Below are 124223 nucleotides of genomic sequence, written 5' to 3'. Positions count from 1 at the left end.
ATAGGCCCCAAAGTGCTATATAGCACGCGAGATGTCACTGTTCAACAACAACAACAACAAATATAAAAATTACCTCGCATGATAACTTTTTTAATATGCATTAAACTTCAAATAAACCATAGAACTGATCTAAGCAAGGCCTACATAGCTAGAGAGAGAGTGTGTGTTTTACAAGAGCTAGAGACCTTTGTCAACAAATGAGAAATGTAGGGTGACGGATAATTCAAAGAGGGATGGGGCACCTTTCCTACTTTTTCAAGGGGTAATTCCCCTGAAATTAGAAGCAAAGACTGATCTGTCTCAGATTAAATTTGCTAGAATATGTCAAAATCATTATCAGGGCCTTGTGGACCCCTCCCCGGCCCCACCTATATAATGCAAATCTTAGAAACAGGCCCAGAACTGAAAGAGCATCTTTATCTTGTGACGTTCAGAATAAAGTGAGAGTGACGGCGGAGGGGGAACATATTGAAAGAAAGTAAGACAAATATTGAGTGAATGATATAGGCCCCAAAGTATATAGCACGCGAGATGTCAATGTTCATTGTTCAACAACAGGCAAAATTACCTCGCATGATGCTCTTACGGGCCCTTTTCGCTATCTCTATTTCGTCCATCGACTATCACCCCCCCCCCCCCCCACTAGGTATGCGTCGACTGCCCACAGGAGAGAAGGAGATATAAAGAGAGAGAGAGAGAGAGAGAAAGACAGACAGGCAGAGACAGAGCTAGGGATAGAAGAAGGGGAGGGGGAGAGGGAGGGGTAAATCATATCAAGTGAATTCTTTCCATAAAGCTCGGTGACACAATCTTGAAGAAGCGGAAACTGACACTTTTAGGCTCTGCACAAGTTTCAGGAATTCAGTTGTGGTACAGTATAAGATTACTGTGTCAACTTAAAGTTTATGCTTGCCCCGGTGCTTGCAGATTAGAGGACTATGGTGCCCGGACAACTAAAAAGATTGTACCTTGTCAAACATAATCGATTAAAAATACAAACAATTTATCGTAATCATCATCTTTATCATCATCATCATCATCATCATCATCATCACAAACATCATCATCATCATCATTACCGTATTCATTTAGGCCTAGTTTTGTGTCATTTCATAGGTGTGATTCATCCCCCATGCAGGGAATTTCATCAAACGTAAAACTGTAAATCCTTACACCGTTTGAAAAATCTTCTCCAAGCTGTTCTGATTTTCCCCTCTCTAATTTCTCCGGTCTACTCCTCTCTCTATATATACAGTAAAACAGTGGCGAATAATCGAACTAAAATTTTGAGGGGTTGAGGTATTAAGAATTTACATACTTCTCAAGGACCAGGAACACAATAACACAACCCCGGTATTAATAATAATAATAATAATAATAATACTCAGTTTTTGAATAGCGCTTATTAGAATCGCCAAGCGCTTCCAAACTTGGAGATTATTACCCCAGCTTTAGCTGTGCTGCCATTACGGCGCTCTATCATTCACAAAGAATTAATTCCTGCCATGCAGGTACCCATTTACATCACCTGGGTTGAGTGTGGCAAAATTAGATCAATGTCTTGCCAATTTTGCCATCAAAGGACATTATATAAGGATAATCTTTGCCATTTTGTGGTATTATAACTTTGCATTTCCGATGCCCTCGTGTAGTGGAGTAGCTATATAATTATGGGGAGGCGCAAGGGGGGGGGGGGGGACTTACTCTCCCAATTGAAAAAAAAAGAGGTAAGAGCGAGGGGGGAAATGAAGGAAAAGGAAAGTGACAGATTGCTCAAAAACGCTCTTCAAAGATTACAATGTTTGAATTAGTAACATGGGGACAACATAATAAGTCTTGAATAAAATTTGTTGTAAAAGATGCATGAACGATTATCGAAAATTTCTTTTCGATGATCCGAACTGCGTCACTGATGAAACTTTTACAGATAAAAAAAAAAATGAGATAGGAGTGAAACAAAGACGACATAATACAGGAACAGAGAAAGAGGGAGTATTTACGTGTTTCCGTTTTACTTTAACATGCAAGATTTTCCCCACAAATGGGGTATAGGGCTACATATCCCCTCAGGGCCTAGTCATTAGGACCCCTCAAATTTTGACCATCTATACAGCGTTTTTCAACCGGGGTACCGCGAGAGTACTTTAGTTATATCAAATTTTTTTTTGGAATAACATCAAGTTCATGGAAACAATTAGTGACTGCAAAATGCCCACATAATTATATATCATATCACTTTAGGTATTTTGATGAAGAAATGGCGTTCCAGAGATAGTAAAGCGTTTAAAAACGGGATAGTTTCAGCAAAGAGGTAATTGGTTTCAGACAAGGAGGTCCACAAATATCCCCATTGTAATGATGCTTGTTGTAAATATTACGATATTCTGCCCGAATATCGTCACGATTCGGGCATGGCGCTCGACTAACCCTATTTATTTTATTTTGTATATTAAACGATTTTTTTTTTTTACTACAACACAGTACCTAACTATTTTCCTTCGATCGCTTTACGTCTCCCAAAATTGGTAAATCGGGATGATTCCTGGCAACGAGATGACCAAATATATTGATAAGTCCATTTTTGCAATTAAAGTGCATTTTTGGGGGGGCTCAATCGCGATATTTGAGATTCAGATACAATATGTCGCAATATGTTCGGGCCCTCACGCGAAACTGTGCCCTTACGCAGATAATTTTATGTATACGAGGGAATGGGATGGGACACATTCAAATCCTCTTTGATGAAGTTTGAATTTGGGTGACGCGAAACTTTCAAACTCCTAAAAGAGTTCTGTTCACTGAGTCGCTGATCTACTAGCCCCCCCCCCCCCCGCCCTCAAAAAAAAAAGCAGTAAAGGGGGTAAAGATGGTTTGTATTTTTAACCCAAAATAACATAACATAATACAAACCTGAATTAAATCACTTATAAATTCCATTCAAAGAAAAGGAAATTAACAGGAATTAAATATAATACGTGCATATCGTGGAAATATTGTGAGAGGATGGGAAAGCGTGTGTGTCTTTAGTTATAGGGGTGAGAAGACATGAGCCCCTGAACGCTCGCGTACTGCTTGATGGGGGGGGGGGGGGGGGTATTTCTTATTCGACACCAGTGATTTACAAATGTTGCTGAAATGACATGATTTTATGGTATTTTTTCTTTTATGGTAATTTTTTTTTAAAGTCATGCCTTTATATGCGTTTGTTGGAAAATTAGAAATTCCCAAATTTACAGTCGGGCGAAAAATATGCTTATTTAGAAGCCTTCATGTCAGGGCCCGCAGAACGGCTGGGCTCGGGGGCTCGAACCCATTCACTTTTTGAAAAAGTATGTTACAGAGAAAAAGAAAGAAAGAGAGAGGGAAAATAAATGACCTGCCAATGTCACAAATGAGGTATCAAAATATGCTCATCTGACCGTAATTAAATGCCTAAAACGCCAGAGCTTACGGGGGCTCTGCCCCCTAGACCCCACCAAGGGCCCTAAGGCGGGTCCCTGGATGCTTATCTGACCGTAATTAAATACCTAAAACCCCTGAGCTTCCGGGGGCTCTGCCCCCTGGACCCCACCAAGGGTCCTAATGCGGGCCTCTGGATGCTCATAATTAAATACTTAAAACCCCTGAGCTTCCGAAGGCTCTGCCCCTTGGACTCCCCGCCAATTAGTGACCTGCCAGTTTCACAAATAAGGTATCTTAATATGCTTATCTGATGACCGTAATTTAAAGCCTAAACACCCTAAGCTTCCGGGGGCTCATGCCCAGGACCCCACTCCAATTTACGCTCTACCTGATCGTTAATAATAATACTCCACTTTTAAAAACGTTCTGCGGGGCCTGCATGTAAGAGTGATGGTGATGCAGATCTTCTTCTCCTCCCCCCTTCCGAACGTTTTGCTCATTATGCCACTGCCCCTGGAAGGTGAGCCCCCTGGAATGTCCCCCCCCCCCCCCATCCCAAACTGCTTCCGGCGCGCCTGGACACCACTGTCCTTGTATATCATATATTATTTGGCTCGGTCGCTTTGAACTTTGCATTTATCTTTAATCACACAGGCAAACCAAAATCTAATCGTAATATCCACCCCTATACTCTCATCTTTGGAGATATAGGCAGCTTTTCAATCACTATTTGTCCATTTTGGGGGGACTTTCCGAATTCAGGAAGAGGAGGGAAAGTATCCATGAATATTTATATGGTATAGAGCCCCCCCCCCCCCTCCACCATCACTCTTACCACCGTCGTCCCTATGGCTGAACTAGGGGCGGATTCAACCGGCGGTAAGGGAGGGGGCCAAATAGGGGTCCCAATTCGTGAGAAATTGCTTAGCGGTGAGTCAGCGAGCTGGCGAATAAGCAGGGGGGGGGGGGGGGGGGGGTGGGGGGGGGGATAAGGAGCACTATTGTTTCTCTCCAAATTTTGTGAGAAAAGATTTAGCGCCGAATCAACACCCCCCCCCCCTTGCGCCAGGGGGAGGGGGCCCGTCTTCTTTTTTTTATTTAAAAAAAGGGTTAAATCTACCTGTTTTTTGGCCAAGGGAGGGGGCCCGGGCCCCCTAGATCCAACTGGATCCAACCGAACAATGGAATCCCTACTATATCGTTATCTCAGTTTACAGCCCTTCCACACTACATGAGAAGAATTTCCGCATCACATTGGCAATCTTCCCTTTCTACAGCTTTTTAAGACTAAGTCTAAATAATTACCAAAAAAAAAAGAGTTCTGTATGCAATTGATGTATATAGCCCCCCCCCCCCAACTACTAGACCCTATAATGGATTGACAATTAACTTGATGGAACCATTTAAATCTTTACAACAAAGGTGTCAAGGGAATAGAAAAAAGAATTATCCACTTATCTCTCTCTCTTTTTTTTTTGTGCTTGCCTTTTTAAAATCCTCTGTTTTATCCCTTCTCTTCCTTATTTTTACCTTTTCATCATATCTATCTACCTGAGATCGCGAGTGCGCGAGAAGCAGCTGTGTATGCATATTGTGCATATGATGCGATGCGATGTGTACATTTTTGTGCTCTAAAAGGGTACCGTACGATCGTCGGATACGATGCCGAACCTGAGATTTTACCAAATGAATTACAGTTAATTGAAGAGATCCATCTTTATATTGGTAAAATTTACGAACGCAGACAGTTTTACGGTATGTAGGTACACTTTTTTATTTCGTAAATCGTAGCTTTATGTGTTTAATTCATGTGTATCTACCAATTTTTCGTAATTTCTGTGAATTTCACTTGGTAAGCATGACGCAAATCACAACATGCGGGACTGTACTGTAGTGTATCGTATTTGTTCTTAACCTTATTGTTCCGTATGCAGATGTACGGACCACGGAACTCTGCATACATAACCATGCTAGCAGGATCATCACTGCACTCTCCTGGCTGTTTATGACGGGCAACACTGTACTGCAGTAGCCTAAATTCACGCAATATTTTGTAAAACCTGCTGATACTTTCAAATTGATATGATAAATAATTTAATGAATCAATGTTGATTACAAATACTAGACCCCCTGCCTAACTAAGTGAAATAAAATGAAATATAGATGTCTAGGTCTAGACCTATTATGGTAAATTTATCCTTCTCTTTTCACCTGTTCACTGTTGACGTGTTGTCACAATGTCAGTTTAACTTTGTGCTTGATTATATTCCAGATTTCAATAGTTTGAGATTTTGGTTCATCCTGAGGAACATGAACATGCCTTCATTTACGATGGGGCAAACAGAAAATGAAGACTTCCCTGCTTTGGCCAGCACATCAGCCTCTCAACCTCTGAATTTTGCCCACCAGGACTTCAATCCTGGCAAGGTAGCCAGTCAGAGTCCTCACAAGCAGAGATCCCCAGGCAGAGAACAACCGGGGAGGCCGTCGACCCCTTTCCCAGAGAATGAAGTACAGTTCGTACCCACTTTCCACACCATGGCTCCTGATCATCAGCCCTTAGATGGCATTGACCTTGACAATCCTGGCAGTGTGGACGGCTCTTATTCAGCTCCTGATGCTATGGGGGCAACACCAACTTTGAACCAAGCAAACCTATGTTTTTCAGGACATTCTGGTGATGCCCTCCACCATCATCAGCCTCACCACCAACAACCTGGACCATTGTTTTTCTCTCAAGAGCAGGCGTGGCCCCCGGAGAGTCACAAGCTGTACTACAGCCAAAGCCTGGACTTGGACACTAGTAGTGCCCTGCACAGGACAAACCCCTTTGTGACAGGTCAAAGGTCAGCATCGTGTGATGCTTCGCAGGGTAGCACGACGCCTACATCACCGGTGGAGAAAGACGAGAGGATCCCCAATTCGGCGGTCAGGAGATCAAGAGTTTGGAAGTATGGTCGGAGGAGCAGCGGGAATCACAGTGACAGGCAGCCTTTCACTTTCAGCGTATCAGCTTCTCAGGCAGGGTAGGTTGTGGTTTCATAAATTTCTATTTGAAAAATATTAAATAATCTTGTTGGACGTTGGACATCTCGGAAGAAAGTAAAAATGACTGTAAAAATCTCAGATTTTTGCCATTGCAAGTTATACCCAAGTATTGCTCAACCAAATATCACATAATTGTCTTTTTGATACCTTGATGTTTTGGTAGTCATTTTGATCCCATTTTGTCTGGCATTTTTTTAATTGACTATTTTCCTGCATTTCTTTGGCTTTTCCAAATTTTTTAAAACTGCACATCACTGTTGTTCAAAACAATTTTTGAATAATTTCTATATCAGAAATTGTGAATTTTCTTGGGTCTAGAAAACAATGTATACATCTGAATGCAAACCTGTTTCGTCAGCTACTGCACCAGACATCACATTGGGATGAAATAATCTTATGCTTATTGCACGATTGACTTTGAAACTTGGTATTTGAAAATACAATTTATTCAAATGTTAGGTCCCGGCCTAACAAATATTGCACATTTAAATACTTAAAATAGACACAAAATAACAGGAAAAGTGAGTGCCTTCCAAAATTATATACTGGTACATAAACTTCTGGCTAAACAGTTTACAATGTATACAATATTTAAATTTTACTAATAAAAGTAAAATCCAGTTTAGCTTCAAATCATAAATGGAAATCAAAGATGGAGTTACACACATATTTCTGCATGTAGCTCTGGGTGTGACCCTGACTGGTCAAACCCAAGGGCCCAAATTCACAAAGGAGGTTTGTCGACAAACCTCCTTTTGTTATTTACAAACCAGGTTTGTAAAAAACGCGTCAAAATGCGTCATATGACGTACATAAACCTCGGTTTGTCGACAAACCTCCTTTGTGAATTCAGGTCAAGGTGTTTTATTTGGCAAGGCAGAGCGTGTCCTAATCATCAATTAAAGCTCATTTACATGTTTTTTTTAAAGCCTCCAATACTTCCCTTTATTGAGATACCTTTGCTTTCAACTGATATATGTGTAAGTAGCAACATTCAAGCAATATTTAAATGTATGTGACATAATTTTTCTCATCTAATGGGATATCAAATTAAGGTAAAAAGTAATGTATAGGGCCATACATACTTACATGGCAATATTTACACTAAAGTTCATTGCAAATTACAAATGGAGTATTAACATTTCTCACATGCATATTTTCCTTTATTTACATGTTTCATTCCAATGTTCTTTTCACTTCCATTACTAATGTGTTAATTTCATTTAAGATTTTTGTTTTAGGTTGTTTTATAACTGTTATTCCATGTTGTATGATTACTTTATCAAGTTCATACAGGAAATATCTTTTTCATATGCAGCTGCTTTTTTGTGGAACAAGTTGCCTGAACAACTAGAATGTATAGGATCCTAAAAAAGCTTTATCAATTCTTTGAAGAGATGTACTCTTCACCACTTCATAAATAATTTTGCTTTTCTTAAAGTGCATAGAGACATGCAATTTGCCTATGTGTTATGGGCTATATAAAAATGTTTTTTTAATGATTATTATTATTATCATTGTTTTAGCAGCGGTGCTATCGGAGGGATCGATCACAGTAGTACAAGGTTCTTTGGAAAGAGATCAATGTCCAGTACAAGACATGATGAATCGTGGTGAGTGAAAACTTCAGTCTAGTTCCTAATGATGATAATAATAATAATAATAATACAGCATTTGTAATTCGCCATTGATCTAGTAAACTATTCTGAGGCGCAGAGGGATAGAATTAGAGTTACATAGAGAAATGAGGAGGAAAAAAATGAATATGTACACTGTACATTCAACATAAAATTAATTAAAATAACATGCAAACATATATGACTTTAGATTCCTTTTAAATGTTTCTAGGGATAATGAACAAACAAACACAGTTGCAGCAAAATATAGCATAGTATGTCTCGCATTTATTATCTTAGAACATACTAATATCTGTAATAGATTACACTTACAGGATTTTGCTACATGCATGTGCAGATAGTATTGTCTCATGCTAACTTGCTAGGTAGTTCCATGTACAGTAGTTCTTATTTTGCTGCAGCATTTTACTGTGTTATTTGTAATGAGATTTCATCAGACTTCAGAGGAAACAGAATTGATTTGATCATTAACATTTCAATTAAAGAGCGATGTGTTTAAAGATCTGTAAATTCTGTAATTTATTATCACACCACAAGGGTGTTCTCAGAATTTTTGCTAGATTCCGACTTTCAGAAATCTATTTCTTAGTTTAGAAACTGATATCAACCAGGCCTGCAAGGCTTGTTCGATAAGACGTCAAAACTTTGCACTCATTTCAGATCTTGACTTTGCTTTTGTTACCAATATATATTTTCTTGCATTGACATTATAAATTGAAGCTTTTTCAGTAAGACTGACAACTGAACTAATGCTTATTTTGATATTTTCCCAGCACTTGTGATATTTCAGACTATGTGTACACTTTTGTGTATGTTCTTCCTGTCTTGCCAATCAACCAATAATTGATATCCGGGATGCCATTTTTCAGGCTTTTGTCTGAAATCACCTCTTTGTTTCATGCTATTTCAGGCTTCATAGTGTACAGAATGTATGGGGCTACGACATGTCATGGTCTCTTCTTCTTCTTCTTCTTCCAGTATAGTACAGTCCGCCGTTGGCGTATTATCGTACCTTGTGTTTGTCAAGTGCCGAGTGTATCAGGCTAATTGCATACATTAATTGTTGCTAGGTGGGACAAACATGGCTTGTCCTACCTAACGACACTGAATGTATGCAATTCACATTCTGAATATTCAAATACAATTATTTGTAACGGATGAATGAAATAATTTATAACAAGGCACTTAACAAAGATTTGTGCATCAACATGATGAAAATAACATATTGAGTAAAAGCAACCAGTATCCCTGAATTACAATTATGATCAAATCTTGTGTATCCCTTTTTCTTAGGTCTTATGAGCCTACGACAAAACAGTTCATCAGCGAGGAACGCATGACGGCCGAGATGCACAACCTCAGTCTGGATGGTGTCGCCCGGCAACCCATGATTCCTCCTCCTTCGTCATCGACCCCCTCGTCGCCTTCGCTCTCATCCTCGAACCTCTCTTCCGCCGCTCCCAGCATGAACCTCCCTTCAACCAGTGGACAGTGTAACCATGGCAGCTCCTCTTCTAACCTCCTGAGGCATCACAGGTGTCATCACAATCATCGGTCGAGAACTTATGCTGAAGCTGTGCTTGCCGATATCGAAAGAAGGTAGGCTGTCCTTGCATGTTGAGCTTGCTGTTTGAGAGGAATAATGCCAGCCTGAATAATGCGTTGACCTTGAGCTGGGCGTAATGATGATAATGATAATGATAAGGAGTTTTGTTTATGCAGAGTAACCCCAGTAATTGATACCGTAATTACATTACTCTTTTGCATGTCTACCATGATTTGATAAGGTGCATGAGCATTCAAGGAATTTCTCCACCTCATTTTGAGCTCTGCACCTGTACCTTCTAGGGGGTGTTTCACAAAGACTAAGATTGACTTTAAGTTGGACTTAACTATGGCAGGCCATTCATGCCACTGGTTGATGTCACCAATGGTCTCTCAATTATGATCTTTAGATAATATTTATTCCTTCATTAATGAATTATCAAAAAATGTAATTCTGTAGATTTGTGACCATGATTTGTACGTCTCTTGAGAGACCAATGCCAGTAAATGATGAAAGCAAACAATGGCATGAACGGCCTGTCATAGTTAAGTCCAACTTAAAGTCGATCTTAGTCTTTGTGAAACACCCCCCTGGACAGCCCATCTTGTATGTCTATGATTATATTGTACCCACTAACCCATTATTAAACTTTACTCAGTGGCTGCCGGGCTCACGATCAATTGGGCAAAAAGAATTTCCGTTTCGGTTTAATAAAATTTGGAGTGGACTATTAGGCTATTATTATTATTATTATTATTATTATTATTACTTCTTATCTCAGACTGGACAATGATTCCGACGATGAGGGAGTAGAAGAAGACATGCCCCCAAACCAGGGGGATGGTCATCGGCTGGAGATGACCCCTCAATTGGTAACTGCTCTCAAGTGCAAAGGAGCTTCCAGTCACATGCTCCCGCAAGACATAGTCAAGAAAATGTAAGTTTTCCTTGTTTACAATTAACAGAGTTCAGGAAGATGTGTAGAAGTATGTGATGTGTTGTATGAAGGGTATGCCACGTACATATCGTCTGTTTGGAGCAAGAAGGGCATTAACTCATGCTTTAACACAGAGTTAATGCCCTTGCAGCCCCAAACATGCTTCTCTTCTCTTAAAGTCATTTAAAGAAGTATTATGATTTGAATTGACAGGCATGTGCAATTTACATGTATTTCACCCCTTTTCCTTGCCACAGAGTTTCATCTCCTTGCATGGATCTTGTGTTATGGAGACCGCTGTCCGTCCTCAATCCGAGGTTAGGCCCGGACCCGTCCTTGACGGGCCCGTTGTCCCCCTCGTCGTCCGGGGGCTCGGAGCTGGCGCCCATCATGGAGGTAGAGGTGGAGAGGGAGAGGGCGGAAGCAAGCAGCATGATGCAGCAGCAACCCCACCCTTACCAGGGGATTCCCCCGGCTGCAGGTGACATCATGCAGGAGGAGGCGTTACCAGACTTTGACGAGGATATGGATCTGTGAAATTTCCTCGTCAATGAATTCACCCGTGCAATTTGCCCATAAAACGTCTGACAACTATTTCCTCATTTTGCCCATATATTTATTTTCATTGAAAGCAGTCGCACAAAGAAGAACGATAGATTTGCGTGTATGCTGTGGTTCTAGTAATAGTTGCAAGTTTGACCTTTTCCACCAATTTTCCTTGATTATTGTTCAAGGTAAAATATTTACAAGTAACCAAGCACTTTTAGTGCTAGTCCCGTAAATGTGTATTTCCTAAATCATAGATATAAGTATTCCACTGAAACCTGTTACCTTAAGAATGGTACAGACTTTTTAATGACCCACTTTTATTTCCTTTTAATCAGATATTCATTTTCAGCAAAAACACAAAGAAGAATGTTGAAGCTTTGGTAATACAGTTGCTTATAATTCAGAAGTACATCAAGAAGAAAATATGTAGGTAGTAACAGCCAATGTGTTAATTACGTCAATGTTCGCTTTGCATTTTAGAAACAGTAATAGGAGGTATTCCATTGTTTGAACATTCTTCCGACCAGAAAATAAATAGCATGAATACCGGTACCAAAGTTTCTCATGAAGTTCTTTTGCTGTGAGTATAAATACACAGTTTGTAATAGCCATGTAACTTTTCCACTTGGGAATCATCATTCGTGCAGCGTTAATTTTTTTTTTTCACTAAGAGTTTGTTTAGTCTTGCAGTCTTACTGCTAGCATGCATTACTGGTATGTGAGATACAAATTAAGATTTGAAATTTCTTTGAATCCATTGTTGCAATATTTGATATATTAAAGATAAGCTGTTACTGGTACTCTTTTTTGAAATTATAAGAAAAACAATTAAAGATCGTGATGAGCATTTTCATCAGAATGGTTTAGGTAATTAAAAATGAGTTCTATGACACATCCAAATAGTATTTACCCATGCGACAGTTTTGGTTACTGGCACTACTGGGGATGAAGACAAATGACTTGCCTCACCTGGCTCAGAGATGCCACTGGCGTAAAGCCAATCGTTATCTCCTATTGCCAGCAGAAAGAGGAACCCGTTCTGATACGCATTGTCAGATTCTGACAACCACGCTTTATGGACTAGGTCTGTATGGACAGTTTCGGCGTCCAAGTCCAGAACCTTCATCAGACGTGTACTGTTCTGACAGACTGAATCTAGCTGCCGGTTATCTGATCGTCAAAGGTTGCCATTTTGGCGATCACCCAATGCCAGACGATTGGTATGCACTGTCTCTGTTCATTATGTTGTTTGGTATGTAGTATTGTAAAAACTGGAAACTCTAGAGTGCCTCAATGAAATGTTCACAATTGACAAAGAAATTCACTAAATTGTTGCCACTCACAATGGTTTCTGGCTCTTTATTAGTTCAGATTAAATATCTGTCTTTTAGAAAGAACTTAAGAAGGGACTTCATGGAATATTGTTAGTCATTATCATCCAACTGCCACTAATCACAGAAATGGTTCGCATTTTGGCTCAATAATTATTCTGTAAGAATTTTTAATTCAATTTTGAGTGACCTGTAAAACAGGGTTTATATAATGATAAACATGTAGTTATCATGAATTTAAAGGTTTTGCTTCATTTATTACTAGTTCAAGAACTACCCATACAAGTTCCCAGTTAGAGAAATATTCACATGGACTCTAAATGTTTCGCATGAAAATTAAAACACTTTAAGATAGCCAATTGATATTGCAGTTGATCTAAATAAAAGAGAGTTTTCTTGTGCATAATTGTAATTAAGGGCTGCATTATGTTACATATCATGTTTTTGTAAGTGCCATTATTTTTTTGCCATGAATTGAGTTATCCATCCTAAATTTTGTCTATGTTAAATGCTACCTACTTGGCCTAATGACATCACATCTGTCTATAGAGTCTTGCACAATCATGTTCATTTGTTGCACATTTAAAATTGAGCTCAATTGAATTCTTTCAGTAACAACAATTTTGAATGTAAAGTTTCATTATTGAATTTGATTTAATATTCTTACACACGTGTTGACTACAAGGTTTTAAAAAGCTGCTGATATTCATCTTGTAATGATTGTAAAACCTGCTGCAAATTCTTTGCCAACTACAAAAAGTGCATGTTCGTGTATACCAAGAAGCTTAGAAGCCCAAATGTATGTGTTGTATTGTATTTTGTCAAATGAGTAGCGAGGACAGAATAATTTAGACTGATTTTTGAGGGAGAGATATATCGTATTCATTTCCACACATGTATGCAATGAATGGTCAGGAAATTTGAGTAAACCTGTTTAATAGGATTTGAGTTTGGTGTTATACTGCATTACACCAAAAATCAAATCCTGTTAATGATATACACTAGAGTTCAAACGTTTGTACATGTTCATTGGTGTGATATTCAGATCAGTAAAAAGTGATTGATGTAAAAGAATCAAACGCTGAAAAACATTCATATTTAATTTTTACGGTGCTAAAGAGGCACGGCATAAAACTGAAAATGGTTTTCTAAACAAACTTTCATTAAAGTGCCCTCTTGTATTTTAGTCTTTGTTATTGCAAGAGATTAATAGTAGGTCAAGAAGTAAATAGCGTATTTTGAGTGGTCCTTCAGTAAATTTTCAGGTGCATTTGTGTATTCATTTTGATGTATACTTCTTTCCCCCGAGAATTAAACGTTGTTGTACATTCTTAAAGTGACTGAAATAATGATGGTTGGAAACCTTGTATCCGTTGACAATTAATTATGCTAATACAAATTTGGAATGAAAGCAAATGAATTTGAATAAAAAGAAAAAATAATCTCCTTAATTTTGTCTGTTTAGAGCCAGAACGGCATTAACTCAAATATTATTATTTTCACAGACTTAATGCCCTTCTGGCTCTCAACAGAGGATTTATCTTCTGATGCTAAAGTGCCAGTTTGATTCTGTTTATTTGCTATTTCAATAGTTTTGTGGAAATCCTTCCAACTTATGTCGTCTTGGCTGTTATGAGAAGGTTAAGTGACATTGTTGTCATATATCTGATGTGCATGATTATAGCAGAAAGAAGGAATTCATATCGACGTCCAACTAGGAAAAACAATTCTGTGTTTAGACTGTAATTGGACGGGGATAGAGATTGGGGATTTCCCCACACTCTTGTAGATTTATTATGATAGTGTACAGTATTTTTGTTGTCATGAAATGACTCTCTGTTTGTATTTTGGTAATAAAATAAATGTTTAATGTGAAAGAAGTATTTTGTGAGGGTCCATTCTGTGAAAAGTCAATGCGTGAACATAAAACTGGATAATTTGTCATTTGGTCAGATAATGCCAGGTTGTTTAACACCCTTTTTTTTTTTCTTATTGTATTTTTTGACATCCATGTGGTACAATTCCCACTCTTCTAATAAGAATTTGCTAGCAACAGCTTAGTCTTAATCTGGCTACAGTCCACGAGACAAAGAGACCGACAGCCTACAATACTGACAATGCTGGTCTAGTGAACCTTCCGAAAAGATTTCAGAAGGCCCACAAGACTGACAAACCGCAATACCAGCATGTTGGACTTGCAGACCTTTTGAAGATTCAAGGATTCACCAGACCGATATTGTAGATTATGTGGGCTGTTATATACTGGGATATCTTGCATGATCCTTCGTTGTAGAACCTGGTCATTGGTAATAAGCCTTAATAATGGAAAAATTATGGAAATTGGAAAAAAATTATGATCAAACCCCATGGATATTCAATCAAGTTATATTACTTGGTTGAGAAAAGTTCCAAAAGACCAGCTGGATAGTAATCCAAGAAATGGGACAAGCTTGATACTTGATAGATCTGTGTTAGGCCAAGAGGCAATCAAGTAATGAACCTAGAAATAGTAGTTTGAAAGTCAAATTGTCAATTTGAGGAAACGCCTTAAGCGCATTGCAAGCAGAAAAGTCAGACAAGCAGATTGTTGACAATTTATGAATTCAGACAAATGATATAAAGTAACCAATTTTTGAAAGTTGTAATCACTTTACATACAGAAATTCAAACTGGTCGAATCGATGTCACTGTCATTCAGTTTCCTAATTTACATACTGTACAATGATCTCGACACGATCATCAGTTCATTTCTTATTTTGCCTGATTCTTGTAAAAATATCACCAACCCATCTGTCTAATTTTTATCCTTTTACCCATTCCAACCAACTTGTCATGAAGGTTGCATTCTCAGTATATCATACATCAAGAATTCATCTCCACTGGGCACTACTGAGAAAAGAAGCAAACAAAAAATATACACAGTGTCACATTATAAAACAACAGTTTATTTACAACATTAAATATGTAGGAATTGTGTTACTAGGTATCTTACACACACCAATAAACATAAAAAGGCACATTATGGAACACATTTTCGCATTTTGTGAGTTTTAACTTTCAAAGTCATTTTTTCTTCTTCTGTCAACTGTTTAAATCTACCAATCTGCTAATTTCTCTAAGCGATGAGGCTGTCAACTATTGTTGCCCCCATTCCATTCCATGTAGATGTTCCAAAAATGCACTTTCACCTACATGTACTCTGATAATCACCTTTCATACAACAGGGATACCAGTTCGTCTTAGCCTACAAACAAATATCATACATATTGAGCCCCATAACTTCTGCAAAATGGAGAAGAAGAAAAAAGCACAAAAGTGCCTGAAATAGAGAGATGTGAGGTCAGAATTGTAAAACAATAAAACAATATTGTCAACCGTGCGGGTACTCGAGCATTCGACTACACGTCGCAGCTCTAACCGGTATACACCTTTACAAATCCCCCATCAAGATTTGTGATTTTGGTTATTCTATTTTTTGCCCAGCAAATATTATTATTTCAGCTACAATATTTTACCTTATGAAATACTTAGGGTAGGGAAAACTCTAAGCCCAAGCGCACTACAAATATCCCAAAATAATAAACTTCATGTCCTTGTTTCATTTGATGTATTTACAATACATCAAGTTCTTGTTTTAAACGTAAAGTGTAGACTCCAAGCTAATCTACAGTTCTGTCCACAACGTTGTTGTATTATGTCTGTTTTACAAGATGAACAGAAGAATGCCTCAAGCCCTTAAGTTCTTGTGTTGTGATGGAAGTTCACTGATATTCGCCTTTGCTACCGGGCTTTGCTAGCAACACTTGCAACACTTGCGACACTTGCGACAATTGTTCAACTCCTGGACAATTCCTCTTCGCCATCAAGTTCTTGTGTTACTCAACATCTTCATTGGCATACACTGTAGACCTTCCACTGGCATCGATTTGAAGACTTGTTGCACTCCTGAATAAAATACATAGAACTTCTTGACTCGTGTCCACAAACTACTTTTAGTATTCGCATCAAATCCTTACTTTACTTCAAGTGTTTGCATCAAGTTCTTGTGTTACTTGAAGTCTTCCCTGATCTGGACCTTCCGCTGGAATCGCTCTGAAGACTCGTCGTACTCCTGGACCCTCCCTTTGATCGACCGGACGTACTTGACCCTCCACTCACGGCCGAGTGAGACGCTGACCGCTTGACCAAGCTGTGACCAGGGTATGTACCTGTTCCTGTTCCAGGGATGTCTGAGCTGGAAGCAGAGGATCGAGTTGTCATTGAGGGGGTTGGGGTGGGATCCAGTCCCTTAGGGTTGACCATAGCCTTCAGCATCTGTGTGATGGCGATGGGCGAGACGTTCATCTTCAGAAGATTCATGATGATCCTGGGGTAGTGGGGTGGAAGCAGAAGTTCATATAGAAGTTAGATTTTCTATCGAATCTCTTGCTTTTCAAAAGTTACAGGAGAAATGAATTGAAGAACTGAAGTGGAAGGGTCTGCTAGCTATTTATAAGGACCGCTATTTATAAAGACCGCTATTTATTTAATCACGCGTTATGGATAGCAGTCCTTATGAATAGCTAGGTAAAATTGTCTATGGTTTACTCGCTATTTAAAAGGGCCACTATTCATTAAAGGGCCGCTATTCATTAAAGGATCGCTATTCATATTTCATGCATTAGTGATAGCGATCCTTATAAATAGCGGTCCTTATGAATCGCGAGCTTGACCCACTGGAAGCATCCCTGTTATAAATATAAATAAAGGACAAACATTATGCTATTTGATGCTTATACATGTAGGCCTATTTTTTGGGTAAAATCCAAAGTCACTGGCAAACCTCACAGCTTTATTTTTTGTTAAGTAAGGAGACACAAACCCCCCGTCTTCCCTGTCTTGTTGCCTATTGCATATGCATGTATGCTTTGGTTTGACAATATTTGGGTATGATAAGTTGCACTTTTCTTTTCTTGAGCAAGGGAACTTAAATCAAAGATTTCTGTTCCTTACCTATACACAGCAGGACTCATCTCTACCCCTGCCAAGCAACATAGCTCGAACAACTCCTGCTCGTCCTTGTTCAGGGCATCCTTGGCTCTCTTCCCTGCTATGGAATACTTGTAAGACTGGCCACTGCGGTGAGACGTCATCTTTGTTGAACCCCTTGTTGTCTTGTTGGACTGAGAGTCTGCCGAGTAGAAAATTGGAAATAAAAAAAGGTTGACAATATTTCATTTCTATTTGATTCCTTCAATTATGAGGGTGTTCTACTGTGATGCTGAAACAAGAAGTAGATCCTATGCCAAAAATTGACAATGAGACAAAAACGGAAGCCCTTTCATTTCACCTACATTTATGAATTTAACTGGTCCTATGAATAGGGGTACTGGTACGTGATCGCGACGGCTACGATGCGGGGAGTGCAGTGCAGCGGTACGGTACCTAGTACCTAGGTAGTGGTACTGGTAGAATAGCTAGGGCGGGAGCTCGGAGGCGGGATCGTAGCGCGCTAGTGCACATTCAGTGCATTTAGTCTAGAAAAAAACCCATCGGATCCGGGCCAACTCGGCACTTGAACCAACTCGGAATAAGCAGAAACTCGTAGCCGAGTTAGCAAGACATAATAAGAAGTGATGATGTTTGCATTAATTACGTGTTTAGAAAGTACTTTTAAAATTATTTGATAGGAAGGAGTATACTGGATAGTTACGAGATACTACTGAATATTTTTAGGGAAATAACCTGATATTTCTAAATTTTTCTATCATATTTTATCTCCGTATCAAGTATTAAACTCGGCCACTGAAAAGTGCTATTGGCCGAATGTTTACAGGGGTGAATTGTCAGGCACCAATCATATGCCGATATATGTGGGATCGCGTACATCACTAATGTGGACGTGTCTTGCAACTTGAAGAATAAGCTACATTGAAGTGAATCAGACCGAATTTGCCCATTAAATGCTTGAAACCAAGCAGTATGGCAGAAGCTAAAGCTCCTGAGAACTTCCAGGGATGGTTGTACAAATGGACAAATTACATCAAAGGCTATCAGAGACGATGGTTTGTGCTGTCGAACGAACTCCTCTCTTATTACAGGTTTGTCATTCATGATGTCATTGTCATTGAAAAAAAATAAAGAATACAATTTGTGACTTAAAATATAACCTTGTTTTGTAGTTGTATTGTTTTAACTTCACTGTCTCTGAATCCTGTCAAGTTTGATCCTAATAACACCTTACTTGTAAAAGAATTCTAAATAATTTGTATTTATTTTAAGTGTGCTTGTATTTGTAAAGTATTTTTATTGAGTCGAGCTCGAGAACCTTTTTTTTAGAAGGAAGAATAAACCGGGGAGTAAACCTTCCAGAAATTTCACATGTCTCGTCTACGGTCTAGCCTAGGTTTAGATTATAGATCTATGATTTAAAATAAGGATGGTCACGTTGCCTGACAAAAATAATTGTCAACCTCACACATGTGATATGAAGAAATTTAATAACGATGTAATAAGTTGGAAGATAACATTTGGGTAGGTTTTACCAATCAAATTGTCAATTAATTAATATTAGTCTATGCAATATGAATTAACTCGCAATCATTGCGAAAATTATGTCTAGGCATCTATTGCAAATTGTCACTAAGTACATGGGACTGAAACAAGGAGTGTTTAACGTTACTCAGATTTGGTTTGGAAGGGGGGTGTCCTGCTCAAGCCTCGAAACCCCTAACCATTTTCAAGGGTCATTTGGGGGCATTTTTCTCGAAATAAGGCCCATTTTTCACAATTCTTAAAAAACTGACCCATTTTTAATGGTATTTTTGTTAAAAATGGGATTCATGTTTAGGGATTTTTTGTGAAAAAGTGACCCACTAGAGCGGTACACCCCTGTATGTCTTAATACGTGAGAACCCCCCCCCCCCCCCCCCCCCCCCCCGAATCAGTTTTGTTCTTGAGATGGGTACCCCCGGATATTTTCATTTGATAGTTTATAAAAATACACCCTTATATTCTTCTTAATAAAAATACAATGTTTTGAAAGTTTTGTCCATTGTTTTAGACATCAGTACAATATTCAAATGACAAAACTTAGACATTCCAAACTTTAAAACTCATGTTTTAAAATATTTATTTTACACATTTGAAGATAGAATTTAACTCGAAAGCAATATGGGTCTGAAACTAGAGAATACACTTCTAACTATGGGTTGCCTGTCGTGGCAGATTACCCATCCTATCAGGGATTTTACAATGTGGAAATAAACACATATAATCAGTTCAGTTAAATGGGAAAAGCCTTATAACCATTAGATATGACGGTGTCAGAGGCGTCACAACTACTTAATAGTCAGGATGTTGTCGTTGATCTTGGCAAAGAGGGCTTCGTGAAACAAGTAGCGGACAAGTTGTTCACTAACGCTGATTTAGTAAATAAGTTAGACTTATAACGGTTTTTAAGAACGGGCCCCAGGGTCCTGAAGTGTGCCCTTGTCCCTGGCTGAAAGGGACTTACCGTAATTATCTTCTTCTGTGTTTGTTTTCATTTGGCAATTAGTCAGAATTGACTATATTTGCCATAAAATATTCCTGATATAACACCCTTTTAAAAATGTTATATCGGAAGACTTTGATCTGGTCTCATCTCCAGTCAGTTGCACTCGTACATGTAGGTTGTTTTGGACTACCAGTAGATGTAAACAGAAGGTGAATGCACATACATGTACCGGTACTTACAGTGCTACAGCCTACACATATGTACACAATATTATATGTATGTTGGGGTGTTGTGTGTCTGGATGCTTAGCAAACGTTAAGCTTTCATGTTTGCCATATTATTTTTCTAATTTTTAAAAAAAAATTTAAATTTCATATAAACATAATTTCGAATGCCAGTAGGATGTATTATGATAATGTTCACGTATGTGATAACTGATAATACATGAATTTAAAACACGCACAAATCATATCCAAAACTTTCGATCAAAATTTCTACTTTGGTGTGTCAGGTACCAACTTCTCCAAATTGTTGTACCGGTAAGTCTAAGTTCTTGGACAATGGACATCTCATAATAGCGCATTTTTGAAAAGGATATCCAGGAATTGGGACACACAATTACTGTACATGTGTGATAATGGTTTTAAGAAACTTGCTTGTGATGCTGGCATGAAAACATGAATATTTAAATTCTTTCGGATGATTTTTTTTTCTCCTTCGCGATCGTACAGAAACCAGACAGAGATGTCCCACACATGCAGGGGTACCATCAATCTGGCCGGAGCCTACATTGATACCGAGGACTCGTGTAACTTTGTGATTTCCAGTGGGGCGCAGACGTTTCATCTGAAGGCGAGCTCCGAGGTGGAACGCCAGCGATGGGTCACTGCCCTGGAACTGGCCAAGGCCAAGGCCATACAGATGATGGAGGAGGATTCTGGTAAGTCGCTGTCATGTTCGCACTGCACTATCGCAGTTTTCTAAAACTAATAGCGAAGCCTGGAAGCTTTAAAGCCCCACTGTCCTACTTGTAGCTACTTGCTCCCTCTATATAATATAGAAAACAATGCCTAATCGGTGACCATTGGTCCCCCATGATCCTCTTTTTCTTATGTTAATTGAGAGCTGACTTGTTGAGATAGCCACCTGTCATTGACCTTGCTGGTGTGGTCTAATCCCTCCCGGCCAAACTAGTACAGCCAGCCTTTAAACGATGACCCGCTAACAACAATATGGGTTCACATGGCACTGAAACAACTTGTGTTCTCTAAGTTTTTTGAACTGCAAGCTGAGTATAAAGCAGTAGTTGCAGATACAAGCTGGCAAAACCTCAGAGTCAATTGTATCTCCACAGCACATTCAGTGTAACTTCAAGTGAGGACCTCTGTGGCTCATAGTTTCTTGGGCCAACCATAAGATTGCTTGTGGTTTAAAAACTTGAGTAAAGCGTAAGTTTCCAAAATCACAAGTGCGTTCACACAGTCTGTAACTATTAAATAACCTCAAAGACAGTTTAAAACCATGAGCTGAACTTTAAGTTCATAACCTGTCATGTGAACCTACCTATCGAAACTGAGGTACTGTGAAACTAGGACTTCTGTGTGTATGAAACATGCATGAACTTCTGGGGTGGTTTGGGTTCACAAAAGCGTCACGTCTTGAAGTACATCTGAAAAAATCGGCAGAATTTTTTTTTCTTATTTTTGTTCTTCAAAATGCTGAACATTTTCACGTTTTGGGCTATCAATCTACAGATTTTTTTCTGATCATTTTTTTTGATCGGCGACTGGAAATTATTATCCGATCTCACCTGATCGGCTCAAGATCGGCTCCTGATCCGATGATAGTTGACAGGCCTACCCTGCTCCAGCATTTTTTGTACATGTACATGTTGTACACCTGTACATGTATGCTCTGTTGAATAGAGAACCTACCAAAACTGATCATAACCTTTACATTTAAAGATAAAGACCAGTTATGGTCATGTGATTGCATCGTGAAAGAAACGTTGTGGAATCAATCAGAAAAGGTTGATCATCTGGCATAAAGTATTGGTGTGTACTGCAAGGTTCTGGAATCATCAAAATGATAAGAAATTTGGCCCAGTCTTCGTAAAGTTACAAGCACTGTACACAGAAAGATGTATATGGGACCGTGCGTGACACGTGCCTACACGTGCGTTTATCTCTCACAGTCCAATAGATAAACTAATTTACCAAATATATCAATTAGTAGGCGGTTTCCCGGCAAAATTTTTATCATCAAGTAGTCAAAACATATTCTGTCACATGATTGGTAATAAAGAGCTTCCATTTTATTGTTTGAGAGGGGGGCGTTTCCAAAACTGGCCTTTACCTTTAAGTTCACTCAACAATCGTGTACGTGTCTTGCTAATGGAGCAATTACTGGAATCAGATTCATTCAACCTTGCAAATTGTATGGATCTCTCCGTGTGAACTCTGTGAAATTGGTCTGCAGACTGAAGGATATGAAAGTTTGATAACCTCGCTCAGGAAAGATAACAATTGTTGTGATCAGGAAGGGATTTGTGTAGGCTAAATCCTTAGAATTTTATCATTGTTCCTGTGACTGGACAGATGGTGCACTTCTACTTTACCCGTACATGTAGCTGTGATTTCCATTTACTAAGTATTTAACTTCTGGATACTCATCGGTGCTAAACGTTGTGCTAAACTTTGTTAGAGGTTTTTGAGCATTTTATACTGGTGAGTTTTAATTATCGAATTCTATAATCACTTTCATGCATGTTCAGTATGTAATACCCGAGTCAAACTAGAAACTGATAGATTTTCTATCGTAGTTGTTATTTAAATGTAAAAGTGTGTTTGTCTGTCGTCGGTCTGGTTTCAGTTTGGTATGACTTGAATAACATGAGTGTTTGTACCATTGTTCTATCCTACATACACACTGGAAAATTATAGTTAAAAGAATCAAATATAGTCAGAATTATTAAATAAGCAATTCTAATTTATAAAAAAACAACTTACATGTATATCCTTGTTTTCTTGACATTATGAAAGTTACTGTTGACAACAAATTCAAATTCAAAAAATAATAATCAGCAAATGCATGCAATTTCTGTTAGCAAACAGATGATGAGGTGTTTGAAAAAGTTGAAGGAAAAGTCAATTCTGTTACTGACACTGATAGCTAAAAAGAGATGCAAATTCATTGAAAAGGGTGTGTACAATGTACACTAGATATGCATGAGCAGAGGTCACAGTGTGTCACAATGACAACGGTTATCTGATACGTGTGTATCCCTCTCAATCAGTCATCCTAAATAAAGACAATTGAACCATGTTCTGCATACCATAACCATGAATTTGACATTTCTTTGTGATAAATAATTAGTTCATGTCTCATTTTACACTCGTTCACAATGACCCAATTTGTATTGCATTGTACACATTCAGGATAATTAATCACATTTTAACAAAAGAAATGTGCTTTCAACATTTTGTGACCGCATGCATTGTAATTCAAGTACAAGTATCAATCATATCATGGTTTTGAATGTGCAGTTTTGTACACAACACCAAAAGGGAATTGATAGTTTTGTACATTTTTAAAAACTTGTTATTCAAGTACCTGTAAGTCATTGTAATCATTCATTGCTACACCTGTAGCCACACTGGGCAGAATTTGTGAATTGGGTGTACAGATATGTATATGTTGTATTATATTGAAAGTCAATATCATAAAGTAGAGAATCTGTTTATTAACTCAGTACCATGACGATGGCTACCAATAGGAAATTAAAATCACCTCAACAAAAGGCAATGAAACAGGAAAAGTGGGAGGATACGGTAGACCAAATAGGCATGTCATTTCCTGTTCATGCAAGCCGCAAAAACAAGCAATCTGCCAAACAGGGCATTAACAGATAAAAGCAATCTGCTAAAAGGACATTAAAAAGTTGTTTAGGTCAGCCTGTCTGGAAATGTAGTATTCGGTGCAATGTTGTCTACCGTAATTGAATGCGCATACATTCATACACATGCAACACACATGCATGCATGTCTGGTGTAGCTGAACAGCTGGCCATGGCACTCTCAAACTGAACTGAATGGGAAGGCAAAACATACATCAGTATAAATTCAAACCTGTCTATAAAGGCCACACAAGAGAAACAGGAAAACTGGCCACCGTAGACGGGTGGCCTTTCTAGACAGGTTCTACAATACAAGTTTCTTCCTTCAAATGTACATGTAGCAGCATACAATATGGGTGACCAATATAGACAGTGGGCATTTACAGAAAGGTTGCCACTAAGACAGGTTTAACTGTAATATAAATAAATGCTATTTTCGCTTTTGTTATCTCTCTGCTCTCTGGCAGTTTTCTAACTGATTTTCAATAATATGTAGATCTTTTCTGTGCAGCGTAATTATCGAAGTACATGTACACTGTATTAGGATTGAAAACTAGAACCAGTGTTTATGGTTCAATACAGTCTAGTAGTACTACAGTATAGCCAATACATTTCATGTCTACTTGTCCGATTGTACATGTGCATTTATTAATTTAAATTTGATTGGTTTAGGTAAATTATTGTGTGACGGAGTCGTTTCATAAATTTTACGGTTTTTACCACAGTATACATGAAAGTTAAAGCCTGGATTAAATCCCCTTTACATTATATACTGTACGTGTTGCACATGTCATGTTCATGCAGGGAATAATTTTCCTGGTATCGCATCGCAATTTGCTATGCATTTTTGCATGACTGCTATACAAAATATTGTTTGTGTAGCAGTTTTCTTCCATAGAAATGTACAGAATTTCATTTGAAATATTTATCCATCAGCTGAAATTGCTAATCTAAATATTTGAGGAAAATTATTCCCTGTCATGTCATGTACAGTACCGGTATGTATGCAAATCATCTCATATTTAAATCATAATGCAATTCAAAGATAAATTTTGTATTTTATATTTATTTATTTATTTGGTATTTATTTTTAGTAAGTGAAGGGAAAAAAAAGTCTTGTTGGATTTGAAATGCACTACATGTACCATGTAGGTACACTGTACATGTAAATCTGTAGCTTGCATGGAAAGATATGCTAATTTGTGATTGCATTTTAAGTGCAAAATAGTCTGCAGGCACAGGCTCTACTTTGACACTTGAATATTATTCCGCATTAAAGCCTTGAGCAGACCCTACAGTAGTTTCCCTAGTTTTTTTGGCTATCGGGAGCATCTATAGTACATAGCCTATAATGTTCGGTAGACAGTACAGTCTTCATACATATTCTTGCATACTGTTGTTCTGACTCTTGAGTCTGACAGTCCACTTTACAACTGACAAGGGATTTGCCCCAGTAAATTATCTTGACAACTAGACTAGATTTGAACTCTGCGATGCACAGGAGAGGGCTCTGCTTATTTTCTGTCGGTCTGTCAATGTTTAAAGAAAACAAACAGTTCATCTCCCATGACCAATCCTTCCTGAATGGTTTGAGCAGCGTTCAATGATTCAAAATCACTTTAGGCCCGTCTTCACTATCTCGAGATTGCCAAATATCCAGCTATTTGAACTATCCCGATCGCAAACTATCCAGCTATTTGCGTCTTCATTAGAACGAAGTAGCAAATTAGCTGGATAGTTGGTCGGGATAATATCCCAAGATATCTCGGTCTAGTTTGCAAAATATCCCACTATTTCCGAACTAGCGGGATAGTTTGCGACCGTCTTCATTAGACCGATCCGGAGTCAAATATCCCGATCCCATCATGCACAACGATTTCCGGTTCGCACATGCGATCTATACCACTCAGCGCGCTAGTACAACCACTGACCTCGAGTAAGCATGGAAAACCGCAAACTAGACTGAGATATCTTGGGATATTATCCCGACCAACTATCCAGCTAATTTGCTACTTCGTTCTAATGAAGACGCAAATTAGCTGGATAGTTTGCGATCTGGATATTTGGCAATCTCGAGATAGTGCAGACACGCCTTTTGATGCAGATCAGATACATGTAGATCGATGGTATGACACATGATCCGGCAACAATAGCTCAAGGGTCAATTTGCTTCACTGATATGGACTTTGCTTATTTGCATACCGGTACATGTTCAGGCCTTCTGTGTGCAGAGTGTGGATATGATTGGTAGTGGATGACAGGATAATATTTACAAGTTTTTTAAATATGTTAGTGAGCTTGTAATGCCAAAGTTTGCAAAAGTGGCAGTATAGACATTATACATGTAGTCACACAGCTCTCTTTTGTGTATGAGGTGCAGTAATGAAGACTATTTCAGCTGTATTCTAGCATAAAATGTAAAATCTAATGAACCTTTTAAAGATTACATGTTGCAAAGGTTAAAGGTAAAGACCAGTATTGGAAACGCCCCAATTTCAAAAAATGAAATGGACGCTCTCATTACCAATCATGTGAAAGAATATGTTTTGACTAATACATGATGATAAAAAAATTGCCGGGAAACCGCCTACTAATTGATATATTTGGTAAATTAGTTTATCTATTGGACTGTGAGAGATAAACGCATGTGTCATGCACGGTCCCATATACATCTTTCTGTGTATAGTGCTTGTAACTTTACGAAGAATGGGCCAAATTTTTTATCATTTTGATGATTCCAGAACCTTGCGGATGCTAGATGCTAGATGATCAACCTTTTCTGATCGATTCCACAACGTTTCCTTCACAATGCAATCGCATGACCATAACTGGTCTTTACCTTTAATGTGCTCTCTATATAAATATACCCTGTTTAGGACGTGAAAGGAATTAATGAGATAACAACAGTAGCTGTACAGTGCACTATTACTAGGGACAGACAGGTAATATCTGTTGAGAGCTAGAAGAGCCTTCACTCTATGTGAAAGCATACACCTACACCTGTATACATTAATGCCCTTCTGGCTCTCAGCAGTCGATATATTGAGTTTGACGTTATGAGCTGAGACCAGCTTTGGAAATGTCTCTGCTGAAAGCTAGAAGGGATTGTGAAAGTGTGAACACATTCATTTACATGTATGTCAATGCCCTTCTGGCTCTCAGCAGTTGATATATTGAGTTTGATGTTGTGAGCTGAGATCAGCTTTGGAAATGTCTCTGCTGAAAGCTAGAAGGGAATGTGAAAGTGTGAACACGTTCATGTACATGTACAGTATGTCAATGCCCTTTTGGCTATCGGGCTCCGCAGACGACTGATGTCGAGTTTGACGTCATCCGAGCCGAGACAAGCTTTACATAATGTCTTTAAGGTACATGTACATGTATGTATGTGAAGAAAAGGGTTATTCTAAGGTTAATGGCATCGTTAAGAAATGTCAGGGAAGGTGCTGGCACGCAACTTAGAAAAGCAGCATTTTACCACAAGACAGAATCTGTATGTGAAAAGTTTCGAGCAAACTTGAAATTATGTTTTAAACAGGAAGATTTTCTACAAAATGGAGCTGGTATACGTGAAGACAGTTTTTATATAGAATAGAATTTGTACAAAGATGAGTAAAAAACATAGCAAGAAAGTGATAAAGGATAGTTTAAGATGAGCTTAAGCTGTATGCGTTTGGCCTTATTTCGTCTCTATTTATCTACAATGTACAACTCTCTTCTACCAAATCTCAGTTTTTCAGGTACTGTAACTCCTCCAAATATCCCTGTATTCTATTATGGAACGAGAAAAGCCAATACTCAATTTCCTTGGAGATCGTAGATCAGCCTCGTTAGTGAGCCGAGGACTTTGTATAACTTACAAGATCACCCTGCTCCAAGATGGGCCAAGGCACTATTCAATCCCACAAGAACTATGATTTAACCTACATGTATAGATGGCAATAGATCAGAGATAATTGGGGGTCATTGTGGAAGAGAGACAGGTGAATTGAATGGGGAAGGTAACTAACCAAATATATTATGTCATGACTGTATGACTGATGAGGCCTGTCCTCATCAGCTCGAGATTGCCAAATAACCTGCTATTTTAATTATCCCGATCGTCCTCATCAGCCCACAGTTGCAATTAACGGGATATTTGGTCAAGATTTATATCAGCCCAAGATATCTTGTGCTAGTTCGCAAAATATCCCGCTATTTGTCCAGTGCGTCTTCACCAGCCCGAAGACTTGCACTATGTGCAAACGCTGAGCAAAATATTTTGAGGTCGAGTCTCGAGCTGATAAAGACGCGATTTGTAAATTTGGGCTTATTTCCCAAATCAGAAATAGCGAGCTATTTGGCAATCTGGAGCTGATGAAGACATACCTATTGTCTGTTTAGAGCCACAGGGGCATTAAAGCTAATCTTGATCTCTGGTAGGGGAATCGTATTTCAAAAGAACTTGGCTATAATTAATTCTGGATTGTCTACCTGCAGTGGATTGTTTGTTCTAACCAGTAAATAAAAACAAACTCACAAAAACTTGCTGGAAATCATCTTCAGTAAAAACCACAACTCTTGTTTACACATAGTGACCTGGCCTACGTACAGGTACCTTGATTTCCTTATCTTTCTATGCTCATTACATAGCCCCTATACAGTACATGTTTTACCAAAATCATTCATTTGTTATCCTTAACATTCAGTGTGAGTTTTGTTGGATTCTGTGAGATTTTTTTTTCTAATTCTATCATTACCAGGAACTCAAGCTTATCTTTAAATCTGTGTAAAATGATACAAGTCAAAGCGGATAACATCCTGGTGGCAAATGTGGCTCCAAACAGACTACAGTGTAGAATATTTTCCATGCTTTTAGACTGTTGGATTCTTAGATGTTTGCAAGAGTGTAATGCTCATTTTTTTAAAGAAACCCTTCTATCACATTTAGTTTGCTTGATTGTCATAATAGATAATACTTTCCCAGACTAATATGGTGATATTAATATTTTGAGAACAACTGAGGCGGCAGGGAGCAAATAGTGTTTTTGGCACCATTGAATTTAAATTGTATGTCAGTGTTTCATGGTTCTTATAATCCTCAAATGTTTATTCACACAGAGATCTATTATTTCCAACAGAAAACATCATTACAGGGGCTCCTTTTTTGTGATGGTCTTTTATGGGGGGGGGGGGGGGAGGAAGTAACCTCCATGCTCAATCCCACATTTTTTCCACACAGTTTGTTGATAACCAATAGATGTCATGATAATGTCACATTACTGTGCAACTCTCCTCCTAGTCCTAGGTCTATTGGGCTGGATGATGTAATCAAGAAATTAACAAGCCTCTAATAGAGGCTCTGCATTCCTACATGTAACTTCAGACAGACCTTGGGGTGCCCTGGTTGTCCAACCGTTGTTGTTGTTGTTGTTGGAAGACATTTATAGAACATAACTACAGCTGTATGTAGACTTTTGTCGTAGTTGGTCGCTGTCACGCTCCGATCAAGCATGCAGTACCGAAATAACTCGTCTGAGATAGAGCACTGTAACACTACTACCTATATCGCATTGATCCTATTGCAAATGTCTTGTGTCTGAACTCTTTTGTTGCTATTCATGGAAAGTCACTGGTCTGATCTATGGTTTTGTGATCCCACTCTTCCACCCCCTCAAAGTAGATTTGTGGGTCATTCTTAAAGAAGAAGCTACTGGAAGACTAGCAGAAGTACTTTTTCTTTCGTATACATGTAAATGTATTGCCGATGCTGATGCTGATGCTGAAACCGTAGACTTCCATAATATTTGGATCAGGCCTTCCACATACAAAGCGCATGTGACAAAGGTCGACAACAGCACACCAGTGTTAGTTCCATTAAAGAACCTAGGTGGGTAAAGAGTTCAATGCTTTGTTGAGGAATTGAAGTACCCGGTAGTCAAGACAGAGGCAAATTTCTTGTGAGTAATCAGCTACTGTACTACAATAGGAAGTTCTGTTAGTACCCCAGTATTTAAGTGCTGTATGGAGGTTCGGGTACCCAATGAGAATTACATGTTATGGACATTCTAAGAGTACCCTTCCCAGCGCTGTGTGGAAGTTATACATGTACTGTAGGAGAATCTTTCCTAGAGCTGTATGGAAGTTCTGGTCATACCCATCTCAGTCCTGTGTGGAAGTTCTACTGTAGAGGTAACCGTCCCAGCGGTGTATGGAAGTTCTGGTCATACCCATTTCAGTCTTGTGTGGAAGTTCTACTGTAGGAGTAACCTTCCCAGCGCTGTGCAGAAGTTTTGGTCGTACCCATCTCAGTCCTGTGTGGAAGTTCTAGAGGTACCTTTTCTAGTTCTGTGATGAATTTATACATGTACAGTGTACATTGTATATGTAGGAGAACCCTTCCCAGTCCTGTGTGGAAGTTCTGGTGCTGTAGTACACCTCTACCAGTCCTGTTGGGATGCCATGAGTTATACTGGTACCACTATCTAGGATGAACCTAGGATGTGAGTCCGTCCTCCAATCTCTTTCCATGTGAATTCTTCAGGGTGGACAATGCACGGTTTGCTGTGTTTTAGCATTCAATACTATCCATAGCTTTGGTAGCGAAGAAAAGAAATTTGAATGAAAGTTGTAGAGGTTTGGCAAGCAAGTGGTTTTAGAAACTTGATTGGAAGTGCAAAGGCCAGAGATGTAATTTATTTTTCACCCCTCAATAGTTTAACAATTGCACATACAGTAATGAGGGGAAAATCCTGACAGCTTGGCACTGAGTATGAATAATATTTGTTATTTATCAACTAGAATCAAAGAAGTATAATTAACAGTTTCGGAGCCTCACCCAAATTGTATATTAGCTTTAAAGGATACTAAGAATAGCTTTTAAAAAAATAGGAAGCTTGCTGACTACATGTACAGTACATGTACATCATGCATTTATGACTTCCCTTCTGATGCACATTAAGATAAAATGCACCAAGATGGTATTCCCATTGCCTACTTGAAATGGGCGGTTCCTTTATCAATCCTATATGGGAATGTCTGAATTCAGTAGTCAACCGGTCAATAGGCGCGTCTTCATCATCTCAAGATTGCCAAATAACCCGCTATTTTAACTATCCCGGTCGCAAATTATCTAGCTAATTTGCGTCCTCATCAGCCAGCAGTTGCAATTTGCGGGATATTTGGTCAAGATAATCATCCCAAGATATCTTGGGCTAGTTTGCAAAATATCCTGGCAATTGTCCGGTACGTCTTCACCAGCCCGAAGACTCGCACTACGCATGAACGCTGAGCAAAATATCTCGAGCTAATTTCTCGAGGTCGAGGCTCGAGTTGATGAAGACGTGATTTGTAACTTCGGCTTATTTCCCAAATCAGAAATAGCGGGTTATTTGGCAATCTCGAGCTGATGGAGACTTACCTAATGAGACCCTAGGCATGGTTTTTTCCTATTGAGTGGGCAAGTGTAAGAAAAAAGATGGTACCATGAATGTACATGTACATGTATGTTTACTTAAACATTCATGTTCACAAAGTTACTGGTATACAGTGTATTATGTTTTATGTCATGTTTGAAAGGAGTGGGCTTTCTTTAGACAGCAGGGTAGGGTCATTCGCATTGGCATCCAGTCAGTCAGTCTATCCATGGATTCATGATGTAGCGGCCTAGCAGGTGGAGTCAAAGAACTTTCAGTGATCCTCTCGCAACACCCATGTGTGCATTATATGTGAGGCGGATACTTTCTACCAATATGGGTTGGAAATTGCATGGCTTTAAAAGTAGCCTGTTATGACGGATATCAACGTGAAGTACAGTACTAGAAAGAGTCGGTATAGATTTGTTGTCCACCGTGTGAATAACATTTAATTATCAACAGTTGGTTTGCATTTGTGAAAGTGACTTTATGGTACATGTATAAACAGGAAGCAGTTCTTGATGTTTCTTGGATCCGACATGACATGGATATCCTTGTGTCGCTTTGTTTTTGATAGTGTTGGAAGGAAATTGCGAATGAATCATTGGGTAGAAATCAGAGCCACTGCTGATTATACACCACGTGAATGTTGTATTTGAAAATCAAGTAGGTATAGAAATGCAAATGCATTCCTGATCGAGCATTTTGAGGGAACAGCTAGGGAGAACAACTTTCACGAATGCAAAGGATGATTGAATTGTAACGTGCATTCAGATGATCTGGAAAGTGCATGTAGCAAATACTGCGGATATATACATCCTGGAATGTAACTTTTCTGTCAGTCTGGTTAGTTTGTCTGCCATATCACCTTGCTACATGTAGCTGTCTTTTGGAATAGTTTTCTAATCTGTCAAAGCTCACCTTGCCTTGGACCCAGCCAACAAGATCTCTGTGGAATGTGGCGTCGTCGTCATTGCTGTGGCTCATTGGAGTAGTCAGCTGCTTGGCTAATCATGTAATGAGCTTGACTCTCTCTCTCTCTTTTACCTCTCTCTCCACCTCTCTCTACCACTCTCTCTCTCTCTCTCTCTCTCTATCTTTCTTTTTCTTTTTCTCCCCTCCCTCTCTCTCTCTCTCTACCTCTCTTGCTCTCTCTCTATCTCTCTCTACCTCTCTCTCTCTCTCTCTCTACCCCTCTCTCCCTCCCTCTCTACCTCGCCCTCTGCCATGCCATCACAAGTGCTTGTTTACAGCAAGTGGGATTAACTAATCTTGTTAACTGCTGGCAATGTTTGTCGTGTACAGTACATGCATGCGACCGACGTCTCGCCTACGAGGAGCTCGTGTTTGAAGGCCGGCTCGACCGGCTCTCGCATGGGAAACTGGCTGATGTGCGCCGGCTCGTGTGGCACCATGGCTGGGGACAGATTATGGGCAGGTAACGTGACGTGATGTCAGTCAGCGCCCCTGGGACTGACCTTTAAAAAGTTCTGTCCTAGGGAGGGCCTATTGACTATTGTTCGAAAACTTGTTGCTTTTTCTAGTTTGATATTTTTTAAAGAACTTATGAAAAGGTGTCTCAATTTCTTTTTTTCAGTTTTATAATATGTATATTATGTAGCAAATAATACGTTTCCTCAATTCTGCTGTGATATTCTTCCAAACTGACATACAGTACAAAGAATGGGAAAGCTTAAAAATATGTTTGATCTTTACCAGAATTAACGTCTCGATCGAGGAGGCGCGATAGCTCAGTCGGTAGAGCAGTGGTCTCTTAATCCGGTGACCCGGGTTCGAAACCCAGGCGATGCGCTAGTGCCCTTTGGTAAGGCATTAATCCTCATTACCAGGTCCCTCGGAGAGGACCTAAAGCGGTCGGCCATCTGGTTGCTTACTTACAAGCATTTATGCTTTCTTAGCAGTCAGGTAAAACAACCACCACCATTCACATCTCAACTCTCAACACAATCAAACTAGACCTGTCTTCATCAGCTCGGGTTTGCCAAATAATCCGCTATTTTCAGACTCTGGATATTATCCCGAAGCTCGAAATTGCGTCTTCACCAGACTTATACGCTCATCACAAACTAGCTGGGACGGGCGCAAATTAGCCTGCTATTTGGGAAATAGCGGGATATTTTGGAACTGAGACCAACATTTCTCTGAATATTTTTTTGACCAAATATCCCGCTAATTGCAACTGCGGGCTGATGAAAACGCAAATGAACTTGCTAATTTGCGACCGGGATAGTAGAATAGCAGGTTATTTGGCAAATTCAAGCTGATGAGGACAGGCCTATGGTAAATGAGCACACGTTTCTAGGTCAGTTGCATTGTAGCTCTGGTGACATGTTATTAGCTAGATAATGACCTTTGGGTCACATACAGAGAAGGAGGTGTATAATAATATAACATACACTTTGATGAGTGAAACAGGTCTCTAAATTATTAAAGTAGTTAATAACATGACCAAGATCCTTTAAACAAATCTTAATAATATTAAAGCTTTTTGCCTCCTCGTGTACTGTATGTACTGAAATATGTAAACATATAAAAAGTGTAGTATAACATAATCCAAACATGAATTCTATAGGCACTACAATGAATAGGGTAGTGAAATTGCCCTTATTCATGTATCTGTAGTGAAGATATACCGGCGTTAAGGCAACAGTATTTTTGGAAGAGAAAATATCAAAAAGTCGGGGTGCTGCCTTTGGGGCGAAAGAGTAAAAAAAAAAAAAAAATGTAAGTCAAAACTTGCACGAATTTGCACATATGGGACTACGAACGGTACAATAACTATACCACTATGGTACAGGACATTTCCACACATCTTACCGACAATTTTATCTTGCATTGTTGACATGAAGACGAAAATAAACTTCCAAAAACAACATCTGCCGATAAATCTTGATCTAAGTTCGTGCCAATGCATTGCAAAAGTAAAAGAAGGGACCGTTTAACGGAGCTGCCGCGAAGCATCCAGCCGAAATCGCCATTTTGAATCCATTTCAATTATACACAGGAGAAAACTGCTGGGGATAGCGTCAGGGACGGGATGGCCGAGCGGTCTAAGGCGGTAATTTGGGTAGCATCTGCATTTGTACGCTAGAGATCGAATCCCACCTTTGACAAAAGTTTTGTTATTTTTTAATATTTTTATAATGTCAAAATTGGGGGTGCGGCCTATGCGGCGCTGCGGCCTTATTGCCGGCAAATACGGTACGACTGTAAATAGTTAATTAGACAGAAAGATGATAGTCCCTATAGGCTATACTGAAGCTTTCTATGACCCCGTTCTCACTCACTTTGAAAGTGGTCTTAGTTAGACCGCTCCAGAGGAACGGGTCTTGAGGAACGGTTTGCGAGCATACACACTCCGAGCAGTTTTTTATGGCTCAAACCGCTCCACGAGTCAAAGTGGTCTTGTTGCTATGGCAGCTCAGGTCAGCGGGTCAATTTTTTCGCGTGCGGAATACAAACCCTATGTACCGTACTACATGTTTCGCACGGAACGTCACTAGCTCACTTCCGCTCAAAGTACGCTTCCGTTCACATTGCACGTTAGAGCGGTCCAAACCGCTCTTAATAAGACCCGTTCCTCAAGACCACCTCCGGAGGTGGTCTTCTGGAGCGGTCCAGAAGTCAACTTCCTGGACCACTTTGACCGTTCTCACTCACCTAAGAACCGCTCCTGAGGAACGGGTCTTAGTTAGACTGCTCCAACGAAGTGAATGAGAATGGGGTCTATGAAAACTTACAGTAAGTAAAGCTTGCCTGTATATTATACAATCAGGAATAATACTCCACATACCAGCATGTTGTGTGAATGGTTCAAGGAAGATTGATAGAGAAGAAGGGGGGGGGGGGCGGCTACTGCTGTCATCATTTTACTCTTGACTGTGCTGGCTCAGTTCAATATTATGAACCCGTGCATGTACTGCATTGTATGTGTAACATGAAACATGGACATGTACCGGTATTTTGTGCATGAACATGAGTATCACACCAACCATGTACATGTATACCTGACCGACTTGTGTTGTCAACATAATTTTACAGGGGTTATCCAACATGCGCTGTGTGGTGTTGTTCATGCATAATTTACATGTAGGCCGACATGAATACACTATGAACATGACGGACAATGAAAGCCGACAAAATATACAGTTCCTCAGGTAGACAAAGGAACATCCCTTTACTGCTATTATGTAAAAATGTGTAGAACAGGTGTCACATGCATATTCATTTTTACATAATAGCAGTGAAGGGATGTTCCATTGTCTACCTGAGGAACTGTATATTTTGTCCGCTTTCATTGTCCGTCATGTTCATAGTGATACTTCCAAGTTATTATGATTGACACTTTACTGACTTGTGTTGTGTAGTACAGTATGTGTACATGTACACACGTATACTTCCAAGTTTGTATGATCTTTATAGACTTGTGTTGTGTACATAAATTAAAATAAATATTACAGGGGTTATCCAACATGCACTGTATTGTGTTTTGTGTTGTACATGCATTATTTAGGCCGACATGAATACTTCCAATTTGTTTTCGATTGACTCTCTTTGTGGGGGTGGGAATGAAATCTGATTCAAGGTTGTGATTTCCATGCATGAAATTATCTATTCATACCCTTTTCTTTGATTTGCTTTACTTTCTATCCTTTTTTTCTATTTTTGCAGACCTCACGAATATTGTCATGCCCTTGTACCTGACTTGACATCATATCTGTTTGGAGCCGGTAGGGCACTAATGCACTTCATTCTACACAGATTAAATGCCCTCCTGGCTCCAAACAGACTATAGTCATGCTAGAAGGACGTGAACCCTGTTGAATAATACGGGATAAAAGTAGATAAAAGCTTTATAAGCCTTATCTGTAATAGGGTTTGGGAAGGTTGAATTTGATTTACTATTCTTTTCCCTCGCTGTATCTTATTTCAGTTTTTGTTTGTTTGTTGCCTTAGCAACTGAGGTGATGCCTGAGACGTTTGTTTTAAGCTTATTAAAGTACTACAAGTGCAGTGGGGGGGGGGGGGGGTCAAATACAAAAGTTTGTAGATTGGAGGGGCACAATATTCCAACATTTATTTGTAACACCCCCCCCCCAAAAAAAAAAAAAAAAAAAAAAAAAAGAGAGAAGGCCATCACCTAAGAAGGTGAATATTCTTGGAGTAGTGCACTTAGTTAAAATGTGCCACTTTGGTTTCAGGGGGGGGGGGGGTAGGCATGGGTCTGTTTTGCCGCCCTTAATCCATCAGTCGATGCAGTATTACAAGTCATGAATTTACGCGAACCATTTTGAAATCAAATTAATAGAAAAAAGGTCATACATGACTACATGTACTAATCATATTGTCAACATAACCAAAATACTTTGAAAAATAGATCAATGGAAGAATAGAAAAAAGTCATACATGACTACATGTGCATGTACATGTACTCGTCATTTTGTCAACAGACAGAACACAAAAACTTTGAATGGCTAAGATTTTCTCAAATATTGTCATCAGTTATGGGGAAAAATTCATATATATCTTTCCAGATATTGTCAACATTCACATATAATTTAGTTTTTTTTGGGGGGCAGTGAATATTTTAAACACGATTTTAGGATGTTAAACATATATTACCCTCTTTTTCCTGTTGAGGTTATTTTTTATTGCCTTTATTTAAATCCTTATTTTTATGCTTGAAAATATTTAAAACAACATAGTTTTAGGATATAAAGCATATTCTTCCCTCTTTTCTTTATTGATGTTGTTTATTGCCTTCAGGCTTTATCTAGATTCTTATTCTATTGCATGAAAATATTACTGCTTTATTTCAGCTGGGCTGCCATGGACACTCGTACAGTGGCCTAAAGGTATTCAAATTTGCTTTCATTATGATCAATTTTTCTTTTCGATTCTGGGTGTCATTTCATTCAGCTGTAATTCATGTGTTTTTATAATACCACAGATCGTGTTTTTTGTTGCTTTTAACTAGGTATTGATGGCATCACTGTATTTGTACTGTGGATGACGGAGAAAGTTGAAATACTAAATTACATGTTTCGGAATGGTTTCGTGTTAACTTGATTTTTTTTTGCCAGTGTTGTCAAGTGCATGATGTCACATTTACTTGCAAAAAAAAAAGTAGGTTTAGCATGTGGTTGATGCTTATAAATTGATGTTCTGTAAAGTACTTTTTGACTTAGGCAACCTAATCGCAAAGACATTCAGTAATTTTAATAACCTTTTGTGCCAACTTTTGAAATTCTATAAGAAAAACAAGAGGGTTTCAAATTTCCCTGTCATCGCTTTCTTGAAAGTCTTTTATTGTGTTTTTAGGCCTTCTTTAAAAAAAAGTAGGCGTGGAATATGGTTTCATGATTGCATGCCTTGTATATTTATTACATGGTTTTATGTAATCAAAATGTATCAAAATGAATTGCCTTTCTCATTTCTTATCATGACTCCATGTATTCAAATATTCACATTTTATGAATACAGCTTGTTTATTATCGATTGCTTTGCAGTATATAGATTCTTTGTAAAAAATAACGAAATAATCATATATCTGTAAATTGTTGCTTATTGTGCTGGGTTCTGAATGAGTCATATACATGTACTGTACATCTAGATGCATATGTAGATAATACAAATACCAGAGAATACTTGCAAAAAAAATGTTGTTTGTACAATGTACATTGGACATGGTACAGACATTCAAATTTGTTCCAATTGAATTGCTATATGTAATAAACAAATTCATCAAAATCAGATAACAATTAAATTGATAATAATAATAATAATCATGATATATCATTTTTATATAGCGCTTAATACAAATGTCTCTAAGCGCTTTACAAATATAAACTACTTTTTTAAATTTTATAGAACTGCATTCAATTCAATAAAGGCATTTCTACTATTCCATTAGCATTAAAGTCAAACCTTTAAATGGTCAAAAAATACACGCCTCTCAAACCATTAGTGATTTCTCACTAAAATGCAAATTCTGGAAATTGGACAACATCAAGGATACATCTTATGAAGAAAGAGAACTAGGAGACAACAAAAAGAAACCTTTTTACGAAAGAAAAATAAGGACAAAAAAGGTGTCGCCTGACTAAAAGGTTATGAGCGAGAATGAGAGACACATTTTTTAGTAGGCCATATCCTAAATGTCACATTAACATAGAGTTCATGCTCTGAATATATATTCACCATTTTCCGGCAAGAGATGGATAAATGCAGAGTTTCACTATGCCACAGAATGAGAGCATGGCTATTTGTAACATGTACACACATTTGTAGGTGGTTTGTGTTGGGCTATTTAATGAAATGTTTATGTATTTGTATACTTTATTTTGGGCACAGGGGCCATCTATAAACACACTTGTATAATATACTTGATTATTTTTCTTATACATGTATATTGTACATTTATATTTAATTGCACCCATGATGAATAGCTATGTAGTTACTAGTTAGTATTTTATTTCTGAGGGCAATTATTTTGTACATTTTTCCAAAGGAGAGGACCATTTGTTCTCAAATACTACAGTATGTGTTTGCGAGTCAGCTATTGAAAAATATAAAGAAAAATCTGCATCTTTTTATATATATATTCAATGAATAATTTAATACACAGAATGATGTGATTACATTGATTACATGTAGGTATATAGTATATGGAGATACTGTAGTATCTTACTTCAAACAGGTATTGAATCATGGACAACATTGCTTTTACCCTTTTTGTCTTGTTAAATTGAAGAAGAAAAAAAGGAATCTTCATACTTGAGCAAGCAATTAATTACGATCCAGTTGCTATAAAATAGTCATGTAGATTTTGCATTCAATATTTAGAGTTAACTGGAATATACATGTATGTCAGCACAGTGGCATGCCATGTTGACAGTGCATTCTGGATGAATACATTTATCAAACATATGATTATATTTTCGTGGGGAACATTTCAGTGGCATTCACAGACTGGCAATAGTCTATAAGTGCAGACCCTTAATAGTAATTATGTGTAGTCTTTGTATACGATCATATGATGGGTACTTGTAGTACCTTCGTAGCACATTCTGGATTCTCTGAAACAACATCTGTTGGGGGTTCATTTGCCCTGAGCCAAGTTTAACAAATGATTTTTCTTACGGCTTGGAGTGAATTTTTGCGATTGTTTGTGCATGTGCCATTTATTTCCATCTTGATTTATTCATGGATTCCTGATATTTTTTTTTTTGCCTTCTAGATACTTGAGTTTTCAGTTGTTTAAAGCAATTATAATGACATTTTTAAGGATTTGATTTCATCTACTATTGTGCTGAGAGCAAAAAGGATGTGAAATCAAGTAACACTAAGTTTGACACTGAATTAACACTGAATTAGTGAGAGTAAAAAGCGCGTTAACTCAAGTTAACACTAAGTTTAAAGATGAAGTTGAGTTCTGGTCATGCGATTGCATTGTGAAAGAAACGGTGTGGAACCGACCAGAAAAGGTTGATCATCTAGCATATAAAAATTTGTGTGTATTGCAAGGTTCTGGAATCATCAAAATGATAAGAAATTTGGCCAAGTCTTGGTAAAATTACAAACACTTGCACAGAAAGATGTATATGGGACTACACGAACACGTGGCGTAAAAAGCCGGCCCCCGATTTTTACGATGTTACATGCATATTTAGAATATGAAGGCATTTGAAGAGCCATGCTTTTCAGGGAACATGTCTTAACTGATGTTCTTCCATACTTGCATAATAAGAATGAGTAATATTCACAAATTATTTTTCACCTCTTCCCAGAACTCAACCTTCTCTTTAACTCTGAATTAACACTGAATAAGTGAGATTAAAAAGGACATTTACTCAAGTTAACACTAAGTTTAACTCTGAATTAACACTGCATTAGTGAGAGTAAAATGGGCGTTAACTCAAGTTAACACTAAGTTTAACACTGAATTAACACTGAATTAGTACCCTTCTGGCTCTAAACAGAATTAGAGGAAAAACTGGAAAATGGTCTACATCTTGAAAGGAGAATGAGAGCTATGCAAGAGCTAAGAATACACTAAGTATCAGAAATTATCTTCTCAAAGCCAGAAGGGCCTAAATTTCTGTCAACTCTGTATTAAAGTATATCATTAATGCCTTTCTGGTTCCAAACAGATGAGATGATGGTATCGGCATAGAGTTGGGGAAACCTGTGAAAAGCAACCCCTTCACGTGTCGGCCAAGACGGCCATGATGAATGTTCACATTATTTCTATTTAAGCTTGCCTTCGAGAGTCTCAGTAGTTAAAAATTAACAGTGCTTGAGGACCTTCAAGTACAAGACGATTCATTAATCAGCAGTAGAGATAACTGGGCTTTCAAGGGTGAAATGCCAATAAGAATTCATCCTGTCGGAGCCAGGAGGCCCTTAACTCATATACTTTAAACACAGAGTTAATGCCCTTCTAGCTTTAAAAAGATGATATGCTATCCCAACATTAAAACTCAAGTATTTGTTTGACGTGACCTTGCGCTACATAGTTAAGCGTACATGTACTGTATGGAGTGAACTCTGATGTACGTTCATGGTTGGCATGTATTAATTACAGCATAATTAGGTTATACATGTAGGAGTGTCTGCGACCCCTCTTTGTTAAAGTTCACTTTGAGGTTGTTTGAGATTCACATTACATTGTATTTTAATACATAAACAATTAGTGTTTCTTTGTAGAGGCATCAGTTCCTGCGTAAATCTATTCAGCATTTTTGTACTAATATATAGTGTTTCTGTAATTGTATCTCTTGATGTCAGCTATCCAAGTTATCTCTAAAGAAATAGAATGTCCTATTTGGGTCAACTATTTGTTGACCCAGATTAAACCAAACACATTTTGATTGCTGGATTAGAATACTGGCTTATTGACTTTATTTATTGAAAAGGAATAAGTGAAAATAATATATAATTTATTTAGTTTGTATCTTCCTTAGTATTCCTTTAATACTCTTCTGTTTTACTTGTCCTGTTAAGACTTTCTTTTGGATACATGATGCTGTCTGTTTGGAGCCAGAAGGGCATTAATTCATACACTTTAACACAAAGTTAACGCCCAACTAGCTTTGAACAGACAATGTTTAGTGTATGAGCAACAATCATGGTGTTTAATATATAAGCAATATTATTAACAAATTCAGATTCAGTATTGCTGCAAGTATCTGAAGAATCAATAGTCCCAGATACATACAAGTAATGTACACATGTTATTCAATAGAATCATGTTATTCACACTCCTGCAATAAGTAGACAAAATGCAACAGATTGCTTTCATTGTAATTTAATAAAATCACATCCATGTAATAAGTTGGCAAAAAGCACCAGATTGCATTCGATATTGATTTAATCCGGTCGTGTTGGGTGCCTGTACAAATAACAAATCTCCATTCCACATACCGGTAGTAGTATGTTTATCAGTGGCAGAGTTTGTCAATGTATAGAGGAATAGGTCTGGAAGTGGTGAATGCTCTATGTTCATTGTATTTTTATTGGTTGCCGTATAGGCGGCGCTAAAGAGAGGGGTTAAGCAGAACATTTTGAAGAATGATGAAAAAATGAACCGCAGTTGAAGTGTTTTCGTTCAGCTTCTGCCTTCTCATGTTCATGTAGTTGTATGCTACCTTGTAGGTGGTTGAAGCTAAAATGTAGCAAAATTGAGCCTCGTTCAGATATATGACGCACGGCAAAATCGCTGCAGTTTTTTATGATGACGTACATGTACATGTACACATAATATTTCTGAATTTAAAACACAGAGCTCGGTGAATACATGCAAGTCCTTTGTAGTGCTCAGCAACCACAGTTCCCATTCATTTACACGTAAAAACACTGCGGCTGCTTTCATTGCGGCGGTTTACCTCGCCATAATCTGAACAAGTCTTCAGACATCCTTTTACATTGTCATATCTGAGCCATCCAAGTGCGATCAGTTTAGCCACAATTTCCATTGGTCCATGGTTTTACATACTTTTTCAAAAATTTATAACTTTCTTATTTAATAGTTATCTGATTTTGCTCAAACCTTTTTTGATTGGTGTGTCTGATTTTTCTGCTTCTATTGTAAGTTATTTTTTGAGTGGACTTGCCCTTTAAGTACGGCTCTTTTCAACGTGATTCTCTGATTTTGTAGTACCAATCATCTTTTCAGTTAAAGAGATTGTTGACTTCTAGTGAAGGTGGTAAATTGTTCGTTAGCTTTCTTAAATCTTTTGATGTCAGTTTGGAGGAATTTCATGATAAAAAAAGCCAGTGAAAAGGGTAGCTCTTCAAATGTCATCATATTCAAAATATGAGGAGTCATAGCTGATGAGTTTGGACCAAACTCTTTCATGCCGCACGTGTAGTCCAATATATACATTTCTGTGTGCAGTGCATGTGATTTCCAGCATGACTGAGTCAATTTCTATAACCAATCAGAAGCAAGGATTTCACTTGCCTATAACAAATACTGTCATTTGTCGCTGATGATAAGTTTTATGAAATGGGGCCCTGAACTCAACTTTATATTTAAAAAAGCCTAAACTATACCAATAGAAATAAATCTGAATCTCTTCTTCTTTTTATTTGCAGATGATGATGAAAAGTTGCATCCTCAAGAGACAGACCACAACGAGGTACAGACCACGCTCCGCCAGCTCACCAGCAAGCTAGAGGACCTCAACACCTGCAACGATCTGATCGTGAAGCACGGCGCAGCACTACAGAGGTCGCTCTCCGAGCTAGAGACCACAGAGGACCCCGGGCAGGCCTCGTCCCGCTTGAAGGGCATCAGCGAGAGGGCGACGTTGTTCCGCATAACATCCAACGCCATGATCAATGTAAGTCTATTGGATGCCTGTCTGTCTGTCGTCTGTCTGTCTGTCTGTCTGTCTGTTTAGCTATTATTGCGTGTTACAGTACATGTATTTCCATAGCAATTTAAATAAGTGATAATTATTTGTAATCATTGATTTACATGATGATTGTTTTTAGGGGAGGGGGGGGGGGTAAAATGATTGATAATGATTGTCTTATTTGTGTGATTAATCTGATTTGAATACAGCAGTTTTCAGGCCATGTCACCTCTATGTTTTGGGACTATTCTGGATTCATAGCGTTTGAACAGAATACATGGGGCTCCAACATGCCATGGTCTCTTTTCCTGCTATCAAAGTAAAAACAAGTGGTATTCTTATAAACAGCTGATATTAATAACTTGTTAAAGTGAATATCATCAATCCCTTACCCTTGTTGCATTAACCCGTTTGTCTTCTTTAGATGTGGATATACTCATTTATTAATGATATGACTAGATTTGATCTTTACCATTGTTACATCTGTCATTAAAGATTTCCTTTTTCTACATTAAAACAGACTTTCTGCATATTTATGCACCATGGATTTAAATGAAAGCACTCCAATAAAACCACCTGTTACATGCAGGTCACTGCCCCATTACACCATGCCCCTAACAACACAATCATGAAAAGATTAATATGTGTTGGGAAGGGAAAACAAATCTGAAATTCAAGATTTTTTGAGGTACAGACAGATATTGTCATTGACATCAAACATCAGTGACCTACAAATGTACAACCTGTAAAGAAATCCAAGTCCAAGATAATGTGATTAGTAGAAGAAGATCCCCCTAAATTCCAAGGCAATTCATGAATAAAAGGAGAATTGTAATTTTTGAGGAGAGAGAATCAATATTGATTCACAAATATCACTTTATGTGCCACTCAAAGTGATATAGTATGCTGCCCTCTTCTGATGGAATAATGCCAATCTATCCAGATTCCTGTTCTACCTGCAGTACTTGTGAAAATAGGCAAATACATGTTAACACAATGCACGCTTAGTTAATGAAAAGCGCCACTTTTATTGCAACACAGTATCTACATCGGGTCTTACTTGTGTAGTGGGTTGAGAAACAAAGCAAACTAATTATTTCTCCCACTTCAAGAATCCATAGTCATGCCTGATTTCAGACATGTTTAGAAAACTGAAATACAGTACATGCTCATAATGTATAACCATGTAAATGAATGAATAAGATAGATACACATGTACATGTATACATGTATGTGTGTTTTGAAAAGTAGATTGGAGAAGGGTTAAATGTCCAAGAGTAGATGAAAGAAGCAATTGGTATGCATGATTTCAGTTCTGGTGGAAAATGAAAAAAGGTTTAAAGAAGCATTAATGTTGCCATGGAAATGAATAAATAAGATGGAGTATACCTGTTAGCACACTTTGAATTATAGAATGTACGTGTAGAAGGTCCAATACCTCCATTTAGTAGATAAATGAAGAGGAAAAGAAGGGGAAAAAAATTAAATCATGTTAAACGGAGGAACAAAAAACAGATCCCAAGTGCATTCCATGTAATGATTGTTTAATATGGCAATGCATGACCCAGGGCTAAACATAAGCAAGCGTTTAGGCGACTGAAATCTCCCCTGTAAATGATGCCCTGTAAATTTAAGTCCTATACCTTCAAAAACATCTTAAGCTAGATAGTATACATTTTCTCAGGGAAAGGTAGGAATTCAATGCAACATCGGTATGTGAAACAACGCTTAAGTGGTACTCTGCTACCACTATGATCTTTTGTTAGGTTTTGTTAGGATAGTATGAAACAAACAGGAAATATGTCTCATTAGTCTTGTGTATTTCCCCTGTAACAACAGTGAGGTACACATGTATGCAATTGTTGTTATAGTGAAAGAGGAATACCTAAGCCATCCCGTAACACATTGAAAGCTGTTTAAATTGTTAGTTTTCTTTCGGCATAAGAGATTTTTGTTCCTAATTTAAAGCTTTTTGTTCAGTTAGATTACAACACGTACATGTAAATATAAGTAGTTGAGAAAATGCAGTGCTCAATCTTCTTGCTCATATTGAAAACATGAATGCACATCTTTTTTGTGAAATCACTTGAGATGCAGCTTACATAGCCTTGTGCATCACCTTAAAAAATGTGTTATCAAACCATTATTTCTTATAACCTTGCAAGTAATTTCTGTAGGCAAAACAATAAGATTTTAAATTGACTCAAATGAATGTCTTTATTGTTACATGCTTTCTTCTAAATGATTAAAAAACAAATTGATGTGGTAAAGCGGCATGCATGCAGTGTGGGAGTAGGAACATCTGACAAGTTAGATACATCCGACAAGTTAGGCAGTATCCATATCCCAGATGTAAGCTGAACCCACACAAATATTACTTGGTTGTCAAATGCACACACGTATCATGTGATTATGATAAGCACGAGCCCAAGATCTGGCTTGTAAAGTCTCTTAGAACGGATGCTCATATTACCATACCCCCTTGTTGTCGTCTTATGAGCCGTCGTCGAGATGATAACCATGTATATCAGCTATAGATTGCCCTCTCGTGGCAGATCGCTTACGTCAAAGGACGTTGCCTGCGTGTAGGGAGAAGCCATCTTGCCTTTATTCATGACGGGTCTTGGGATGACATCGGAGATGATGTGTGTTGTGCGCTGCCATGTCGGTTGTCTTGGATGGTAATCTGCGCTCTTGTTGATGTATTCATTAGAGGCCCAATGTGTCAGCTTGCAGTCTGGTATAAGGATGAGGAAATGGAGATAGGGATAGGAGAGAGAGCGGGAGATGATGAGCAGTGAGAGAGAAATAGAGAGAGAGAGAGAGAAATAGAGAGAGAGAGAGACAGAGTGAGACAGAAAGAAAGAGAGAGAGAGAGAGAGAGAGAGAGAGAGAGGGGGGGGGGTTAATGATGGTAGAGGGGTTGGTGGGCAGATAGAGATAGACAGTAAGAGAGAGAAACAAGGGAAAATGGGAGGAAGAAAGAATGAAAGGGAGAGAGAGAGTGAGGGGGGGGGGGGAGATGAGAGACAAGAAAGAAAGGGGCTGATTTGTCACTGTGAGTGAGAGAGGGAGCGAGAGGAAGGGAGATGGAGAGAAAGTATACAATGTGTATGAAGTAATACACTTCATACCAAATAGATTTTGTGTTTGTCTAAGATATTCATATTAACACAACATACAGTATATATTGGTTATCAACAGCAAATGCTCCTAGAATATGGTTTAAAGTAAAGCTTTCATGAGATTCTACAGTATTTCATAAAGGTACCAACTAAAAACTTGCCTGTTCAAGTAAAATTATGAACACATAATAGCTGACAGTACTGACAGAGGATGATATAAAAGGCCGCTTTTTGTTTTTGGTTCACTTTACACAGCTACAAAACCCTTCACTCGAAACCCTCCAGTGTGTGTGTGTGTGGGGGGAGGGGGGGGGGGCACTTCTCACCGGCGCGATCAAATAAACATACACGGTGGTAGGTCCCTTCTTGCCCTCCACCTCTACCTACTGTCTCTTCCCTCTCAAATTACAGGACCGCTCTCCCAATTCAAATATGCTCGAGTCCCTAGGAGAATTTATGTAAGCAAGGACTATTGATCTAATGAGCGGGGGTCCGCAAAATTAAAGCCATGTTGCAAGTGGCCATTTAAAAGCTCTTCAGTAACCGTAGATGCATGAAGGAAATGCTTTTGATTATAATGGCTACGAATGCAGTAGTGTGCAGCATATTTTCTAAAGCATTTGCCAATTTTTGTATATTTTTCCCATTAATTTTTGTTTGCATTTATGTTTGTATTTATATACATGTATATGTGTATAATTTTTTGGGGAAGGGAGAGTTTTTCAAGCATGATTCAGATCAAACACTGCAATAACTAGGGATTGAAAAGGTACACATTAAAAAATAGCTTAATTTTTTATTTATATAAAAAAGAAGAGTACTTTCATCTCTCTATTTTAAGATTCATGGTGACTCAAGCGTTTTTTAAGTAGATGCTAAATATAGATCTTGGCCAATAATTGCCAGAATGTATTTCAATTATATGCAGGAAAGCAAGTTATAGGTCAAGCCTGTAAATATAAAAATCCAATTGACTCTCTGGTTATCATCAGCAGAAACTTTCCATTTGGGCTTCTCGGTCATTAGCATTTGTCCTATTATAGTGCAATTGTGGTTTTGATTGGCTCCCCATGAGTATATTGCAAGTACAGATGGAAAATATCTTGAGTGTAAATTCTGACAGACATGAATGCTATACAAAAGCCTATTATCGTCCTTGTTTTCACGAAGTGACGTTAGTGAGGAAAATCGTCACGCAAAGTGAATGCAATTTTTGTTCATTACCGTCACTTCGTGAAAACAGCGACGTTATTATTGTTGTTGTTATTATTATTGTTATATTTATTATAGTTATTGTTATTGTTATTGTCATTTTTATTATTAATATTATAATATTAATAATTATTATTATATACCTCTTTTAAGTAATCCAGCAATCTGATTGGTCGAAATTGCATTCATAAACTTTAACTGTTCCCGAAAATTCCCGGTAACCATGGTTAAAAAACAGTTCAAAATCCCAATAACCATGGTTATTGGGAAAATAGGTCAGTCTCCATGGTTACCCTATAGGTTTACATGTTAAAAAATGGTCTGAGCGATCGAGGATACCGTACGTGTGCGAAGAATTGGTCGGTAATTTCAATACAATTGAATCTCGATCGATCTTACCGACAATTTTATCTTGCATTGTTGACATTAAGACGAAAATAAACTTCCAATTAAAAAACAACATCTGCCGATAGATCTTGATCTAAATTCGTGCCAATATGCATTGCAAAAGTAAAAGAAGGGCCTGTTTAATGGAGCAGCCGCGAAGCTTCCACCACGCGAAGCCGTTTTCAATCCATTTTAATGTATATATAAGAAAAAAACTGCTATGTATGGTAACAGAGCGCGATAGCCGAGTGGTTTAAGGCGGCGGTTTTCGTTACATCACCTTTGGTACGCAAGAGATCGAATCCCATCTTCGACAAAAGTTTTTTTTTTTTTTTTTTTCTTTCTTCTTCTTTTTTTTTGGCATATAAAAGTATTAATGACTGCTTTAATAGCACAATTCTAACCTTCCCTTGAGCGTATAAAAACAACTATTTCTCTCAAAGCAGTCATTAATACTATATTATTATTAGAAGTAGTAGTTGTAGTAGTAGTAGTAGTGGTAGTGGTAGTGGTAGTGGTAGTGGTAGTGGTAGTGGTAGTGGTAGTGGTAGTGGTAGTGGTAGTGGTAGTGGTAGTGGTAGGGGTAGTGGTAGTGATAGTGGTGGTATGTTTAGCTCCCCTATGAATAGAGGTTGAGGTTATTTCTTTGTCCCATTCCGAAAGCATTTGCCCATTTTTATTATTTTTTGTTTGGGGGGGGGGGGGGAGGCGGTTCAAGAATTTGCATCAAACTGACTTGTGTAGGTACTGAATGAGGTTTGACTACAAGCTGGGTATATCTTTGGTAGATGTACTTAACAGATTGTGAAAGCAAAACAAAAATCACCCACATACTAAGCATAGCATGGTTTATCTGTATGGTATGATTTAAGTCAATGAAAAGTGAGTATACAGTCCTCAAAAGGACTTCAAATGTAGAATCAAATCAAATCAAAGCAGTATTATGTCAGTTTCAAGAAGACCTTTAGATGAGCATACATGCATGCATTATACAACTGTAAAAGCATTGAATCCTCGCAAAGCAATATAATAGAGAGTATTTATATTGCGCCAACTTCACATGAATAATGTGCTCAAGTCGCAACATATGTGAAAAACTTACTTATTCTAATCTTTTTTATTGACTGTATAAAATAACTGTCATCAAACAATAGATTTACATAATATGATTGGAAGCACGCTGGCATAGCTTCACTGTGCATAAATAAAGGGACAGACGGCCTATAGTACGGGGCTATCCATTTAGACAGACTGGGCCAGATAAATTATTCATCCAGAATTCATTAAAAGGGGGCTATTAATTACTGCTCTGATAATCATTGACCATGAAACCCAGAGGCATAGGATGGGATCAGAGTCTGCAGGAGAAGGAGGAGGAGGAAGAGAAGGAGATGGATGGATTGAAGGAATAATGATGGTATGATTGAAGGAGAAATGAATGGAGGGCTAGGGCTAATAAATAAATTATTCATGAGGAACTCATTGAAAAGGGACCTATTAAATACTGTTCTGGTATTCATCGACCATGAAACCCAGAGGCATGAGATAGGTGCACAGTCTGGATGAGGAGGAGGGGGAGAAGGAGGAGGAAGAGTAGGAGGAGAAAGAGGAGGAAGAGTAGGAGATGGAGGGATAGAAGGAATATTGATGGAGGAGAACTGAATGGAGGGCTAGGGTTAGGATTGGAAATGGATATATAGTAGAGAGAAATGAATGGCTATAAAATGATGGAAGATGAGTGTGATGGAGGGAAAGAAAGATTTTAGGATTGAAGAGAAGAAAAACTGAATGAAGGGCTGGGGTTGTACTGGAGGCTTTGTACTTGTAGAAAAGAGGAACAGAAGAGAAGAAGAAATATGGATGGAATGAATGAAAATGGGGGCCAGTGAATGGTTGAAAGGGGACAGGAATATTGATGGATGGATAAAATAGCATGAATGCAAGAATGGAAAAAGCCAGAAGGGATTGGGAAATGTATGAGAATGACAAAAAGAAAAAGAGAGAGCTAAGAAAAGAAGCACATTTCATGCCAAGGAAAGAGTAAGGCATGAAAGAGTAAGGAAGAACAGAATTAAGGATAGTCCGCTGGAGATTGGAAGACGGTGAAGTGGCTATCGCCGATTATTACACGTCCTCCGATAGAAGGCGTCTGAGCACGTAGCAAACTTCCCCCCAAGATATGTGCATCTCAAATGAGGCTGATTCGTTTGAATAAGCCGTGTCCCTCAGCGAGGGTTTGTCACCCCAGAATAAGGTCATATTTGCTACTTGATTGAAAGAACGAGAGATGGGTAGCAGGGAGAGTAGTGGGGAAGAGATGTTGGAGGGAGAGGAAGAGAGAGGGAAGGAAGGGCAATTAGATGGAAGAGAATGAAGCATAATGTTTTACTTGGTTTGTAATCTAGCAGTAGTAAAGGTGTATTTGCTATTTGATGAGAGATTGGTTGGGAAAGTAGATGGGAAGATAAATGGAAGAGAGAAAGGAGAAGGAGGGAAAGAATGACACACAGTGGAGAAAATGTAGGCATTCTCACTGGGTTTTTAACCTGAGAAGGAGGAGGGGAGAAGAAGAAGAGGAGTTGAAGGAGGGAGAGGCAGAAACAGCGGAAAGGAAGGCAAATAAAAGGAAAAAATTTGGAGAGAGTCCTTACTCGGTTCCAGCTCAAGAAAAGGGCATACTGAAGTTTTCTCAAGCCCTTTATTGGAAGCAGGAAGAGGGAGTGAAAGTACCGTAGTTTGAATGAGAAAGAGAGCACAGAATCATTTGGTAGCTTAGGTAGCTTTGTCTTCAATGCTCACTTTGTCAAAGTGGCAGGCAAAATTAAAAACATGATGAGGAGAAGGTGAAAGTAGTTTAAAAATAAAGGTGGAGGAGGCAGAACATGGTGATTACACCGAGACCAGGGGAGAAAGAAAGAGAGAGGGGTAGAGAAAGAGGTAGAGGAGGGAGGGAGATAGAGAGAGAGAGGGGTAGAGAAAGAGGTAGAGAAGGGAGGGAGATAGAGAGAGAGGTAGAGGAGGGAGGGAGATAGAGAGAGAGGGGTAGAGAAAGAGGTAGAGGAGGGAGGGAGATAGAGAGAGAGGGGTAGAGAAAGAGGTAGAGGAGGGAGGGAGATAGAGAGAGAGGGGTAGAGAAAGAGGTAGAGGAGGGAGGGAGATAGAGAGAGAGGGGTAGAGAAAGAGGTAGAGGAGGGAGGGAGATAGAGAGAGAGGGGTAGAGAAAGAGGTAGAGGAGGGAGGGAGATAGAGAGAGAGAGGGGTAGAGGAAAAGATAGAGAGACTAGAGCTGCGTCACAAATTAAATTTCTCTGATTAGTTTTTATAGATCTGTGACATGTCCCTCAACATCTAACGTTCTTTGCCTTGAATAATAATTGCACTACTCTTGTGTTTATTTTTGTAAGAGAGAAAGAGAGAGAGAGAGAAAGACGTGTTGAAAATTATACAGTGAATCTCAGGCCTTAAATTTCGTCATTTTTAGGGCAAGGCCAGTTTGGCCTCGAGTACCTCATATTTTTAAGGGCACCAAGGCCAAAATATTTTTACAAAAAGGGCATCGAGGCCAAAATATTTGACAAAAAGGGCATCGAGTATGAGGCCAAAAAAATTGATTCTATTTTTGTTAGATGTCATGTGTATTTTATGAAACTTGTGCGGGATCAATTTCCCATGACTTTTAGCACCAGCTTCTTCACAGAATGTATAGAGGTCTGCGGTACATACAAACAAGGCGGCGGCCCGCAAGCCTTAGGGCGCGTTCATGCTTGATTTTGAAGGCAGAATGAGCGATTTGTAACGCTCATCGTAAACGCTCATCGTAATCGCAGTTCCACGGTGCACTGTTCATGCTCACTTCTCCAGGCAATTCTCCTTGGGTGGCCTTCAGCTGGATTCGCAAACCTGTGTGCGCATGCTACGTAGACCCACTAGAGGTCAGTGCGTTGACCCCATTTAAACGCGTTTACAAATTGTAAACGCATCTTTTTGTGAGTTTACGATCGGCGATCGTGATCGCCGTTTTTCGGTGATTCTACAAAAGTGAGCATGAACGCAATCGTGTTTTAAACTAAACGCGTAACAGATGCCTGATTCTGGCCGTCAAAATCAAGCATGAACGCGCCCTTAGATTTAGCAGCCAGGAGCAAGGGGCAATTTTTTTTTTAAGTTGCCCTTTGCCACGGGAATTTACCAGAGCAAGGGGCAATTTCCCAAAAACAGATAGGCCCCTTATCTAATCATAAGTTCAAAGAGAGTCTAACATTACAAATGTTAATTTCATAATGTGAATAGATCGAACGATCAATTTAATAACTTTTTAATCTTAACAATATGAACAGGAAAGATTGATTAAGAACATCAAACTTGCGCATTAAACAGTATTTTAAAGTAACTGAAAATATTGATGAGCAATGAATAAATAAATTGTCAATTTCACAAACATCGAAAGTCAGGACTTGGCAAGTTTACCGGGCCGGGTATCCCAAATCAAAATCGCACCTCACACACAAACCCTTCCGCCACTCTCTCGGTAGAAGGAGCAAATTTGAAGAAATTATCTTTTTAACTGTTGTATAGAAAGGTCTAGATAGGCGTAACTAATGAAATAAGATGTACAAATATCCTTATAGACATTCGACAGCTGAAAGTGACACGCTCAGCTCAGTTGCGTAACGTGCATTCACGAAACCAAAATCGTTCCTTGCACACACACTCTCGCCACTTTTGGTGGGAAGCTGTCGGGCTGGAAGTTTGCCAGCGAAACCGATGCACCCTCGGAGATTCGCAGCGCGTAATTTTACCGGGACTCGAAACGTTCGTCTTGGGAAGCTGGCGGGGTAGCTTTTTGAAGCGAGGTCGGCTGGTGGCAAAATGAGAGTAACTACGATCGAGAACATCGTAGGTGTTCTTAACTTATTAATAAGATAATTCTAAATTCTATTTCAGATAAAATAATAAACTAGACCTACAAACAAACCTCGACAGATCTCTAATGACTATTTGAATGCTTGTTTATTTCTCCATTTGACGATTTGTTTTCTTGATCCTGGCCTTCGATTTGTACGTACGTACGTGCGTGCGTCAGCATGCACCATATGCATATCATGCGATCGCATGAACGTATGTACGTACGTGCGCTAGCGCATTGCCTATAAGCTATATAATAACAAAGGGCGCATTTTCACGGCACTTGCGCCTTATTACAGCACTAAATACGAAGCTAGAAGAGAGCTCGTGGGCGGCAAACTGTTCGTGATTCGTGTATTTTTACTGTTCTAATAATTTATGGGCGCATTTTCACGGAAAACACTTGCGCCTTGCCGTCTAGTTTAAGATGATTATGGGCGCAATTGGTGGTTTTATGTGCGCAAATTTAAAAAAAAAGGGCACGTCCAGTTGGAAAAAAAGGCACGTCGGCCAGTTTGAAAAAAAGGGCACGGCCTTTTTGGCCGTGAATTTATCTTTTTTTGGGAGGGCACCGCGGCCAGTCATAGGGGCATCGACGGCCTGGCCGTTGATGGCCGTCGATTAATTTAAGGCCTGGAATCTATAAATTGACAATATTGTTCTGATTTTTTTTTTCTTCATAGAGGTAATGCAGTGAAGATTAATTCTTAGGTTTGATGATGATTAGAAAGTGTCAGCAAGTAGTATTAGGTAGGTATCAATATTTATCATTTCAGTTCATGTTTACATTCTAGAGATAAAACCAGTCTAGAAAGGAAGGGATTTTTAATATTTTTAAAACTGTTTCTAAGATTTAATATGATGGAGATATCAGAAAAAAAAAGACATATTAGAAATCAGTTTTAAATGAGAATTATAAACAACAATAAGAACAAACTACAGCAAGTCAACAACAACATAAAACAGTAGGGGTGCAGGTATAGAAATGACAGACAAAAGAATTGGGAAAGAGGATGTAGAAAGTTTTAAAATAGAAGGTAAAAGAATAAATAGCTTTGAAGATAGGAAGAATATGATAGTTTAGCACAGGAAGAAAGCAAATAGACAGAAAGAAAAACAGAGAAGGATGAAGAGAGGGAGAAAGAGACAAAGAAAGAGAAAAGGGGAGAGAGATAGTGAGAGAGAGAGAGAGTGAAAGAGAAAGAAAGATATAGAAAAAAGGGAGAGAGAGAAAAAAGAGAAAAAGAAAGAAAGAAAAAAAGGAGAGAGAGAGAGAGAGAGGAAGAGATAGAGAGATGAACGACTTGCCATGTGCTAAACCACTGATTGCAAAGCCAGCGTTGGTACATACACAGAGAGCTGTGGTGTGCCGGAATTTTCTACCGCATCCTCCTTCATCGGAGCAAAAGGGCCCCCTTGTGTTTCCTCGTCATCATCTCCCCTTATGCACATCCCTCATAGAACCTAACCATCCACCCCCACACACACACAGCGTATGCAGTCTCACTCTCTCTCAGCTCTTAAACACGACAACCCTCTGCCGCCGCTGCTGCTACTTCTCTTGTGCTTCTGTGTCTTTTCTCGTCTTCTTTTTTCGCTTTAAACTCCACATGCAGGAGTCATCGAGCCTCAATTTGCATATTTTTCCCATTTCGGCTCGTTTCTCAACCTCTCCTCATTCTGGTCAGGCCTGCTGTGTTTTCCTTTCTCATATTATATCTGTATTTGTCGGATCATTAAATTTTGCTTCTCGTCGCTCTCTCAATTCAACGAGCAGCTCCTACATGCATTTCTTCGTATATATGTTTGTATGCAAAACATCAGCTGTGGCTTCTTTTTGTAGGATCTCGTTGCACACAAACATGTATGTGCATGTGCCATGTGCAAGCAATGTTGACTAGTGGATGTCAGAATCTACACAATCTGTCCAGGATTATATGTACACAGGAGTGATTACGCCTCAAAAGTGGACATAAGGCTTTAACTATCTGTTCTGCAACATCCGATGTGTGTGATTTTTAGTTCAAAATTGCTTTCACAAAACGAAACATTCCCACCAAAGCATCTTTATGCAATTTTATGTTTTATATGTGTGTAGTCTGTATATAAACTCTCCTTCATTATTATTCCTTTAAAAGGACAAACGATCAAAACTCTGATCAAAAGTCCGGATAATTAGTGCATTTATCAGCTTTTGTGTCAGTGCTGTCAGTGCTGCCAGTGATTGCAATGTTTACCACTGGGCTAATAGATTAATTTGATGGACTATTCATGGAATCGTTGCCCGGTGCCCTTGACCGACTTGGCGCTCATTCCGGCTTTACAGCATACCACCGATTCGATCTTCAATTGGTTTCTGAAGCTGCTTGTAACTGCATGCATCGTTTCTTTGAAGAGAACATAAAAACATTGCACTTTGTGATTTCATTAGCTTCATTGTTGTGACCTGAAACTAGCAGATTTGTCGCGGATTTGAACGATCACTTCTCAGTAGACATGATTACGTCGTGAGAGAAGCTGTAATTTATTCATCATCTCTGGGGTCAAAGTTCATTTGTATGCATGTAGAGGTCATATGAATAGAAGGTCACCAACTTGTCAACGGTTTGAAGTCGGGTTTCACCTGTTAATTGTGACATTAAACTGAACTTGACTGCCCTGTTAAAATCCTGCGTTCTGTCAAATGAAGGAAATTTCTTGTATCTGTTGATTAGTTATGGATTATAAGCTTTCTAATTGATGTGGTGAGTATACTATCAAGATCAATGTTATTAACATTCTGCAAATCTATTTTTATTAAAATTTTCCAAATCATCAATTTTTCAGCTCAATTCTCTCCCGGCAATCTGTGCTTGCGACTGCTTTGATTTAAACAGTCTAAAATTTAATTTGGAAAACCATCTGTTATTGGAAGAAAAAAAGGTCACTGTGGACATGTATATTATACAGAGCATTGACTGAACAGTCATTGCATTCCTTCTCGTGCAGAAACATCACATGTGTATACATGCAGAGATGCCAACCCTCCCTGATTTTCAGGGAGGCTCCCTGAAAATTTGTTTTTTGATATGTCACTCCACACAAATTTTTATAACCTCCTGATTTGTTGAAAGATTATTCCTATTATGCAACTGATAGAAACCTTGATTTTTGAATGAATCCTCCCTGAAAGCTGAATGTAAAGGTTGGCCTATCTGTGTATGTATACACATAATATATGAAGTCTGTTGCACCTAATACTTTACTTCACTAGGTTCATATCTTAAGTAGATGTATAATGGAAAAAATATCAACTTTTTTTTAAACAACTTTTTCATGGGCTCCTCATAATGTTTGTTTCTTTGTTTTTAAATCTTATAACACTATGATTGATTCCCAACTTTTTTTTTGCATTTTTTAAATTATACTGGGATGAGTTGTTTATTACATTTATACATTAGGCAGGTACAAGGAGTGTGATAAATCCAACACATATCATGGTACACAGAGTTTGTTGATATATATTTTTTTGGTCTACTGTGATTCATGCCAACTTAATTTCCTTTTTAGTAGATCAATAAGATCAATGATATAATTCCTGACTTACATGTATGTACATTTGCAAGTTGGGGAACAAAAATTGTATTAAAAATGACTAGTAGCGTGGGCTTTGAGCGGTCCTGCATGTTTGTAGGATAGAGTTGGTCAAAAGAATAGTACCATTATGATCCAATAATACAGTGTATTGACATTTTTATAATCTCATTATTAGCCATTCAAATCCAATTTTCATTGTCCCCTTTTCGGCCATTGATTTATATTTAGAAAGGAAGGGGGTAGCCACTTTGGCTAATGCAATTATGGGCTAAATTTAGGTTGAGCAATCACTGGATGACCTAATTAGATGCCCCTTATGACTTTTTATCGTTCAAATTTACATTTATGTATCATCTGTTTGGAGCCAGAAGGGCATTACAGTGAAACCTATCTATACAGACCATCTAAAGGGAGACAAGAAAAGCGGTCTTTAATCTTTATAGGCAGGTGGTCTTTATATACAGGTTCCTTTAGTTTAATATGTCGATGAGAAACCATTTTCAAGGGAAACAACAGATGTGGTCTTTGTAGACAGGTGGTCACTAAAGCAGGTTTGACTGTACCGGTATTTATAACCTCTATACAGAGTTAAAGAGAAGGTTTAGTTCTGGGAAGAGGTGAAAAATAATTTGTGAGCATCAACATTCTTATTATGCAAGTGTGGAAGAACATCAGATAAGACATGTTCCCTGAAAAGCATGGCTCTTCAAATGCCTTCATATTCTAAATATGCATGTAACATCGTAAAAATCGGGGCCGGCTTTTTACGCCACGTGTTTGTGTAGTCCCATATACATCTTTCTGTGTACAGTGTTTGTAACTTTACCAAGACTTGGCCAAATTTCTTATCATTTTGATGATTCCAGAACCTTGCAAAACACAAATTCTTATGTGCTATATGATCAACGTTTTCTGGTCGGTTCCACACCGTTTCTTTCACAATGCAATCGCATGACCAGAACTCAACTTCATCTTTAATGCCATTTTGGCTCTGAACTGGCGATGTCATCTGAGGGCCAGCAGGGCATTAGCTGTGTGTAAAATAACTTGAGTTTTATATAATGAGAAACATGGTATTGCCTGCCTGCCTTCCTATGAAAAACTTTTTGTTCCAGCACACCATTTCATCATGTTGCTTCTACTTTTTTCTCTAGCAACCTGCTCTTAAGATTTTGCTTTCCCTTCCAAGATGCATCTGCTAAATGTAGAAATGTGATGTTAAAAGTCGCATCACCTTCCCCCGGCATAGCATGATCTTCTCATCCCATCCCCGGGTGTTTATGTGCCTCATCTCCTCCCTGAGTTTCCTCATCCACAAAAGCGTCTCCGGGCTAATGTAATTACCGCCCAGATTTGGGTAACATAATGACGTTGTAATCTGATCATGTTTGTCGCCTAACTAGCTTACACGATACAGCCTCCAACATGATTTCATAATCTGGTTTAGGTCGGGTTAGCCGTGCTCTCTAGAGAAAATGAATGAAAAGCACAAGGAATGGCATCCATTGCCTCTCGTTGCAAATATATCACAGTCAAAGAAAAGGAAAAACCCATGGACCCCCCCACCTTCCTCCCAAGAGAGGATTATTTTGGGGGTGTTTTACGCTTTCCTGTACTTCATAACAATATCAAAGCTTGGAGAATCAAACGATAGAGAAAAAATTAAAGTGTAAATTATAGCTTTATATCCTTGATAGTATAAAATAAAAATAAATTCCTTGATTACTAAACACACATTTCTTATTTGTCCTACCATATTACAGCTATAAAGTAAATTATGTAATGGTAACACTGATTAGAAGGGATAATTATCACATCTATATGCACTTTAATAATCATTCACCATAAAAAATTAGGAAAATAATCCAGGAGAAACACTGAACCTCACTGCTGATTTCAATTCAAACTCTAATGAATATAAACATTAGCTACCTTAACTTATACATGTTAACATTAAAAACAACAACTTAATAACTTTATTTTGATCCCATTCTATTCTTTGTATTGTGACCTAGTTTATAATTTGGTTTAAAGGAAATTCAAGTTCTGTTGATTTTATATACGGAAAGAATTGCCATTGACTGTAAGTTCAAAAAAGCTTATAACAAAACAAAGGAAAAGAAAAACCACTGATTGCTCCTAATGTTTTGTAAAAACTTGGGACATCTGGCCTATAAATCATCGGCTTCCTGCAAAAAGGCCATCTAATCAGTACCATTGAAAATAAAATACATGTACATAGCTCTTGCGGCCTCCTTACGGCAGCCGACAAAATCTGATCTAGTTATGAAAGAATCATTCACATAATCTGTGCCCTGTTTCATAAGACTTGTTATGAACAACAACTGTGACAACTCTACTTGAAATAAGATCACAGCCAATCAAATGCAATGATTAAAGTAGCTTATATTATATATCATAACCTGTTATGGATAACATAGTTTTGTGAAACAGGGGCCGGATTACAAGGCCACCTTGACCATTGGATTACAGAGCAGATGCATTGCCGCAGGATTGATACAGAAAGCTGAATCAATATATCCCTCTCCAGATACCCCATCACGAAAGGCCTGTCCTCATCAGCTCAAGTTTGCCAAAAAACCCGCTATTTTCAGACTCAGGATATGATCCCAAAGCTTCAATTGCATCTTCACCAGACTGATACGCTCATCACAAACTAGCACGGACGGGCGCAAATTAGCCAGCTATTTCCAAAATAGCGGAATATTTTGGAATCTAGACCAATATTTCTCAGGATATTTTCTTGATCAAATATCCTGATAATTGCATGCTATTTCCCAAATAGCGGGATATTTTGGAATCAGGACCAGGATTTCTCAGGATATTTTCTTGACCAAATATCCCGCTAATTGCAACTGCAGGCTAATGAAGACGCAAATTAAGTGGTTAATTTGCGAACAGGATAGTTGAAATAGCGGGTTATTTGGCAAACTCGAGCTGATGCAGGCTAATGAAGATGCAAATTAAGTGGTTAATTTGCGAACAGGATAGTTGAAATAGCGGGTTATTTGGCAAACTCGAGCTGATGAAAACAGGCCTAAATAAAATTCAATAGCTCCGTTTTCATTAGTCTAAGATTTCAGCAAGGCCTGCTAATCTCTGATCCAAGGGAATAAACCTAATTACAAAATAGGCTGATATAATAAAGAGAGGAACAATATTTCACCCCTGATCTGCGGAAACTACTTTTTGGCTATTATCTCCAGTTGCCCTGGTCTGGTTGACCGCTATTTAGCCAAGTAGTGGGAAATTTTTTAATGGAGACGCATCAAGACTTATTTCTTGATCATGGTATGCTCTAGCGTGCAAGCACTGTCCTTTCTTTTGGACATATACAGTGTACAAATGAAAATCAGGTAATGCTGTGCCCCTGTGACATGCATGTTGCTAACTGGGGCTTAACTGATTCAAGCAAGCCTTGCTTGTTTAGTTTGGACTAGACTAGAGACTGCAAACTTTGAAAACTTTGGGAATTCTAGTCCTATTTTTTAGAAGTACCAACCAGTCTAATTTCTCTAGTTTAAGCTCGTTCAGGCTAATGCCACGGTCACATTGTCACCAGACTGACAACACACCGACCAAAATAACACATTACCCAAATGGTCAAGAATTGTAACTTGAGATATAATGAAAACCCACTCAGTGCCCCCTAGGGCTACACATCTGTGGAAAGGAACATCATGAATAATTCATGGTAATCAAGCCCCTCTCAGTGGCTCCCCAGTGATCTTATCGCCTCCTGAATTTGGATTATGGATGACCCTCGTTGATATATATCTCTTCGTGAATGGATTTATAGCCTTTTCCCACCAGGGGAATTTCATGATATTATATAAACAAAAGTCACGTGAAGAATCACGTTTTAGAGAAAAGTTCACCATTGTTTATGATTTACAGGCTATTTTGATGCTGACCATGATCCACCATTTCCTCTGGCGGCAATTACTCTGTGAATTTGTTTTTCCGTCAAAGATTTACCTATAGGTTAGGTTTGCAATGAGGTTAAGGTTAGGATTAGGGTTAAGGTTAGGGTTATGTCAAGTGTTTGGCCCAGGGTTGAATTTCAGAATTATGTTACAGTATGAAACTGACCACTGAGCAATCTTTGTGGGAGCATCAAGTGTTGTCCAACCAGTATTCACATCTCAAATTGACCTTGATTGATTCCTCATTCAAAACGATGTGCTAGTGTACATTATGCTTTATGATGTTTCATTATGCAATATTTAGCTTTAGGATGTTTACCCAAGAAAAGAGTAATTACAGTTATTACATATCATTTGCTTCACTATCAATTTTTGTTGTTGAATTTATGAAATACAAGCAGGATAAGATGCAATTTGAAAAAAAGAAGGATATATCGTCTGTTGAGAGCCAGAAGGGTGTCTAGTGGCTCATATACTCTTAGATATCTTCAGTGCCCTTCTGGCTCCATACATACAACACATTCATATCTTCTGCTGAAAGCTAGAGAAGGATGTTAGCTCGGTCTGTTGAGAGCCAGAAGGGTGTTGAGTCATATACACTTAGATATCGTCAGTGCCCTTCTGGTTCCATACATACAACACATTCATATCTTCTGCTGAAAGCTACATGTTAGAAGGATGTTAGCTCGGTCTGTTGAGAGCCAGAAGGGTGTTGAGTGACTCATATACTCTGAGATATCGTCAGTGCCCTTCTGGTTCCATACATACAACATGTTCATATCTTCTGCTGAAAGCTGGAGAAGGATGTTAGCTCAGTTTTAAACTATGTGAATGAATGCCCTTCTGGCTCTCAGCAGATAATATATGCTTCTGGTTGGTGCAATATATATCAATGGCATAAAAACTAAATTCTAAATTTTTTTCTCTCTCCTTATTTCTTAGTTTATGGCATATTTAAAACCATACTGGCATATAGTACATCGATATTATTGATGATACATTGGTATTATTGATGAAACATTGGTATTATTGATGATACATTTGACACACATAAATTCAAGACTTTGTGTTTTTACAGTTTCATCTGTTCAGAGCCAGGAGGGCATTAATTCTTTTTCAAAGTACATGAGGTTATGCCTTTCTGGCTTCAAAAAGACAAGACTTAGTGAAAGAAGTTGGATGCCCTTTAGTATTATCAACAACATTGGATTAAAATGAACATCTTTTAAAAGAAGGCTTAATGGCTAGGAGCAAATTTTAAAGCTCATACACCTATCATATGATCACCAAGGACAACCCGAGAGGGAAAAAAAGGCGAGAAATCTCGACTGTAAGACAAAACCAGTCTATATTTGTCAAACTAAATCAAAGAAAAACATCCCCTTTTCTCCAGAGTCCTGGTCATATGACCGCGCATCTATCCATACCCAGGCACGAGATGACGACCGGAGTGGTAATGATCGGGCATAACGAAGCGAGAGGGATATCCCATGAGCCTCTCTGTTTGTTTGGACGAATGACCTTTGGGAGGGAGGTCTAATTTAGACAGTGTATCTAAGTAGTTTGAGGGGAAGACATATTGCCTTTGTTTGGCAACGTGATGGCCATTCCAAGCCGATATTGGAAAAAATGGAGGAGGGAAATGTTGAAATTTGTCTGGTTTCGTAATCCATACAGAGCTCATATTCAGGACACAGCATGATTAAAGTATATCAATATTTGTTATGTGGACAAAGCTTTTCTTTCCTTAAAATCTGAAATGTTCTATTCCATTTTTGTAATTTATTTTTTCATTTATTTGAGTTTTGTTTATAGTTGCTTCTGCTAGATAAGCAATATATAAAGCTTTGATTGGTAGTGATATTGTTTTGAATAATTCTTTGTTGGTGTATATATGACCACAGAGAGAAAGACTGGTGGATTATAAGGTCAAAAGTCAAAGGTTTTGGGATCAATTTACATCAAATCATACATTGTAGTCTAATTATTATCTAAATTTTTCAAGGCCTATTAGAATTATGAACTTCAAACCTGCTACCAATATATATCATCTTAAAGGGTGATACTGAAAGATTTTGTAATATTTATGTGAGCGGTTAAAAGGTTACAAAAGTCAATCAGTGGTAGTTATGAATTTTTAGTCTTATAAGGGAGTTTACAGATAGCACGTGGTACAAATGACCCCAAATGTCCACAGATCTTTTCCACAGATCTTTTACACATGGAGAAGTTCCACTTTGAGCATCTTAGAATAATAACTGCCAAAGTCCTAGATGTGCTTCATGAATACCTTTTGTTTGCCCTCTTGAAAAGAATACTCCCACCTGCGTATCTTAGAATGTACCATTGGTGCATAAATGAATAATGTTACATAACTTTCATAAGCGCATATCCAGTATTCATCTCTGTTGGTTTTACCTTTTTGGTACAAATGACCTTTATCTGCTCATGCTCAGACTGCAACCGTCAAACCTGCTTTAGTGACTCTACACAGACCACCTGTCTACAAAGACAACATTTTTTGTTTTCCTTCGGGCGGAAGCTATAGACAGGTTTGACTGTTTTTTTCTTCAAATTAGAGTATCATAAACCCTATTAAAAATATTAATCAACTACAGCTTAACAAAAAAGACATTCTAAAAAATATAGGAGAAAAGTGTGATGATATTGGCAGAGGTGCAGTTGCATTTGTCTTGTTTTGCTTTGCTTCATTATTAATAATGAACCGGGAAAGCGTCAGTTTGCATAGATTTTAAACCCATGAAAGTTCATCCGACACAATACATACCCCAGCATTGTAGCAGTAATATAGAGTACATGATAAACCCGCTTGGAATGGAGCAAAGGCATACCCATTGATTGACTTGAATATGAAAAATCTGGCTCAACATGCGAGCCTTGCGCTGGATTGAAGGGCTCCCCCATGCTGCCAGTTAATCAATGAAGCCCATAGCCGCATCTCTGTCTGTCATCATGACACAACCAGCGAGCTTGCTTCACTCGCTGGCGCTGAATCAATAAAAGAGCCGTTCGTAATACCGTTCGGCAGCGGTGGAAAGGAGAGAGAGAGGGAGGGAGGGAGAGAGAGAGAGAGAGAGAGAGAGAGAGAGAGAGAGAGAGAGAGCGGGAGAGAGAGAGAGAGGGAAAATGAGAGAGAAAGACAGAGAGAAGGAAAAAAGACAGAGAGAGGGGAAAGAGAGAGAGAGAGGGGAAACCATTGTTAGAAAGTGAGTGAGAGAGAGAGAGTGTGAGAGAGAGAGAAAGAGAGGGAAAGAGAGAGAGAGAGGGAAAGAGAGAGAGAGAGAGAGAGAGGGAAAATGAGAGAGAAAGACAGAGAGAAGGAAAAAAGACAGAGAGAGGGGAAAGAGAGAGAGAGAGGGGAAGATAGAGAGAAAGAGAGAGAGGGAAAGAGAGAGAGAGAGAGAGAGAGAGAGAGAGAGGGAAAAAGAGAGGAGGGGGAAGAGAGGGAAAGGGAAAGAAAGAGCGAGAGGGGAAAAGAGAGAGAGAGCGGGAGAGAGTGAAAAAGAGAGAGCGAGCGGGAGAGCTGCGCTTGGGGAAGCCATCGTTAGAAAGGGAAGCCGGAGGTCAATCGGGCACCCAACCTACGTCCTCCCTCCCTCTCTCTCTTTCTATGAGCATCGTTGCATCTTCTTCTTCTCATTGTTCTACTGCATGAGGATGAGGGTACAGGGCAGGAGGACGTGATGCGTGCCTGGTTGGATGGGCGAATGGAGTTTGCGGTTAATTTGCGCTACAGCTGACAAAATTTGGAATAGGTGGGGATATAGCCTGTGCTCATCAAGTTATTGTGTTGTGGTGGATGTGAGCTCTATTAGTGTGTAAACCAAGGATTTAATAAAGGATATTTCATGCCAATAGGTAATGTATGTTTACTAGTTTTGAGCAGATATTGAATAGCATTTGTTTGCATTGATTGTGTTGTAAATTAATGCACACAGATTTCATTGCAAGTTGTTAATCAACTAAAACAATAGGAGCCTACTACATGGGTTTATGTTTTCTACAGACAGATATTGTGTTCAGGGACAGATATTGTGTTCAGGGACAGAGTGAATTGAAATGACAGAAAGCAATTCAGTGGTAATTAGCATAAAGGATTTTTTTCTGGCAGTACATTTAAATCTATACACATTCCAGTGCACTAGAAAAACAACAATTGTCTTGATTAAGTCATTGTTGATAAAAACATTTTAAGTGTCATTTGAAAATATTTATTATCAGTTAAATTGAACCTATGATAGTAGATTTCGTTTGAAGACTAGCTGTGTGGTACAACTCAATGTACATGGGGATGTTTTCTAATTGATGTAGCATTTAGCTGTGCATCCAATTTTCTGAGTAAATTTTCCATACACATGTATCGCAGTCTACATGTAAGTGTACATGTGGTTAACTTCTATTGAGCATAGAGAATTATTGATCAATATCTATTATAACCTCACACAACACAAGAGCGGGAGAGCTATAAATATCCCATCAATATTTGAGGCATTTTTGCATACGCGGTCACTCTGGCCATTTAACCACCATGTCCACATGGTCAGTCTATGAGAGCAGTCCAAATCCAACTGGCAATTACTCACCTCCCCCCACCCCCCCCCCCCCCCCCTCAGAAGAAATATGCCCTCCGAAAAATCATATTACATTGAAATGTTGTTGATGAGAATGTATCTAACTTCTGTTTTGAGATATCATATATTAATATGATTCATGAGCCAAGTGGGAGGTTTAATTACAGTTTGGATGATGGGTTGCCATGGAAATATGCCCTTCGTTAAACTTGTTATATATATATATATATATATATATATAGACGAAAGTTATTGAAAATGCTGCTGCCTTTATAAATAGCAGTTTGATATCAGATGATGACTAAGTCAATTTTTCTGTATTGTATACAATGGGTAATATAAAATACAAATTTAGATCAAAATTGTTTTAAAAAAAAATCATTTAATACATGTAGTATTCTTAACATCATTTGAATATTACTGCTGATACTAAACAAAAATTGAAAGTGGGAAAATATCTTTTGGTCATTATAATGATGGTCAGATGTGCATGCATGTGCGATCTACAGTAGATTGCAACCTATTGATCAACATGTTAATGCGTAGGAGATATGTTAATTGAAACTCGATTGGACTAGATAAGTGTACTAGGAAATGTGACCTTCATTTAAAGTGCGTCAGTAAAAAGAGAAAGGCATTATAATGGAATTTACCTGACAGTTGGTCTTGAAGTACTAAAACTGGAATGTTCTGTAGCTTTGACTCATTAAATTGTGGTTATTTCTTTTTGGGGAATGGGGGAGGGGAGATAAAAAAAAACGGGATTTGCTACAGACCTACAAGTCACAAGTGTATATGTGTTTATCAGAGAGACAGAGACATAGAGAGTGAGAGTGTGAGTGTGAGTGTGAGAGTGAGAGTATTGAGAGTAAGAGTAACAGTGAGAATGAGAGTGAGAGAGAGAGAGAGAGAGAGAGAGAGAAAGAGAGAGAGAGAGAGAGAGAGAGAGCTAAAGAAAGAGAGATATACATGTAGTCTGCAATGTACATGTTTTTTTAAAACCCTATAACTACCATCTTGGTAGATAAACCATGCACAAAGTCAGAGGCTTAGTGGACTTGCAGTGTTGACAGGGTTACTTGGTAACTGCTTTCCAGTTGGTGATTATTACATCAATTAGCAGGTAATTACACATGCTTCCTGACACCATTACAATCCTAGATTCAGGCAGTTTTCAGATAACAAGGGTCTTGGGGGAGAGAGAGAGAGAGAGAGGGAGAGAGAGAGAAAGAGAGAGAGAGAGAGAAAGAAAGAAATAAAGAGAAAGAGAAAGAGAGAAAGGGGGTTGGGGTCGGTGGACATATAATTGTTGCACACATTTGTCTGTTGGTTTTTAGCAAATTGGAAATTAAAAGGGCAATTGAGCGAAGCGTTTATGGCCTTGTGTTTTTTGTTTTCCCTCGTACTGGGGACAGACATGATATAATTTCCCTAATTATCAAAGTGAGTTTCATCATGATGTTTTAAAGGTTATCTCAAGGGGATTGTCTGAGATGGGGATGTGAATACAGAATGAACCACAGTACTAATGCTACTACTATTCCATGACCATAAGCAGGGGTTGGTTACCCAAACCCTCCATCTCCTCTCTCCTCTGTGCAGTACGTTTTTATGTATTTCCCTGTTTCATTGTTCAATTTTAAGCTGAGATTCAGAAGGGTGTTTCTTCATCCTCCTTGTCACAGAGCTATGCCCTTCTGGCTCTCAGCTGATCAAGCATTAAGTTGATAATTTCATTTGATAATAAGGGATCAAAATATTGAAACAAATGGTTTTTATAGGCAAGCAAAATGCATTGACTTGCAATTCATTCTTGAATTAGGGGGAAATGAGTCCATGTGTGTATTTAGGAAAGGACTGAAATTGCTCACTGCCCAGTTTGCCTAATATATATAAATGGATATTTGTTATACAACGAGTATGTCAATATTGAAAAGATTGATAAGCAAAAAGTGACTGTGTCGTATGTTCAGAACTAGAAGGCTGGTATTCTCTGTGTAATAATGTGTACAGTATGAGTTAATGCCGTTCTGTCTCCAAACAGACAACTGTTTAATGTCAACAACTCCTCATTACGACAAAATATGCCTATAAACCGTGGTAAAGAGATCTGGCTGGATGTAAAATTAGGCTTTGTTAAGTATGTAAAGTTGGAAACAAAAATCCTATTTTCATGCATCATTATCTCCACTGGTATTCCGTTTCACCTTGTATTTGTAGTTTCCTTATTCGCTTCAGGAGAATACCACTTCTTTAGTTGATCATAAATGTTGATCATAAATTTTGTTATTCATCAACTGCAATCAAAGACCAAATTTTTAAAGTTTTTTAGGCGGACTTAATATAGGCCTTTAAAAGAAGGTTTGAAATCTCTTGAAGTGGTGTCATTTTTAGCCTCGCATGTGCGATTCACTTCAGATAAAAAAAACTATTCTGCAGTTGCGCTTAACTTGCTATGCGTCGACCATAATCAAATAAGCGTGATTACCATTTTCTGGCAGGCTTTACATCACGGGCCTTTAAAAAGCAGGTGTGAAATATCATCTCAAAGTAGCGTCAAGTACCTACTACCACTTCCTTCACCAACCTGTTTCTAACCTTATGAAGCGGTCTCATTCAGATTCTATCAAGAATGAGGAGAGAGATCACTTTCCCCGGCAAGGAGTTCACCCCGATGAGAAGCAGTGTGTCTTTCAGATCAAGTCTTTGCCGTATTGAGCATTAGAATCACACTCGTTTTAGCTAATCCGTGGCAGCAGTGCATGAATTATTCAAAATGGCCGCTGCCCCCGTGCCCCACTTTTCAGAGGCCATATGAGAGCATCCTTAAAGGATTGTCTCTGTCTAGTGCAACAGAACTTCTTTTTTTTTGTTCCTCCGTTTTCTTTTTGCCTCTGCTCTGCTCTGCTCTCTCTCTCTCTCTCTCTCTCTCTCTCACTTGTCATATCTCATGACATGACTATCCCATTTTTCATTGTGTCTATCTAACAGTCGAGGACTCTAACTTCTAAGATGATAAAAGTCAATTTACACAGAGAATTACAAAGAACTTTGAGGAAGAGCCATGCTTTTTCCTTCTGACACCTGTTGAAAACATTCCAGTGAAGTCAGTGTACACCGACACACCGATGTTCTGTTTCTGCTAGTGTAGTTAAAGATAAACTTGAGTTCTGGTAATGCGATTGCATTGTGAAAGAAAAGATGTGGAATGGATCAGAAAAGTTGATCATATAGCATGTAAGTAATGGTGTGTAATGCAAGGTTCTGGAGTCATCAAAATCATCATAAATTTGGCAGAGTCTTGGTAAAGTAACAATCACTTACACAGAAAGATGTACATGTACATGTATATGGGACAACACACATGGTGTCGGGGCTAGCACTACCCTGATTTCCTTATCTTTCTATGCTCATTACTCAGCCAGTATACATTTTCTTCCAAAATTGTTTGGCACATGACATTTATTTGTAATCTTGAACATTCAGTGTAAGTTTCGTTAGATTCTGTGAGAATTCATTTTCTTTTTTTTACCAGTACTCAAGTTTATCTTTAACCCTTTAGGAATCAAATCCACAAATTTCATTGCTTTCATGTCCTTTTATGGCAAATTGCTTGGGTAAGGGTTAATTTAGTTGTCATTCTCTGATACAGTGTAAAATACGCTGTTGAGAGGACAAGTTCAAGTTTGCTCAAGGAAAGTGTACAATTTAGGTGTTTGTTTAGATGGCAGCTAGCAACAAAGTTAACGAGACCACAAGGTACTGACATCATCTAAACACATTCACCCTGTATTCTACACAAACAGCATCTGTTTTGAAACCTAGGCACCGCACACACACAGAGTAATCAACGCCCGCTCTAATTAATCCTGAGTAGCACTGCTTGAATTATTCACACCGTTACCATGCAGTGGTGTTCATGCCAGCCAGCCTGCAAGCTTTAATACGGCTTCTGTACTTCTACCACTATGACCTTGCATTGCCTGCTACTCTCATTAATGCACATCCACCAATCCTTGGCTCTTTCCTTTAAAGGGTGTGGACGGCATGAGTCGATCACGCTAAAGAATGTGAGTCATGCTGCTGAAGCATGACCTTTAATCTTGTAGATGTAAATGTTGAGAAAATCTTTAAAAAGCTGTTTAGTAGAAATCTTCTGTATAGACATAAAGTAGTAGTAGCAGGGAAATGAAGGTAAAAAAAATATTTGAAATAAAAAAAATAAAAAAAAAATAAAAATAACTATAGATCATCATTTGCCTGGCAGAATAGAAAAAATTCTTTGTTATGGCTTCCAGGCAGTTTTCTTTCACAATGTAATCGCATGATCAGTACTCGACTTTATCTTTAATGTATGTGGCAGCCTCTGCTTTTAACAGAGCAAGAAATGCCACTCTGTTTAACCCGACCGATGACTCCATCTATAATTGATTGCTCATACAAACTAGAACAGGTGTGGGGGTGCTGTTTGAGGGGGCTTAAGTGCTATTTTTGAACGAACATCAGGACTGATCATGAAGAATGAGGAGTTGCTATTTATACTTAAACCCTGATTTATAGACAAAGAGTGTGAAAATTAATATTTTAGAATGTCCTTGCTTTTATCTGGAGTGCTTTGCATTTTTAACATCAATTCTAAAATTATGACCTAAATTCACAGAGGTGGTTTAAATGTAGATTTGTGTGCACCCACGGTTTGCTATGGTGTACATAAAGAGCACAATCCACTAACGAAACCAGTCTAAAGAAGATAATACTGGTAAACAAAAATATATTGCCACTGAGAGGTGGAAGGTCTTTAACTCGTATTCTTCAACAAAGCGTAAACATCCTTCTGGCTCTCAATGGAATATATTTGTATTATTCACCTTCATTTTTCAAACAAAAACAAAACAAATCTATTCTTTTGCCTTTGTATATTTTCTTTTTGCTTGTTTACCTTCTTGGCTGACTATATTAAACCATACATTTTAACCATTGTCCGTTTGTAAACTCTGTGAATTCTGGCCTATATCGTCTCCTTCGAGCCAGAAGGGTGTTAATTCATAGACTTTTACACATATTAAATCGCTTCTAGCTCTCAAAGAGATGATATATTGAAATAGATTATTGAATTCATATTCCAAGTGGAAATTGTATTGTTCTTGGAATAAACAAATAAAAATAATACATTTATCAATATTGAAAAGAAACAGATTCCTTTGATTGATGTAATCTGCCTCCAGAGTTTTCAGGATGATCGAAAGCCTGATTTCATGAATTGAAACACTCTCTTGTCTTTCAGAAAATAATTAGACTAGCCTTGTATGCCATTTTCAGGATAAAATGATGCTTTCATCCTCTGTAATGATGAACCATTGTGCTTTTTGTGTCATCACTGATCTGTGGCATTTACGCTTTTGCATTTTTTTTGTGAGGGAGGGGATCATATTTTCAATTGAATGTCTTTTGTGTACATGATGAACTATGTGTCTAATTGTACTATTGTATGTATTATTCATATTCAGTTTAATTTGATTCACTGCTTTCTTATTTGAGATGTCCAACACATAGATACATTAGCTAGGTATCCTGCCTAATTTAATAAAGTTATGCATTTAACTGGATAATATTGTGGTCATGTTTAAATCCAAATATTTGCATTTCCTTATCAAACTGAATAATTTTTTTCTAATTATGATCATTTCCCCCTGTCGCGGTCGTTTTGTTTTACCATAATTGCTTTCATTTTGTTTTACCACAATCATTCTCTTCTGTGGATTTTGTCTCATTAGGATTATTTCATATAACATATTACACCAATTTTTTCATGATTAGGCTCTTGGCCTGCCCAACCAAGAGGCCTATTTCTTTCTTTTTTAGAATACTTCTTTTTATCGGGGCACTTTTGATCATTAAAATTAGATATCATTACAGTGATTATTATTTTTTTATTTTGTTTAAACCATACTTTTTGTTTAGTTTCCAGAACTAAATCATTCTCTGCACCCATATATATTCTTTTTGACTGGCACTTCTGTATCCAGGCTTTTACTCGGTATTTTCTATGCATGCCAATCATTGGACTTCTATTGATCTAAATAATTGAGCTTCGTTGCACTTTCCCTGTTACACAATTAATCACCCCGCTGGAATGTATACAATGACAGTCGAGAGTCATGGAACTGGGTTAGGAATCAATGGTTTGATTAGCTGCGCCATGCAATGCTTTTGACAAACATGACACAACATCAACATTTATCACTATCAATATGGGGCCATAAAGGTGTTTGATAACTCGTATCATTTAAAGCCGAGTTAATGCCCTTCTGGCTCCAAACAAATGAGTTGCGTGGATATTTCGGACCTACTAGTGCCTGTATACATGTACATTGTATATATTTTGTATTTGAAATGCAATCTGCTGCAGTGGGAACCTACACCTTTATGTAACATTGGTTATATATTTATATTACTATTTCAAAATTGACAACTTGAAGAAATCTAAAATCATGTTAATTTTTAATATTTTAATTTTTGTTAGGTACAAACTTCATTGGAGGAGATGTTTTCTGTACAGTTTAAAAGTAGTTTTATTAAAATTGAGCAAGGTTGTGAAAATATTTTTACAGCTTCTATTCCTTAGGAATAAATGAATCAATTTGAAATTATGAAAGTATTATTTCTAATTAATTCCAAGAGCATAACATGAGAAAGTGTATTCTTACGGTATTCAAATTTTGTACAAGAATTCTTTAAATATCTTTACCGGTACTTCTTTATGGTTTCATACAAAATTCCTAAAGTATATTTCTAAATTGCATTGCATGTAGCAGATGATACATTCACAACACTGTGTACAAATAACATCTGTTGTAGATTTCCTTTCCATCTGCTTACGAGTCCTACTTTAATAAAAGTTATGGATTTTAGCAATGGATTTCCTGTTCATTCACAGCTAGTTATTCCTTGCTGGTTAATTAATCAGTTATGTGGACATGTGGTATAGTCGGAAGTTGAGATGATAAGTAAAATTAAGGAAATTATCTTCACTTAATCAATGATTTGTTTTGCATATTGAGATTCTGTTTTCATGCACTCTGATACTCTCATTACTATTTGAACTTTGAGGTGATCTAGGACTTGTTCATCAAGAACTTGTACCTGTAAGTTTACATTTATGTTTGAAAATGGGGAGAACCCGGTGAAGACGTGTAGGATGTATCGTTGAGTTTCAAAGTCAGAAAGTCTATGAAACCTGTGGTTTCATGCATGAGATGTGCCTGTAATAATAAAAAGGAGTTTATCCTCTGTTCATCTGCTTGTTTTCGAAGCTCTTTACTCTTGTGAAATTCGAGGACTGGTCTAGGATCCCCAAAATCATACCACAGAAGACCTCATTTTATTATTTATACATTCAATCTTGTTTATATCTATTTAAAGCTACCTGTAATCAATGAACTTCTTCTTTGAGTCTTTTATTTGTAACTTTTTTTTATTTTTCATCCACTATCTATCTATGAGCAGCAGATTCTTTTGGAAGAGACCATTGAAACATTATAATAACTTTTTTTTTTTTTTGAATAAATTTTTATTTTGAAAAAAATATTTTTTGGATAAATTTTATTATAATTTCATTTGATTTTCTTGTTTCCTTACAGGCATGTGCAGATTTCCTTGAGCTGGCGCAGACGCATGGGCGCAAGTGGCAGAAAGCCATCCACTATGAACACACGCAGCGGATTCGTCTAGAGGAGACCATCGAAACTCTTGCCAAACAACACAACTCACTAGAGCTTGCTTGCCGCGAAGCCAGCCAGGATAAGAGTAAAGGTGAGTGTCAGGTGTTTGTGTACTGTTCAGTGTTCAGTGTTTATATTAAAGGGTGTGTAGCATGACGAGACTACATGTCTTTCCTGTGGCCTGACTCAGGGCCAATCAGGTATAATATGACTACAGACGACGCGACCGCAGTATTCCTGTGCGTGCAACATACATGAAACTGAAGCGTGAGGAGAACTTCGGTCTGTTTCGCCAACGCTAGTGCATGCTGACCATGTAGAGTGCCGTTAATCAAGTCCATTTGTTTACGTGCAGTTGTCCAGAAGAAGACGTAGATGCCGTTAACCAGTATCTGCCAAGCTACACCCCCTTTAAAATGTGTATGTTGATGATGCTATTTGGTATCTAAGTACCGTTTAGTTTAATGTTTTTGTTTTTGGTTAGGGTTAGATGGAGTTGATAAAGAAGTCGTAGCTCATTAAAAATTGCTTGATATAATTTAAAATGCCTGAATTCTTCCGAGTGTCCAAGATTTTATTTTGTATCTATGTAGAGATGGTAAAATGTGCTAATGATAACTGGTGTTCTAACTTTATCTTGAAAATACCTGTAAGTGGGTAAATAGGCAGCCCAATTTTTATTTTTTTTATGTTAAAGAAAAAGAATGATTTTACTTTATCAGCATTGAGCCTGATAATCCACAATCCTTCTCTAAGTCGGACACCAAGTGTAGGATGCATTTGTCTCTATGTGTGTACTTGCGTGTTGAGCGAAAGGTAATTAAATGATGTTTTCCCTCTCCACAACCAGAGCGCCATTACCGCAGGTGCCCCGGAGCACTGGATTTGTGAGTAATGGGAATCAGATTTGTGAATTCGTTTCTCCGAGGATGGTATTATTAGGCAGTGTCTTTGGAAGAAAGCCTCTCTCTCTCTCCCTCTCCTCATGCCCTAGAATGCGATTATTGTAGAATATATTATTAGAGAGTTACAGACACAATATGACAGTTATACAATCTTAAATATGGTTATTACCAGGCCCAAGACATTTTGGCTTGGGTCTATGAAAATATATCTTATACCAAAGTAAAGTAAAAACTATAGGCTCATGAATAATGATATTACCTAAAAGTTTGAAGATAATAATTAACTGTACAGATTTCTGCATCACAGAAGAGCTCTGCATGGAGAAGAGACCCCATAGAATGTGTCATCTTATCACAAAGGACAAAAAAGCGAAAAGAAAAAAAGAAAACGTCATCCGTTTGTAACCCTATCTTTGCTTTATCAACCACACGTTTAATAGCAAGTGTCACTGTCATAGAAAATTAGAAATCCGAGACTTATGTTGGGGCTATGAGTCATTCTATCGTGAGGTCTCTTGTGAATGAGAAATCAAGGTTTTTAAAAGCAAGCAATGCTAGGAGCAGCACATAAAAAGCTACAGTAAGAAAAAATCAGCCTGCTCACTTAGACGTACTTGCAAATCAAGTCCAAGGATGCATTAAGCTATGAAACAGAAGCCTCACGCTGAAAGTCACCTTCACATTTTGTTTGTGCATTGATTATCAAATTTTAGAGCCAGCATGTGTTTATATAAGGTTAATTGTTAGGCATACATATGTTGATATTATTACTAATATTCACGGCATTATTCCTGCTGTGTATGCTTGTGGCTACTAGTAGTACCTCTGCTACTACGAGTACTACTATGAATACTGCTGCTGCTGCTGTGTCCATTCCCTCTCCTCCTTCTTCTCCTCCTCCTCCTCCTACAACTTAAACTGTTATATTACTTTTCTGTTCCTCCTCCTCTCACCCCTACTACAACTAGTACCTCGTGATTCCACGTCTCTGTTGATAGTCGTTATTGCTTTTTTTCAACCAAAATGCTGTGCGATGATCGTTCCCTTTAAGGCAGCAGTACGGGTCATCTTGAAGATGGACATTGGCTAATCAATTATTATAGTGAGCTACTACTCATACTCCCAGGCCAGCTATGCACTGCATCTATAGCATGTATCACTCTCTTGCTCTCCCGTTCTCTCCATCTCTTACTCTCTATCTCTCTCTCTCTCTCTCTGTCTCTCTCTCCCTTTCCTCTCTCTCTCTCTCTCTCTCTCTCTCTCTCCCTCATTTTCTCTTTCTGTACCTTCTCTCGTTAATTATCTCTAAAGCTAGGGTAATAAAGTCCAAAGCTCTTTGGAAGCGCATAGAGATGTTATTTCATAACGTATTATGCGCTATACAAGAACTGAACTATTATTATTTTTATTATTATTTCTTATCTCTTTCTCATTCTAGTCTTCTCTCTCTCCTCCTATCTATCCCACTCTTGTTTTTGTCTATGTATTGCTGCTTTAATGTCCCATCTTTGAAAACAATAGTGTAAGTCTGCCATTTCTCTTCCTCTTTCCCTCCTCTCTTACTATTGTGTATTTTGCACTGTCCTCAAATTTGTTCTTTTGTCTCACTATCCCTCTTTCCATCTCTGTCTTCTGTCTTCATTCTTTATTCTCTTGGACTCATATGCTCCAGTTATTCTTCCTTCTATCATATTCTTCATTCTCCTATCTCACTCTCCCTTCTCTCTCCATCTCCTTTATCTCTTTTCCCTTTCTCTCCCCTTCACTCTCCCTCTCCCTCTCCCTCTCCCTCTCCCTCTCCCTCTTCCCCACACCTGCATTCTCTCTCCCTCTCAGTATTAATTGCTGATGACGTCAAGCAGAGATGAGCAATGCTACTGCGGCGAAGTGAGCAATAGACTTGCCAATTTACTGTGTGACGACACAAGAGCGTTGCACTGACTATCGTGTTTGTACGTGTGAGGAGTCTATGAATAAGGGCAAGCTTCACGTACGCATGTACATGTACGATGTTGACAATTTGTTTACCAGCCTGGGCAACATGCCTTGCATGATCTTCGTCATAGACATCAATAGGCTTTCTTCTTTTTCATGAAAATAAATTAAATAATGCCACTTTTTGAGCATTTGAAGCAAGGTTCCACCCAAGTTTATACGTCAACACCTATGTAATATTCTGCCTTTCCTTCTTTTCAAGATGTTTAGATGTTGGGTGTGTCTCATGTTTTATATTAAGAAAAGTAATCCATTAGGTATATAAGCAGCATGCTATGAAACACATGGGACTACATGTAGGAGTGCTTTTGCCAAGGCATGGTTATGTTGATTTGCCAGCTCCCTAGGGGGATCTGTATAGTCGTATTGCATTATTAGCTGATTCTGTATCATTGAAACACATTTGATGGAGATTTGAAGTGAATTTTTCCATCAGAATCAGCTATCCGAGGTAAGATTATATACTAATGAATATTTCATAACAGTCACTTCTAGTTGTAGCACTAAAGAAAATTAGACTCATTTTTGTTTTGTCTTCTGTGTAGTAGGAAAGGAAGTATTGAGATACTTGTTTGAAATTTGGCCTTGTGAAGTTAAAGATGAAGTTGAGTTCTGGTCTTGCGATTGCATTGTGAAAGAAACGGTGTGGAACCGATCAGAAAAGGTTGATCATCTAGCATATAAGAATTTGTGTGTATTGCAAGGTTCTGGAATCATCAAAATGATAAGAAATTTGGCCAAGTCTTGGTAAAGTTACAAACACTTGCACAGAAAGATGTATATGGGACTACACGAACATGTGGCGTAAAAAGCCGGCCCCCCCCCCCCCCCGATTTTTACGATGTTACATGCATATTTAGAATATGAAGGCATTTGAAGAGCCATGCTTTTCAGGGAACATGTCTTAACTGATGTTCTTCCACACTTGCATAATAAGAATGAGTAATGCTCACAAATTATTTTTCACCTCTTCCCAGAACTCAACCTTCTCTTTAAGACGTACATGTACTATGTGAATGTTTGTTTCTACAAAATTCTGCTTGATCTGATTTCGTACAAAAGGGCAGACATAAGTTTTTAATTTCATCCCTCAAAGCTTACAGAAAAGGCCTAAAATAGAATGCAAAATCGTTAAGGTGTCATTTTCATTGTTTTCTCTCAGTTATCGTGTATAATAAAATCCTAGTGGACTTTCAAAACTTTGTTATGGCTAATTCTATAAATACAAAATAGAGCCGTCAGTTGAAACATAGTGCTCATTAAAGGCTAATTAGCAATTGTCTATGCTATGAGGAGGCAAGTAATGAGCATGTTATTAAGAGAAGGATCTATATCAATGTATGTATGTAGATCGGTTCTAGGCGGCCATTTTGAATATTTAGTGCTAATGAGGACGGATCAGGAGGTGTTTCACAATGTATGTATGTAGATCGGTTCTAGGCGGCCATTTTGAATATTTAGTGCTAATGAGGACGGATCAGGAGGTGTTTCACAAAGACTAAGATTGACTTTAACTCTAAGTTGGACTTAAACATTATGGAAAGCCATTTGTAGCCTTAAAATAAAATATATTCATAAGCAAAAAATTCAAGTATTTTAGACTTTTCATAAATTCCACATCAAGAATATGAATTCTCCTTGATAATAGAAAATATGAATGATTTGAATCAACATTTTATGCCTTTTCAAATAAATTTTACAAAATATTTTTATATATGCAAACGGCTTTCCATGAGTTCAACTTAGGATCTTTGTGAAACACCCCCCTGGTATCTCTACCAGTTATTTTTACATCACACCACCTCCAGGATATATACCTTTCCCCGGAGTGTCCGCTAGTCTCTGCAGGAAATCCTGCCAGGGTTTTTTAGCAAAAATATGTGACACCGTTGCAGCTGCCTCCATTCTTGTACATAATGTATCGCAGTGATGCTACAAAATCACCGGTTATGCCGTTATGGTTCATCCGGAGGCTTCATGTTTGAAAATAGGAAGATTTGATGTTTCAATTTCAAAGGTTTTTCTGACTTTTTGGCTAATGAAGAATCTGTTGGATTAGCACATTGATCAGAGAACAGAAAGTGAAATTTAAAATGTCAAAGAGACCAATTGGCAACTGGGTTATGAGATTGTGATTCCCCCATCATTCACCAATAGCATTGATATGGTGTTTCTCTTCAGGAATTAATTTCCCACGCCTTCACATAAGATTTATTTATGTTAAAATATTGTTGCGTGCGTGCAACATTGTATTTTCAGAAGTTTGTAATGTGCAATCATGAACAATTGTTCTGTTTATAAACTTTCTAAGAATTCCCATATTTCCTGTTTCTGAAAGGAAGTGTCTTATTTTGTTGCATAAAACATGATACTATGTGGAACTTTCTTTTTCAGCCGTTTCTCAGATTATTAAAATTTTGTTTAAAACAAGTTTTGCTGGACAAAGGTCAATAATACCACATTAAAACTTGCCAGAAGGGCAAATGAATTCAAACAGATACTATCTCCAATGGTTTTACCATGGCAGGTAGACCATTACTAATTGACCCTAACCAATTAACCAAAGCCATGAACCAATAATATAACCATGAATGGGGGGTTGAAGGTTGTTTTGGTATTCATGTGATAGATTATTGACCTTGACTGCTGCTACATCTCGGTCGAGAAGGGAATGTAATACTAAACAATAGGCGGTTTAATTAATTACAATTGGTAGACTGTTAACCGAATTGTGGATGATATTGTACTTAGCTCACCCTGTAGTTCAGATGTAAATTGAGGGATTACCCTTCTCTTGCTAGTATCTCCATTGTATTAAAATGAAGTGGTGGATTTCGGGGGGGGGGGGGGGGGGTGGGGGGAGCATGTGCCCTTCCCTTTCAAAAATGCAATACCTGATACCTCAACTAACACAACAGAAAAATAAATGTTCACAAATTGCAAATTTTGGAACAGTTTGATCATTTATGCAAGTAGAAAGATTTATAATTTAAATGTGTATTCACTTTAAAGATTCCACCTTGCTTTTAAATCTCTTCTCGTCATCTTATTAGTTTTTGACAATTTTGTCGTACCTGTATTGTACATGCATTGTACCTGATCATGGCTGTAGGCTATCTGACCTCTGTTTACTTTTCCAGGACAGCCGCTAGTTAGCGCGGACCTCACGCTTCCTCATTAAGCGTGCGCTGACGTACTAGCGCAATTTAATATCGCGCCCTAATCAACGTACGGTCCTCTCGCCTGGCTTGGCGAGTGCCCCGGCATTTTTCTTCATTTTTGTCGCTCTTTCACGATCTCTCCTCCTTTGTCGCAGAGCTGTGGTGTAATGGTCCATTTCACTGATTGAATCAGTCCTATTGATTGAACACATGTCTGTTAGAACTACTCCCATCACTGGTTTGACCATTGGAATTATTGCTGCTAGATTGTCTCTGAACATATTTGTCTTTCTTGTTCAAACGTGGTATAGGCACTATGATATTGAAAATGTCTCTATAATTGACTTGATATTAGTGTGTTATGAATGAGGATTTTGTCAGCTGCCCGCAAGAAGGCCATCACTGTTATTGACAAATTTTCCTATTGCCTTCTTCCAGGCAGGTGACGATATCTCGTATTTTTTAGATAACCAGAAGAATATTATTTGTTTTGTTTTTAGGAATTTTTAAGACGGGCTTCTAAAGTCTAATATTAGAACATTTTATGAAAAAGTCCCCCCCCCCCCCTCCAAAAAAATACAAAAAATTAATAAACAAAAACAAAAGGAAACATGTAATGTTAGAATGTAGCCATCATTAGGTGCAAACATAAGGAATGGGTTAAAAATGGCAGGAATAAACATCTTCAAGTCCAACGTCTAATTTGTCATCGAGGCATATTTGATATAACCCCTCAAACATAATTCCTTGTTCAAAAATCTCTGTCCTTCACTTAGATTACTTTTTGCCTTACGGTAAAAAATATGGTTGCCCCCGCCAACAGCCATCGTATTAAGCCCTCCATTTGTAGCTTTGCATGGGAACAAACAACCTTCGACAAAAGTAAAACTGACTCAATATGTCTTCATGCATTTTACAGCGAAACATCGGTACAAAGAGTCAATCGAGGAAAAGAAATGTGCATTAAAGCATTCACTCAATGTTATCCGATGGTATTAAATGAATGTTGCCATTCAGGATGACTCATACCTCGAAAGCGGAATGATTGTGAAGCCACTTTCATTTTGTGTATGATCGAGAATACACACAATATCTCCATGGATTTTTTTTTATTCAGAATTCCTTTCTCTTCGATAATAAAGCTTTTTCACAGTGATTCATTTCTTGCCTTTCCTCTCTCTCTCTATCTTTTATCGCCCTCCCTTTGCTCTCTCTCTTTTATCGCCCTCTCTCCTCTCACTGTCTCTCTCCCTCTCCTTGCTCATCTCTTCGCTCTTCTCTCCTCTCCCCGCTCCCCTCTCTCTCTCTCCCTCTCCATCCCTTCCTCTTTGTTACAGAGACTACTTTCTATATTTTTCTCGCCTGAAAGGGGATTATATTTGTGTAATACCATTAAAGGTAGTTGTGCCCCCAGCAGGACTATATTTAGCTATGAAAGTTATATCTTACGCATCTTGAGTAATGACAAAGAATGCCGGGCATATACTGGTAAATCTCTGTTCTTGCTTCGGGGAAGGATATGTAAGACTAACCAGGCTCAAAAATTCAATTATTATCCTTGTGTATTCTGGGTTATTGCTAACAGGGTATCCTAGTGATATTATTCTGTATGAATTTTTCCCAATTATTGATTAAATGTATTTTCAATAAATTTATAAAAATAAATAAAGAGCAGTAAATTATCTTAGTGAATAGCAAGTCATATCATTGTGACGATTCGACTTCAATTTGTTAAAGATGTAAACCAGGGGGGTGTTTCACAAAACTTGTCATCAGTGACAAATGACAGTTTTTGTTATAAGCTACTGAAATCCTTGCTTCTGATTGGTCATCAGCAGATTTATCACTGATTTTTGTCAATTTTCATTGAAAAAAAACTCTTTGTGAAACGGTACCCTGGTCTTTATGTCCAAAGGCAAAACTGAGTCATTCCTTGGCCTAATTTCACTGTATTTCTTGTAATTGAAATGGTGAAAATATGGCACCAAAATATTCATGAAGGCTAAATAAGTACTCATCGGTGTTTTAGATGGAAAGAAAAATGTTTGCTTTGGCATGTGGTTCAATGTTATTCAATGTCATAGCACCTTTAATCGAATATATACTTTATCATTCAACTAGTTTTATGTAATATTCCATGTTTTGGAATAGAATAAAGTAAGACTGGCTGTAACTAATCGAAAACATCAAACGGGAGGGTTGACAAAGTAAGCAAAGCTTGATAGCATGACTACCCTCAATGGATACATAATAATACAAATATGGATGAAAAAATATTGGTAAAAGGGGAAGAGAGAGAGAGAGAGAGAAAAAAAAGAGAAAAAGAAATAGGGAGTGTAAATCAAGATTCACAGATGTATGTAGTATTTGGATTTCAATTTGATATATAAAGATAAAACAAAGCAGATCCACATTTGAATATTGGGTGGCCAACTTGGGATATATTATAGAATGAGAAGACTTGCAAGGTTTCTGGTCATGCGATTGCATTGTGAAAGAAACATTGTGAAATCGATCAGAAAAGGTTGATCATCTAGCATAGATGTACTGCAAAAGTTTTGGAATCATCAAAATGATAAGAAATTTGGCCAAGTCTTCATAAAGTTAGAATCACTGTACACAGAAAGATGTATATGGGACTACACACACGTGCGCGACACGTGCATTTGTATCTCTCAACAGGCGAGAGATACACTAATTTACCAAATATATCAATTAGTAGGCGGTTTCCCGTCAACATTTTTATCATCATGTATTATTCAAAACATATTCTTTCACATGATTGGTAATAAGAGCTTCCATTTCATTTTTTTAAATTGGGGCGTTTCCAAAACTGGTCTTTACCTTTAAGAATGTGATATCAAAAGTATGCATACAGAGTCTTTAGTTACAGACTACACATTGGGAAACAGATCTAGATCATCACAAAAACACTTGAAGATGATTATGACCTTGTACAGATGATCATAGTATCACCTCCAATAATTATTGAGCTATCGTTGCCCGGTATGTTCAAATTGCTTCAAAGTTACATTGAGCGTGGTGTATATACCATCATGCAGAATTTCTTACAACATGAATTACTATGAAGTGCTCAGAATGTCACAAAAATGCCACTATTGATACCAGTGTTTTCTTTTGACATGTCAAGTTACAATTTTCTGGACAGTATAGACATGTGTCCAATCCAATATTTCAGGCACATGTTTAAGATTAAATTTTCTTTGAAGGAAATACTATTTTTCCATTTATTGTAAACGCAAATAGAGAAATGCTCACACAAAAAGGAATAAGCAAACAATCAAAAACCAAATCAAAACAACAGATTAGTGTACTGATATTAAAACCTTGAATTTGAAAGAAGAAAAAAATCCTTTATCATTGATCTCCAACTTCTCTGACAAATTGTTCATATATTATTCATGCTTTCATATAAATCAACTTGATTTCAAAATGGACTTCCCCTTTAATAGGAGAAAAAAAATCCCAACTCTCTCCTGATTTCCTGTCCATTCAGCTCCAAAACAATATAAGAAATATCCATGTATTCTTGAAATAAAAAAGAGTATCAGCATCATTAAGATAAAAATACCATGAAGGTCATTACTATTTGTGTTCCATTCCCTAAAATGGATAATGTTATTGGATAAAAGATATTCTCTCTGTAATGCAATGCTACTGAAACGAGCTCAAATTACTTTTAGTCAAAGGGCAGATGAATGTTTCATACATGAGTCAAACAAAAGTGTGGAATCTGCTATATTGGTGATTGACCACTCTCTAGAGATCAGGGAACTTTACTGTTAACTTTATTTCCTTGTTTCTATCAAGTTCAATCAAGTTCAGAGTAAAAAAAACAGTGTTCCAGATATTAATTTCTTTAGATACTTTTGAACGAGCTATTTGTAACAACCCGTCTGAAAACTGTGCACAATATCATATTGTATATTTCAAACCAAGACATCAGTAAACTAATTTTCATGTTTCCTGTCTATGACCCCGTTCTCATTCACTTCGTTGGAGCGGTTCTTAGCAGGGTGCTACAAGAATTTTTTTCACCACTTGCCCTGTCGGGCAAGTGGGTTTTCAATTTACTTGCCCAATCAATATTTCCACTTGCCCAAAACTTTAAAGCGAAAAAGGACTCGAGGTTAAAGCATTTATTATCTCGTAATGATAAGTTAGTGTTTTAGATAGCAAATTAATGCACATACATGTACAGTGTAACTGTACTGAATAATAACCTAATATGTCAAAGAAAATGGTCAACAAAGGATGGTTGAAGGTTTAAAAAACGCATTTTATTGATTCTCCATAAATAATCAGATTCACATGAATCTCGGCAAGGTAGAATGGTTCAAGCAGGTTTAAGTTTTTAATATTCAGTCATGTAAAAAAGCATAATGACCCTGTTGTAAAAAATATGATACAAACATGTCATTAATGGTAGCCACATGTACCATGGTGCAACATCACATGTGTGTCTGTGCAAGCCGCTGTCATTTGGAAACGTAGGCTAATTTTCAGCTGTTAATAATTTGGGTCAACTCTTCCATCAAGAAACGTCATGTAAATAATGGGTAATCAACTATTTTAAATAAAGTACGGACATTTTTATTTCATCATTCACTGCTATAAATATCATGCCAAAATTTGTAAATTCTTACTAAATAATAATATTGAAGATATTTTACGATAAATCTCGGATAAGTATGCGAAAACTAGACTAAACAACGTCGCTAAAACCATGAAAACAAAACAACAACGGCTTATATTCTGGGGGTCTCGATACTATTATCAAAATGACTCGCTCGGTCGGATCTTGAGACCGCAGTAATAAATTGAAAACGAGACAAAAACATTCATCTGATTTATATGAGCAGCGAGTTTTAAATAATATGTTCACAATCATTAACAGTCATTATGAATAAATATCAAACATTTGACTTTTTGTACTTACTAGAAAATCCCTGTTGTTTATTCCATTCCGATTCGCACGTGTTCATTTCCCTAGAATAATGACGTCATATTTGGCGTGATTCAACCAATCGGCAATCAGAGAATAGCAAAGGCCTGTCGGTGCGGCCTGCAGAGCTAGAGAGAGAGAGCGCGAATAAGCTCGCAGCTGGTACGATCGCGCTAGCTGTCTCTAGCTAGCTCACGGCCGGCCGTGCGTGGAGGCGGAGCGGCATTCATGGCTTGAAGTGTCACTGTTGCATGCGCGCTGAGCTAGCTGAGCTGGCTAGCTGTCTGTGAAGTTTTTTCGAAATCGGAACGATCGCTTTTTTGCTTCTGGATTTTGACGACGGGTAAGAAGTTGACGGGTGAATGGTGGTAGAGTTCTTGGACACTAGGAAATTACTGTAAAAGTATCACTTGCCCGAATCGGGCAAGTGATAATTTGATTTACTTGCCCGACGGCTCAATTTGGTTGCCCCGGGACGTCGGGCAAGCGGGTTTGTCGCGCCCTGCTTAGGTGAGTGAGAACGGTCAAAGTGGTCCAGGAAGTGGACCTTCCGAGGTGGTCTTGAGGAACGGGTCTTATTAAGAGCGGTTTGGACCGCTCTAATGTGCAATGTGAACGGAAGCGTACTTTAAGCGGAAGTGAGCTAGTGACGTTACGTGCGAAACATGTAGTACGGTACATACGGTTTGTATTCCGCGCGCAAAAAAATTGACCCGCTGACCTGAGCTGCCATAGCAACAAGACCACTTTGACTCGTGGAGCGGTTTGAGCCATAAAAACTGCTCGGAGTGTGAACGCTCGCAAACCGTTCCTCAAGACCCGTTCCTCTGGAGCGGTCTGGAGCGGTCTAACTAAGACCACTTTCAAAGTGAGTGAGAACGGGGTCAAAGTCTCTCTTCCCCTTTGCAAATTAGCAAATAATAGTCAAATATTATTTATGGGTGAGAGTACATAGTCTACCGGTATTAAAGATTTGTGTGTGTGTGGGGGGGGGGGGTGAATCGAAAGTTATTTGTGGGTGAGAATGTACTCAAGTCTGCTAGGCCTTGAAGAATCAATCTTTATTTAAAACTTTTAATGTAGGAAGGAAGGGCCGACTGTCTGTTTCCTGCAATACTTTGCTCGTCTCTTATAACCTCTGGCACGTGCATCCTGCCTTTATCACGAGGGCTATGCGAAAAAGATTAAGTGGGTTTTGTGTTGGCTTGATCGTCAAAGGAAACTAAACTGGAGAGTTATTTTGACTAGCAAGTTTCAGTTGTTAATGTGTGTGGCAGGATAATCTAACAATTAGTAAGAGCCGGCAGTGTGTTTGGAGCTGAGTTGAACTGTTTGTATTGCTTCAGTTGAGGCTGTTTGTACGTGTCAGCACTGGTTATTCTGCGTGGACTTACAACTCTCCGTCTGTACCTTGTTCGTATTTCTTCGGTTGAGGCTGTTTGTAAGTGTCAGCACTGGTTATTCTGCCTGTTACAACTCTCCGTCCGTTTGCCTTTGGAATAATTACACATGAAGGAATAAAGTTTACATCAGGAAGATTTGCTCTACAGGTACGTGTCAGCACTGTTTGTACCTTGTGTTACGACTGTCTGTCTGAGGACGAGTAGGAGGATATATTACAGAGACTTTACACTTTGTATGCATGAAGAATTATTGAGCATCCATTGTCTTTTCCCTCCTACGTTTAGCACTGTCAGTCTGTTCACTTTAGGACTAATCTCATTTATGAATGAATAGGAGTTTGCATCAAGAATACTTACTCATACATGTATGAATTGTATCCTTGGATGTCTAAAACAAAATTTGTTGGATATGCTTCAAAACACACATGCACACACACATATTCATGTAGCTAACATACAACATAGTAGATTACGTATTGCAGAACTATATCATTAATGCACCAATGTTGTATAGTTTAATTTTTGTTTTCTTCTTTATGTCTGAACGTGAGGGAGGGATTAATCCTGGTAAGATATTTTAGGACTTCTCTTAATTATAATTGTCTAGATGAGATAGAATTTGTTGGACTTGGACGTCAGTTATTGAAATCAAAGTCAAATCTTGTAGGACTTCTGTTCTTTTCATCCATTCTGCATTGCCAGGCGGTGATCTTACGTCTCAATCTTTTTGTTTTTTCTTGCTGTAGGAAACTCTGACGAAAGCAAGGAGGATCACAGCGACGATGACGAGAACGAGTTCTTTGATGCCATAGAGCAATTTCAGTTCACCACCTCGGTTCAACTGCCAAGAGACAATTCTAATCTGCATCACAGGTAAACCTAGTCATTTGTTCTTTATTCGCTATGAAAAGCATCTATAAAGGATATGAAATATATGCATATATCAAAAACTATATATACAGTCTTTAATAGTGGGTACATTCACAGTTTATGCGTACAAGAAAAACATTTCAAAGATAAAAACAAGCTCATATACAAAGGAACAAAGAGCAAACTGTAATAAATACAAAAGACAGAAGGAAACATGTAAGTATCTACCGATACTTAGTCTAGTCATCCTTCCACATTAGAGGAAGATTTGAACATATAGATTGTGATTACAGATACCAATGGGCGGCATTTATCCCAGATACATTTTGATGAAATTGTTGCTGTATGAATTAACTTGTTTGGGAAGGAAGTCCGTCGCTGCGTACATCAATTCCCATACTGTTCACAACTCACACAGCAAATTGACCCAAATAAAATGCTGTACTAGTGAAAGGATGCCCTACATACCTCTGTTTAATACTTTTCATATATATAACATGGCTCATCAGTTACGTTCCCATATACTATCATTTGTGTCTTGTTTGAAATCCTTCTATTTGTGTCTATTCATTTCTACTATTGTATCGTGTTACATATACTTTTTATTTTCCATACACTGTAAATTGTGTCATGTTTGAATCCGTGATATCAGTATCTGATCACTACTACATTCCCATGTACTCTAAATCATGTCATGTTTGAATCCCTGATATCAGTATCTGATCATTACCACATTCCCATATACTCTAAATCATGTCATGTTTAAATCTCTGACATTCACTACACTCCCATATACTATAAATCACGTCATGTTTGAATCTATTACAGGAGAACGCCCAGTGAGGGGAGTGTGGCAAGCACTGAAGCCAGCAGTGGAGAAGAGATGCAGCCGGGGGTAGAGGCAGTGGTCCAGATTAACAAATTGGATGAGGGAAACAATGTGAGTCAATCATCATTTATGTACTCTATTAAAATATGTGTACAGAGTTATACATGTAACCCGAGTTTAATACACCACCAAATCGATTACGAACCGACTGATATTTGGCCATTCAGGGCAGTGTCGATTGGGTTTGGTCATTTTGTCAGTCTGTCATCACTCTTCTTTGAATAACGAGGTATAACAGTTAATTTATAATGAAAGACGAGGACAGCACTTGACGCTCAAAGAATCAGTCAGACTAAGCATTAAGTCAAGTCTGCATTTATTTATTTGGTTTTGATGCCTCAGAAAACAAAGTAATATGTAAAACAAGCAGACGTTTTGAAATATTTTCACCTCGTCTTCCAAGCGAAAGAAATTGGTGGTAATTTAGAAGACTGGCATCATGCTGTGTATCAGATAAAAGGATATTAAATCCAACCTAATGTATTCATGGAATACAATTTAAGGGCTCTAAAGAAATTTGAGCAATAGACGGAAAAATAGGAAACCTAATTTGCAGCCTACAGAATTGTCAACATCTGGCTGTTCTGTAATTCCTATTGATCTGACAAACTCTTTTGGGAACAATACAAATGTGTGTACGAGCTTAAACGACTTTGAGCTTCGGGAAGCAATTATAGAAATGAGACACTTAGCTTGTAGAAGACAATCCTGAGGCAAATTTAGAGTGAAATAATTTTTGTCGTCTGGCTGTCCACAAGAAGGCCGTCACTGCCAATACATAGCTCTTGCCTCTTATGGTCCTCCTGCGGACAGCCAGTGTTATCTTAAAGTCCCACTGCACTACTTATAGCTACTTGCGCCCTCTATATAGCCAACAATGCCTAATCATTGCCTGTTGGTCCCCCACGATCCCCTTTTTCTTATGTTAATTGAGAGCTGATTTGATGAGATCACCACCTGTCAGTGACCTTTCAGGGAGGTCTAGTCCCCCCTGGCCAAACTAGTACAGACAGGTTTTAAGTTATTTCTAAGAACTAAACACTTAGCTTGAGGAAGACCAATCCTGGTGCCAATTTGCAGCACATACTAATTATAGAGATCTGACTTTAAATTTTTTTTTTTTTTTACAGCTACCGAACCGGTTGAAGACACAGCCCAAAGTCGGTCCGATGGTGAAACAGAGGCGCAAGAAGATCCCCGAGAAACCAAACCAGAGTCTGAGTCTCTGGAGCATCATCAAGAACTGCATCGGAAAGGAGCTCTCAAGAATACCAATGCCAGTAAGCAACCAATAAAAGCAATGAAATTTCTTTATTCCATTTTTAATATATTGGCAATCATGATAATGATAATGGTAATGATGGTAATAATTATAACCAAGAAATGTGTAAGATAGTAATCGCAATGATGAAGGTCACGATTGTAATGATTGCAATGATGACATTGTTGTTGATGATGCTGATAATGATAAATATAATAGAAATTATACTTATTACTTTAGTAATGATGAAAGATATAATTTAGTGATGATGAAAATAATACTTATTAGAAATTATACTTATTACTTTAGTAAAGATGAAAGATATAATTTAGTGATGATGATAATAATTACGAAAATGTTGACGATATAAAGATATAAAGATGATATAAAGTCTTGATGAAGATGATGGTGATGTAGTGATGATGATCATGAAGATTATAATAATAGAAATTAAGTTAAACATAAATTAGAACTGAAAAGATACAATGACAGTGCAATGAAAACAACAAAATAAATGACAATGATATTGATGGGGAAAAGAATAAAAAGAAGAAGAGAACAAAATTGAAGTAGAATTAAATAATACATCACAATTTGAACTGTAGCCTACATCTCTCTATCCTCTCCTCCCAATCTCAATTTTACATTTCGAAATAGTAAATTGAATTTGCAATTATTCCCACACATCTGTAGATGTGTAGAACAAGTACATTAAAGTGTTATCTGGATGATGGTGTGCGCAAAGTCTTGAATAATCCAGGAATTCCTAATGATTTGAACTGTAGCCTACATCTTGCCACCCACCCACCCACGCTCTTGTACGTCGGCATGCCTTGTGCTTGCGTCCCACAAAACCTCCCATCTGCATTTTCAGGTCACTTCTTCCAAAGGGCTTGTTTCCATTATCCCCGCCATTGTATCTTGGATGCGTCACTGAAAGTAGGGTTTGTTCGTGAAACAGCCTGCAATTTGGCCACTTTATGGGTTGATTCACCACTTAAGGTCCATTCAGACTGTAAATGCTCTGAAGCTTGAGCTAATTTTAAAAGCAAGTGGGCATAGCTCGACTTAATAGACTAATGGAGTAGGGGGACTTTTAAAGGGATTGGGTATCTTTGTCTCAGATTCTAAACAAAATCCTGAATTCAGCTCATGCTGTGATCATAAACATAAACCTTTAGGTCAGTCAGAAATCCCATGACTTTTACAAGCCGATCGCGTGTCTGATTATCAAGATATTTATGATTGGAATTCAAAATATAAAAAACCGTTTTCCCAACGGTTTTTATTACACTACAGTCTACTGGGAAAAATGAGTAGGTATGGTAAAACTGGTCACTCAAAGATTTTTTACTTTTTTGAGGCACTTCATGATCATTTTGAAGCGCAATTTTTTTTAGGGCTTCAATATTTTACCATATCACAGACTCTGATAACACGTAGGGCCATGCATCTCAGATTTGACATTGTTAAACGATGATTTTAAGAAGAGCTGAACGGGCTTATATCCCAACTTCAGCTTGTTTAGGCTAATGGAAATGTACCTAGTCTACGGTAGGCATAAATGCATAGCAATCCACCTCTTGTGGCTCTCAGTAGGGAGATGTAACTTGAAGAAGCAAAACTCTGAAGGACCGCTTGGCTTTCTAAGAAGCCGTTTTACAATGGAAACCTCTCCTTGATTTATGTAACACTCAGAATTTTTTTGCTGTCGCGCGTTGTGAATTCAGTCAGCTTGGTTTAGCTTTAAAATGCATAAGGCTCATACCGATCAATTAGAATTGTAAAGGATCTATGCATTTGTTTCACGTTACTCTCTTAAAAGAATATTACATGGAATGTTGTGCTTAATTAGTTCCTTTCTATGTCATTCAAGATCTTTCTTACCTGTGAGTTGTCCTATTGAAGAATCTGAAACGCGATTCGGTTCGCACCTAATTCAAAGAAATTTTGAAAACATGTATTCTAAGGTCTTACATAACAGCACAGCACAACACAGGAAAAAAATCAAGATGACTGCCTGGTAGTCAAACCTGTGTATAGCGACTGTCCAAGGGAAACACAAAAAGTGTTCTTTGTAGACAGGTGTTCTTTGTAGACAGGTTTCTTTAGTACATGTGTCAATGAGAAACCATTTGCAATGGAAACAAAAATGTGGCCACTAGAGCAGGTTTGACTGTAGTTTAATAGTGGTCTTTTACAGTAATTTAAAAAAGTAGAGATTACAAGAGCTTTTTGTGAAAGGAAGTCACAAAGTACTTTGAAGTTCCCCTTAGGGACCAGTTCTACATAATATTTAAAGAATGGTACTTGAAATACGGCGAAAGAGATTGGACATGGAATTGACGATAAGCTGCAACTTAGTCAGAGTCATGAGTGGTTTAGAGAGCTCTCTAGAGGGTGTTGCTACATCGTAAATGAATGATAGTTGAATTATGTTAAGAGAAAATTGACGACAAGTGGAGTGGCGTTTTGTTTACAGCATTGGATCTGTATTATGGATGAGAATTTTGCAGTGTTCCACTTTGGGCCTATGCTTGAAGATAAACCAAATCGTCGGTCAATGTCCCCATCTATGAAATTGTACCCAGTCAGTAGTTTTCCTCTCATGTGCAGTGCATAATAATGAACAGTTATCAATTGAATATTTACACTTCTAGTTCTTGTAAGTTTGATTTTTTGTTGTTGTGTGTGTGTGCTTTTCGCAACTCAAGAAAGGTGGATTGGCTGAAACTTGGCCTGTGTTGAATGCTTTTAGATGTAAGCTTTGATATGTCACATTTCTCAAAAAACATAAATCGGAACAAATAAATTTTTACTCTCAGTCTCACTTAGACATTTACAAAACTTGGTGAGGGTTTTAATATTCTAGTTATTAACTGTATATCATACAACTATCCTATATCATTTATCATATCATATATCAAATCACACAAAAATAATCACCAATTCATCCCCATCTTTGTTTATCATTGTAGTTTGTTTGTTATAGGGCTTAGAGACTTCGATGGTAAGCGCTTTATAAGCACCGTTTCTATTATTATTATTATTATCTTTCTCTAACCTTAGGTCAACTTTAACGAGCCGCTATCCATGCTACAGCGGCTGACGGAGGACATGTTCTACAGCGACCTCCTCAGTATGGCCGCCCAGTGCGACGACACCTGTGAGGAGATGGCGTACGTGGCCGCTTTCATCACATCGGCGTACGCAGAGACGTCGGTGCGCACGACCAAGCCATTCAATCCCCTCCTAGGAGAGACGTTTGAGTGCGACAGGATGGATGATTTAGGGTGGAGAGCAATAAGTGAACAGGTGAGATGTTAACCTCTGACCTTACAATTGACTGTGATGTCATTTTATCATTGATTTGTCATGTAATATTGTGATGCGAAAGTCCTCTCTAATATTCTGGTTGTGAAACTTCTGTTCGAAAGAGACTTACTGTCATTTGGAATTTATTTTCATGACCCTTCTTAGGAAAGTAAAATGTAAATTATGAAATCAAGACAAATTTGCAGAAGATTGTAATGCACTGAAAAACAAACTCACATAAATGCACATGTGGGGCTACATGTTCAATGGATTGCCTGACTAACCTTGTTTCACCATCTTGCATTGTTAATTTCTCAATTGGAGATACGAGAGGCTGTTCAAAATGCCTTAGAGCAGATTTCTTGGGAAGTCTGTGTCATCATGTTCTTTGATATAATTAAAATTTGCTCCATGGAAAACTAAGTTTCTCACTCTGTGCCAACCAAAACTTGTATTTTTAAAGGTGAGTCACCATCCGCCGGCAGCAGCCTTCCATTTCGAGAGCAAGGACTGGACTCTGTGGATGGAGACGACCATCAGCAGCAAGTTCCGCGGAAAGTACCTCCAGATCTTCCCTCAGGGCACCGCCCACATCACCTTCAAGAAGTCTGGCAGTCACTACACCTATACAAGAGTCACTGTCACCGTCCATAACATCATCGTAGGCAAACTATGGGTAGACCAGGTAAGAAATTTGTTGGTGATGGTGGTGGTGGTGGTGATGATGGTGGTGGTGGTGATGATGTTGATGATGATGTCACTACACCTATATCAGAGTCACTGTCACCGTCTATAACATCATCGTAGGCAAACTATGGGTAGACCAGGTGAGAGATTTGTTGATGGTGGTGGTGATGTAGGTGGCGGTGGTGGTGGTGGTGGTAGTGATGGTGGTGGTGATGATGATGATGATGATGATGATAGTGGTGATGATGATGATGGTGATGATGATGATGATAATGAGGGTGATGGTGGTCATGATGATGGCGATGATGATGATGATGATGATGGCGGCGGCGGAGGCGGTGGTGGTGGCGGCGGCGGTGGTGGTGGTGGTGGTGGTGGTGATATTGATGATGTGATGATGGTGATGATGGTGGTGGTGGTGGTGGTGGTGGTGGTGGTGGTGGTGGTGGTGGTGGTGGTGGTGGTGGTGGTGGTGGTGGTGGTGGTGGTGGTGGTGGTGGTGGTGGTGGTGGTGGTGGTGGTGGTGGTGGTGGTGGTGGTGGTGGTGGTGGTGGTGGTGGTGGTGGTGGTGGTGGTGGTGGTGGTGGTGGTGGTGGTGGTGGTGGTGGTGGTGGTGGTGGTGGTGGTGGTGGTGGTGGTGGTGGTGGTGCTGGTGGTGCTGGTGGTGCTGGTGGTGGTGGTGGTGGTGGTGGTGGTGGTGGTCGTCTAGTTGAAGCCTAGGGATCGTCAACAACACCTGCTATATGATAATGCCTGGGCTATCAACCCAGAACCTCAGACAATTTGCCCTTATAAATTGGCCTTCCTATTGGCATCTAATAGCAAACTGTAGACCAAAGGGTAGGTTTCCTAGGGGATGTGGGTGATCGTTAAAGGGGCTTGTAGGGGCTAGTTGTTCAGAGGGTTAGTTTTTTGAGGGGGGGGAGGAGGGGTAATTGTTCTAGGAGTAGAGTAGGAGTATGTTTTCTTGGGGTAATTTCCTTATGGGATAGTTGCATGGTGGATGGTTTTTTTGGGAGCCAGCTGTCCGGGCATGATAACCCAAGAGGTAGTTGTCCTAGAATTGGCAAAAGCAATCTGGTGAGAGAACTATACATACTTATAAGACATTAGAAGTAGTGAAATTGAGTGTCATTTTTTAATTCATCTGTTCTATCCCTTTCTCTTTTTGCAGTCTGGTGAATGCGAGCTTCTCAATCATACAACCAAAGATGTCTGTCGACTAAACTTCAAACCAACCAGCTACTTTTCTAGAGATGTTCCAAGGAAGGTGAGCCATTTACATCCTATTAGTCCATCTATTCTTTAAATGTGACCATTCTATAGGCGGCATCTATAACTCAGCTGGCAGTAAAAAGGGGGTGTGTTCCTGCGACGCCCAAACCCAATCTAGCTCTTTGCGATTTGAATGCAAACACCACATGTCACAGAAAATGTGTGTGTAGCGCACTGGCATACCTCGTTTAGAGAATGGCTATACAAAGTAGAACAGGTCATTATAGTGTAGTGTGACGGCATGAAGCGTAGCCACCCATAGTCCAAAAGTGAGAGATGAAATAATACACAGAGAATATTATTTTTAATTAAGAAAGAATTACAATGTCTTTGGGGTTATAAACATGTCTAAAGGCTTGTTCAAATATGACCTGGTAACCTGTCGCAAGAGCTGCTGCGTCTTTTTTAAAACGTGTAAATAAACGCTAACTGCACACTCTGTGTTATAAGATACAGAAATGTAATTTGTATTACACTTTACATCATTACGTTTAAAAACACCGCAGTTTTGCTGTGTAATCTCTGAATAAGACTTGAACAGGGGGGTGTTTCACAAAGATCCTAAGTTGAACTTATCTCTAAGTTGGACTTAAAATTCATGGGAAGCCATTAGCATCCTTGAAAATATTTTCTAATTTTTTTTTAGAAGGCATAAAATGTTGATTCGAATCATACATATTTTCTATTATCATGGGAGATTTCATGTTCTTGATGTGGAATTGATGAAAAGTCTAAAATACTCCATTTTTTGCTTTTGAATATATTTCATTTTAAGGCTCCAATGGCTGTCCATACTTTTTAAGTCCAACTTGGTGTTAAGTTCTACTTAGGATCTTTGTGAAACACTCCCCAGGTATATGAAAAGGAAACCCGTACGTAAGGCTTGCTGTCCAAATCTATACATATTCCCTTGATGACCCCATCCCCCTGGTCTCTATATAATATTCAGTTTTCATTCTATGTTCACCGTTTCATTTTTCCTTTGTCTTGTGTACCCGTAGGTAACTGGTGTAATCATGGACAGCAACAATACAGCCAAATACGTGTTATCAGGAACATGGGATAAGAAGATGGAGTACGCGGAGGTGCAGAACATCACGATAGATAAGTCTGGCCGGGGCAAGCCGGTCTATAACTGCGGCGCAACCAAAGTACTCTGGCAGAGGACCCCACCTATGTAAGTCACTCAGCATGGAAGGTCTTGTGTTTCTTAAAGATCCTAAGTTGAACTTAACTCTAATTTGGACTTTAAAAATATGGAGAGCTATGTGTAGCCTTAAAATAAAATATATTCAAAAGCAAAATTTCAAGTATTTTAGACTTTTCATAAATTCCTAATCAAGAGCATGAAATCCTCATGATAATAGAAAATATGAATGATTTGAATCAACATTTTATGCCTTTTAAAATATTTTTTACAAAATATTTTCAAAGATGCTATCGGCTTTCCATAACTGCTAAGTCCAACTTTAAGATAATTTCAACTTAGGATCTTAGTGAAACACCCCCTGGTCTTTCATTCATGCCCACTGTCAGTGAGTCTTTTAGTGGGTGGTTCCTTCCACATAAAAGAAGCAAACAAATAATATTAGCCGTATAATGTGTCTTTCTTATGGAAACACATATAGAATGTTGTTGGGAAGTACAGGTTTTCATGGCGAGATGATGACTTAGAGAGTAAATTTGCGGTACAACCATGTGGACAGTCCTTAAAAGGACCATTTATATTCTTACTTGTTGATTGAGAAGTCAACACATATCGACTTGACAGGCATAAATGATATGAATATTGTGTCCGTATGGCCCGTGGTAATGCCCAACTATAAAGAATTATTCAATTTGCAGGTAGAAGGGCTGAAGTTGATACTAGAAAGCCAGATTATGCTGTATTGTGTTACCAAAGTGCAACTCAAAAGTTGGCATTTGTTTATATATATATATATATATCACTCTTAAATTGATTGATATTGAATGATGCTGTGAGAGAAAAGAATTGACAGATACCTATCAGTCTTACACAGTGAATCTAGAGATGGGGATTTGCTTTGATACTTGTGAGCTGACCCTAAAACCTATGCAAGATGATTCCATCGTGTTTAACATGCTTTTCTTGCTGCCTTATGTTTATGTATTTTCTGGGCCCCGTCTTATAAAGAGTTGTGCTAGTAACAACTTATTTGCAACTGATATCACTCAAACTATGTACATGAGAGATAGGAGACTGCAAATTTGCGATTAATTAGAGGACTTGCAATGGAATCAGGTCAGTTGAAAATCTTTATAAAACAGGGCCCTTTAGGACATTTCACAAAGCAATTTTTTAAATGACAAATGAAAAATATCAGTGACAAATCTGCTGATAACCCATCAGAAGCAAGGATTTCAGTAGTTTATAACAGAAAACTATCATTTGTCACTGATGACAAGTTTTGTGAAACGGGGCCCTTGGCTCTTCAAGAGGCTATAAAACAAAGCCCTATCATTCTTGCATAGAGCCTTGAAGAGTATGTACAAATCCATTCATTTATTCCTATATCAAAACTCTCTCCCTCTAAACAGGCCAAACTGCGAGCTGATGTACAACTTCAACGAGCTGGCCGTGACGATGAACGAGCCCGAGGACCACGTGGCGCCCACGGACAGCAGGAACCGACCCGACCAGCGGCTGATGGAGACGGGATACTGGGACGAGGCCAACCAGGAGAAACTCAGGCTAGAGGACAAGCAGAGGTCGAAGAGAAAAAAGAGGGAATCGGAAGCAGCCCTTGCTGCAGAAGCAGGTACGGGATCATTAAATAACTGTTACATTGAACTGTGACCTTTGACTCCTTATGGCTCACCCTTGACATGTGACCTTTGACTCTTTGTACAGGTCACCTTTGAACATTGAATTTTTGACTTTTTGTACAGATCAACTTGAACTGTGAATCCAGATCGATTTTGAACCTGTTAGGTTGACCCTTATGTTTATCATGTACTGAGTTTTAATAAAGAGAAGGAGTACTGTAGTTTAATATTTAGTACAGTGAAACCTGTCTATAACGACCACCCAAGGGAGACAAGAAAAGTAGTCTTTATAGGCAGGTGGTCTTTATGTACAGGTTCCTTTGGTACATGTTTCAATGAGAAACCATTTTCAAGGGAAACAAAAAATGTGGTCTTTGTATACAGGTGGTCACTAAAGCAGGTTTGACTGTATTTATATCAAGTGCAAGACATTGACCTTTGACACTGCTCGATTTATATCAGACCTTTTCGTATTCAGACTTGACTTGTAAAGATTATTATTAGTATTTTCTCTTTTTTTTGACTGAGGGGTGGGAAGATCAGTTTAAATCTTAACCCAGTGAGGTTTCTCTTTCAACCTGTTTTCTCTCTCTGCTGACCTTTCCAAATTAAAAAATGTCATTTAAGATGGACAAAAATTTAAGTTGATTCTATCACGACTCTGAAGATTATTTGTAGTAGTGTCTCTTTCTTGTTATACTGCATAGATTACCACACATACTTGTTTGGTTTAGAGAACATCAGGTAGATGCAAACTCAAGATGATAAACAATTCTGTATCCTTAAAGCCCCACTGCACTAATTTGACCAGGAGGGATTAGACTGCATTGTCACTGACAGGTGGTTATCTCATCAAATCAGCTCTCAATTAAGATAAGAAAAAGAGGATCGTGGGGGACCAAAGGTCACCAATTAGGCAATATTTGCTATAAAGAGGGCGCAAGTAGCTATAAGTAGTGCAGTGGGGCTTAAATGTCATCCTATTTTACTAAAAGCATATTTTGACCCTATTTGATCTCCAGTGTTAACTCTCATTCTTTCCACCTCCATTCACCTCATTCCCAGGTAAACCGTTTGAAGGCTACCGGCCAGTGTGGTTCGAGCGACGAATGGACCAGCTCACAAAATCCATGGCGTATCAATATAGAGGGGAGTACTGGAATAATAAGGACAAGCAGGAATGGAACATTTGCCCTGATATATTTTGATGTGAACTCCGACGAAAGTCTCTCCTTTTGTCTCCGTCTGCGTATTTTTCTTCCCGTTCACAAAACGACCAGTGGATTTTCAGCTGCAGAGATGCGTGGTTCTCCTTTTTTGTGTAGCGGCAGAAAACTACTTGAGCGTCTCGAGCAGTGGATGGTGCGGTCCAGGGGATCTTTGCAAAGGAGGATCAGAATTCTAGCTTTTTGACAGCAACATGGAATCCACATTCTTTGAGAGGCATATTTATGAAAACTTGTGAGATGATTATGAGCATTGCACTCAGAATAAAAGGAATATATTAGAACAATTAGATGGAGAGCTTATATCATTGGAGTACAACTGTTAAGAGTAAAGGTTATGCTAAAGGTGTATTGGATTTAGAAGGAGTATAAAGATATGAAGATTGTTAATGTTCGTATGGAGATTTTTCTCAGAGACTCTACGATGTGAACTTATGTGATTATATTATCTGGATGTGGATAGAAGCAGCTTTGGATTTGTGAGTTACTCCTAAGGAGGTAGGGGATGTATATGACGAAAAACTTTCCGACGGACGGTCTCGATATGAGGGTCGTTCCACTTTTATCCTTCCTTCGGTGTGAGAGATTAACTTTGATTAATCTGAAATAAACGAAAGATTATATATGATAATGTTTGTTTGTCTGTGTGAACATGGAGATGCTTACCGGGCAGCCGTTTTAGGCGCGTACTTTTTCGCAAAGCTCGGTGAGTATCGACTGTACGATGAAGAAAAAAAAAAACTAACGACACCAAATCATTATCTCTTCTATAAGATGTAACTTCCCTGTATAACTTTTGGCATAGCCATGCACAGGGAGTTTTAGAAGTTTATAGATAGTTAATTATCTGTTATGTAGTGGAAGGTTGAAGTATGATGTTTGTCCCGATCTTTTTGATATAGGTATAATTCCCTTGCAGTGTTTTAAGTCTTATCTCTAATATCCCAACATAAGTATTCATATTGAATTCTGCCCCATTGACATATATGAAACTATTTCTATTTACTATTGCAATTCCATTTTGTAATATCAATTTGTGACACAATCTATAGTACAATCCATTTTTTGCTGTATTATCTATTCTCGCACCCCTTTGAATGTTGTTATATTTAAAATTAGTATATTGATTCTGTAACTCAGTTTCAAGAAATGTACAAGTCTGGATCATAAAATTCCCTAGCTCGCATATTCATTATTATTTGTTCTTTTTGGTTATGGCAATAGTTGGAGTAAGATAGCAACGGCTTTGTTATTGTGGGTGGAAATGAATCGGAAAAGCTTATGGCTTACTACAGAGAAAGAGAGAGAAAGAAAGAGAGATGTACATGTGTATGTTGCCACAGGTATACTCAAAGTATGAATAAATAGTGTGTGAGAAAACAGCGTGATCTGCCTGCATGTTGTTTCTCTCTCTCTCTCTCTCTCTCTCTCTCTCTCTCTCCCTCTCTCTCTCTCTCTCTCTTTCTCATTCTCTCTCTTGTTCCCCTATGCTCTGTGTCATCGAACTTCCATCTCTCTATTTTACTCTGTTTATCTCACTCCTGACTGTATTTGTGTGTTTATTTCTCTATTTGTCAATGTCTGTTTTTATCTATAACTAGAACCCATCTCTCTCTTTCTCTCTATCTCTCTCAGTTGCATAGTGACATCTTATGTGGGTGATGAAGGCAAAATATGTTGCTTATGAATAATTTGATACTTTTCCCTGTATGCTAGCATATTTATGTCAAATACTATTCCACTTATATGTATGCTTCAAAAATAAAATTTTGTGCTGCCTATATTCATACACTCTTTTGCAGCATATTTATGCTTTATAGTATACTTTCATGTTTTCCTCTGTCTCTTTATCTCTCTCTCTCTCTCTCTCTCTCTATCTCTCTTTCTGGATTTTCTCATAGCATATAAAATATTTATCAGAGGGCAAATTTCTGAAATCTTGTTCCCAGAATATTCTTTATAGCTTTAATGATGGATTCTAGATAAGACTAATGATTTATATTAGTGTGCAATTTGTATTTGTATCGATACATGTAGCTGCAAGTTGTATTTGTGAAGTACAAAAGGGGATTGAAATTTCCTTATGAGATAAAGGTAAATTCAAGTGTATCTAGAGAAATAGTTGGTCAAAAAAATTAATGTATTGATCAGATATTAAACAGTACATCACTCTGTGGTGAAGTTCCAAATTTTGAATAAAATATGTTTGTCTCAATACCTACTGAATTGTGCTGTCATTTGATTTACAGTTCTAAATTTTTTTTCAACACAGTCTATACAGTATGATTTAAATTGTAAAAATACTATTCAAAGAATCACACTCTCTATTGTTTACATCTCTTTTTCTATGCCAGCTCTGTAAAATTTTCATTTCAGCAATACATTTGTGTTTCATAGCCTTCTGTCATGTTTGTGTGAAAGACATATTACTTATTTTCTTTTGAAAATGCCTCAGCGGTACTGCTAAGTACCAACACAGGCATGTCCCGACACCGCTATGTTCTGACGCAGATTGTATCACAAGCTAACCGTGTGTGCGAAAAAATAATATTTTTCACGCTACTGTTTCACTAGAAATTAGCTGGAAGTACATCGAAGGTGCAGTTTAAACTTTGAGAATGTTTGTTGAAAGGTCAGTCTAAAATGTGATTAAAAGCAAGATTACATTGATAAGGTTTCCCCTTAAAATTCTCCTCAAATATGATTTGTATCAATTCAGAGATAATTTTACTGCAGTAGGAATAAACCACTTATCATTTACATGTACATCGAAAAAGAACATTTTGTTTTTCGTTACTGAATCATTGGCCATTTTCCTTCAAACTTTCAGCAATGTTTTTCCTTGCATTCTTATAATAATACTGGTAGCTACATTTATATTGCACACATATCCCTCCCGGGGGATGCTCAAGGCGTCTACAAAAGATAATTTTACTCTGGCTATAGCCCAGCTGCCCTTAGGCACTCCAAGCATTCAAGGAATAAATTCCTACCGGATAGTACCATTTACTACACCCGTGTGGAGAGTGGCTAAGTCAAATTGATGAAAAGGTCAACTATTTTATTGACCATATCAAATTATAGATGTAACCTCTATTATAAAGCATGGGAATCACACGAGAGGAGTCGAAACATAGGGCCCTCCACGTGTATGCTTCATACCCATCATTCTGAGTGAAATTTCTTCTAGCTTTTTTACTGTGTGTGATTTAAATGTATAAATAAACCTCAGGACTTGTCGTTATTCTACCGATTAAATATTTGGTTAGAAACAGTAATCTTGGGTAAACGGTTTCTACATTCATTACTGATAGATGTAAGAACTCTCCACAAGCGCAAATGTGGGTTAGGTATCGTAGGAAGTGCTCGCGCAAGTAGCGGAATTGTTCAGTATCGGAGGTAAAGTCTGTTGACCTAATCAGCAATCATTGGAGTTTTTCCACTGGTAGATTTTGTTAGTATACGAATGCATGAGAGTGAGTTCATGACCTTATAAATTTGAATGCTTCAGGCCATTAAAAAAAAATCTGATGACAATCACCACACATACACTGTACATCGATTAGAAACAACTTGAGGTTTTATTATTGCATCATTGCACCATAATTTCTAATGTGAACTTTTCAAATATTCACAAAGTAGTACTGACTAATTCCACTTTGTATATTCTAATAAATGTGACACTTATTTAATTTTATGTTCCCTGTTCGTGTATTAAACTTCAAATGGGTAGAGTCTAAGTGGTTCCTTGGTTTTGACCTGATAGATTTGGAGTCAAATGTAATTCCCAATTTATACTCTTTCCTTTTTGTGAGAAATTTGATGGAAAATATGGACCCCCCCCCCCTCCCCCCTCGGTAGCTTTAAATTTTGATGGAAACTCTGCAAGTTTTCCTCTTTTTATGGAGTGTGTTTATTAAGAAGAAAATCCTAACATGTTGATGTAGTGTATAAAAAATAAAGAATATAAACATGATGAATATACATGTATTAAATAAAAATTATTAATATAAAAAGCTGAGAAAATGGAGTGCTTCTGAGTCATTTTTTATTTTGTGCAGGAGATTTTAGTAATTGCATTGGGGTATACGAAGTAGCAACTGTTTCTTTGGCCTATCTGCCCCTTAATCTCTTGCTTCCTCTTTTCTCTCTGTCTCTCTCTCTTGCATCCTCTCTCTCTCTCTCTCTATCGCATCCTCTCTCTCTCTCTATCGCATCCTCTTTTCTCCCTCCCATCTCTCTGCTGCTTTGTTCAACTCCATAACTTTCATTATTTTGACACTCGCTCTCATAAAAGCCATCATCTCAATATAATAAAAACATAAAACATGCGTTTTTAACTTCAATTTATTAATTATTTTAATGTTATATTTTCACGCACATCTTTCATTATCTATAAATATTTTTATTTACATAGATATATGATTTTCAAAACGGACTCACAAGACATCTATGGCATTTGTTTAAATATCACCCACTCCCCCTCCCCTCAAAAAAAAAAAAAAAAAATCAAAAATCAAAGTTGTAAGAAAACATGATCTGCATGTAAAAATAACATATATCCACAATTATACTTCAAAATATATTCCATAATGATAATTACCATATAACAAAATGAATAGAAACTGGATACAAACAAATTTTTATTCACATATTAAAACCGCTCAGGATAGATTCTTTTTTTAAAAACAAAATCCAATAAAAAGAACAAGTACAAGATCTGATCAAGACCTGTGCAGCAACTGTGCATTCCATGTGCTCTGATAAGATAACTGCAAATTTATGAAAATTCTTGTCGTTTTTTTAATTCCTTTTGCTAATCTGTCTACGATACAAATATAAACTGTCATAATAATTTTGTGCAGATCTGAAGTTTACATAAAACAATGGTGGGGGCAAGATTTCTTCAGTAACATTTTCTAAATCATTTTTTTTTCAAAAAATGCCACATTACAAATATTTCAATTCTGCACCATATATCCCTGAATAAAAACCACATAATTCTGGATGACCTACATAAAAATTAGGAATGTAAGCTGCTGAAAATGTTTCTTTATTACACGTTCCTTTAATCTGTTGAATACTAATGCAGAGATAACTCCGGGTGGAGTCTATGAGAAACGTGTGTTATACCAACATCGAATCGTATCCAACAAGTTAAAGGAATCATGTAATTAAATGTACACCTAGGAACATTCATTAAACACATCAAATTCGGATCATTCAAACTTGAAACATCAATTAAGCCTAATGCAAACCCTTTTTTTTTTATCTGCAGAACAATCACTTTTAAACAAATATTATGGCTTTGAAATAAGCAACTGGTCATCGAATGTGTACACAAAAACCTGTGTGTAAAATCTATGTGGAGGTGATATCTCCCATCGAATGCAGTAAACCGCTATGCACAAAGTGAGTGAGCAGTGACTTATTTCACAAAAATGCCAGTATCACAGCCATAATGGATTTAAAACATTACATTATCAGAAATTTGTATTGATCTGGTTTGATACTTTGTTCGGACCCAAATCACCTTCACACAATGACTTTGTACACCAACTGCAAGCATTTGTCCATAAATACATTACAAATACAACCGAAAGGCACTACTTACTCTAGGTTTTTGGTTACTGCTCTCCTTGATGCTTTTGAAAATCATGAATTTCTCAAAGAGCATAAGCACATCACTATGATTGGTTTGTGATCTACTCAGGATTTTTGCTTGATAACTACAAGTACTGCCAGGCACTGCTTATCGTTTGATAGAAGGGGCCATATATCTTACACTTTGTTTGACTTATTATTAGATAAAAGTTTGACAGCTGCAAAATATCAATGTCAGCTTTCAAAGTTCCAGTCAATATTAATACCCCCCCCCTCCCTGCCCCCTCTAGATAGAGAAAGGACAATCTGGAGTAACTGTCAATCACTACCAGAGTAAAATACATGAAGATCCTGAAGTACCTCCAGCAAGAAATACTAGCATTATACAGTCCAGGTCCCCGTCTTACAAAGAGTTTCGATTGATCCAAATCAATTGCAAGTCCTCCAATCAATCCCATGTTTGCAGTCTTCTATCCCTTATGTACATAGCTGGGATTGATATCAATCGCAAATAAGTTGCGATTGATATCAACTCTTTGTAAGACAGGACCCAGCTCTCCATAATGTTAACGGGTCTGAATACAAATATCAACACTTATCTCAACAAATCCTCAGCAAATTTCCAGAGAACTTTGCTTCATACAACAAACCTAACCTTAATACTGGTTTAAGGCAATGTCTACAATTTTGCTTGGTAAGAGCAAATTTTTGTTACCGGCAATGATGAAAATGCGTAATAATATGTTACTTGAAGGGAGAAAAAAAACTGGAAAAAAAAATTAATAAAGGAAACAAACATTGAACTTAAATTCCTCAACCCACAGGAGAACTATCTCAAGCTCTAAAATCATTTTTATCAGATCCTGTTTGATAATTCCATGAAGTATAATTCCATAATTTTTTTGTAGCCAGAAGGGCATTAACTCATATACTTTACAGCGTTATCGCCCTTCTGGCTCCAAACGGACAAAATCATATCAATTGGTCATGATGCTATTCTTCACATGGGTTCTCGTCACTTAACATAAACAATGAGATAAAATAAATTTGCACTTTCTGTTAAAACTTCCCACCAAGTTTCTGAATACAATATAATAAAATAAAACCCTGGTACCTTTAATATAAACATCTTAATATCATGTGTGTTAATTTTAGAGAATAATGTCATAATTACTGTACAAATGAAAAACAACATATAAATTTGATGTTGCATCTGGAATTACATTTAAAAAGGTTAAAGGACAATTCACTCTCCTAATACATGTATTTCATCTTACTTGCTACCTCTATATAGAAAACAATGCCTAATCGGTGACCATTGGTCCCCCATAATCCTCTTTTTCTTATGTTAATTGAGAGCTGAGTTGATGAGATAGCCACCTGTCATTGACCCCGCTGTGTGGTCTAATCCCTCCCGGCCAAACTAGTACAGTCGGCATTTAAGAAATGAACCCTGTGAAAATAAAGTGCAGTTGTTTCAAGCATTTTTCTTCAATTTTTTTCAGTTTTTTGTGTTTTCTACTGTTTTTTTTTTCTTTAAAGTTTTATAGGTCAATTAAGTTCCTTGGCTTCAACTTGGCTGGATATATTTTCACTTTAAATTTTTTTTTTTTTTTCCTTTTGTTATTTTTATTTATTCATTTATTTACTTAATTATTATTATTTTTCATATGCTAAAAGTTGGCAACACTTTCAAATATTAGCTCAATGTATATTCTTGCTCAACAATCGGTACAACCTGCTTTCATTTGAAAAGCCAACTCATTTTACTCTTAATGATCTGTTTTGTGGGACCTGGTAAAATCAGTTGGCAAAACCTTCAACATTTTATCTCAGAACAGTTTCTCAGCTTCAAACATAGTAAGAACTTGTCACACTTAAAATTAAGCTCATTTGTTTGCGCTTACATATGTTGGGTACCTGCAAATGGATAGCAATAACTCGACAAGCAAATAAAAAGACCCCAGGTGATCTCTGCCCGAGACTTGCATCATGATCCTTTGTTCTTGGGGCTTGAGCTGGTCGACTGCATGGCCTTGAATTTGGTGAGAATGACGCCAGATGTCGTGATCATGTTTCCCAGGAAGAGGCAGAGGAAAATCACACTCGCAACAGGCACCTAGATATTAAAAATTAGATGGAAAATCAACCTTGAAAGTCGCACACTCAGATAAGGACCTTGAAACCCTATTACCCGTATATGTTATGAGAGAGATATTACGAATCATTTGTTTGACGTTATAGTGATCAAGTTTTCTTTAGAGAGAGAACTTTTGTATACTCTTGTCAATGCCTGAGCTTTTATATGTACGTGCCTGTTTGTGTTTGAGCCTGCTTTATTGTATGGAATTTCAGCTACCTGGGTTTTGTGTTATAGGTAATACCCCTTTCTAACTGGCCTGATTTTCATCGGATGCATCCGGACGCATCCGATGAAACGGCCAGTATGAATGCTACAGAGGAGAAAAAGGCGATTAAATAGCTGATGTAAAGAAGAGAAATAGGCGATTAAATTCTCCTGCTCAAGAGCAGGAGAAATTCTCATTCTATCGGTGTGACACCGATGAAACAGCCACTGTGAAAGCGACAGGGGGAAAACGGCGGTTTCACCTTTGTTTACATAAGGAAAATTCAATCGGTATTTTCATCGGTGTGACTCCGATAGAAGCCAGTTTAAAAGCAGTATAAGATGCTAATTTGTAGAAACAATAATGAAGATCAAAGGTAATTTATGAAACTATGAAAGTAATGCAGAATGTTGTTGTTGTCAATGACACATGTTACGCACTTCCTCAGGACTGTAATAATACTGCTGCTAATGATATTTGCATCATCATCATCATCATCATCTTCTTCTTCATCATCATCATCATCATCATCATCACCATTATCATCATCATCATCATCATCACCATTATCATCATCATCATCATCATCACCACCACCATCATCATCATCATCACCATTATCATCATCACCACCATCATCATCATCACCATTATCATCATCACCATCATCATCATCATCATCATCATCATCATCATCATCATCACCATCATCACCATCATCTTCTTAGTATTCTTACCATCCATTCATTGCATTCAGGATGTTTAGCAATGTGATACAGTGAGTATGCATTGTACAGTTGCCAAGTCTGTAGGAGACAAAAACACAAAACAAAAATCAAAAATAAGAATGAAATATGAAAGTGTCATTAAAGAAACATTAAAGACTATTGTTACAAGAAAATTCTAATAATAACATATGACTTAACACCTTCATCCAAATAAATGTACAAAGATTTCATTAACAAAATTGTGGTATGAGTTTTTTTGAGTGATGCAACAACTTAGTTTGGTAAATGCTCATCAAATGATAAAAATATATGACAAGGGCAGTGCCAATTTATATAAAATAAAGTAATTCATAATAAACAAAAGGGGGATGCATATAGATATATGTACTTACGTATGCTACAAAAAGAAATGGTAGCAAGAATGTTAACCCCCTCCACATCCAATTCTGGAAACCCTCTGTAAAGGAAAGAGAAAGGAGAAGAAAAAGTAAGTGGAAAATGCAAAAGCTATTGCTAATCATTTGCTTCATAGCCACCAAGGAATATCTCTGTGTAAATGATCTGAAAAGTATCTAGATCTACACACATTGTACTTCAGCAAATTTGATTTTTTTTGTTTGTTTTTTTTTGTTTGTTTTTTGTTCTGTTCTTCAGAATTAGCTAGTAGTCTTGTCTCATAAGTAATTAAGAAGGAAATTGCTAAAACTTTTCACAATTCAAAGGCCTAGGCAAAGTAATCATGAATTCAAACAAATTCAAACACATTATATGCTCTTACATATGGTGACTTATTGTTGACTTAGTGGGGTTTTAAAGCAATACTGAACAGATAACCTTCCTGTCTTAGCGTACTGTGTATTACACAGCGCCATCTTATGGTTAACTTGCCAATAGTGCTAACCAAATACCAAATTTCTGCTTTATTTAATAGCGGACAGATGGAAAAACCAACAGCGCAGTTGGAGAAACAGCGAGTTACGCGACCATACTGCTACAGCTGACCCGAGATGGCGCTTTTGCTTTAGGGGATTTTGAGGTAGTGCTCATCCTACAGTATGGCTTTAAACTTCATCCAAAGTTAGGACAGACATTTATGTAAATCTTGTAAATCGCATCTACATGCACATAACTTGCGAAGTACAAAGGACAAGCTGCTTCTAAAGCTACCTCACTCAAAATCAAAAGTAACGATTGGAGATTGTGCTTTCAGTTGCATCGCTCCAAAGCTTTTGAATAACCTACCGATAGACTTAAGAAAACCCTCATCTGTTGCTGTCTTCAAAGTTTTGTTGGAAACGCACTTGTTTTCAGGAGCTTTTGAATAGTTTCTTAACTATTTGTAATTCAAAAAAATAAATTGTGTGTTTGTAAAGTAGCAATGTCAGGAGTTTCGTTTTCATCACAGCACAGTAGAGTATTTATATAGTAGCTGCAATGCTAATTGATCTAACTACTAATTATTGTAATTAGCTTTTGATGTAAAACAAAAGACAAGTCTATAATACTTACCTACAGTGATGTACATGTCACTTTTCTCCCCTAGAGCTCTTAATCTATATAGACATCCACTTTGGTAGTAATACTGGATCAATTGAACCACACCTACAGACAAGGAAAACGGATGTATAAAGATTAAATCATGGTAAAATCAGACTTCTCATCCTACAGTCATGTTTATGTGTAAAAACCTGCTATAGTGATCACCTGTATAGAAAGACCACCTGTCTACAAAGACCACATTTTTTGTTTCCCTTGAAAATGGTTTCTCATTGAAACATGTACTAAAGGAACCTGTACATGAAGACCACCTGCCTATAAAGTCCTCTTTTTTTGTTTCCCTTAAAAATGGTTTCGCATTGAAGCCTGTACTAAAGGAGCCTGTACATAAAGACCACCTGCCAATAAAGACCACTTTTCTTGTCTCCCTTGTGTGGTCTTTACAGACAGGTTTCACTGTATATGAGTCTTCTTCATATCAAGAGATCAATTTTCTTTACCATATCCTGGAGCTCCTTATCAAAAACATGGATGCACCCTTATTTGCTTCAAAAGTAACAAAAAGACAACAGGGATGCATTCCTTTGTTCAAATGCTGCGGGAAAGACACGCCAAAGACTTGGCTAAGATTCCTAAAAGTGAGAACATGTTGATTTATTTTACCGGTCTGATATTTCAGGCAATACAAAACATTCCCCAAAATTCAATATTGAAATGCTCTGTTTGTTTGATTGTTTTCCCATTCAGAAAAGTTATAGATGAGGAAAGGTATCATGAACTACAGTAACTGATCTATGCAAAATTGCAAATTCAATGAATCATTGTACCAAAAGATCTGTTCTTATTGTTTCAAGCTGGCAATTGAATGCTACACATCAGCTCCCCCTTCCCCACCCCCAAAAAACTTCAATTCTATTCATACAGGTGTCGTGGGCGAGTGGTTACGTCCTATGACTGTCGGATCACAACGTCCACGGTTCGAGTCCCGCTGCGGCACTAACATCCTGTGGCAAGACATTGATCTACATTTGCCACAATCAACCCAGGTGATGTAAATGGGTACCTGGCAGGAATTAATTCCTCGAAATGCTAGAGCGCCGTAATGGCAGCACAGCTAAAGTCGGGGTAATAATCTCCTACTTTGGAAGTGCTTAGAAACTTAATTGTAATTCGCGCAATATAAAAGCAGAGTATTGTTATTGTTATACACATATTTTGAAGGATTATGTACTTACTGAGGTAGAGAGAGAAGAGCATGAACTGATTTCTGAACATGCGATAGCTGACACTGTCTGGCCAAATCAACAGGATTGCTGTCAACATAACAGTCAGGTAATGATGAACTACCCACCAGCCTTTTATTCTGAAATATAAACATATGTGTAGTATAGATAAAGCTAGTTCCAAACATACACCAATATAAACATGAAATAATATAAATGGGACTGTGGTGAATGAATATGCGCATTTGTAAAAACATGGGTGACAGTAAAATGATCTCAATGTTGAACCCCGGCAAAGACCCTATCTCTGTCCCCCCCCCCCCCCCCCCCCCCTCCCATCCAGAAAAAATATATAAAAGAAGAAAAAAAAAACAGAATAATATGCATTTATTTGCATGTATGTATTGCAATGTTTGATCCAGCAAGATGGCTTCACAATGCCTAATACACAAGGTTCATGCCAGTGCATAACATACTTCAGTGTGAGAGATTTCAGCAGAAAATTACTATGTAAACTCACCCTCACTAGGGTACCAACAAGTGTAATAGATTGTTAATGCACACTTTCACATTGCTAAAATACTTTGGTCCTCCCGACCAATTCCTTCACGGATGGAAGGCCTTCTCACTTCATTAGGTCTAAGCATTAACATTTCCTGCCAAGTACCCTATAGGCCTGTCTTCACTAGCTTGAGATTGCCAAATATCCCGCTATTTGAACTATCCCGATCACAAACTATCCAGATCATTTGCATCTTCATCAGCCCGAAGTTGCAATTAGAGGAATATTTGGTTGGGATTGTCCCAAGACATCTTGGGATTATTTCCCAAATCTGAAATAGCGGGCTATTTGGCAATCTCGAGATGATGAGGACGCGCCTATTACCAGTGCATGTCGAAGCTAATCTTACCTTGATCCATTGTGTCTGAGAATAGATTCCCTGATGACCAGCGTACAGTAGAACCAGACCAGGAGAAAGTGATAGCAGGCATCACAGATCCTGAAAGAGTAATTAAAAAAAAAGATTTAGTATACATACAAACAGATGGATGGGGACAGGGCAAGCCAAAGTCTCATGTAAGATCTTGACTTAAATTTACTCCATTTAAATGTAGAGTACGTGTACACTTGGAATAATAGGCTCAACATTGAAGGAAAGTCATAAGACTTAATACACGTAGTGTCCTTTGATGGGGCTGCCAAAGTCTATACTGGTAATAAACTTTCAATTTGACTATCCTCTATTTAGAGGAAACTGTAGCCCACGTTTCATTTGTATCTTAAAGATATAGACCGGTAGTGGTAAAATTGCGGTTAAAGAGATTTGGGCGCAAAATATCCATTCAATATTGTATAAATATTGCCTTCAGAGGTTTACATGTAGATGGCAATACTTCAATCTAAATTAGCAAAAAAGCAGAAACATATGCCCAAATGTTCAAAGTTGCAGTGCATTTGCGATATCTTTCCAGGCCGGATTAATAAGCTAATTTACCAAATATATCAATTAGTAGGCGGTTTTCCGGTAAAATTAGTATCATCACGTATTAGTCAAAACATATTCTTTCACAAGATTGGTAATAACAGTTTCCATATCATTTTTTTGAGAGGGGGGCATTTCCAAAACTGGTCTATACCTTTAAGACAATAAGGACTACCGGTACTCTAGTATTGTGTTACATTGCTGTTCAAAGAAACCCACAACACGTGAGGACTTCCATATTATATACCATCTGCAAGTCTATATTACCTTTGCATAGATAACAAAATTGTACGGGAAACAAAGTTCCAAGGAAATGGTAGTTCAATGTTCATACTGATGACAAACATCTTTCCTTTTCAATTCTGTTTTGTTGTGTTGTCTCATCTATTTCTTATTTATTTGCAAATCATGCAACCGATATCAAACACAAAGAGTAAATGTATAATATCAAATTGCTTTTGAAAAGGAAGTCCTTCTTAGAAACTTCTACCATTTATAGCCCTGGGCCCCAACTTGTCATCAGTGACAAATGACAGTTTTTGTTATACCGGTAAGCTAGTGAAATCTTTGCTTCCGTTGGTTATCAGCGGATTTGTCACTGATTTTTGTCATTTGTCGTTTAAAAAAAGGCTGTGTGAAACGGGTCCCAGGAGTCTCTGATCATCATTATGTGGAGAACGAGAAGGACATTGACTATACAATGGATTTGAAGGTCACAGTTTTCCACCATTGTGATTCAGCAACAACAAAAAAACCTTGACAATGTCAATAAGAAACGCCCCAATACTAATAAGAGTAACCAGGCCAGCCAAGACAAAAGACAAAATCATAATTCCATGCAGTAAACTGATAAATCTCATCATGCCTATATCCTTCCATTTTACACCAACTAAATCCCTAGTCTAGACATTCCCAACATGTAGTCAAGTTTATATGTTAACTGAACTCTGTCCTATATTTGAAGTACCTACTACTGTATACAACATGATAAAACTAAACACTGTAATAAACCATAAGACACAGACGTATGACTGAAATTTTGAATGTATATATAGTAAATACTGAGATCTATCTACAGCAGGATAAACCAATAAGGCACACAAGGTGACATAAAAAAAACATTTAAAGGAGAATGAAACCCAGCAAACATCAGCCAATCATCTTATTCATTGTGCAACACCGTCCTAAGCAGGTCAATGGATACCGTAATTAACGTTGTATAAACCGCCCTTGTGTATTAACCGCACCCCTCCTTTTTTCCCTTTTTTTTTGCCGAGTCTGTCGGCAGCAAGCCAGGTCCATGTTAAAAAACCCACGCGGGAAGGCCTTTCATTTAACTGTGAGGTGCAGTTGAATGTGTAAGATCATTAATGTAAAGTAAAAAACAGTAGAGGACCTAGGATAGAATCTTAAGGTACGCCGTGTGTAATAGAAGAAAAATTGGAGGAATTATTATTATAAACTATATATTGAGATCTATCAGAAAGATTACTTTCAAACCAAGATGACAGACAAATTGGAGTGTTGTTCTAGTTTCCGAGTGGTGAGTCAACACATCGATTACTGAGCTGGGAGACATTGCCAGGCATAGCGCCAGGTGGAGGGGCATAAATCAAAACTTTTTTTGTTGTTCTTGTACCTGTGTATAAGACGCACCCCCCCCCCCAACTTTGAATTTTTTTTTCGGCGGCAAAAAAGTGTGGTTAATACAACGTTAATTACGGTATGTACTAGTCATCACAATTGCAATAAAGATGGTGACAAATGGGAGAATGGCTAGAAAGGAAACTGCAAACTTTGGAGAAATAGTTTTCCAAGTACTACTGTAATTGTAAGTACCAATCATATAGGATTCATTTTAAAATTTTCATAACTGGCTGACAATATAGAATGAGATTATAATCTAACGTTTGTTGGGTTTCATTTTCCTTTAAATTACCCACATACATGTACACAGGTAAGAAGGTTACGGTATTGATATATTCACAAACGTTTAATAATATCATTTTTACACCTTGTGAATTATAGTACAGTAAGACTTACATGTAGGTAGCTTGACACTATTTCTCATGTCTTTTTATTTAATTTTTAAAATTCTCTAAAATTCCCATGGTACATATTAAACACAATCATAATACACATTCAATAAGTACAATAATAAATCAACTTTTATCCAGAAGAACTGAAAAATCATTGCTAGAGAAAACTAAAATGCATGCAAGAACACATTGAAATTTTGGTCAAAATCCCTCTAATCATGCACTTATAATCTCTGTTCAGCTCATATTTGAATAGTTCCCCCAACCTTTAGAATTATGATATATAAAACTTTCAAGAACTTCTTCACCCTTGTGACACACATATTCATATCAAAAGATTAATAGATCTACATGGTCTACAGGCACACAATCCCCAAGACTAATTATTCCTTATTTCAGTGATTTCCTTCTCACAAATGTACATGTACATTTTGCAAATTTGTCAAATTTTGCATCAAATGCTCATTGTTGCCCAAAATAAGTAATTTATCCATGTACATGTAGACTAGCAAACAAACATTGAAGTTGAACTAGTCATAAGTATATGTACATGTTAAATACCAACAAATCATAAACATAAATGACAAAATAACACAAATCCATGGTTACTACAGCATCTACTGTATATAAACAAACACTACCCAAAAAACAATATTCTGTTTCATATAGTGAAACATTTTATTTTCCAGGAGGAAAATTATTCACACAATTTATCTCTTTATTCCCTCATATATAAATCTTATTTAGCCAAGATACCCATTAGCAGAGAAGAGGGACCTGCATAAACAATTAGTTAATTGGTTAACCCCACATTTAATGACAATACCAGACAAAAAACATCACATGCAGCATCACAAGACCTTGAAGCGGTTCACCAGACCCCCTTGAACTAATATCGAACAGGAAGGAAGCACTAGCTACACGTATACTTGTATGCAGGTACCATCGTATGATTTATGCAATTATACAGTGAAACCTGTTCATTAAGCAACCACCTGTATATATTTAAATACCAACCATTTGTAGAGAGCACATTTTTTATGGTTTCCCTTGCACAATGTTACCCATCAAAAACGTGTACTAAAGGAACCTTTCTGTTGAGACTACCTGCATATAAAGACCTGGGCCCTGTTGCACAAAACTTACCATTGATGGTAACTTTGCCACCAATGGCACTACCATGGTAACAGGGCTCAACAGCCAATCAAAATCAAGGTTTCCATGGTAGTTACCATTGATGGAAAATACCATAAATGGTAAGTTTTGTGCGACGGGGCCCAGGGCATTGTTTCAAGAAACCGTCCAAGTTCACCGACATCCCATTGAAACACTTACTAAATTTAATACACAAGTTTCAATGACTTGTCTAAGAACTTGTACTTAAGACTGTTTCGTGAAACACTACCCAAGAGTATTGTGTCCCTCAAGAGTGATCTTTGCGTACAGGTTTCACTGTACAATATTTTTGATGGTTCACAATCTCTGCTTACCTGCCCAAGCGATTAGGACTGTTCATAGGACTGGGCAATGGATGGAGTGGTAAAGATGAGAGTTAAGATCCATGGAGGAATGAGGGTTATTTTGTTACATATTAGATAGATGATGAATGAGACACAGTACTAATGTAAGGCTGGAAATAAAAAGCTGTACAAGAATGCAACATGATGATTATTAATGCTTACTGTACATGAAAGGTTGGCACTTGGAAATATTTCATATATACAAAGCCTCCCCTTGCTTTCAATGTTCGATCGATAGCACAATAAACAATGAAACATAATGATATACATTGTCTTGATCAAAACACTGAATAACTGCCCCCGACACACACATACATACACTACCAACTGCACAGAATACATTACATAATATGTCATTACATTTAAAAAATGCAATGACATATATACATGTACATGTATGTACAAAATGATTGTAGGAATATATCTACATTATATTATACCTATTACATACAGTGAAGTGGTATACACCTAATGCCCTCTATACAGAGATAATTTTCTGATTTGATTAAATGACAAAAACGAGGGGGGGGGGGGGTGGGAGTGAAACTACCAAATGAACACTCATGTAACCATGTTCACAAAACCCAATGTATCACACAATTTTGAATCATATAAATAATATGAATGTGAACATAATTGTACATGTACACGTAGCATTTCATTTGTGTGAAAGAATCCAGGTTTTCCCTTACCATGTAGGTGTAGCTTGGCTCATATCTTCACTGTGATTCAATCAGGGATATATTTTGGTTGAAAACAAATATATCTACACAGATAATTCTCACTACCCCAGTAACCCCACCTTCTCTAGGGAAAGTATATGTGCAGGTATGTATTACATCAAAGTCACCTTTATCCTCTCCAACTAATCATCTTCCATTCTATTTCCTTTTTCATAGTAGACTTACATGAATATACAGAATAATTGTCCAAGGTTCCCTGAACAGCACCACAAAGAGTGAGATTTTTGTTTCTCACTCAGAATCAAAATGTTTATTCAAACAAATTTTATTCTTTTTCTAAAATATATGTTTATAATACAGTATTCCATGATAGAATCCTTTCTTATTCTCCTCTCTTTATTTTTCTCCCCTTTCTAGTTGGCTTTGACAGTCACTCACAACCACTGAACTCAAAGTTAAAGACAAAAGTTATTGTTTTTCTTGAAATTAGTTAAGGTTAGCAAGAATTTGGAAAATTTAACATACTGATTAGTTCATTAATGGTTAATTTATCTTCATGACAGAATCTGTCTGTAAAACATGAGAGAAAGGAAGTGTTATAATTAATCTTTAGCAACAGCTGTAACAAGAAATATTCAGATCAGTAAATATGAATATACCCCCACAGCCCTATAGCTGGGGTACCAGTACAATCAAGTCAAAGCATGGGTTAATTAACATGTTAATACCTGTTCTTGATGAAGAATGTATTGATGGTAGCTCCCACCAGCATGATGATAGAGAGATAGAGCTTGAACCTCTCATACTCCTCCTTGTAAGCAAACCTGATCAAATTGAAAAGAAAATAGTAGATGAGAATGAGAACACAGGATAATGAAACAACAGGATAAAACGTACAACCATGCGGAACAATGGTCTGAAAATCAGGACTTATTACTTATTGGCTCTATAGCTCCTAAGTCAATTTGACAACTAAAAGTCGTTATTTTCCCACTTTAGGACATTTCCAAGCCCCATTTTTGTAAGGGGAGTTCTAAATTAGTATTATCTTTCAAATGCCACTGGAATTTAACCTTTTCATTTTTTTTTGGCCTGCAAAAGGGACATAAAGTGGACATAGTTTTGAGTTGATGCAAATTTCATATCATTGCAAAGGGGAAGCCTTACTGATCAAATATAACAACTTTCCTCTTCAAAATATGTTTGGGGCCCGCGGTAATCATCTCTCAAAAATGTTAATTTTGAGATCCAGATTTTCTGCCTTCAGCGGTCCTCTGTAGAGCGTTAAGATTCGGGACGTCACATGCAAGACACAGCTAGCCACAAATTGCAATTTACGTCTTTCCATGATATCTACATGTATATGATTTTTCAGCAAATTATTCATGTTTTTCAAGAGAAAATCTTTTCATCCATTTTTCATGAATTTTCTTTGGGTGACTGCTTTAAAGGAAATACAATAAGTCAGGCAGGGATATTGAAAGGAATTTGGAAAATGCATTCTGGACTTGTGAAAAATAATGGGAGTTCAGAAAAATTTGTTTAATATTTATTATCTGGAGTTATTATTTTTATTTTGCAATTTTGCAGCTATGTTGAAGGGCAAGTCAAATGCATGTACCATTACATACTGTACATAACCAACTTATTATTAACATAAACTGACATATGAATATAAGTTTAGTTGATGTTTTGTCTGATTCAAAATCTACTAGGGTTATCAGCTTGATACAGTCATCAGATATACTAAAATCTTAGATGTGGTCAGTAGAAAATGAGACAAAGTAGCTTGGACTTGTCCTGAAAGGAATTATTAAGTCACCACTTTTCACTTATCGATACATCTGATCATTTACAAATAACTGATTACAAAACTACCCTCCAAAACTAATTTTTTTTTTTTTTTTTTTCAATAATAAAAATGAAATTCTTTTATTGATGAAGGGTCGTTATTATCTGGTAGACTTTAGCAACCCATTGATACTGTTTCTGTAGCCTAGGGCACAATACTAAATGCTTCAAATCTCACCTGTCTTTTTTACTCAAGATGGAAACACTGACTGGTCCAAGTGTGGTACTCAACAAGAAGCTAGCAAAAAGAAAAAGAAATTGATATGAATTATCAAAGATGGTATCAACAAGCTTACAAAACACCTCAAATATAATAGTTTCTAAACAGGGATTATAAAAAAAATAGACAGATGAAGAACTGATGTTTCTTTAAGATTTGAAAGGGAAAATAAAATATTCTGTAGAGATACAAATTATTTTGTCAATGTTTTAATAAATGTTAGGTTAATGTCACATTGTTGTCTAAGCTATGAACGTTCATGGCCCTATTCATAAACAGACCATTATTTTTTTCTTAATGGATGTAATATACACACACATCATAACTGGCTTATGTAAGAGGTGTAATTAAAATCATTCACAATCATTGTCTAATTGTAGATATAGATGAATCTAACTTTGGTGAATATAATTTTGATTGATTAATCAGCAAAGATCAATCTTAAATATATGCTAAAATAACCAAAGTACAGCAGGATATCAATGGCATTTTCTTTTAGACTTGATCAAAGGTGCATAGTATCATCATTCAAAGAAAAAGCACAACCAAAAACAACAAAACTAATGCCCAAATGGCACTTTTCTCTCATAGAAGAACATGGGGTCAGGATCTTGGTATGGCGTTTATTACAATGAGCGATTTCAAGTTGGGTGTTTTAGCCTGGTGTTAGAGTTTATTAAACACCAACACAAGCCTTCAAAACCGAAATGGAAATCAGCTGGTCTAAAGGCTTTTACCTCTGAATATTGACAACTTCTGGTAGCTAGTGTTATCGATTTTGCAAAATTGTCATCTGTTAAACCGACCTTTATGGCTGGTGTTAATTCTTTTACGTACAAATGCCCTTTTCACTAACACTAGCCCCTAGGGATTAAGCAAATGTTGATTTCCAGTTCGGTGTCAGTGTTAAGCTATCAATATTGATATCAGGCTCCTAATTTCATCAGCTCTTGACTGCTCTAAACACTAAATCACTCAATCTCTACTCAAAATATGTAAACACGGTATGACTTTAAAACTTACTTGTTGGACCTTGGGAGAGTATCCAGCACCTCAATACAATTCTTCTTCCTGTCTTCAACCAAAGTCTTCAGCTCATTACACTTGGCCTTCTCCTCTCCACTCAGGCCTGGGCTTTTTCTTTGAAGAAAAATACAAAGATACATGTCATCACAGTTGACTTTGACTTCCAAACTTCACCTCAAAGGAACGAATACAAACTAATTTTTTCAAGTAATTGGAAATTTACATGTAAAAAAGCTGCCCTTCATCATAGATATTTGACATGTCTTATTTTGTTGACTTATACAGCCTATAAAGTATGGCAAAGAATTAAAATGAAAGATGAATTTTGATGCACATATATTTTAACTGTAAATTAAGTGATTTTTTTTTTCTTCTCCAATTCATAACTACAATTTTGTTTAGCTATTTCATGAGATTTCATAAAATAACTTTATAATTTGTGGCTATATAATTGACCACATTGAATGCATAATTATCATCAGACAAGACATTAGAAGAATTTGAAAATTGAGTTAGTGGACTTACTCTTTGATTCCTTCTGCAATCTGCTTATATCTTTTCTTCTGATGGCCTACCAAAGTTGCACACTTTTTCTGCATTGACTGAACTTCCTCAAGCTTATCCTTGTACTTTTTATGAAGCTCCTGAAATAGAAAAGTAGAATTAAGATATTATTACGATGAGAAGGTTCTACTGTTCTACATCATTTCTCCTGCACCTCACCCAACACAAGATTTATACTCAAGCAGCAAAATATTAACGAAAAAAACATCTAAGATTTACCCATGACTGTGATGGTTTATATATGGTTTGTATATCATTAAGAATACCCGGTAGTTAAGATTCGTAAGTCATAACAATATCACATTTTAAAATGGAGCTCCTCCTCGTTGTAGTTGAAATCAATAGATTTTAATCAAAAATAATGTTTTATCATCATCAATCTACTATTTAATTGTGTTCAGATTTGACACAAAAATAAAAGTGGCACAGTCTATGAAATTTGGCCATAGATATCTAAATATCCTATAGATTCTGACATAAATGAGAGAGGGAGCCAAAGCCATAGGCCTGGGCGAACGTAATGCTAACTCAGTCTCTGGTTCTAAACCGGGTTTGTCCTTAGGCTTAGAAACGAGGGGCAAAGGAACGCTGGTAAAATCCCCCTCCCCCGAGTTATGTTTGATCTTCACAAAGTTACATTGCAATGGCAAACAACATGATCAAAAATCTAATTAATTTAGAATTTTAAAAAAAAACTAAAATTGAGTTTGTTTGTTTAAACTTTAATTTTAATCAAAATTCATAAATGTCTTGCTAGAAAAATCCCCACACCTAGACTATGCTACGGTAGAAATAATCTAAGCACACGTAGTAGTAGTAGTTATCAAGCATGTTAACATTAGTTTTTAAAATTGCACAAAACAAAATTACAGACAATCACATTTCTCAGAAATAACGCCCCTCACACACACACACTAGAACTAGTGACACACACCTGGGCAGCCTTAGTTCATCGGGTCTCTACTGGGCCAGCCGTTGATTAATATACAAATAACGCACGTCCCAGAGTGCAATAGCGGTGAATGCAGTACGCGCGAGGTTTCTTTAGATTGGTGCCGCTCTGTGAACGAGCCGCTTGCGGCGAGTTGACAGTGCGAACCATCTGAAGAAACCGAGCGAACACTGCATTTACGTTTCGCACAACAGGGTCAAGTGCGTTATTTGTTTTATAAAATAGCGACACAAACAGCAACAAACAAAAGTTTAGATCTTAAGTATACGAGAGTTCGATCTAGTCTAGATCTAGAGTTATGTTGGTTCTAGAAATAAAATGAGGGTCTAAGACCTTGCAGGCTTACCAAAAAGTCCACGGGATTCATTGTTTGATTAAAAATAAAATGCATAGGGTGTCTAGAGACGAGTCTACATCAGACAGCTGAAATTCCTGGCTTCATTATAAAATCCAAAAGTCAAAACGGGTCTAAATCCAAGGCAAAAGTAAAACAAAAATTTGCTTTCTAATAATACCCCGCTCTAGCTCTATAGCTAGAGCTAAGCTACGCGTACGCTAGCTGCGCTTGGGATCATGGTGGAGCGTACAATATTAGCTACGCGTAGCCTACAATAATTGCAATGCAACTCGAGGGAGCGCGTACTACACGTACGCGCGCGCACTGGATCTCCATGGTCACGCGTACGCACCGTGCAATATAACTTTTTACTGCGCTTTTTCTGCACTCATTTCTGCAAAATCGTGCTTGCATCAAAATTTTTTCAATGTCATGTGACGCGTATTGACCAATCACGATGCTTAAAATACTAGAGCCATTTTATAAATTACGCTGGCTGATCCAACCCGGACCCTACAGCAGAAGGAAAACAATAGTTAAACAACTAATTTATACGTACTTTCATTGATTCATACTCTTTCGCCAAATCGTCTATTTCTTCTGCAAATCCTGTTAAACAAGAATCAGCCATACTGACAGCTTTTCGGGTAGATTATATCCAAAAATTGATTTCGTTGACGTGGATTATAGAACTTCCTTTCGGCATTATCGACCGATCTGATGCAAATGTCATCATAGGTCACCAAACAGCTGTTATGAGAACATAACTTGTGACAAAATAAATTTTATTTTTTAACATTCCGTTTTAAAATTGAGTTTTTTTACCATTTTAAAATATAAACTGTAATTTTAAATTATTTATATGTATTAAAATTATTATATAATGCATAAAATTAGTATTTTATATACATTAAAATAGATTGTTTAAATTGGTAACACACTGATTTCTCATGATAGCCTGCCCTGCCTTTCATACTGGTAGGCAATCTTTTGGAACCTGTAGAGGTTTGCGCACGTCACTACGTAAAGGAAATGTTGACGCCCCCTAATGAATATGCATTATGCTTGTGCCGACACGGCGTGTGTACTGTCCGTTCACGCTGTGCATGCATATCTATCTATAGGCTATGACAGCACATCTGCACTATATACTGATTCAAGAAAGGGAATATATGTATTTCACTACACTTGTATTGTTTTGAATATATTAATTGCATCTATACTTGCATCAATTAAGTTAGTGCATATGCATCTAACCTGTTCCAAACTGCATTTTGCGTGTCCCAAATTTATATCTTTTTCATAGGTGCATTATTTGCATCAATCAAGTTATTGCATTGTACATGTTCCAAGCTGCCTTCTACGTGTTTCAAAATTTCTATCTTTCGGTATTTGTATTGTTTTGACTACACACTCCCATCAATCAAATTATTGCATTGTACATGTTCCAAGCTGCATTCTACGTGTTCCGAAATGTCTATCTTTTGGTAATTGTGTTGTTTTGTCTACACACTCCCATCATCCAAATTATTGCATTGTACATGTTCCAAGCTGCATTCTACGTGTTCCAAATTTTCTATCTTTTGGTAATTGTGTGTTTTGCCTACACACTCCCAGTTATTGCATTGTACATGTTCCAAGCTGCATTCTACGTGTTCCAAAATGTATATCTTTTGGTAATTGTGTTGTTTTGCCTACACACTCCCATCAATCAAGTTATTGCATTGTACATGTTCCAAGCTGCATTCTACGTGTTCCAAAATGTCTATCTTTTGGTAATTGTGTTGTTTTGCCTACACACTCCCATCATCCAAATTATTGCATTGTACATGTTCCAAGCTGCATTCTACGTGTTCCAAATTTTCTATCTTTTGGTAATTGTGTGTTTTGCCTACACACTCCCAGTTATTGCATTGTACATGTTCCAAGCTGCATTCTACGTGTTCCAAAATGTATATCTTTTGGTAATTGTGTTGTTTTGCCTACACACTCCCATCAATCAAGTTATTGCATTGTACATGTTCCAAGCTGCATTCTACGTGTTCCAAAATGTCTATCTTTTGGTAATTGTGTTGTTTTGCCTACACACTCCCATCATCCAAATTATTGCATTGTACATGTTCCAAGCTGCATTCTACGTGTTCCAAATTTTCTATCTTTTGGTAATTGTGTTGTTTTGCCTACACACTCCCAGTTATTGCATTGTACATGTTCCAAGCTGCATTCTACGTGTTCCAAAATGTATATCTTTTGGTAATTGTGTTGTTTTGCCTACACACTCCCATCAATCAAGTTATTGCATTGTACATGTTCCAAGCTGCATTCTACGTGTTCCAAAATGTCTATCTTTTGGTAATTGTGTTGTTTTGCCTACACACTCCCATCATCCAAATTATTGCATTGTACATGTTCCAAGCTGCATTCTACGTGTTCCAAATTTTCTATCTTTTGGTAATTGTGTGTTTTGCCTACACACTCCCAGTTATTGCATTGTACATGTTCCAAGCTGCATTCTACGTGTTCCAAAATGTATATCTTTTGGTAATTGTGTTGTTTTGCCTACACACTCCCATCAATCAAGTTATTGCATTGTACATGTTCCAAGCTGCATTCTACGTGTTCCAAAATGTCTATCTTTTGGTAATTGTGTTGTTTTGCCTACACACTCCCATCATCCAAATTATTGCATTGTACATGTTCCAAGCTGCATTCTACGTGTTCCAAATTTTCTATCTTTTGGTAATTGTGTTGTTTTGCCTACACACTCCCAGTTATTGCATTGTACATGTTCCAAGCTGCATTCTACGTGTTCCAAAATGTATATCTTTTGGTAATTGTGTTGTTTTGCCTACACACTCCCATCAATCAAGTTATTGCATTGTACATGTTCCAAGCTGCATTCTACGTGTTCCAAAATGTCTATCTTTTGGTAATTGTGTTGTTTTGCCTACACACTCCCATCATCCAAATTATTGCATTGTACATGTTCCAAGCTGCATTCTACGTGTTCCAAATTTTCTATCTTTTGGTAATTGTGTGTTTTGCCTACACACTCCCAGTTGCATTGTACATGTTCCAAGCTGCATTCTACGTGTTCCAAAATGTATATCTTTTGGTAATTGTGTTGTTTTGCCTACACACTCCCATCAATCAAGTTATTGCATTGTACATGTTCCAAGCTGCATTCTACGTGTTCCAAAATTTCTATCTTTGGGTAATTGTATTGTTTTGCCTACACACTCCCATCATCCAAATTATTGCATTGTACATGTTCCAAGCTGCATTCTACGTGTTCCAAAATGTATATCTTTAAGGGATAATATTGTTTTGCCTACACACTCCCATCATCCAAATTATTGCATTGTACATGTTCCAAGCTGCATTCTACGTGTTCCAAATTTTCTATCTTTTGGTAATTGTGTTGTTTTGCCTACACACTCCCAGTTATTGCATTGTACATGTTCCAAGCTGCATTCTACGTGTTCCAAAATGTCTATCTTTTGGTAATTGTGTTGTTTTGCCTACACACTCCCAGTTATTGCATTGTACATGTTCCAAGCTGCATTCTACGTGTTCCAAAATTTCTATCTTTAGGGGATAATATTGTTATGCCTACACACTCCCATCATCCAAATTATTGCATTGTACATGTTCCAAGCTGCATTCTACGTGTTCCAAAATGTATATCTTTTGGTAATTGTGTTGTTTTGCCTACACACTCCCAGTTATTGCATTGTACATGTTCCAAGCTGCATTCTACGTGTTCCAAAATTTCTATCTTTAGGGGGTAATATTGTTATGCCTACACACTCCCATCATCCAAATTATTGCATTGTACATGTTCCAAGCTGCATTCTACGTGTTCCAAAATGTATATCTTTAGGGGATAATATTGTTTTGCCTACACACTCCCATCATCCAAATTATTGCATTGTACATGTTCCCAGCTGCATTCTATGTGTTCCAAATTTTCTATCTTTTGGTAATTGTGTTGTTTTGCCTATACTCCCAGTTATTGCATTGTACATGTTCCAAGCTGCATTATACGTGTTCCAAAATGTATATCTTTTGGTAATTGTGTTGTTTTGCCTACACACTCCCATCAATCAAGTTATTGCATTGTACATGTTCCAAGCTGCATTCTACGTGTTCCAAAATGTCTATCTTTTGGTAATTGTGTTGTTTTGCCTACACACTCCCATCATCCAAATTATTGCATTGTACATGTTCCAAGCTGCATTCTACGTGTTCCAAATTTTCTATCTTTTGGTAATTGTGTGTTTTGCCTACACACTCCCAGTTGCATTGTACATGTTCCAAGCTGCATTCTACGTGTTCCAAAATGTATATCTTTTGGTAATTGTGTTGTTTTGCCTACACACTCCCATCAATCAAGTTATTGCATTGTACATGTTCCAAGCTGCATTCTACGTGTTCCAAAATTTCTATCTTTGGGTAATTGTATTGTTTTGCCTACACACTCCCATCATCCAAATTATTGCATTGTACATGTTCCAAGCTGCATTCTACGTGTTCCAAAATGTATATCTTTAAGGGATAATATTGTTTTGCCTACACACTCCCATCATCCAAATTATTGCATTGTACATGTTCCAAGCTGCATTCTACGTGTTCCAAATTTTCTATCTTTTGGTAATTGTGTTGTTTTGCCTACACACTCCCAGTTATTGCATTGTACATGTTCCAAGCTGCATTCTACGTGTTCCAAAATGTCTATCTTTTGGTAATTGTGTTGTTTTGCCTACACACTCCCAGTTATTGCATTGTACATGTTCCAAGCTGCATTCTACGTGTTCCAAAATTTCTATCTTTAGGGGATAATA

The 124223-nt window shown here is 37.6% G+C and overlaps 4 protein-coding genes across 11 annotated transcripts; 2 read left to right on the top strand and 2 right to left on the bottom strand.

Annotated features, from left to right (window-relative positions):
- The first annotated feature begins 5690 nt into the window (after positions 1-5690).
- Positions 5691-12148, top strand: LOC100891534. Of its 2 annotated transcripts, none has more exons than XM_030991829.1 (5): positions 5691-6428; positions 7980-8063; positions 9381-9686; positions 10415-10570; positions 10828-12148. In XM_030991829.1, exons 1-5 carry the CDS (start codon positions 5713-5715, stop codon positions 11105-11107), a joined length of 1542 nt encoding a protein of 513 aa, XP_030847689.1. In that variant the 5' UTR covers positions 5691-5712; the 3' UTR covers positions 11108-12148. The 2 variants fall into 2 exon arrangements, with proteins under 2 accessions (XP_030847689.1, XP_030847688.1); XM_030991828.1 differs by having other exon boundaries at positions 7977-8063.
- A 3226-nt stretch (positions 12149-15374) lies between these two features.
- LOC588148 (mitotic-spindle organizing protein 2) lies at positions 15375-34230 on the bottom strand. 4 transcript variants are annotated; one of them, XM_030991826.1, is made up of 4 exons: positions 34173-34230; positions 17443-17620; positions 16473-16816; positions 15375-16330 (listed from the first exon to the last, which is right to left on the bottom strand). In XM_030991826.1, exons 1-3 carry the CDS (start codon positions 34213-34215, stop codon positions 16486-16488), a joined length of 552 nt encoding a protein of 183 aa, XP_030847686.1. In that variant the 5' UTR covers positions 34216-34230; the 3' UTR covers positions 15375-16330; positions 16473-16485. The 4 variants fall into 4 exon arrangements, with proteins under 4 accessions (XP_030847686.1, XP_030847685.1, XP_011678610.1 ...); XM_030991825.1 differs by having other exon boundaries at positions 15375-16816; XM_011680308.2 differs by lacking the exon at positions 34173-34230 and adding an exon at positions 17784-17955 and having other exon boundaries at positions 15375-16816; positions 17443-17623.
- Positions 18250-99520, top strand: LOC585956 (oxysterol-binding protein 1). Its single transcript, XM_030991824.1, has 14 exons — positions 18250-18530; positions 20659-20867; positions 37057-37092; positions 42836-43083; positions 72483-72654; positions 85740-85866; positions 86692-86803; positions 87883-88032; positions 91083-91328; positions 91792-92013; positions 93190-93285; positions 94292-94467; positions 95850-96070; positions 97143-99520. The coding sequence occupies exons 1-14, from the start codon at positions 18412-18414 to the stop codon at positions 97283-97285; spliced, it is 2277 nt and encodes a 758-aa protein (XP_030847684.1). The 5' UTR covers positions 18250-18411; the 3' UTR covers positions 97286-99520.
- A 4891-nt stretch (positions 99521-104411) lies between these two features.
- On the bottom strand, positions 104412-120122 carry LOC588956 (transmembrane protein 120A). 4 transcript variants are annotated; one of them, XM_030991820.1, is made up of 13 exons: positions 119939-120122; positions 118052-118170; positions 117524-117640; positions 116459-116518; positions 115158-115253; positions 114439-114468; positions 113717-113746; positions 109615-109704; positions 108716-108843; positions 107493-107585; positions 106376-106440; positions 105993-106061; positions 104412-105026 (listed from the first exon to the last, which is right to left on the bottom strand). In XM_030991820.1, exons 1-13 carry the CDS (start codon positions 120008-120010, stop codon positions 104898-104900), a joined length of 1098 nt encoding a protein of 365 aa, XP_030847680.1. In that variant the 5' UTR covers positions 120011-120122; the 3' UTR covers positions 104412-104897. The 4 variants fall into 4 exon arrangements, with proteins under 4 accessions (XP_030847680.1, XP_030847682.1, XP_030847681.1 ...); XM_030991822.1 differs by lacking the exon at positions 113717-113746; XM_030991821.1 differs by lacking the exon at positions 114439-114468.
- Between the last annotated feature and the right edge of the window lie 4101 nt (positions 120123-124223).

Source organism: Strongylocentrotus purpuratus, unplaced genomic scaffold (assembly GCF_000002235.5).
Source record: "Strongylocentrotus purpuratus isolate Spur 01 unplaced genomic scaffold, Spur_5.0 spur5_scaffold_2, whole genome shotgun sequence".
NCBI classification, from domain to species: Eukaryota; Metazoa; Echinodermata; class Echinoidea; order Camarodonta; family Strongylocentrotidae; genus Strongylocentrotus; species Strongylocentrotus purpuratus.
Note: the sequence above shows the minus strand (reverse complement) of the source record. Positions and strands in the feature narration are given on the sequence as shown.

What these genes read in the sequence shown, in the direction of transcription:
- LOC100891534 (XM_030991828.1), top strand. Translation starts at nt 5,713, where the DNA reads ATGAACATGCCTTCATTTACGATGGGGCAAACAGAAAATGAAGACTTC. An exon ending in GTATCAGCTTCTCAGGCAGG is followed by an intron (nt 6,429 to 7,976) that starts GTAGGTTGTGGT and finishes TCATTGTTTTAG; the next exon opens with CAGCGGTGCTATCGGAGGGA. An exon ending in CTTGCCGATATCGAAAGAAG is followed by an intron (nt 9,687 to 10,414) that starts GTAGGCTGTCCT and finishes TTCTTATCTCAG; the next exon opens with ACTGGACAATGATTCCGACG.
- LOC588956 (XM_030991820.1), bottom strand. Translation starts at nt 120,010, where the DNA reads ATGGCTGATTCTTGTTTAACAGGATTTGCAGAAGAAATAGACGATTTG. An exon ending in AAGAGTATGAATCAATGAAA is followed by an intron (nt 118,171 to 119,938) that starts GTACGTATAAAT and finishes TTTCTATTTCAG; the next exon opens with GAGCTTCATAAAAAGTACAA. An exon ending in GCTCTTCTCTCTCTACCTCA is followed by an intron (nt 107,586 to 108,715) that starts GTAAGTACATAA and finishes CCTTGTCTGTAG; the next exon opens with GTGTGGTTCAATTGATCCAG.
- LOC588148 (XM_030991825.1), bottom strand. Translation starts at nt 34,215, where the DNA reads ATGGCGATTTCGGCTGGATGCTTCGCGGCAGCTCCGTTAAACG. An exon ending in CGCGGCAGCTCCGTTAAACG is followed by an intron (nt 17,621 to 34,172) that starts GTCCCTTCTTTT and finishes TCTACTCGGCAG; the next exon opens with ACTCTCAGTCCAACAAGACA. An exon ending in ATGAGTCCTGCTGTGTATAG is followed by an intron (nt 16,817 to 17,442) that starts GTAAGGAACAGA and finishes CCACTACCCCAG; the next exon opens with GATCATCATGAATCTTCTGA.
- LOC585956 (XM_030991824.1), top strand. Translation starts at nt 18,412, where the DNA reads ATGGCAGAAGCTAAAGCTCCTGAGAACTTCCAGGGATGGTTGTACAAA. An exon ending in ACTCGTACAGTGGCCTAAAG is followed by an intron (nt 37,093 to 42,835) that starts GTATTCAAATTT and finishes TTTTATTTGCAG; the next exon opens with ATGATGATGAAAAGTTGCAT. An exon ending in AATTGGATGAGGGAAACAAT is followed by an intron (nt 86,804 to 87,882) that starts GTGAGTCAATCA and finishes TTTTTTTTACAG; the next exon opens with CTACCGAACCGGTTGAAGAC.